Genomic DNA, 144,179 nt, shown 5'->3' with positions numbered 1-144,179 from the left:
GACAGAATGTAAGACAACATGCGTTCGACACTCTGAGATGGCTTGCCCAAACTTCCCGTTTCTACAGACTGGTTTTATTCTTATTACTCGGCTGATTCATTTTTTGGCTCTTACACCACATCGGACTGTTTCCCTATTGCACGTATGTACTAATCGATTTTCTTGAACCGCATGTGCAGGCAACTGTTTAATTGTTGCTTTTCTGAAGCTTCCTTACCATCTTACCTCCTTCCCTTCCCCACAGCACCTGTATATATGTATATATGTTTGTACATATTTATTACTCTATTTATTTTACTTGTACATATCTATTCTATTTATTTTATTTTGTTAGTATGTTTGGTTTGGTTCTCTGTCTCCCCCTTTTAGACTGTGAGCCCGCTGTTGGGTAGGGACCGTCTCTATATGTTGCAAACTTGTACTTCTCAAGCGCTTAGTACAGTGCTCTACACACAGTAAGCGCTCAATAAATGCGATTGATTGATGAAAAGCTTGGAACACACCGGAGGTGAGATCAGTACTTAATGCTCCCTTTGACATTCCCATTTTGTGATCATAAGGTGAAATGCTGTATTTAGTTTTAGGACGGTCGTGATTTTAGTTCTCTGTTATTTAGCTTTGTGCTCAGGGAAGAGATTCCAAGAGTCTCAAACTTTGGCCCTAATGGCAGTGAGTTAGAATTCCTTTTCAGCAGAAACCAAGTGATATTTACAATAGCAGCCTGATTGAGGTCAATTTTTGCTTGGCTAAGAACCTCCGCTTAGCTTTATGTCTGTAGAATGAATTTGATTTCACGAATTAAATTTCAGTGAAAGGATTTGTATAGACTATCTTTCAGGAGAAACTCCTTCCTTTTTTTTAGATGATTAGGTGATTACTCAAAAGTTTCCTTCAGAATTGCCTTGATTAATGATAGTGAGGTCCTGAGCTCTGAAATAATATTAATTTTCAATGCGATTCTTGAAAATAGCATCTGAATGTCTGAAATAGGTCCCAAGGTCATCCAAGTGTTGATGTAAAATAGGTAAAGCAGAAAGATTTGGTCACTGCTACCTCAGTTTTAAATGGCTTGCAGTAGGCATTTTATTACTGTACAATTGAGGTAGCTATGTGAGTTACATATATTTTGTTAATAATAATAATGGTATTTATTAAGCACTTACTATGTGACAAGCACTGCTGTAAGCACTGGGGTTGATACAAGGTAATCAGGTTGTCCCACGTGGGGCTCGCATCTTAATCCCCATTTTACAGATGAGGTAACTGAGGCACAGAGAAGTTAAGTGACTTGCCCAAGGTCACACAGCAGACAGTGGTGGAGCGGGGATTAGAACCCACATCTGTGCTCTTTCCACTAAGCCACGCTGCTTCTCGCTGCTAATGAGAAGTGCTACTCTATAATAGCTTCTCAAATTCCATTTCAGTTGCAATATTCAGATCCATTTATTGGACTTTAATTCTGTTGGATCTTTTTGATTAGCTGACACCCAAATGCCCACACAAGTGGAATGTGGAGAGAGAATGGAAATAAGGTTTTATTTTCCAATAGTACCTAAAAATAATTAACAAAGCGGAGACACTGCCACCCCATTCACCTGGGCTCCCATTAGGAAACATTTTTCATGGATAATTCTGGTATATTCAAGTAGCTCCATTAATACACATTTTGTTCTACATCGTGAAAATTAACTGGAATGTTAATACTTTGTCTTTTGTTATTTTGTTTTAGACTAGACGTCGAGTGCTAAACCATTCCTCGAATGAAATGTTCAGCGATGAAGTTTAGATGGAATACTGTCATCCTTCATGGCTCTACTTTACAAGTCAATCTGAAAGAAAGTAAAAATAAATGAGAATGGCCATAAATACAATACAATAAGTATTTTTTTTATTGGTGGCAAAAGTAAGGATCCTAAATTTAGATTTTTCTTTCATTAATAATCTTTAAAATGGAAATAAGTAATCAACTATCAGAGGGCTGCTGAAATAAGGTTGACCACTCCAAAGTTGGAAATAGTTATTTTAAAACAGAAGATTTTTTTAAAAAGCTTTTTCCATTGCATGGAGCTGGTGGCGAAAGGGGGAAAAACTGCAAACAAGAAAAGTGTCTTTTCATCTTGAAGAAAAACAAAACGCCTATATTGAGCAAAATACATTCGTTTAACCAATGAAAAAAAAAATAAAAGGAATTTGGATATGAAATGAACTTAGAGCCCCGTCTTTCATATTAAACAGAACACTTCTCTGAGAACTAGAATCCTGCAAGTATGGAAGCAGCACTTCCCGAAATACAAGTAGAAAGCAAGGATCATTCACAAATTCAGAGCTCAAATGAGCTTAAGACAGAAGCAAATCCTCCGAATGAGGAGCAGGTTGAAAAGTCATCATTTCTTTGTTTTAAAAGAAGGAAGAAAGTAGCTAAAGCATTGAAGTTCCCCAAAGACGATTCTGAAGCAGACTTTGCAGCTCTGAAATATCAAAGTCAGTGCAGCAACATGGATCACACAAAAGCGGACGTTTCTGATCAGTCTCCGTTACCACAAGGAGCTTGGGCTGCTATCAAACATCTGGTTCCCCACAGGAAAAGGTCAAGTTCTTCTTCAAAGAAGCAAAGGTGCTCTGAGGCTACCGAGCAGCTGGGGAAAAAGAGTGACGATACTCACGTCACTAAGAAGAAAACTCGTTCAACGTATAAATTTCCCTGCATAAAGTTTTCAAGAGACAAGAAAAAACGGGCCGTGTCTGAAATGACTGAAGAATCAGAGTGCGTTGTAAAAGTAAAAGAAGTGGCAGGCAGTTCAGATATGAAAACTCCAACTCACCAAGATGATTTGACAGTGAAAGGGAAACTAACCGCAGAATTCAGCGGAAGCGTCCCTCAGGGAGGTGGTGATTTCGTGAGCCCAAATGTTAGCGAGATCATCATTTCTGCTCAGGAGAACGTGGTTTCAGAGGAACCCAAAATAGACACTGGTCAAAAAAATCAAGTTGTTCAGGCAGAAACGACAACAGTCGAAAACGATTCTGGAGACCTGGAGAAAAACCACGCTGTGCAACTTCAGCAAGAAAGTGTAATTGATACTCTAGAAGAAGCAGACCAACTGCCTTACACCACAGATCCCACTAGCTCTGTAGTTTCTGAGAAATCCCCCTTAAATTCACCTGAAGTCCCAACAAAACCTATTATGGAAGAGACTAAAAGTGCCCTAGAAAAGGGCCCAAAATGGGAAGACGGTGACAGGGATTTAACTCCCTCAGAAAAGAATGAGTCCAAAGTGAGCTCCGGTGAATCTGACTTTACAGAGACTGTGGTAAGTGTGAAGCCGCTAAAACTGGAAGAATACAAAAAGATGGAGCCAATAGCTATAATTATAACAGACACTGAAATCTGTGAATATGATGTGACCAAATCCAGAAATGTCCCCAAACAGCTCTTGATTTCAGAGCAGTATGAAAAACTCTTAATAGAAACTGCTTCCTCACTTGTCAAAAAAGCCATTCAGTTGTCTGTAGAACAGCTGGTTAACGAAATGGCCTCGGACAATAATAAAATAAGTAACTTTCTACAGTGACTTGAATTCCCAGCAGATGAGATCAAGTACTAGTCTACGTTTACATGACACTTTTTAAAAGGATTCTTAAGATTGGATTTCATCCGGTGAAACTCTTGGGCGTAATTTACAAATGAAGTTCATACAGCTTCCTTCTGGAACTGAAGTCACTTCTGGAAAGAAAAGCAATCCCCCAATACAAAACACCTTACTCGGCAAGGATAGAGAAATCTTAGCTAAAGAACTGGTATAAATCGGTTCATGTATTTAAATATTGGGTTTTCAGGGGTCTATATTTATAAATGCTCTATAATGGCCAACAGGGTTTTTATTTTACGAGGTTATTCTGCCCGAAGTAACTCGATATTTTAGCCCCAGGGCTCTTTGAAAAATGAAACTGTTTTATTATCACAGTGAACGAGGTAGGTTATTTCTGTGGCTACAAGGGGTTTTGTTTGTTTTTTGCATTGGTGTGACCTCAGAAACACACCAAATAGAGCAGTATTCCTTTTCAGTAAGAGACACGCACCACGAGAGTGTTGTCATGTCATTCACGAGCGACAGGCTGTTTTTTTAAAGTTGTGTGTAAATATCTTGAGACCGGCCAGGTCATCAATTGGAAAACATTAGGATTATCCCTATAAGTATATCATAGGTACTCTTTTTACTGAAACATTTCTACTGGTTACAAGGGCAGAGGGCATTTTAAATTAATATGATTGTGTGGGTTGAGACATACGTGCATAGAAACACTTCGGTTTTTACTGAGATCAAACGTTTTTGGGATTCAGCTAATTTTAGCCAGTCTCATGTAAAAAGAAAAACGAGTTTCAATTTTGGAATGGAAGTGTTCAAGGCAAATCGTGTTGTATATATATATATATATATATATATATATATATGTGAAGTTGTATATCCACACACTTTCTAATCCAAGAAGATGCTACTGACGATTTAATTTCCCTCTACCACACTAGACGCACACAAGTTAACTGTGTTTTCGTTTGCAGTGACTGGGACTCTTTACTTCAGCCTCTGTCTTATTATTCCCTTGAAATTTCTGCTCATTTCAGGATTGCAGTGAACCACGTTTCACTTGTCTGTCAGTTTTCTCCTAAAAACTACATTCTCTTACACTATCCTTAAGTCATTTCCTTTGTCTCCCTTGTTTTCTGTCACCCAATTTCATTTCACTGAACACCAACTGTTTGTCTTACACTATCCTTAAGTCAGTTCCTTTGTCTCCCTTGTTTTCTGTTGCCCAATTTCATTTCACTGAACACCAACTGTTTGGATAACCACCGTCATCAGTCCACCTCTTATGTGGTATGTTGAGGTGAGCAAAGCTTCAGTGCTAGGAGGCCGACGTCACTCCGGGAATTCATTCTGATCATGTTTTGCCACTTGATTCTGTGTAGGGCCTATAAAGTGACACTGATCATCACCAATGGTATTTATTGAGCGGTTTACTATGTGCAGAGCGCCATACCAAGTGCTTGGCAGAGTACAGTACGACAGAGTTGGCGGACACGTCCCCTGCTCACAGCGAGCTTACAGTCTGGAATTCCTCGAGGAATCGGATGTGGCACCTCAGCAGGAAGAGGAGGATCTCACCGTCTTAGAGAAGGTCGAACGGTGCTACAACTCTGTATAATTTCAATGTGATCTGAAGCCTGTATTGCCCCCACACTTTGAGACTCTCGGGAAAGATGTGCGGCTCTTGATTTAGCATTTTCATTCCTTGTCAATCACCAGAGTGTTGTCCATTGTGCTGCATAGGTAACGGAATTCTGGGATAGTGTTGAGCTCTTCTGTTGCCGGTGAAGATTACTGGTTTGGGTGGGCTTTCCCTAGCAGAGCCTGATAATTATTTGTTTTCTTCAGACTTAATCAGTCCTTAGCACCTGGTTGGTTGGAAAAAGTGGTTTGTCGTGTCATCTTGCGGGTGCCACTAAGAGGTAGGGCTTCCTGGTTGGCCAACTCTTGAATGACTATCTCCAGAACTTTGGGTGACGCTCATACCTTCTTAGTCGGGAGACTTTCCCTTGCCGCTATTTCCAGAAGGAACCTCACTCCCGCCAACTCCTCCTGACTCACTGGGAAAGGGGGTGGAGTTGGCCTGCTTCTTATACCCTGCTTCTAAAGCTTCCCCGCCATCCCACCCGCCTCTCTCCTTTTGAAGCCCATATCATCAGACTTTACCACCCACTTCAATTACTAGCTGCTGTCACCCCCAGTTTTCTGAGAGATTTTGGCATCTTTCTCACTTTCCTTCTCTCCTCTTGCATCCCCACCCTTATGGCTGAATGGTGATACCGTAATCCATCATAAACGTTTCATCCGAAGTTTAAAATAACTGCATGCTTTTTTGGAAATGAAAAATCTTTTAAAAAAAAATTGGATTCAGTCTCAGGGTGGATACTCACTCTGAAGTGGTAAGTGGAAAGACTCCCAGGCCTGGGCGTCAGGGAAGTCCTGCCTCTGCAATTCACCTGTTGTGCCGCCTTGGAGAGGTCATGTAGCTTCTCAGTACGTTAGTAAGTCTGTGAAATGGGGATTCAATACCTGATCTCCCAGTGTAAGCACTGGGAGCCCCGTGTGGGACAGGGACTATGTCTGGGCTGATTATCTTGTACTGCCCCATCATGGGGTACGGTGCTTGGCACATGGTAAGTGCTAAATGGATCCCATAATAATTATATGACCAGAAGGGATGAAAGAGTTCCTCTCATTACTTTAAATCAGACCTGAACTATGATGTTCTTAACAACTACTCACCGCACAGGACAGTAGCATTGATGCTTCTCCGTTTTGCTTTGCTTTCTATTCTCATAGCAGAACTCTGGGTCTCTCAGCCCTTCAAATCTTCTCCCTTCTTGACAAGAGGGATTCATCAGTTCTTAGATTATGAGATTTCTATTTTTTTATGCAATCCCCACACTCTATTTTGTCCTTATACAGTCCTCTGGACTGGAAGCTCATTGTGGGCAGGGAACGTGTCTACCCACGCTGTTGTCTTGTGGTCTCCCAAGGGCTTTTAGTACAGTGCTCTGCTACCATGTTAATCCAAGCATTTATCTTATCCCACCTTGATTACTGCATCAGCCTCCTTGCCGACCTCCCTGCCTCCTGTCTCGCCTCACTCCAGTTTCATACTTCACTCTGCTGCCTGGATCATTTTGCTACAGAAATGTTCAGTCCATGTTTCCCCACTCCTCAAAAACGTCCAGTGGTTGCCCATCCGCTCCATGTCAAACAGAAACTTCTTACCATTGGGTTTAAAGCCCTCAATCACCTTGGCCCCTCCTACCTTACCTCCCTGATTTCCTACTTCAACCCAGCTGCACATTTTGTTCCTCTAACATGAATCACTGCACCTTGATTTCATCTCCGTCACAGCCAACCCTTCCCCCATGTCCTGCTTCTGGCCTGGAGCACCTTTCCTCTTCATATCCGACAGACAATCACCCTCCCCCCCTTCAAAGCCTTATGAAAAGCAAATTTCTAAGAGGCCTTCCCCAACTAAGCCCTTGTTTCACTAAGCGCTTGTTTTCTCTTCTCTCACTCTTTCTTGTGTAGCCCTTGTACTTAGATTTGCACCCTTTATTCATCTTCCCCAGTCAAGCCCCACAGCACTTTTGTATAGATCTGTAGTTTATTTATATTAATGTCTGTATCCACCTCTAGATTGTAAGCTTATTGTGGGCAGGGAACACGTCTACAAACTCTGTTATAGTGTACTCTCCCAAGCGCTTTGTACAATGCTGTGCACACCATAAATGCTCAAAAAATGTAATAGATTGAGTGATCACACTGTGGACCACCGCTGATGGAAATCCAGGCACAAGATTGACCTCAGCCATCTCACATTCATTCTCACCTGCTGTAACTGTGCCCTCTCTACTCAACAACACTACTTCTTTTACTTCTCCCGTGTTCACTGCACTGGCCACACTAATTTTTCCAAATTTTAAATTCCCAGTGTTTCCACCACCCTCATCTCACCCCTGATGACCGGACCCACAACCTAGTTGACACTGTCAAAATCATCAAGCGTGAATTCTGTGTCTCCAGTTCTTAATCTACACTTCCTCTGGGGCTCATGTGCTCCCACAGTTTCAACTACAACCACTATGTGGGGAAGCAGTGTGGCTCAGTGGAAAGAGCCCGGGCTTGGGAGTCAGAGGTCATGGGTTCTAATCCTAGCTCTACCACTTGTTAGCTGTGTGACTTTGGGCAAGTCACTTCACTTCTCTGGGCCCCAGTTCCCTCGTCTGGAAAATGAGGATGAATACTTTGTGCCCCACGTGGGACAATATAGTACGTAGTAAGCACTTAACAAATACCATCATTATTATTATGATTGTTATGACTCCCAAATCTACCTCACTAGCCCTGACTTCTCGTCTATCTGCAATTTTGCATTTTCTCCTGCCTCAAGGACAATTCTACATGCACCTCCTTGCAGGTCCAAACCCCTGTCATCTCCCAACTTGAGTACTGCATCAGCCTCCTTGCAGATTTCACTGTTTCCAGTCACCGATTTCTCCAGTCTGTACTTCACTCTTTTGCCCCAGCCATTTTTTTAAAATATTGTTCACACGTTTTGCAGTCTATACTTCACTCTTTTGCCCCAGCCATTTTTTAAAAATATTGTTCACACGTTTTCCCCAGTCCTCAAAAAACTCAACAGTTTCCCATTCCACATCAAGCAAAAACTTATGACTGTTAGCTGGCAGGCCCTCACTCACCTACATCCCCAATACTTATCAGCATTCCTCTCCCACTAGACCCCAGTTTGCACCCTCTCCTCCTACTCACTCCGCCTTGTTCTCGTCTCTTTTGCCAATAACCTTGATCAGCCCTCCACTTTGCCTGAAACTCTCTCCCCGTTCACAGATGGCAAAGCCCCAGCTTGAAACCCCTTATGAAATCACATCTCCTCCAGGAGGCCTTGCCTGATGAATCTTTCATTTCCCACCCTATTCCCCTTCTACTGTCACTTCAACAGTTCAAGTTCACGTACGAACTTTGGTACTCGCACTTACAATAATGATGGTATTTGTTAAGCGCTTACTACGTGCCAAGCATTGTTCACTCTCCCCGCCCTCCCAAACACACACACTGCACTTATGGATATATCTTTATTCTCTATTGCTTCCTCCTACCTGTGATTTATTTTCGTGGCTGTCTTCTTCCTACCTGTAAATTTATTATAGTGTCTGTCTTTTGGGGTATAATGTAAAATACTTGAGGGCAGGGATTATATCTACTTAACTCTATTGTACTCATTCAATCAACCCTATTTATTGGGGCACTTATATTGTGCAGAGCTTGGGAAAGTAATAATAATCATAATTATGGTACTCATTAAGCATGTGACAACCATTCATTCATTCAATCGTATTTATTGAGCGCTTACTGTGTGCAGAGCACTGTACTAAGCGCTTGGGAAGTACAAATTGGCAACATATAGGGACAGTCCCTACCCAACAGCGGGCTCACAGTCTAGAAGGCACCAGAGAAGATACAAATTAATCACCTGGGACACAGTCACTGTCCCAAAAGGGGCTCGCAGCTGAAGTAGGAGTAGGATTCGATCCCCATTTTACAGATAAGGTGACTGAGGCACAGAGAAGTTAAGTGATTTGCCCAAGGTCACCCAGCAGATACGTGGCCAAGCTGGGACTGGAATCCAGGCCCTCTGACCTCTGGCCCGTGCTCTGCAGAGAGGATGCCCTCAGTAAATACTATCGATTTGAAGTTACCCAGAGCAGTAGAATCATATTTTAATGCCTGCATCCGTGTCTTTTGTTGCATAAAATAAACTGAACTAAATTATGTTTTGGCTCTTCCTCCATTGGCAACAGGGAATTGAACTAGACATGGCATCCCATTTCTGAAGCCGCTAGCCATGCCGTCAAAAAGCAGTCCGCGAGGCTAAGTGTAATTCTCAGAGCAGCCAAATTTACTAAATATCACTGTCACTATTATTATTATTACATCCAATGGGGTCAGATGCTTTTGTAAGGTCTATAGGGATACTATATCGAGTTCTTGATGCTGCTCTGCATTTTCTCTGTCTGTCATGCTGCAAAAATCACGTCCGCTGTCGCCGTGCTGAGGTCTGAAGGCACCTTGTGATCCTGGGTGTGTTTGGTCAGCGAGATTAATGGATTCTTAACAGCAACGGAGAGTAAAGTTGCTTCAATTATTGCTGTGATCTGATCTTCCACATTTCTTCTTTAAGATGGTGATGATGGTGTCTCCTTTGAGATCCTCAGCGTTGCGGACGTTGAGGAAGAACTCGTGTAAACGTTTTAAGGCAGGTAGCCACACCATGTCGTTTAGAGCTCAACTGGAATGTCTGGGGCCTGGGCGTTTGCAGGTTTTCAGGGCTCTGACGGGCACAGAGCCCTTTTCAATAGCTGGGACAAGTAACATGTACATAGTTTTTCTTTTCTCTGCAGACCTTCATCTTTGTCCTCAAAGGACGATTAAAGTGCCGTTCGCCAAGTCTTTCACATTCCCTCCTTATCTGTGATGAGGCTGGAGACAGCTTCACGCTTTAAAGGTGCTGTGAGAGCATGTACAGGATTCTATAGCTTCTTTAGTGATGTGTAGAAATTATTGGATTATAGGCAAAAAATGCCTCAGGCCTCCCGCAACGTGGTGGCCCAGCTCTTATCGTGCATGCTCCGTAATTTGGTTTGCACGTTGCGAGGTAGGCGTCCGTGAAGCCTCCCTTTGGTCTGAGTCATTGGGTGCTAGTGTTCTGTCTGTGGTACTTGTTTGGTTGAAAATAGCCTTTTTTTTTTTCAACTTGGAGTCTTCAGTTAACCATAATTCGGTTAAAGAAGGGGGCTGTTCTAACACAATGAGGTGTGAAATTATGAATTGTGATTTAGTACAGTCACTGGGCCAGGGTTCTGGGCAAATAACATCTGGGTGTCTCCAGCCGCTCCCTCTATAAAATAGACACCTACACTTCCCTACCTTTATAGTAAGTTTTAGTTGTCCAAGTCCTTTAGTTTGCAAATGCAAAGTGAAAATACTATGGACGGTGTTGTGGTGATGAATACTTTTTTACTAGATTTGTTAATACATATGGTTGCATCTTGGAAAAAGTTGTGTCATTATAAGAAAGTGTTTTACATTGTGAAGCTGCAGTACTTATGGGTTATATGCATATATATGAACTTGTGTGACCCGTTTATTTTATCAACATTTTTTTTGTACCTGTCTTTAAAGAATAGTCATACTAAGACAGACCAGTGACAGAAAGATACGATTTGGGAATTATGTATTGACATTGTTTGTTTAAATACAAAATTGACAAATCTTTAAACTGGCTTTGGTGTGATCACTCTTTTAAGCGTGTAAAGGATGTCGGTGTTTTTCGTTCAGCTAAATGCAAAATCTGCAGATACTCCAGAACACAAAACTATACAAAGAAATAAAAAAAAGAACCAAAAGTCAGCTTCTTTTTTTAGGCCACTTGGTAAGTAATCCTGATTGCATATTGCTAATGCCCTGTTTGCCGTGCTAATGAATATGGGTACATTTTTATAGTTACCACTCAATCTGTCAGTGGTTATGGAGGCAAGTATTCTTCACATGGGTCGGTTAAAGCAGTGTAGCCTAGTGGATAGAGCACGGGCCTGGGAATCAGAAGGTCGTGGGTTCTAATCCCCCCTCCGCCACTTGTCTGCTGTGTGACCTTGGGCAAGTCACTTCACTTCTCTGAGCTTCAGTTACCTCATCCGTAAAATGGGGGTTGAAACTGTGAGCCCCACCCGGGACAGGGACTGTGTCCAACCCAATTTGCTTGTATTCATCCCAGCGCTTAGTACAGTGCCTGGCATAATCATATTATTATTATTATAGTCTTATGGATTTCAAAATCTCAGTTTTATGTAACACATTGACATATCTTTCTTAAACGTTGCAGTACGTGTACTATTTTTATTCTCATGACGTGCTTTACAGAAAACAAAGGAACAAAAAGAAAGTATGTTCCCTTTTACCACCTCCTCAGTAAAAAGAATAAAAATACTGCATAATAACTGTTGAATAGAACAAGAACTGGTGTTCAGTAACCGTGTCATTAGTTAAAGCAGATTTTCTTTCAAGGCGATCTATTCTAGAACGTGTTCTTAAATTCTGGTGGTTCTATAACAGCAGGGCAGGTTTAATTCTGGATCGACGTGGTCAAGGCCAGATTAACGCAGGGGCGTCACTTAATTATGGGATTTATTAAGCGTTTACTGTGTGCCAAATATTATTGGAAGTGCTGGGGGAGATACAAGGTAATCAGGTTGTCCCATGTGGGGCTCACAGCTTAATCCCCATTTTAAAGATGAGGTAACTGAGTCCCAGAGAAGTGAAGTCACTTGCCTGAGGTCACACAGCTGACAAGTGGGGATTAGAACCCACATCCTCTGACTCCTAAACCCGTGCTCTTTCCACCAGGCCACGCTGCTTCACTTCAGCCTCGGTCCTTGGGTCCCTCCACCTTGACTTTACCAACACATCTGCAATTTGGGGGCATACTTTCATGCTTTCATACTTTCATACTTACATTTTGAGATACTTTCTCAAAATGGCCACAGCAAACCAGCCCAGCCTGGTATGCCTGAATGTTAACAGGTATACTGTTCTTTGAATTGCAGGGAATGGACAGCGTGAGCTTGGATTTCCAGGGTTATGGGCTGCTTCTTTAAATATCCTCCCCTGAGTGGGGATGTGCTAATCATCAATCAATCAGTGGTATTTATTGAGTTCCTACTGTGCGCAGAGCATTGTGCTTGGGGGTGTACAACACGTTCCCTTGCCCACGAGGAGCTGACAGTCTAGAGTGGGGGAGCCAGACACTAATATAAATTACAGATATGTACATACGTACTGTGGGGCTGAGAGTGGGATGACTATCAAGTCATTCAATAATAATAATAATGGCATTTGTTAAGTGCTTACTGAGTGCAAAGCACCATTCTAAGCACTGAGGTGATCAGGTTGTCCCATGTGGGGCTCACAGTCTTAATCCCCATTTTACAGATGAGGTTACTGAGGCACAGAGAAGTTAAGTGACTTGCCCAAAGTCACACAGCTGACAATTGGCAGAGCCGGGATTTGAACCCCTGACCTCTGACTCCGAAGCCCAGGCTCTTTCCACTGAGCCACGCTGCTTCTGAACAGTGCTTTGCACATAGTAAGCGCTTAATAAATGCTATAAAAAATCATATTGAGCACTTACTGTGTGCAGAGCAATGTACTAACTGCTTGGGAGAGTACAGGACCACAATAAGCAGCCTCATTCCCTGCCCTCAGTGAGCTTACAGTCTAGAGGGGGAGACAGACATTAATATAAATAAATGAGTTACAGATATGTACGTAAATGCTGTGGGGCTGGGAGGGGAGATGAGTAAAGGGAGCAAGTCAGAGTGACGCAGGAGGGAGTGGGAGAAGAGGAAAGGGGGGCTTAGTCAGGGAAGGCTTCTTGGAGGAGAGGTGCCTTCAGTAAGGCTTTGAAGAGGGGGGAGAGTAATTGTCTGTGGGATTTGAGGAGGGAGAGCATTCCAGGTAAGAGGCAGGACGTGGGTGACGAGTCGGCAGCGAGATAGAGGAGATCGTCCTACAGTGAGAAGATCAGCATTAAAGGAGCAAAATGTGTGGGCAGGATTGTAGTAGGAGAGTAGCTAGGTGAAGTAGGAGGGACAAGGTGATTGCCTGCTTTGAAGCCAATGATGAGGAGTTTTTGATGCAGAGATGGATGGGCAACCAGTGGAGTTGTTTAGGGAGTGGGGAAACATGGCCTGAACGTTTTTGTAGACTAGGGCGTAGTGGGGAGAGACAGGAGGCTGGGAGGCCAGCAAGGAGGCTGATACAGTAATCAAGGCAGGATAGGATAAGTGACTGTATTAACGGGGTAGCAGTGTGGATGGAGAAGAAAGGGCGGATTTTAGCGATGTTGTGAGGGTGAAACCGGCAGCATTTAGTGGCTGACAATATGTGGGTGGAATGAGAGAGAGGAGTCAAGGAGAACGCCAAGGTTAGGGGCTTGTGAGAGAGGAAGGATGGTGGCACCGTCTGCAGTTTTGGAAAGTCGGGGGGAGGACAGGGTTTGGGTGGGAAGATAAGTTCTGTTTTGGACATGTTAAGCTTGAGGTGACGGGAGGACATCCAGCTGGAAATGTCTTGACGGCAGGAGGAAATGTGAGACTGTAGAGAGGGAGAGAGATCAGGGCTGGAGATGTAGATATGGCAATCATCCGCATAGAGGTGGGAGTTAAAGCTATGGGGGTAAATGAGTTCTCCAAGGGAGTGGGTGTAGATTGGAGAATAGAAGGGGGCTCAGAACTGAATCTTGAGGGACACCCCCAGTTAGGGGGTGGGAGGCAGAGGAGGAGCCCGCAAAGAGACTGAAAATTAGCAGCCAGAGAGATGAGAAGAGAACCAGAGATGCAGTGTGGCCTGTAGAGAAGTAGCATTTCCTAGTAGATAGAGCACAGTCCTGGGAGTCAGATGGACCTATGTTCTAATCTCGGCTCTGCCACTTGTCTGCTGTGTGACCTCGGGTAAGTCACTTCACTTCTCTGGGCCTCACTTACCTCATCTGTAAAATGGGGGTTAAGACTGTGAGCCCACTGTGGGACAAGGACTGCGCCCAACCTGATTACCTTGTATCTAACCCATGCTCAGAACAGTGCTTGGCACAGAGTAAGCACTTAACAAATACCATAAAAAAGGGCAAGCGTTTCAAGGTCACAGATCCAAGGGCATAGGTGACGCAGAAGGGAGAGTAGGGGAAAAGACGGCTTAATCTGGGTAGGCCTCTTGGAGGAGATGTGATTTAATCAGGCTTTGTATGTCGTGAGTTCTAATCCCGGCCCTGCCACTTGTCTGCTGTGTGACCTTGGACGAGTCACTTCACTTCTCTGGGCCTCAGTTCCCACATCTGTAAAATGAGGATTGAGACTGTGAGCCCCACATGGGGCAGGGACTGTGTCCAATAATAATAATGATGGCATTTATTAAGCGCTTACTATGTGCAAAGCACTGTTCTAAGCTCTGGGAAGGTTACAAGGTGATCAGGTTGTCCCATGGAGGGCTCACAGGCTTAATCCCCATTTTACAGATGAGGGAACTGAGGCCCAGAGAAGTGAAGTGACTTGCCCAAAGTCACACAGCTGACAAGTGGCGGAGCCGGGATTTGAACCCCTGACCTCTGACTCCAAAGCCTGAGCTCTTTCCACTGAGCCACGCTCCAACCCAATCTGTTTGTATCCACCCCAGCGCTTAGTACAGTTCCTGGCACATAGTTAAGTGCTTAACAAATGCCGTTATTATTATTGTAAGTGAGAAGACTAGCAGTTTGTCATAAATGGAAAGGGAGGGAAAGGGTCAGAGGCTAGCTAGACAAGATGGGGGCTCAGTGAGCAAGCTGCTGCTAAAGGAGTGAAGTGTGTGGGCTGGGCTGTAGAAGAAAATAAGCTCGGTGAGGTAGGAGGGGGCTAGCTGATTGCTTTAAAGCTGAAGATAAGGAGTTTCTGTTTGACGCAGAGGTGGGCAGGCAACCACTGGAGGTTCTTGAGGAGTGGGGAGACGTGGACTGATCGTGTTTTTAGAAAAATGATCCTGCCAGCACAGTAAAGTAGGGAATGGAGTGGGGAGAAACAGGAGGCAGGGAAGTTAACAAGGAGGCTGATGCAGTTGTTTAAGTGGGATAGGGTAAGTGCTTAGATCAGTGTAGCAGCAGTTTGTATGGAGAGGCCAGATTTTAGTGATGTTGTGAGGCAGAAATGAGGATTTGGTGACACTGAATTTGTGGGTTGAGCGGGTCAAGGAGAGAATTGGAGGAGAGGAACTGGAGACAGTGGGTGTAGACAACCCACTCAAGGAGTTTGGAGAGGAAAGGTAGGAGGGAGATGGGGCGATACGTGGAAACTCCCGCTGCCTCTACTGCCTCTTCTCCAATTCTCTCCTTGACCCCCTCCGATCTGGCTTCCATCCCCTTTGTTCTATGGAAACGGCCCTAAGGGCAGGAATGACCTCCTTCTTTCCAGCTTAATCTTTCTAGACCTCTCAGCTGCCTTCGACACTGTGGACCACCCTCTTCTCCCAAAAACATCAGCTAACCTTGGCTTCACTGACACTGTCCTCTCCTGGTTCTATCTTTCTGACCATTCCTTCTCGGTTTGCTTTTCAGGTTCCTCCTCTGTCTCCCACCCTCTTACAAGGTGAGTCCCTCAAGGCTCAGTATTGGGTCCCTTTCTATTCTCAATCAATCAATCAATCAATCATATTTATTGAGCACTTACTGTGTGCAGAGCACTGTACTAAGCACTTGGGAAGTACAAGTTGGCAACATATAGAGACGGTCCCTACCCAACAGTGGACTCACAGTCTAGAAGGGGGAGACAGAGAACAAAACCAAACATATTAACAAAATAAAATAGAATAGATATGTACAAGTAAAATAAATAAATAAATAAATAGAGTAATAAATATGTACAATCATATATACATATATACAGGTGCTGTGGGGAAGGGAAGGAGGCAAGATGGTGGGGATGGAGAGGGGGAGGAGGGGGAGAAGAAGGAGGGGGTTTAGTCTGGGAAGGCCTCCTGGAGGAGGTGAGCTCTCAGTAGGGCCCTGAAGGGAGGAAGAGAGCTAGCTTGGCGGATGTTGGGAGGGAGGGCATTCCAGGCCCGGGGGATGACGTGGGCCGGGGGTCGACGGCGGGACAGGTGAGAACGAGGCCTAACGGTGAGGAGATTAGCGGCAGAGGAGCGGAGGGTGCGGGCTGGGCTGGAGAAGGACAGAAGGGAGGAGAGGTAGGAGGGGGCGAGGGGATGGACAGCCTTGAAGCCCAGGGTGAGGAGTTTCTGCCTGATGCACAGATTGATTGGTAGCCACTGGAGATTTTTGAGGAGGGGAGTAACATGCCCAGAGCGTTTCTGGACAAAGACAATCTGGGCAGCAGCGTGAAGTATGGATTGAAGTGGGGAGAGACATGAGGATGGGAGATCAGAGAGGAGGCTGATACAGTAGTCCAGACGGGATAGAATGAGAGCTTGAACGAGCAGGGTAGCGGTTTGGATGGAGAGGAAAGGGCGGATCTTGGCAATGTTGAGGAGCTGAGACTGGCAGGTTTTGGTGACGGCTTGGATGTGAGGGGTGAACGAGAGAGCGGAGTCAAGGATGACACCAAGGTTGCGGGCCTGTGAGACAGGAAGGATGGTAGTGCCGTCAACAGTGATGGGAAAGTCAGGGAGAGGGCAGGGTTTGGGAGGGAAGACAAGGAGTTCAGTCTTGGACATGTTGAGTTTTAGGTGGCGGGCAGACATCCAGATGGAGATGTCCTGAAGGCAGGAGGAGATGCGAGCCTGGAGGGAGGGGGAGAAAGAGCAGGGGCAGAGATGTAGATCTGGGTGTCATCAGCGTAGAGATGATAGGTGAAGCTGTGGGAGCGAATGAGGTCACCAAGGGAGTGAGTGTAGATCGAGAACAGAAGGGGACCAAGAACTGAACCTTGGGGAACCCCCACAGTAAGGGGATGGGAGGGGGAGGAGGAGCCTGCAAAAGAGACTGAGAAAGAACGACCGGAGAGATGAGGAGAACCAAGAGAGGACGGAGTCTGTGAAGCCAAGGTTGGATAGCGTGTTGAGGAGAAGGGGGTGGTCCACAGTGTCGAAGGCAGCTGAGAGGTCGAGGTGGATTAGGATAGAGTATGAGCCGTTGGATTTGGCAAGCAGGAGGTTACTGGTGACCTTTGAGAGGGCAGTTTCCGTGGAATGTAGGGGACGGAAGCCAGACTGGAGGGGGTAGAGGAGAGAGTTGGTGTTGAGGAATTCGAGGCAGCACATGTAGACGACTCATTCAAGGAGTTTGGAAAGGAATGGTAGGAGGGATATGGGGCGATAACTAGAAGGTGAGGTGGGGTCAAGAGAGGGGTTTTTTTTTTAGGATGGGAGAGACATGGGCATGTTTGAAGGCAGAGGGGAAGGAACCAGTGGAGAGTGAGCGGTTGAAGATGGAAGTTAAGGAGGGGAGAAGGGATGGAGCGAGAGATTTCATGAGATGAGAGGGAATGGGGTCAGAAGCACAGGTGGCCGGAGTAGCACTTGAGAGGAGGGAGGAGAGCTCCTCTGAGGATACTGCTGAGGATTCTCCATCTCTCACACTCTCCCTTGACATTAACTAACATCTTTATAAGAATGATTCCCATATATATCTCTCCATCCCTGACATAATAATATAATAATAATAATAATAATAGCATTTATTGAGTGCTTACTATGTGCAAAGCACTGTTCTAAGCGCTGGGGAGGTTACAAGGTGATCAGGTTGTCCCACAGGGGGGCTCACATCTTAATCCCCATTTTACAGATGAGGTAACTGCGGCACAGAGAAGTTAAGTGACTTGCCCACCTTTCCTCCTGCTTTCTCACATTGTCTCACATTTCCTCCTGCTTTCAAGAAATCTTTCCTTGGATTTAACCCAACTTGTTCTTCCCAAGCGCTTAGTACAGTGCTCTGCACACAGTTTGCGCTCAATAAATATGAATGAATAAATGAACCTTGTCCCCTCAAACTTAACATGTTCAAAACAGTACTCCTTAACCTTACAACACAAACCTTTTCCTAACCCTGTGTTTTCCACCATTGTCCTATCACCACTATCCTCCCAACCTCACAAGCCCATAACCTTGGCCTTATCCTCGACCCATCTGTCGTTCTCCTCACATATTCAATCTGCCACCAAATCCTGTCATTTTTACCTTCACAACGTGGCTAAAATCTCTGAGAAGCAGCAAGGCCTAGTGGATAGGGCATAGGGGATAGGGAGTCAGAAGGAACTGGGTTCTAATACCGGCTCTGCCACTCGTCTGCTGTGTGACTTCGGGCAGGCCACTTCACTTCTCTGTGCTTCCGTTCCCTCCTCTGCAAAATGGGGATAAAGATTATGAGCCCCGTGTGAGATGTGGACTGTGGCCAACTCGATTAGCTCGTACGTACCCCAGCAGTTAATACAGTGTCTGGCACATAGTAAATGCTCAACAAATTCAATTAAAAAAAAATCCACCTTTTCCTCTTCACCCAAACTGCTACATCACTTATCCTATCCCGCCTTAACTACTTTTTGCTGACCTCCCTGCCTCCTGTCTCTCCCCACTTTGCTCTGCTGCCCTTTCAGTCCATTTCCCCACTTCCCAAGAACCTCCAGTGGCTGTCCATCTACCTCCCCATCAAACAGAAACTCCTTAACTCTAGAGCCCTTAATCACCTGACCCTATCTGACCTCACTGATTTCCTGCTGCAACTTGTGACTTTAATAAGGAGATGTGATTTTAATAAGTAGGAAGAGTGGTGGTCTTCACATCAGAGACGCAGGGTAGCTTAGTGGAAAGAGCACGGGCCTAAGAGTCAGAGGACATGGGTACTAATCCTGGCTCCGCCACTTGTCTGCGGTGTGACCTGGGGCAAGTCGCTACACTTCTCTGGGCCTCAGTTACCTCATCTGTAAAATGGGGATTAAAAGTGTGAGCCCCACTTGGGACAACCTGATTACCCTGTATCTATCCCAGTGCTTAGAACAGTGCTTGGCATGTAGTAAGCACTTAACAAATACCATGATAATAATAATAATAATAATAATAATCTCCTCCAAGAGGCCTTCCTTGATTAAACCCTCTTTTCCACTACTTCCTCTCTGTTCCTCTCCCCCTCCTCATTCCGCCCGCCTTACCTCCTTCCCCTCCCCACAGCACCTGTATATATCTATATATGTTTGTACGTATTTATTACTCCATTTATTTATTTTACTTGTACATAGTTATTCTATTTATTTTGTTAGTATGTTTTGTTTTGTTGTCTGTCTCCCCCTTCTAGACTGTGAGCCCGCTGTTGGGTAGGGACCGTCTCTATATGTTGCCAACTTGTACTTCCCAAGCGCTTAGTCCAGTGCGCTGCACACAGTAAGCGCTCAACAAATACGATTGATTGATTGTACTTCCCAACCGCTTAGTACAGTGCTCTGCACACAGTAAGCGCTCAATAAATACGATTGAATGAATGAATTTATGTGCATAGCTGTACTTATTTATATTAATGTTTTCCTCCCCCTTTAGACTGCAAGCTCTGTGTGTCTACCACTCTGTTGTATTCTTCCAAACTTAGTACAGCGCTCTGGACGCAGGAAGCGCTCACTAAACACCCTTGATTGATACTGTCTTATTGAGCTCCATTCTTTACAGTACAGAATGGGGAGTGGAGGTGAATAGTGTGAGCGTCCTTTCCAGTTGGAGGGGGAAAAAATGAATAGAGGGCGTCCAGGCTATGCGTGCAAGACAGTGGCATTAAATGGCAAGAAAAGTGGCATTAAATGGCAAGAAAACTGGCATTAAATGGCAAGAAAATTGGCATTAAATGGCAAGAAAATTGGCATTACGTGATGGGCTACTGCCACCTTCTGGCCAGTTGAGGAACTGCAGAGTTATCAGTAATCTTTTCACTTTTATTATTGGCAAGATGTGGTATCAATCAATCAATCAATCACATTTATTGAGCGCTTACTATGTGCAGAGCACTGTACTAAGCGCTTGGGAAGTACAAATTGGCAACATATAGAGACAGTCCCTACCCAACATTGGGCTCACAGTCTAAAAGGGGGAGACAGAGAAAAAAAAAAAACAAAACCAAACATCCTAACAAAATAAAATAAATAGAATAGATATGTACAAGTAAAATAAATAAATAGAGTAATAAATATGTACAAACATATATACATATATACAGGCGCTGTGGGGAAGGGAAGGAGGTAAGATGGGGGGATGGAGAGGGGGACGAGGGGGAGAGGAAGGAAGGGGCTCAGTCTGGGAAGGCCTCCTGGAGGAGGTGAGGAAGAAACCGGACAAGAATAATGGGTGCGTTATTATTATTATTATTATTATTATTAAGTAACAAATACGATGCAGCCCTTAGTAGCACTACTGGGATCAATCATCTGTTGCATGTAAGTTCAACCACATTGGCCTCTTCACCTCTGAAAGTACAATTCTTGATAAGAAGACAGATTTTATGGGCCACTCCGCCTCTCAGTGTTTCTAGCTACACACTAGACACCCTTGGAGAGTCTGATGATTGAGTGTATGGGGGAAACAGCGTCAGTCTCGACCTCCGGCTTTTCTCCAAGAGGACAAGAGGAGTCCGATTCCAGGAGTACATCCATCAGCGCCTGAGATGGAGCTCAGATGTTGCTGGGCGTGGGGGCGAGGACCAATATCATCATCATCATCAATCGTACTTATTGAGCACTTACTGGGTGCAGAGCACTGTACTAAGCACTTGGGAAGTACAAATTGGCAACATATAGAGACAGTCCCTACCCAACAGGGGGCTCACAGTCTAAAAGGGGGAGACAGAACAAAACCAAATATACTAACAAAATAAAATAAATAGAATAGATATGTACAAGTAAAATAAATAGATAGAGTAATAAATATGTACAAACATATATACATATATAGGGACACCAACCCCATTTGAGTAATCCATGCCCCACTCTGTGCCACTCATAATAACAGTAATAATTATGGTATAGGAAAAGTCTAGGGAAAATGTGACAGAGGCAGACCAGCTGCTAGATGGATAGAGACCACAACAAACGATAACGGAAGAACCGTTAAAAAGGTTGCAGATTATGGCAGAGGACAGGATGTTCTGGAGAAAGGATATCCATGAATCATCATCATCATCATCAATCGTATTTATTGAGCGCTTACTATGTACAGAGCACTGTACTAAGCGCTTGGGAAGTACAAATTGGCAACATATAGAGACAGTCCCTACCCAACATTGGGCTCACAGTCTAAAATGAATCGGAAACAACTCGACGGCACTTAATGATAATAATTTGTTAAGTGCTTACTATGTGCCAGGCACTTTACTAAGTGCTGGGGTGGATGTAAGCAAACTGTATTGGACATAGTCCCTGTCCCGCATAGAGCTCCCAGTCTCAATCCGTATTTTACAGATGAGGTAACCGAGGCACAGATTGATTCCCAAGCGTTCCCGCTCTCCATCCCCCCCCATCTTACCTCCTTTCCTTCCCCACAGCACCTGTATATATGTATATATGTTTGCACATATTTACTACTCTATTTATTTATCTTGTACATATCTATTCTATTTATTTTATTTTGTTAGTATGTTTGGTTTTGTTCTCTGTCTCCCCCTTCTAGACTGTGAGCCCACTGTTGGGTAGGGACTGTCTCTATATGTTGCCGACTTGTACTTCCCAAGCGCTTAGTACGGTGCTCTGCACATAGTAAGTGCTCAATAAATACGATTGATTGATTGATTAAGCGACTTGCCCGAGGTCACACAGCAGACAAGTGGCGGAGCCGGGATTAGAACCCATGACCTTCTGACACCCAGGTCCCTGGTCTATTCACTATGCCATACCACTTCTCAATTATTGACCCCAAGCAGGAACTTCCATTCTATGAAAAAGTCTTTCGGCATTCAACCTTTCCAATGACCATCGTCGTTCTTATACTAAAATGCTGGTCAGAGTCCAGTGACCCCTTGCCAAGCAGCAAAGTAAGTGCATTTTTATTTTGCATCAAGCGGCCTTTTAAAAAATACAAACAAGTGAGGCTATTAAAAAGATAACAGATGCAAATTAAGGATGGTATTTGTTAAGCGCTTACTATGTGCCAAGCACTGTTCTAAGCACTGGAGCAGATACAGGGTCACCGGGTTGGCCCGCGTGGGGCTCACAGTCTTCATCCCCATTTTACAGATGAGACAACTGAGGCTGGAGAAGCGAAGTCACTTGCCCAAGGTCCCCCAGCAGGCAAGTGAGGGAGCCGGGATTAGAACCCATGACCTCTGACTCCCAACACTGTGCCACTTAGCCATGCTTAATGCAAAAACACCCTCACTTCAAAATGGTGCTCTCATTTAGAATATCTGTGGTTTTTATGTAGTAACTCAATACGGCAGTCACGTCTTAAAGTATTTTTTAGACTGTGACCGAAAAATACAACTATAAAAAAGTTGGTTCTGAGAGCACTTTCGTACTATCTCCCCTCCCTGCTATCCATTCATTCATTCAGTCGGATTTAGGGACTGTCTCTATATGTTGCCAACTTGTACTTCCCAAGCGCTTAGTACAGTGCTCTGCACATGGTAAGCGCTCAATAAATACGATTGAATTGAGTGCTTACTGCTTGCAGAGCACTGTATTAAGCACAGTGTTGGGAAGTACAAGTCGGCAACAGATAGAGACGGTCCCTACCCAACAGCAGGCTCACAGTCTAGAAGGGGGAGACAGACAACAAAACAAAACATGTAGACAGGTGTCGAAACCGTCAGAATAAACAGAATTATAGCTTCATCCAATTCATCCAACGGAACTTTCCAAAGAGGGACAGTGAAATGAAACTCAAACGGGAAAACATTTGCTCTACTTTTGAGTTGTGAGGCTGCGGGGAAGGGGGCAGGGAGAGGAAAGGAAGGGGGATGTTGTACGGACAACTGGGCTGTCCTCTTTTTGAAAGGGTCGCGTGACAGCTTTCTGCATTAAGCGCTTAGTACAGTGCTCCGCACATAGTAAGCGCTCAATAAATACGATTGATTGATTGATTGATCCAGTAAAGTATCTTGAAAACCCACCTACCATTCTTGCTCAGGGTTTCGGTTAATGCATCCTAAGGAATGGGTAGGACTGTTTCATGTGTTTATGTGTACATATTTATTCTATTTATTTTGTTTCATTAATATGTTTTGTTTTGTTGTCTGTCTCCCCCTTCTAGACTGTGAGCCCGCTGTTGGGTAGGGACCGTCTCTATGTGTTGCCAACTTGTACTTCCCAAGCGCCTACTACAGTGCTCTGCACACAGTAAGCACTCAATAAATACGATTGAATGAATGAATGTATTATGCAACCTCACAGTGATAACACTTACCCAGACCCTATGTAGATAAATTTGAGCATGACCCTTTCATGCTGAGCATTTTCCTAGAGTTACATCATCATCATCATCATCATCAATCGTATTTATTGAGCACTTACTATGTGCAGGGCACTGTACTAAGCGCTTGGGAAGTACAAATTGGCAACATATAGAGACAGTCCCTACCCAACAGTGGGCTCACAGTCTAAAAGGGGGAGACAGAGAACAAAACCAAACATACTAACAAAATAAAATAAATTTAAAGAAAAGGAACGAGACCCACAATTGCTCCTGATAAAGTGACTTTAAAATATTTAGAATTACATATGTGTGTGTGTATATATATATATATATACATATATATATATATAGGCATTACATATATTATTTTTTACTTGATAACAGAGCAAAAATGCTAAATGAGCACTAATATCAATGAGATGAAATTCAGAGGCCAAATCTGTGCAGTCAACTCTATTATATTTTATGATTGATTATAAACCTGATTAAATAGGTTAGATATAGCTCTTAATTTCCCGATCTGAATTTTCACAATTCAGATATTTGATTGAAACAGCCATTCTCATATTACTCTGCTGATTGTCAGATTAATTTATTTCTCTTGATAGAATACATGAAATCCATTACTTGCAGTCTAACCATGGAGAATACAGAGTTTCCAAAGGAAGTGATCTACATACAAATCCAGTATACGGAATCTCAATATTTTTTCATGCAACAATAGGGTGAGTTGTTGATATAGCTGTTATGCTACTTTGTGTCCTTAGAATTTTGCATTTTTTTAACCATTTCTCTTGTTTTTTGAGCAAATAGTAGTCACAGTTTTTATGAAAATTATTCCAGTTGATTGATTCTGACAGAAAGATTGCGGTTGATTCATAAAGGTTGTTGTGACAAGAAACGCCCAATCTAGAGCAACAGTGTACCTCAGATACATCCTGGATGAGAGAGAATGACGATTCTTCTAAATCCTCAACTTTTTCACACTTCATAATACCTAGTCTTGTAGAGGGAAAGAAGACCTCACCGTAATTCAAATAATCAATCAATGGTATTTATTCAGAGCACTGAACTAAACATTTGGGAGTACAATATAACGGAATCAGCGGATATGTTCCCTGCCCACAAAGAGTTTACAGTCTAGAGGTGCCACGGGCGCCAAAAGGCCAACTTTAAGAAAACAGCACTACATCGGAGAATGACTGCCGACTGCCTTTAGTCTCATCTTAAGTTCTTTAATGTCACTGGATGTAATAAAATACTATACAGTTACATTTACAGTTGGAAACATACGAAAAGCAATAGCTCTACTATGTGCCTTACCAATTACCTTTATGACGTTACTGTTTTCACTCAGCCATCTTTCCATTCTCGTTCTCCTCCTAACTAAAAATAAATTGGGGGCTGGATTCACCATTAAATTGTAGGTCCTTTTGAGGGGAAAGTATTTCATTATTATTATGGTATTTGCTAAGTTCTTACTATGTGCCGAGCACTGTTCTAAGCCCTGGGGGGGATACAAGGTTATCAGGTTGTCCCACGAGGGGCTCACAGTCTTAATCCCCATTTTACAGATGAGGTAACTGAGGCACAGAGAAGTTAAGTGACTTGCCCAAAGTCACACAGCTGACAGTAGTCTGCCCAAGGCGGCGGGAATTCAACATATACTATTGATTGGTTTAGGTAACTTGTCCATAAAGGACTTAAAGGACTGGAAAAAATGATGCCCATCCAGAGGCCTCCTTAATCAATTATTCATATTTATGGAGCGCTTACAGTGTGCGCAGCACTGTACTAAGCATTTGGAGAGTACAATATATCAGAGTTGGTATATGCTTACACATACTCCCTGCCCACAACTAGCTTCCAGTCCAGAGACGGTAGACTGTATAACACCATGAGTTGTTTTGCTCTCTAATGCAATAGATGACATCTTCCCTATAAACCCCTCAGCTAGATTCTAAATTCTGAGCAGAGAGAGACCTTGGTCTTTCCTTCTTTTAGATAATCCTTCTGGTCCTAATTCATAAAACAATAGATGCGCATTACTCTTGTTGATGGTAGTGGATTGGCCTCCAACCCCTATGCCACCATCCTGGATGATGAATTATCTGCTATATACACAACACTGTACTATAGTGCCCGGGAGAGTAAAACACAATCAAAAGTCACGGTCCCTGTCCCAAAGGATCTTACAACTTAAAGTAACATGCCTCCTTTCCCTCTTCTCCCCAACCTTTTGGATTGGTAAGGCAATCAACCTGTTTTTCCAAAATCACATTTTCCAGTTACTAGGAATTTCCTTCAGGACTATTTACATCTTGTTTGCAACGCTTCTATTAAAAAGACCAAATACATTTCATTTCTTCTTCTTTTTCCCATTATCTGTATTTCCTTAGCAATAATTTTTTCTTTCTCTCTCTCTCTCTCTCCCTCTCCCTGTAACCTCTATATTTTCCTGGAACTGAAATCAGCAAGGTTTGTCACCTCCCTGATAACTCTTCTTGGAGGCCTTTATCAATCAATGGTATTTACTATGTGCAGAGTACTGTACTGAGCACTTGGGAGAGTACAATACAACAGAATTAGCAGGCATGTTCTCTGCCCATACCGAGCTTTATAGCTGAGAATGTTTGTTGAACTCCTATAATTTTATAATTTAGTATACACCATGGGATTATGGCTATGATTCAGGTGCTTTGATTAAAACCGTGCAATTAAGGCTAATTAATGTTGGTGATAGCCTGGAAAATTTCATGGTTGCTTCAGACATCCTCAAATCACCCACAGGAGTAGCAATTATTGAGGACCCACTTGGTACGGTGCACTGTCTTAGGTGCTTGGGAGATACAGGAGAAAGAAATGATGGGTTCTCTGCCCCCAAGGAGCTTACACTCAAAAGGGGAAAACACACAAAAAATTTACAACTAGAAGGGTCAAAATAAACGAGTATGGTTATACATGGGCATCAACAAAGGTGTAAATAAATTCACAGGAATTTAGAATTTAAATTTAGAATTTAGATTTAACACCAGAGCGTAAAAACTCTGAATCCAAAATCTTCCATTTCAATCACCTGACCAGCTTTCTTGGGCCTGAGCCCAAGCGCTTGTATCGAAGCAGTGTGGCCCAGTGGAAAGAGCACGGTCCTGGGAGTCGGAGGGCATGGGTTCTAATCCTGCCTCCACCACACGTCTGCTGTGTGACCTCGGGAAGTCACTTAACTTCTCTGTGCCTCAGTTATCTCGTCTGTAAAATGGACATTAGGACCGTAACCCATCCGTGAGACGGGGACTGTGTCCAACTTGATTAGCATGTGTCTACCCCGGCGTTTAGAACACTGCTTGGCACATAGTAAGCGCTTGACAAATACCGCAATTATTATTATCTATTTAATGGTGCGACCAAATGGAAGAGGCAGAGAAACAGGTGAGCCAAATATCTCTCCTCTCTTGGATTGAAAAACTTGGCCCAGCTTGCTAGTTGGCAAAGGTTACAGAAATAGACACCGTACAGCTCCTTCAATCCAACTGAGCCATGCACATTTATACAATCTGGTTCTGCCAACACACCTGTGGTTTTCTGGATGTTTTTCTAAAAAGAAGAAAAATAAGAGGAGCTCTCCCCATTGTTGCAACACAATTCTAGAATCAACATTACACCTAAAGCATTTAACATCCTATTTTTAACATTCACATTTATAGGACAGCACGCATGTACGTCCAAATACGCACATAAAAGGCACCCACTCGCTCTCACTGGTGAATTGGTCATGAGAAATTCCAGAATAAAAGGTCCAATGGAGCATAAAACAGGCAGCTAAACAGAGAAAGTGCAGGCTTCCTTCAAATCACTAATCAAATAAAAACAGTGAGCTACAGGCTTTGAACACTAATTTCCCCCACAGCCTGTAAGGTAGATATTCCTTGAACACTTGTAGGGATGGGGAAAATAGACTGCCTTAGGAGACTGTAATCATCTCCAAATTATAAATCAAGACTTCTTGCTTAGACTATCATACCTATTCCCCCCAAAGAATGATAATGATGATAATTGTATATGTTTAGGGCTTACCATGTGCCAAGCACTGTACTAAGCACTGGGGTAGATACAAAATAATCTGGTTGAACACAGTCCCTGTCCCATAATGGGCTCCCAGTTTAAGTGGGAGGGAGAGTGGATATCAAAGCCCCATTTTACAGATGGGGAAATCTTTATGTAAAAATGATAACCTGCCTCTCGTGACAAATGTTGGTTGGTTGGTTTAGGGAAGATGAGATCATTTTAGATGGAGATGTAGAGGAAACCCTCGCTAGGATCTTCTTGTTTTATGAGCATACCCTAAAACTGATACCATGTTTTATCTCTTACAGCACAACAGAAAAGTGGCCTGCTACGGCCGAAATCTGAAAAGACACTGAGGCTGTTTTTAAAAGAAATCCAAGAAACAAAATCTGTTTAATGAATTCTGAATTGCTCTTCCACGTATTTAGCAGTTTCAATTTTTAAGGAACTCTATAGTTATGATCGGATTGACGCAGGTACAACTCTATGGGAAAGTCAGCATTATTGCTTTAAAGTTGAAGTAGCCAAAAGCAAAATAACTGAAGTAATTCTTTCAGAGTAGACTAACATGGACTAGTGGAAAGAGCCTGGGTCTGGGGTGTCAAAGGACCTCATCAATGGTATCAATGGTATTTATTGAACCCTTACTTCGTGCTGCACACTGAACTAAACGCTTGGGAGAGTACTATGGAAGACCTGGATTCTAACCCTGGCTCTGCCAGATGTCTAATGAGTGACCATGGGCATGTCACTCTATGCCTTAGTTTCCTCATCTGTAAAATGGAAATTAAATACCATATTCTCCATTCGTATTCAGTCTGTGAGCCTCTTACGGGTCAGGGACCGTGTTCGACCTGACTATCTTGTATCTATCCCAGTGATTAAAATAATGGTTGGCACTTAATAAGTGCTTAACCGCAATTCTTCTTTTTTTATTATTATTATTACAGATTAAATTGAAACCTTGACTGGGATTCCTAATCCCAGCATTCCCATTGCTCATTTAACCTCAGGGATCAGTTTTCTCACCTGTGCAAAGGCAATTCATAATTCTTGCTTCCTAAAACAGAAAACTACTACGTATGAATGAACAAAACGGCATTGGTTGTTTGGAACTCTTGAAAAAAGGAGCTCAAGGCAAAATGCTATTTTTAGCGCTAATTATCTTTTATAAATGATCTTCAAAAATGTCTAATACTATCTAGTTTCTATCTTAAATTCTTGTACCTGGCTTTGCTGGATTCCTTGAAATTTTGGGAAGCCTTAGGCTCATGGAAGAGCGAGGAAGGGACGATTAAGGGTCTCCCTCTATTCTGCACTGTGAAGGGGGAAATCAAGAGAACATTCAAGCAACGACAACCTTCAGAGAAATGTTTTGAGAATAGACTATCTGGTCTGGGTAGACACATGCAAACCACACGCAGGTGTGGTTTATAAGGCTTTGGGTTCACGTGGTGTTTTACTGATTATTGAATCCAGCTTTTGCTCCCAGTCTCAAGACTAAATAATTTTATTTTCGGTGCACAGGAGACTTCTAAGTCCTTGGTAGAAATTTCCCATCCATTTTTTCTAAGGATCTTCTCCCCCAGGCACTGTAAAATTTTCCCTCCAATTTTACGGACTGGGATTTGAGCTCCACACATGTCAAAACTGACTCTATGCAGGCCAGAAAAGGTTTTTCAGAAACCTAGTCGGAGCACTTAAATGTAAACCTTACCTCTGATCTTGACTTGGCTCTTGATTTACCAGAAATCTCCTAGCATGGGTACAGTGTAGGTACCCCAGAAGTGCTCAGTAAGTATCTGCTAATGTTACGTGACGATTATAGATTAAAAAAGTAAACCTTAATAAAGTTGGCTTAAAAAAACCCAACAAACAGGTTTCAATGTTGATGTCCTTTTTTACGATTTATTCTGAGGCAAGGCTGAAGTCGGGAGGACACTTTATATTTGATTCTATTTCAATCGTCATAAAAGTTTTAATAAGGTTTTTCATTTTTAAAAACAATTTAAAATTAATGCGTGAAGTCATGCTAAATTTCTGTTACATGGCACTTTTATTGTGACTACACTGTGTATGAAACAATTACACTTTTTCCACAATGAATGCATTATGGGCTATTCTTGGTAAAATAATGGTCTACAGAAGGTTTGTCATTTTCTGAGCTCCAGTAAAGAGATTCTATTATACCTTTCTATCCACTTCAATTTCAGCTTGGCAAATTCTACTGATCCTACCCTACACCCGTTCTGGGCAGTTCCCAACCTTCTATCCACCAACTCAACCTTTCAGGATTTTTGCCGAGTTCAAAAAAACTGTTTGATTTCACAAATAGAAAGTAGAGAAGCAGCGTGGCTCAGTGGAAAGAGCCCGGGCTTGGGAGTCAGAGGTCATGGGTTCAAATCCCGGCCCCGCCAATTGTCGGCTGTGTGACTTTGGGCAGGTCACTTCGCTTCTCCGGGCCTCATCTGCAAAATGGGGATGAAGACTGTGAGCCTCAAGTGGGACAATCTGATCACCTTGTACCCTCCCCAGCGCTTAGAACAGTGCATTGCACACAGTAAGCGCTTAACAAATGCCATCATTATTATTATTATTATTATCTTGCAGCTCGTATGTTGTTACAGCATGAAGAAAGTGTGTTTTTTACAGCTGAATCTCACGGACGAAGCTTGTCGGTAGACTAGCGACTAAAATTCCAGCAGGTGGGAGGAAGAGTTCGCTCCACTCCATGAGTGAAAAAATGAATGAGGTATAAAAAGGCTGGCTAGGCTGACGTTTTTCTGAACGAAAGATGGAACGGCAGTTCTGAGGGGAGAGTAGCTACTCTACAAGGATAGTGTCCACGTTTTCTTGCGTGAGATCCGACTCCAAAGCACAGGGCGAATCTAAGTGGTCCTGAGGCAGGCCGAAACTTTTGTGCGGCCCGTCGGCCCAGCTGTCACGGTAAGGCTGAGACCTCTGGGCCAGTGCGTTGCCGAACCTTGGGCAGCGGCTATACTTGTACGGTTGCCCTTTGTGAGCATACATGTGCTCCAGCAGCTGGCTCTTCCGCAGGAACGCGTGACCGCAGACGCCGCAGCTGATTTTCCTTTTCCGCGAGAAAGAAAAGTTGCAGTTCAACTCCACGGGCTCGGTGTCTTTGGAGATCAGGGACAACTGACCGATCTGCAGAGGCTCGAGGCTGTTGTCGCAGCCGCCGGGCTGGGCCGGCCCTCGCTCGTTCTCTTTCAGGATGAAGGTGCCGAGCCTCCGGCCTTCCAGGGCCTCCCCGGAGTCGGCGCCCGGACGGTGGGCGTCCCCGAGGTCGTTGCTTTCCAGGATGGAGGCCGGGACGCCGAACGGGAGGGACCCGGACACGTGAGTGTGCAGATGTTCTCGTAAGCGGTTGCGAGAGTCAAAGTGTTCCCCGCAGTACTGGCACAGGGGCCTCCTGGCGCTGCTCTCCGCGGAAGCGGGCCCCGTCATCTCGGAGGAGGACGACGGGTGATTCGGGGAGACCACGGACTCGGCGTCACACCTCTCCTGCTTTACCGACACCGAGGTTATCGGGAGCTCTTCGGGCGGCGGGGCCGCGGGACGGGGGATCGGCTGGCCCGGGGTGCCGTCGTCCAGCCCAATGGCGAGAGACAGCTGCAACTGGTGGTGATCGCCCGGGGCTGCGGTTCTGGGAGCGCTCTTGCCGGAGGGGTTCTCTTTCGCCTCCAGGCCTTCCTTCACTGTTGCTTTCTGGGCGGTGGAGATCTGAATCCCATACAGGTTTGACGACTGTACGGTCTCCGGCGAAAGCGCCTGGTTCACTTCAGTCGCCAGGTGAGAAAGGTAGTCCGCGTGGAGGAATTTAATCCCTTCCTCCAAGCGGCCGTGGTCCACGCTCTGCTTCGGCCCTCTCCCCGTGTACATGATGTGCAGCAGGTAGCTGAATATGTCGGGCTGGATGTCTGTGGGTTGAATTTTTATGCATTCACTGAGGAAAACACAAGCGAGAGACCCACGCAAAATGAAACGCATCTTTCCAAAAAAAAAAAAAAAAACCCAAAAACATTCCCTTCTCTTCTCGTTGCCCGTCTGAAAATAGGTGATTTTGGTTTTGGCTTTAGCCTGTTTCTTTCCCACAATCCCAGAATGAGGAGACGCTTTAAAATGGTGAAATGGGGAAAACTATCAAGTGTTCAGGAACACATTTCACTTGCTGGCTCTATGGCCCAGCAGCTATTTTTCACATAATGAATCTGTGGAAATAATTTTCTCTATGACAGTGCATCCTCAGGTCTTTTTTTTTTTTTAATGTTTCTTTAAGCACTTACTTTGTGCCAGGCACTGTATTAAAGTACTGGGGTAGATACAATCTAATTAGGTCGGGCACAGTCCCTGCCCCGTGGTCTTAATTCCCATTTTTATAGCTGAGGTAACTGAGGCACAGAGAAGTTAAGTGACTTGCCCAGGGTCACACAGCAGACACGTGTCAAGAGCTGGGATTAGAACTTAGCCCCGTGCTCTATCCACTAGGCCACACTGCTGCTCTTCTGATGGTTTGAGAGGTCTTCCCCATTGGCAGTGCTTCTTCATGCCTGCCTGGTTGCTTGAAAATAAAAAAACCCCAGGGTCCCATGGGCTGGAGCTGTGGGCTAAAAAAGTCCAACATACTATTTGCCACTCAGGAGGACATGCTGATATCCGGGTTGCAGAGGGGATCAAATCCCGTCTGCATGGTGCAAATGGTAATTTACCCCGGGCAATAAGGGCTAAGACTACACTTTTCGGAAGACCGTTTTGATGAAAAAAATAAGTCTATCCCTCACACCCACAACTCAGCATGTCAGGAAGTGTTCTTCGCTATGAGGCAGCTTGCGTAGAAATGTGCCTCTGCCTTCCCAATTGGTCTTGAAACAGTGGCCTGGAACTAATTTGGGAGCCCTTCTGAGCTGGGCTAGAACTATTCCTATATCCCAGTTGGTTCCGTAATTCCGGCTCTGTCGCTTGTCTGCTGGGTGACCTTGGGCAAGTCACTTGGCTTCCCTATGCCTCACTTTCCTCATGTGCAGAATGGGGATTTGATAACCGTTCCCCCTCCTACTTAGACTGTGAGCCCCATGTGGGACCTGATTATTTTGTACCTACCCCAGTGATCGGTACAGTGCTTGACACATAGTAAGCACTTAACAAATACCACTATTAGTATTATTATTGTGAAAACACTATGTTGAGCAAAAGACCGCTAAATGAAGTACAGTGTCTCGGAGGAGACCGTGTAAAGTGCATTAATACATCCCTGAGATCCAAAAGTGGACAAAAACAATTTCAATACCACTTTTAAAGACATGATATAATTACACGATCCAAGAAATAGCAATGTCAATATGTACCAAGATTCTAAAAATGATTTTGTGCGGGTACATATGCAAATACAGTTTAGGCATGCCCCAGGATACGTATATAAGTTTCTCGAAAATGAGAGGGTATTGCGAACCGTGATATTACACAAGGACATGAGTGTAATTTGTTCGTTTTCTGGACCAGAGTCAACTCCGACGTGCCTTTAGATCACTCCTGGACATCCCCCATCTCTCGTCCCATCTTCTGCCACTATTCATAAACTTTCTGGTTCCCGGTATATCCCAAATCCGGCCCCCTCCCTTGGAACGTATCTCCCCCCCCTCCCCACCCACTTTTTCTTTTTAAAGCAGGGACTCCTTTGGTCCCCATTTAAGCCATGTATCCCTACTGCCACTTCTAGCAAGAAAGGGGACGTGAAAATATTGAGAGGATTCCAGTCGAAACCCCAACCGCCAGATACTCCTGATTCGCACGCTTGCCGAGCCGCAGTTCGGTTTGACCCTGGCACATTCCCTCTTGCCATTTGGTTCTAAGATCCCCCTTGGAAGCAGCTGTCTCCTTCTGTGAGCCGTCTGGCCGGTTTCCTAGATGGGCATTAGCCCAGGGGGCATTTCCAGCTGGGATGAGGCCTTAATTGCCCCACCCCACAGCTGTAGTCCATGAGCAGGGAGCTGAACAGGTTTCTCTCCCTTTGGCCAAAGGCGACACGGACTCACGGTGGGACAGAAGAGCATTCTGAGCCTTCCATGCCTAACCCAGTGGGTGCTGCCTCCCTCTCAAGCTCCTGCTGAAATGGAGGACCTGGCTTTGTGAGTTACTGATCTGAAAGTGACAAAGATCTTGATTCTAATCCTGGCTCTGCCCCTTAATAATAATAATAATGATGGCATTTATTAAGCCCTAACTACGTGCAAAGCACAGGTTACAAGGTGATCGGGTTGTCTCACGAGGCCCAGAGAAGTTAAGCGACCGGCCCCAAGTCACACAGCTGACAGTTGGCGGAGCCAGGATTTGAACCCATGACCTCTGACTCCAAAGCCTGGGCTTTTTCCACTGAGCCACGCTGCTGGTCTGCTGTGTGACCCTGGGTAAGTCACCTCACTTCTCTGGGCCTAGGTTACCTCGTCTGTAAAATGGGGATGAAGACTGTGAATCCCTTGCGAGACATGGGCTGTGTCCAACCTGATCATTTTGCATCTACCCCAGAGCTTAGCACAGTGCCTAGCACATAATAAGCATCATCATCATCAATTGTATTTATTGAGCGCTTACTGTGTGCAGAGCACTGCACTAAGCGCTTGGGAAGTCCAAGTTGGCAACATATAGAGACAGTCCCTACCCAACAGTGGGCTCACAGTCTAAAAGGGGGAGACAGAGAACAAAACCAAACATACTAACAAAATAAAATAAATAGAATAGATAGGTACAAGGAAACTAAATAGAGTAATAAATCATCATCATCATCATCAATCGTATTTATTGAGCGCTTACTGTGTGCAGAGCACTGCACTAAGCGCTTGGGAAGTTCAAGTTGGCAACATATAGAGACGGTTCCTACCCAACAGTGGGCTCACAGTCTAAAAGGGGGAGACAGAGAACAAAACCAAACATACTAACAAAATAAAATAAATAGAATAGATAGGTACAAGTAAAATATAAATAGAGTAATAAATATGCACAAACATATATACATACTAACAAAATAAAATACATAGAATAGATAGGTACAAGTAAAATAAACAAATAACTAGAGTAATAAATACGCACAAACATATATACATCTATACAGGTGCTGTGGGGAAGGGAAGGAGGGTAGACGGGGGTATTATTATTATCACAAAGGGCCCCGCGGCCCAACAAATACCACACATGCACAAAAAAAAGACAAGGAGGATACAGGGAAAGGGGAGGAAGGGGTGGGGAGGGAACTGTCTTCCCTGCTGAGGTTTCCATAATGCTGGGCGGCTGTGTTAATAATCACTGCCCAGCAGATCTCTGGATTTTATGCATTGCGGTTCTTCAAAACTGGGGGATAAACCTGCACTTAAAAGTGTTCTTTTACATCATGTTCTGCAAAAAGGCACCCTATGTTAACAAAGGGAAGCAGTGTGGCCTTGTGAATAGAGCACGGCCCGGGGTTCTAAATCCCAGCTTCTCCACTTGTGTACTGTGTGACTTTGTGAAGTCACTTAACTTCTCTGTGCTTCAGTTATCTGTAAAATGCAGATTAAGGCTGTGAGCCCCATGTGGGACGGGGACTGTGCCCAACCTGATGATCTTCACATAGTAAGCGCTTAATAAATGCCATCATTATTATTATTATTATCTTGCTTCTACCCATGGCAATTACAATGACTTGCACATAGTAATTGCTTAATAAATACCATTAAAAAAACCTGCCATTATCTACTAAGAATAGATGTCATTATTATGAAGCTAAAATTAATGAAAAAGAGCAGTGTTGCCCACTGGAAAGAGCACGGGCCTGGGATTCAAAGGATCTGGATTCTAATCCCAGCTCCCACGTACCTGCTGTGTGACCTTGGGCAAGTCACTTATCTTCCCTGTGCCTCAGTTACCTCGTATGTAAAATGGGGATTAAGACTGTGAGTCCTATATGGGTCAGGGACTGTGTCCAACCTCAGCGGTTAGTTCAGCGTTTGGCACATAGGAAGCGGTTTACAAACGCCTAAAAAAATGGGCTTTAGGTTTATCTAAGTACTTCAGAGAGACAGGAAGGGAAGTGTTCAAACCAAGGTACACTTTATCTCTAATGGTGATGTAAAGGAATCCCGACAATGAAATTCCTCTGGGAAAGAGCACTAAAGGAGGACTCAATCCTTGGTATTTACTGAGCGCTTTATTAAGTGTTTGGGAGAGTACAATACAACCTAATGGGAAAACACATTCCCGGCCCACAAGGAGCTTGGCGTGGCGGAAAGAGCGGGGACACGGACATCAGAGGACCTGAGTCCTAATCCCAGCTCTCACTTGCCTGCTGGGTGATTTTAGGCAAATCGCGTAACATCTTGGTGCCTCAGTTTCCTCATCCGAAAAATAGGAATTACGTATCTGTTCTCCTTCCCAGTTGGACGTGAGGGACTGTGTCCGACCTTATTATCTTGTATCTCCCCCAGTGCTTGGCACATAGCACTTTATAAACATTACAATTATTATTACGGGTAAGAACTTTGTAACAGGGTATCCATTAAAACTGTGAAAAGACTTAGGATTTTCAACACCTGCTGCTACCCAAGTTCCGAGGAACAAATCAGAAACCTCGTGGTGTAGTGTCATCCAGAGGAAAGAACACTGCTCTACAGAATGAAAATTGTGGTATAATAATAATAACAGTGATAGCATTTATTAAGCGCTTACTATGTGTAAAGCACTGTTCTAAGCACTGGGGAGGTTACAAAGTGATCAGGTTGTCCCACGGGGGCTCACAATCTTAATCCCCAGTTTACAGGTGAGGTAACAGGCCCAGAGAAGTTAAGTGGCTTGCCCAAGGTCACACAGCTGACAATTGGCGAAGCGGGGATTTGAACCCATGACCTCTGATTCCAAAGCGTGTGCTTTCTAGTCCTGGGTAATGTCCTCTGATGTCATCTTGACCGAGTCCCTTAAGTGCTCTGAATTTCATTATTTCCACTTTACTAATGGGGATATGAATAGCTCCAATCTCATTAGGGTGTCAGCAGAACACAAGAGTTGGTGACCTGAAGTATTTTAAGCTAGGAGAGTCTTAAAAATTCCTCTGGTTTAGGAAAGACGGGTCCATACCTTGTCTGGTGAATAAATATCATCTTGAAGTAGTTGGAAAAAGCGGCCAGCACTGCTCTGTGGGCCTTGAAATAAACATCTCCAATGGCGACAGTGCAATCACAAAGAAAACCAAATTCGCGCTGCATATTCAGCTGCTGGAGAAGAACAAGACTGTGGCTAGAGGTGTCCATTGTGGTGCTACAAGACAAAAAGAACTCGATAAAGCTTAACTTCAAGTTTAAAGCCATACCAGTTTATCTTCCTGCTACATTCAGAGGAGCAAATGATTTTGCAAGGGGTTTCCCCCCACCAAAATAAAGTTTTAACCCTGTTCAATAACTTCTAAATTCCTCCAATGGGAATCTAATATACTCTTCATGCTGTCAAATTAATCTGATGTGACCAAATGGATCTGAACTGTTCAAACCTTGAGAGATTTCTCTATCAAACCGAGAAGCAGTGTGGCTCGGTGGAAAGAGCATGGGCTTGGGTGTCAGAGGTCATGGGTTCGAATCCCAGCTCCACGTGTCTGCTGGGTGACCTTGGGCAAGTCACTTAACTTCTCTAGCCTCAGCTCCCTCATCTGTAAAATGGGAATTAAGACTGTGAGCCCCATGTGGAGCAACCTTGATTACCTTGCATCCCCCCAGTGCTTAGAACTGTGTACTTCCCAAGAGCTTAGTACAGTGCTCTGCACACAGTAAGTGCTCAATAAATACGATTAATGAATGAATGCTTTGCACATAGTAAGCGCTTAACAAATGCCGTTATTATTATTATTATTATTTTCACTCCCCCTTTATTTCCCCAGAGCTTTGGTTTTATTTAAAATAATCATTTAGCCAACACAATAAATAATGGTCACATACTAAGTTACAAATAACAAATGAAAACATCTTAATCAATCAATCAATTGTATTTATTGAGCGCTTACTGTGTGCAGAGCACTGTACTAAGCGCTTGGGAAGTACAAGTTGGCAACATATAGAGACAGTCCCTACCCAACAGTGGGCTCACAGTCGAAAAGGGGGAGACAGAGAACAAAACTAAGCGCTTGGGAAGTACAAGTTGGCGACATATAGAGACAGTCCCTACCCGACAGTGGGCTCACAGTCGAAAAGGGGGAGACAGAGAACAAAACCAAACATACTAACAAAATAAAATAAAGAGAATAGATGTGTACAAGTAAAATAAATAAATAAATAGTCCAGTTTGCCCAAGAGGTTTTAATCTGTCACCCCACAGACACTTGTACCGAGTCCACAGGATTTTCATCCCATGGACCTCTCAATCAAGCAGTGGTATTTATTGAGCGCTTACTATGTGCAGAGTACTCTCTCTCTGGGCGTGACCCGGGTTCTGACACCCCGTGGTATGAGGGCCCAGGTCATCATCAATCGTATTTATTGAGCGCTTACTAGGTGCAGAGCACTGTACTAAGCGCTTGGGAAGTACAAATTGGCAACATATAGAGACAGTCCCTACCCAACAGTGGGCTCACAGTCTAAAAAGACACCCTGTGCTAACTGCTGGCCTACTGCAGGATCCTGGAATCCACCACCGGCAATGTTCGGGGCTGGATTAAGGCAGGGGGTTTCAGAGACTGCAGCCCAGGGCCTCACCTTATGGCCTTCGCTGCTGTGGGGCAAGACAGGAGCACCTTAGTGGGTGACCTGTACATAGGTATATATGTTTGTACATATTTGTTACTCTATTTATTTATTTATTTTACTTTTGTACATTATTTACTTATTTTACTTGCACCTATTTATTCTATTTATTTTATTTTGTTAGTATGTTTGGTTTTGTTCTCTGTCTCCCCCTTCTAGACTGTGAGCCCACTGTTGGGTAGGGACCGTCTCTATATGTTGCCAACTTGTACTTCCCAAGCGCTTAGTCCAGTGCTCTGCACACAGTGAGCGCTCAATAAATACGATTGATGATGATGACTGCTAAACGAAACATCCCCACCCACCCTGCTTTCGGCATCCCAGGAGGCCAGGGAGGGAACAGAACCTCAAGACCTGCGGGAAGAGGAGGAGACAGATGGCCCACGGCCTCGGGTTCTCTCGCACCCATTTCATTCGATCGTATTTATTGAATGCTTATTGTTTGCACTTGGGAGAGAGTACAATACAGCGAGAAACGGTCACGTTCCCTGCCCACAACGGGCTTACAGTCTAGAGTGGGGAAGACAAGCATCATACAAATAAATAAAAGTACAGATTCCTACACAGTATCTTCAGCCTAAAGCTGAGGAGGTGGATCAATTGATCGTATTTACTGAGCACTTAGTTCCTTCAATCGTATTTAAGGAGTGCTTACTGTGTACAGAGCACTGTACTAAGCGCTTGGGAAGTACAAGTCGGCAACATATAGAGACGGTCCCTACCCAACAACGGGCTCACAGTCTAGAAGGGGGAGACAGACAACAAAACAAAACATGTAGACAGGTGTCAAAATCGTCAGAACAAATAGAATTAAAGCATATTCATTCATTCATTAATCGTATTTATTGAGCACTTACTGTGTGCAGAGCACTGTACTAAGCACTTGGGAAGTACAAGTCGGCAACATATAGAGACAGTCCCTACCCAGCAACAGGCTCACAGTCTAGAAGGGGGAGACAGACAACAAAACAAAACACGTAGACAGGTGTCAAAATCGTCAGAACAAATAGAATTAAAGCTATATGCACGTCATTAACAAAATAAATAGAATAGTAAATATGTACAAGTAAAATAGAGTAATAAATCTGTACAAGTACATATACAAGTGCTGTGGGGAGGGGAAGGAGGTAGGGTGGAGGAGATGGGGACGGGGAGAGGAAAAAGGGGGCTCAGTCTGGGGCTCAGTCTGCTTAGTGTGTACAGAGCACTGTACTAAGCGCTTGGGAGACTACAATATTACAGAATAGGTAGGTACATTCCCTGGCCATAATGAGCTGACAATCTAAAGGGGGAGGTAGACGTTGATGTAAGTAAATATTGGCTAGGTACAAAAGTGCTGTGGGGTTGAGGGCGGGGTGAATAAAGGGAACATACGCAAGGGTGACACAGAAGGGAGTGGGAGAAGAGGGCGTCGAGCCTTCTAGTCTTCCTTTTTGTCGCTCTTGTGGGGGGATTTGACTCCGGTTCATGGGTCATACTGCATCCATGTCAAAAACAGCTTTTTAAAAATCCTATTTGTTCATTCAATCGTATTTATTGAGCTCTTACTGTGTGCAGAGCACTGTACTAAGTGCTTGGGAAGTACAAGTCGGCAACATATAGAGACGGTCCCTACCCAACAACGGGCTCACAGTCTAGAAGGGGGAGACAGACAACAAAACAAGTGCTTACTATGTGCCAGGCACTGTTCTAAGTGCTGGGGGGTGGATACAAGCTAATCAGGTTGGCCCGAGTCCCTGTCTCATATGGGGCTCACAGTCTCCACCCCCAATTTACAGATATGAAAGGGGTTGGAGCAGGAAGTTAAGCATCCAAATGACTGGCGAGGGCAATGTTGCCTGAGAGCCGATAAGGATGGAGAAATAATTTTGCAGGGCACAGTTAAAGCACACAAGGATGGCCTTGAAATGGACAAGGTCGGCCTGATATCTGGATTTCCGGCAGCAGCGGTCTGTGGCTCGTGCACGAGAGCAAAGACAGAGGACTCTGGAGGTGATCCAGGGCCATGGGATGAGATCGATGAAGGGACAGGGGAGCGAGGGAGTTGAGTTCGGTAGAGAGGGTGGCGTTGAGAGCGTCAATTTGGTCACCAAGGGAAGGGAGCTTGGGTATGAAGGCCCAATGGGGCACGGCGTGAGTTGAGAAAATTGGATGGGGTCAACAGATCGGAGGCCTCTGTGGGCAGAACAGCACGGATTTGCAGGGGGAGGTGTGGGAGAAGAGAAGGAAGGTCAGGAGGTTGTGGTCAGAGAGAGGGATTTCAGAGTTGGTGAGGGGAGAGATTGTGCAGTGGCTAGAGACGATGAGATAGAGTGTGTGTCCAAGATGGTCGGTGAGGTGGGATGGAGCAGGAGGTCAGTTGAGTTGAGGAGTGATAAAAAGCGGGCGGCGGAACATCAGTGTGGCATTGAAATCCCCAAGGATCAGTGGAGGGACGGCGAAAGAGAGAAGGAATGTGAGAAAGGGATCAAAAAGATCCAAAAAGTTGGTGGTGGGGCTTGGTGGCTGGTAGATGACTTACTAGAATGTGGAATGGGGGATAGAGGTGGATAATACGGGCTTCAAAGGAAGGGAAGGAAATGATTGAGGGAGGTGAAATGGTGTGACACCAGCACTGGGGTGTGAGAAGGAAACCCACACCTCCCCCTTTCCCAGGGAGTCTGGAGGAATGGATGAAGATGAGACCCCCTTCTAGAGAAAGTGGCAGGGGAGACTGTGTCACCAGGGGAGACTGTGTCACCTGGGGAGAGCTGAGTTTCAGTGATGGCGAGGAGGAGCAGTGTCTGGGTGAGGGACAGGTCACGATGGAGCCGGGGGTTCCACGGGGTAGGGGTGGGGTGGGGTTGGATGGGAGCGAGCTGATGGGGGCCAGGGGAGGGGATAAGAGGTGGCGCTGGGACAGGATGACAGAGAAGCAGCGCGGCTTAGTTGAAAGAGCCTGGGTTTAGGAGTCAGAGGATGTGGGTTCTAATCCCGGCCCCGCCACTCGTCTGCTGGGTGACCTAGGGCAAGCCACTTCACTTCTCTGTGCCTCAGCTATCTCATCTGTAAAATGGGGATTAAGACTGTGAACCCCATGTGGGACAACCTGATGACCTTCTATCTAGCCCAGCGATTAGAACAGTGCTTGGCATATACTAAGTGCTTAACAAATACCATCATTATTTTTATTATTATGAGGCGGTGGAGAGGAGTGGGGATGAACTCACTGATCTACTCCATCCCTGCCCGCACACCTCTAAGGCCAGCTTACTCACTCTGCTTCCATCTCATCTATCTTTCCACTGCCCCATTTCTCACATCCTCCCCCTAGCCTGGGACTCCTTCCTCCCCCATATGTGCCAGACAACCATTCTCTCCAACTTCAAATTAATATTAAGGTCACATCCCCTCCAAGGTCCCCATTTTCCAGATGAGGTAACTGAGGTGCAGAGAAGTTCACCCCTCAAATCCAATCTGTCACCAAAACCTGCCGGTCTCACCTCCGCAACATCGCCAAGATCCGCCCTTTCCTCTCCATCCAAACCGCTACCCTGCTGGTTCAATCTCTCATCCTATCACGACTGGATTACTGCATCAGCCTCCTCTCTGATCTCCTATCCTCCTGTCTCTCCCCACTTCAGTCTACACTTCACGCTGCTGCCCGGATCATCTTTGTGCAGAAACGCTCTGGGCATGTTACTCCCCTCCTCAAAAACCTCCAGTGGCTACCAGTCAACCTATGCATCAGGCAAAAACTCCTCACTCTCGGCTTCAAGGCTGTCCATCACCTCACCCCCTCCTACCTCACCTTCCTTCTTTCCTTCTCCAGCCCAGCCCGCACCCTCTGCTCCTCTGCTGCTAACCTCCTCACTGGGCCTCGTTCTAGCCTGTCCCACCATCGACCCCCGGCCCCCATCCTCCCCCTGGCCTGGAATGCCCTCCCTCTGCCCATCAGCCAAGCTAGCTCTCTTTCTCCCTTCAAATCCCTACTGAGAGCTCACCTCCTCCAGGAGGCCTTCCCAGACTGAGCCCCCTCCTTCCTCTGCCTCTCCCTATCCCCCCGCCCTACCTCCTTCCCCTCCCCACAGCACCTGTATATATGTTTGTACAGATGTATTATTTTATTTTACTTGTACATATTTACTATTCTATTTCTTTTAATGATGTGCCTCCAGCTTTACTTCTATTTATTCTGACAACTTGACACCTGTCCACATGTTTTGTTTTGTTGTCTGTCTCCCCCTCTAGACTGTGAGCCCGCCGTTGGGTAGGGACCGTCTCTATATGTTGCCAACTTGGACTTCCCAAGCACTTAGTCCCGTGCTGTGCACACAGTAAGCGCTCAATAAATACGAGTGAATGAATGAGTGAATTTTCCAGATGAGGTGACTGAGGCACAGAGAAGTGACTTGCCTGAGGTCTTACGGCAGGCAAGTGGCAGAGAGAGGATTAGAACCCAGGTCCTGTGACTCCTAGGCCTGGTTTCCTTCCATCCTTCTTCCCTGCCCTGCATGAGCCTTTCTCTCCCCGTGTTTCAGTTTGTCCTAGTGCCCCCACCCAACGGATCGTGTCCCCATCCTCTTATTCACGTCCTTCCCTGCCTCCCTCTAAGTCCCCTCCTTCTTCCTCCTCTCGTTCTATCCTCTCTCAACTCCTAAAATCCACTGCTCTTCCTTTCCTACCCTCCTTCGCTGCCATCTCTAACCTCTCACTCTCCCGTCAGCTCTTTTCCCTCGGCCTTCAGACGTGATCAAGTCTGCCCCATTTTAAAAAATGCCCTCTCTCCCAACCCCACAGCCCCCTCCAGGCATCGCCCCTTCTCCCCGTTCCCACTCCTCTCCGAACTCCTAGAGCGGGTTGTGTACATCTTCTGCCTTAATTTCCTCTCCACCCTCTGCAGTGTGGCCTCTGACCCCCTCAGTCCATTGAGGCTGCTTTCTCTAAGGTCTGCACGCAGCTCTCAAGAAATACAGTGCCCTCTGATAGATGGATTGATTGGTTGTGAATCCCCTTGTGAATCCCACCAGCTGAAGCTTCCCTCTCGACCGAGGGTTTTGGGGGCAGGAGAAAGAGGGGAGGCCGTGATTCTCAGAGCCTGCTTTGTTATGTGGCGGGGGGGTGGTCCTATGGGGTTGGAAGGGATCTGGCAAAAACTGATTATGCATAAGTGACAAAAAATGTACTATAAAAAAACTGATTTAGGGTTGTTTGAGTAGAGTTCAATTTAAGTTATGTGAACAAAGGTTTTTTTTTCTTAAAAATATTGAGAATAAGCTGCATTCGAAGACGATGCTCGTAACTAATTCTGTTGTTTCCCCCTTCTAGACTGTGAGCCCGCTGTTGGGTAGGGACTGTCTCTATGTGTTGCCGACTTGTACTTCCCAAGCGCTTAGTACAGTGTTCTGCACACAGTAAGCGCTCAATAAATACGATTGATTGTAGTCCTCTCCCAAGAGCTTAGTATAGTGTTCTGCACACAGTAAGCGCTTCAATAAATACGATTGATGATGATGATGCTTTGCACATAGTAAGTGCTTAAAAAATACATGTTTTGTTTTGTTGCCTATCTCCTGCTTCTAGACTGTGAGCCTGTTGTTGGGTAGGGACCGTCTCTATATGTTGCCGACTTGTACTTCCCAAGCACTTAGTACAGTGCTCTGCACACAGTAAGTGCTCAATAAATACGATTGAATGAATGAATGAATAGTAAGCACTCAATAAATTTGATTGATTGATTGATGGTGACAATCTGTCCTGACGGGTGAGTGTGGCTGAAAGAACTACGCCCAATTCCATTACACAGTTCATTCTTTGTCCCGGCATCATCATCATCATCAATCGTATTTATTGAGCGCTTACTATGTGCAGAGCACTGTACTAAGCGCTTGGGAAGTACAAATTGGCAACATATGGAGACAGTCCCTACCCAACAGTGGGCTCACAGTCTAAAAGGGGGAGACAGAGAACAAAACCAAACATACTAACAAAATAAAATAAATAGAATAGATATGTACAAATAAAATAAATAAATAGAGTAAAAAATATGTACAAACATATATACAGGTGCTGTGGGGAAGGGAAGGAGGTAAGATGGGGGCACCCACCACTGGTTTTAAAATTGCCACTCGGTATAATAATGATGGCATTTGTTAAGCCCTTACTATGTGCAAAGCACTGTTCTAAGCGCTGGGGGGTGGGTACAAGGTGATCAGGTTATCCCACGGGGAGGCTCACAGTCTTCATCCCCATTTTACAGATGCGGGAACTGAGACACAGAGAAGTGAAGTGACTTGCCCAAAGTCACCCAGCTGACGAGTGGCGGAGCCAGGATTAGAAACCAGGATCTCTGACTCCCAAGCCCGGGGTCTTTCCACTGAGCCACGCTGCTTTTCTATTTCTATTACACTCGGTAACCCAGTCTTACTGATACGTCTGCCCAGAGACAGATTACAGATCTGTTTCAAGATGTCCAGAAAAAACGGTTCAGTTGGAAGAGACCTGAAGGGCGTTCTGACCCTTTCTGATTTGTTGCATCCTCAAGCACGACAGTATAAACTAGAATGGGTACGCCTAGAGTTGCCCCACACCCCTGTCTCACTCTGACAGCAAGAGGGAAAGCATATGAAAGCGCTCAATAAATACGATTGATGATGATGATGATATGAAATATCAAACGGATCTCGGAGATCTTCCGCCCGAATCAAAGTCAAAGGCATCTGAGGGCGTATAAATACTGAATAAAGTTTGCCTTTGTGTTGCTCCCTGATCATCTTAGGAAGCAACATAGCCTAGTGGAAAGAGCCCAGGCTGGGAGTCAGAGGTCCTGGGTTCTAATCCCAGCTCTGCCACTTCTCTGCTGCGTAACCTCGGGCAGGTCGCTTAACTTCCCTGTGCCTCGGTTACCTCATCTGTAAAATGGGGATTAAATCCTACCCCCTCCTACTTATACCCTTTGGGATAGGGACTATTTCTGACCTGTTTTACTCGAATCAGTGCTTAGAACAGTGTGAGTACATAGTAAGTACTTACCAAATGCCATAATTAATTTTATCGGCACTATTAAAAGATCATGTCTGCGATGTTACAATTCGGTCCAGGAATGCAATACAGTTCTGTGTGCCCGTTTCTAGACTGTGAGCCCGTTGTTGGGTAGGGATTGTCTCTATTTCTTGCCAAATTGTACTTTCCAACCGCTTACTACAGTGCTCTGTACACAGTAAGCGCTCAATAAATACTACTGAGTGAATGAATTAGGCCCTTGTCATAACAGAGAGCAGTAGTACCTCTATTGTTTCTCACCTTTCTCTTGAAAAGAAGATTTAAGTGGTATATTAACATAGCTCCCGGCTTTATATATCCAGGGAATACCCATGCCGGCATCTAACCACGCGCACCCTTGTTGCTTAGAGATTTCTGCATCAGTGTCAGCTGATCCGGTTGCTTTACCACGGTTCATTGCTTTGACTGTGGTAGTGATTCCCTCAAAAGTGGAAGCTAAAGGTAATCCTAGTTCTGGAAATTCATAGTGGAACAAGTGGAGGGAGAGAGAGATACAGAGAAGGAAAAAAAAACAAAGAAAGAGAAGAGCAACAGAGAAAGGAGGACTGTAATAGCAGTACTGTAGTTGTATCAGCCGTGGGCGAGTCACTTAACTTCTCTGTGCCTCAGTGACCTCATCAGTAAAATGGGGATTAAGACTAAGCCCCACGTAGGACAACCTGATTACCTTGGTTCTACCCCAGCACTTAGAACAGTATTTGGCACATAGTAAACGCTTATGAAATACTATTATTATTATTATTATTAGCAGCAGCAGCAGCAGCAGCAGCAGTAGAAACATTTATTAAGTATCCCCCTGGTGTGGGGCCCTGAACTACTAGTAGGTCATCTAGGAAGTACAGAGTAACAAAGTTACACATTCCCTATCCACTAGGAGCTCATATCTACCAATTCTGTATTCTCCCAACATCTAGTTCAGTGGAATGCACACAGTAAGCGCTCAACAAATACCATTAATGATGATGATACTGGGTGAAACAAACAAAAAGCTTACAACTAAGGTTGTTAAAATAAATACCTGACCAGATCTAGATACATGAATGCTACGGGGCACGTAAATAAACTAAGTGGAAGAGGTGGCTCAGGGTGATATGATGATATGATATAGGTCAGGGTGCTGAGAATTAATCACAGAAAGCTAGCAGGAGGAGAGGGGATTTTAGAAAGGATTTGAATGTGGGGAGTGTTGAGGTCTGTCTCCTGCAGGAAAGGATGGGGGAACGTTCATTCATTCATTAATCATATTTATTGAGCGCTTACTGTGTGCAGAGCACAGTACTAAGCACTTGGGAAGTACAAGTTGGCAACATATAGAGACGGTCCCTACCCAACAACAGGCTCACAGTCTAGAAGGGGGAGACAGGCAACAAAACAAAACATGTAGACAGGTGTCAAAATCGTCAGAACAAATAGAATTAAAGCTATATACGATGGCATTTATGCATTAAGCTATATGCATGTCATTAACAAAATAAATAGAATAGTAAATATGACAAGTAAAATAAATAGAGTAATAAATCTGTACAAGTACATATACAAGTGCTGTGGGGAGGGGAAGGAGGTAAGGCGGAGGGGATGGGGACGAGGAGAGGAAAATCAATCAATCATTCAATCGTATTTATTGAGCACTTACTGTGTGCAGAGGAAAAAAGGGGGCTCAGTCTGGGGCTCAGTCTGCTTAGTGTGTACAGAGCACTGTACTAAGCGCTTGGGAGACTACAATATTACAGAATAGGTAGGTACATTCCCTGGCCATAATGAGCTGACAATCTAAAGGGGGAGATAGACGTTGATGTAAGTAAATATTGGATAGGTATAAAAGTGCTGTGGGGTTGAGGGCAGGGTGAATAAAGGGAACATACGCAAGGGTGACACAGAAGGGAGTGGGAGAAGAGGGCGTCAAGCCTTCTATTCTTCCTTTTTGTCACTCTTGTGGGGGGATTTGACTCCGGTTCATGGGTTACACTGCATCCAAGTAAGAAACAGCTTTTTAAAAATCCTATTTGTGAGTAAAGGGGCGGAGGCGGGAGAAACAAGAGGGTAGCATGAGAGGAACAATCACAACACGTTTCGGAACCCAGGCTGTTGTAAGAGGGGACCAGACGGTGAAAAGTGGTGAAGCCAATAGGGAGGAGTTTCTGAGTGATGCAGAGACACAAGGAGCCAGTCGCTGGAAGGTTTTGAGGAGAGGAGACATGTGGCCTGAGGGATGCTTCTGGAAGATGCTGTATTACAAATTGGATCTATCAATCAATCGTATTTATTGAGCACTTACTGTGTGCAGAGCACTGTACTAAGCGCTTGGGAAGTACAAGATGGCAACATATAGAGGCAGTCCCTACCCAACAGTGGGCTCACAGTCTAAAAGGGGGAGATGGAGAACAAAACCAAACATACTAACAAAATAAAATGAATAGAATGTACAAGTAAACTAACTAAATAAATAAATAGAGTAATAAAGACCAGAGGTGACTACCAGGGTGGTAGCAGCTGGTGGACAGGATATGGGAGACCTGCAGAAAAACGAGCAGGATGTGGCACAAGATTGAAGGTCAGAGTGGAACAGTATCTTTGGGCAAGTCACTTAACTTCTCTGGGCCTCAGTTCCCTCATCTGTAAAATGGGGATTAAGACTGCGAGCCCCCCATGGGACAACCTGATCACCTTGTAACCTCCCCAGTGCTTAGAACAGTGCTTTGCACAAAGTAAGTGCTTAATAAACGCCATTATTAATATTATTATTAATTGAGAGTCAAGGAGAAGCAGTTTGGCCTAACAGATAGGGCACGGGTCTGGGAGTTGGAAAGACCAGGGGCTTTTAGGATGGAGTAAAGCCTTTTGGAGCTGGCTCTATAATGATCAATCAATCAATCGTATTTATTGAGCACTTACTGTGTGCAGAGCACAGTACTAAGCGCTTGGGAAGTACAAGTTGGCAACATGATGATGATGATGGTATTTGTTAAGAACTTACTAAGTGCCAAGGATTGTTCTAAGTGCTGGGGTAGATATAAGGGAATCAGATGGAAGTCACGGGCGACCTTGGAGAGGGGCAGCCTCAATGGAGTGAAGGGGTCAAAATCAATCAATCAATCAATCGTATTTATTGAGTGCTTACTGTGTGCAGAGCACCGTACTAAGCGCTTGGGAAGTCCAAGTTGGCAACATATAGAGACGGTCTCTACCCAACAGTGGGCTCACAGTCTAGAAGGGGGAGACAGACAACAAAACAAAACATATTAACAAAATAAAATAAATAGAATAGATATGTACAAGTAAAATAAATAGAGTAATAAATACGTACAAACATATATACAGGTGTACAAACATATATACATATAGCCAGATTGCAGAGGGTAGAGAGGAAATTAAGGCAGAAGATGTATAGGAGTTCGGAGAGGGATGGGAGCGGGGAGAAGGGGCGATGGCTGGAGGGGGCTGTGGGGTTGGGAGAGAGGGCATTTTAAAAAATGGGGCAGACTTGATCACGTCTGAAGGTCGAGGGAAAAGAGCTGACGGGAGAGTGAGCGGTTAGAGATGGCAGTGAAGGAGGGTAGGAAAGGAAGAGCAGTGGATTTTAGGAGTTGAGAGAGGATAGAACCAGAGGAGGAAGAAGGAGGGGACTTAGAGGGAGGCAGGGAAGGACACGAATAAGAGGATGGGGACATGATCCGTTGGTTGGGGGCACTAGGACAAACTGAAACACGGGGAGAGAAAGGCTCGTGCGGGACAGGGAAGAAGGATGGAAGGAAACCAGGCCTAGGAGTCACAGGACCTGGGTTCTAATCCTGTCTCTGCCACTTGCCCGCTGTATGACCTCAGGCAAGTCACATCGCTTCTCTGTGCCTCCGTCACCTCATCTGGAAAATTCATTCACTCATTCAATTGTATTTATTGGGCGCTTACTGTGTGCAGAGCACCGGACTAAGCATTTGGGAAGTCCAAGTTGGCAACATCTAGAGATGGTCCCTACCCAACGGCGGGCTCACGGTCTAGAAGGGGGAGACAGACAACAAAACCAAACATATTAACAAAATAAAATAAATGGAATAAATATGTACAAGTAAAATAAATAGAGTAATAAATACATACAAACATATATATACAGCTGCTGCAGGGAGGGGAAGGAGGGGATGGGAGGGGGCTCAGTCTGAAAATGCAGGTGAAGGCTGTGAGCCCCATGTGGGACAGGGACTATGTCCAACCTGATTAGCTTGTGTCTTCCCCAGTGCTTAGTACATAAAAAAACAAATCAAGTAGGCCACCCACCATCCTTGCTCTTCCCTCCACACCTCTAAAATGTAAAAACACCACGCTACTTCAATGGCACAGCCTGGACCATCCCAATCTGGGTCTTGACGGCAGGGTTTTTATGGCCCAGATCTTCAGCTTCCAAGGCAGACCACATTTCAGCTGCTTTAGCAGCACCAATGGTAGCTGCGGCTATCATGTATACGCTCCTTACCTTGATTTCCCTCTCAGACTGTGGGTTTCCCGTGGGACAGAGGCTGCGTCCAATCTCATTAGCTTCTATCTGCCCCGGAGTTTAGTAAAGGGCTTGGCACTTAGTAAACACTGAATAATCATTACTATTAATAACGATGGCATTTGTTAAGCACTCACTATGTGCCAAGCATTGTTCGAAGCGCTGGGGTAGATCCAAGGCCATCAGGTTGTCCCACGCGGGGCTCGCGGTCTTAATCCCCATTTTACGGATGAGGGGACTGAGGCACAGAGAAGTTAAGTGACTTGCCCAAAGTCACACAGCTGGCAGAATCAGGATTAGAAGACACAACCTCTGACTCCCAAGCCTGTGCTCTTTCCACTAAGCTACCGCATCTGAATATTTTTTTTTACATACTTTTTGGCTCTGACATAATTTTACGTAATATAAGATGGTTCAATATTTTAAAACTGGACACTTTTCTAAATCCATCTGCAATTGCATGACATATTATTCATTCAATCGTATTTGTTGAGCACTTACTGTGTGCAGAGCACTGTACTAAGCACTTAGTGGAAAGACCTCTGGGAATCAAGAGCTCTGGCTCCGCCACTTGCCTGCTGTGTGACCTCGGGCAAGTCGCCTGACTTCTCTGTACCTCAGTTTCCTCGTCTATCAAATGGAGATACCTGTTCTCCCTCCCGTTCGGGTCAGGGACCGTGTATGATCTGAATCTCTTGAATCTATCCACCTAGGAGATAGAATAGCATCATATTTGCTATTATTATTATGTTAACATCACTGATGTTCTGTAGTTTGTGATCCCACGTGGCTACTGTCAAAATATGGACCTCTCTGCTGTAGTATTTTTCCAGGCCTGTTTCTGACACAGGAGCACTTATTTTATTTTGTGAATATGTTTCGTTCTCTGTCTCCCCCTTCTAGACTGTGAGCCCGCTGTTGGGTAGGGACCGTCTATGTCGCCAACTTGGACTTCCCAAGCTCTTAGTACAGTGCTCTGCTCAATAAATAGGACTGAATGAATGCTGAGAAAACCCCTCGCACTTCTGCAATTCCCCTTGCAAGTGCTCATCCTGGCATATCGCGCAAGACAAGCTCGCCGCGGGCAGGGAACGTTTCCGTTCTTTTTTTACTCTCCCAAATGCTCTGCACGCTGTAAGCGCTCGATAAATACGACTGCCTGACTGACACGGCGGCCTACACAAATACACCTTGCCCGCAGTCACCCAGCAGGATAGTGGAGGGACTGGGGGGAGGACTCTGGTCGCCTTCCACTCTATCTTGCTGCCTCCTTAGGCGAGGGAGCGGCTTTATTTTACTTGTACATATCTATTCTATTTATTTTATTTTGTTAGTATGTTTGTTCTCCGTCTCCCCCTTTTAGACTGTGAGCCCACTGTTGGGTAGGGACCGTCTCTATATGTTGCCAACTTGTACTTCCCAAGCACTTAGTACAGTGCTCTGCACACGGTAAGCGCTCAATAAATACGATTGATTGATTGATTGATTGATTGGGACCCGGAGCGGGAAGATTCCAAGTTTTCCAAGACAGAGGCGCGGGGCCGGCGTAATCCAGGGCACACAGGGCAGCTCCCTTGGGCCGGCCAGCATCCCGACAGCATCACCTCATCCTCCCTGCCCCCCGTGACTACAAGGGGGCATCTATTTGGGTGTGAGGGGGAAAAGCGGGACAATTAGGCCCAGCTTCTCCAGAGGTGGGATGGGGGCATCTCAGGTGGGCCCATCTGATCCCCCTGCACGGTCCCCTGGGGGGGAACCACAGCTAAACAGACCACCTCCCTCCCCAGAGCCCCTGTCAGTTTGGCCCTGCACCTTCCCACTGTTTTGGGGAGCCCCTGGGAAGAGGCAGGTGATGATGATGATGATGGTGGCATTTATTAAGCGCTTACTATGTTCTAAGCGCTGGGGAGGTTACAAGGTGATCAGGTTGCCCCACGGGAGGCTCACAGTCTTTTGTTGTCTGTCTCCCCCTCCTAGACTGTGAGCCTGCTGTTGGGTAGTGACCGTAACTAGGCTGCCAACTTGTACTTCCCAAGCGCTTAGTACGGTGCTCTGCACACAGTAAGCGCTCAATAAATACGATTGAACGAGTGAATGAAGGATACATGTATATATGTTTGTGCATATTTATTACACTATTTATTTTACCCGTACATATCTATTCTAGTTATTTTATTTTGTTAATATGTTTTGTTTTGTTCTCTGTCTCCCCCTTCTAGACTGTGAGCCCACTGTTGGGTAGGGACCGTCTCTCAATGTTGCCAACTTGTACTTCCCAAGCGCTTAGTACAGTGCTCTGCACACAGTAAGCGCTCAATAAATACGACAATGAATGAATGAATGAATACGATTGATTGCTTGATTGATTAATCCCCATTTGACAGGTGAGGCAACTGAGGCCCAGATAAGTTAAGTGACTTGCCCACTGTTGGGTAGGGACTGGCTCTATATGTTGCCAACTTGTACTTCCCAAGCGCTTAGTCCAGTGCTCTGCACACAGTAGGCGCTCAATAAATACGATTGATTGATTGATTGCCCAAAGCCACACAGCTGACAATTGGCAGAGCCGGGATCTGAACTCATGACCTCTGACTCCAAAGCCCGGGCTCTTTCCACTGAGCCACGCTGCTTCTCTGCCAGCCGGAGTACTAGGGAAGGGTCGGAGAATCCCGCTGTTTATTTGGCCTCCCCCAGCCTGCGTTCCTCCGTAGTCTTGGTTCACAACGCCTCACAAGCCTACCCTCTTCGGAGACTGTGAGCCCACTGTTGGGTAGGGACTGTCTCTCTATGTTGCCAATTTGCACTTCCCAAGCGCTTAGTACAGTGCTCTGCACATAGTAAGCGCTCAATAAATACGACTGATGATGACTGATGACCCTTGGGGCTGGGGGTGGAAAGAGCTGGAGGAACGCCCCCCTTTTCCCCCCTACCCACAAGGGCCAGGGGAGCAGCAGTGTAATAATAATAATAATGATGGTATCTGTTAAGCGCTTACTATGTGCAAAGCCCTGTTCTAAGCGCTGGGGAGGTTACAAGGTGATCAGGTGGTCCCACGGGGGGCTCACGGTTTTAATCCCCATTTTACACATTTTACTGACGCACTTACAGGCATCCAGGTGTTTTTACGGGCTTTACGGCCCCGATATCTTCCAGTTGGATCAATCAATCATATTTATTGAGCGCTTACTATGTGCAGAGCGCTTGGGAAGTACAAATTGGCAACATATAGACACAGTCCCTACCCAACAGCGGGCTCACAGTCTAAGAGGGGGAGACAGAGAACAAAGCCAAACATACTAACAAAATAAAATAAATAGAATAGATATTCTATAGATATAATAAATAGAATAGATATTCGCTGTGGACGCGAGCCGTAAGGTGCCGATTCACTTCCTGCACTGCTGCAGGATTTTCAAGGCCTTAGTTCTTTTCGCTGATCGCGGGGATGTCATGAGGAGCGGTGTGGCCCAGTGGATAGGGAACGGGAGTCAGAAGGATCTGAGTTCGAAACTCGGCTCCACTACTTGGCTGCTGCGGGACCCTGGACCAGTCACTTCACTGTTTTGTGCATCAGTTACCTCGTTTGGAAACAGGGGATTAAGACTCTGAGACTCACGTGGGTCATGGATTGTGTCCAACCAGATTATCTTGTATCTACCCCAGTGTTTATTACAGTGCCGGGGGCACATAGTAAGTGCTTAATAAATGCCACGAGAAATAAAAGTCACCCTGTAACATCCCCTGAATTCATCTGGTAGAATGGCAAAGCACGGCCTTTAAAACGCTCAATCAGCTCACCCCATCGTACCTCAATCAATCAATCAATCGTATTTATTGAGCGCTTACTGTGTGCAGAGCACTGTACTAAGCGCTTGGGAAGGACAAGTTGGCAACAGATGGAACCTCATTTCACTAATCTCATTTCACTAATTGGAGAAGCAGCGTGGCTCAGTGGGAAGAGCCCGGGCTTTGGAGTCAGAGGTCATGGGTTCAAATCCCGGCCCCACCACTTGTCAGCTGGGTGACTTTGGGCAAGTCACTTCACTTCTCTGGACCTCAGTTCCCTCATCTGTAAAATGGGATGAAGACTGTGAGCCCCCCGTGGGACAACCTGATCACCTTGTAACCTCCGTAGCGCTGAGAACAGTGCTTTGCACATAGTAAGTGCTTAATGCTATCATTTTTGAGAAGCAGCGTGGCTCAGTGGAAAGAGCCCGGGCTTTGGAGTCAGAGGTCACGGGTTCAAATCCCGGCCCCACCACTTGTAAGCTGGGTGACTCTGGGCAAGTCACTTCACTTCTCCGGACCTCAGTTCCCTCATCTGTAAAATGGGGATGAAGCCTGTGAGCCCCCCCGTGGGACAACCTGATCACCTTGTAACCTCCGTAGCGCTGAGAACAGTGCTTTGCACATAGTAAGCGCTTAATGTTATCATTATTGAGAAGCAGCGTGGCTCAGTGGAAAGAGCACGGGCTTTGGAGTCAGAGGTCATGGGTTCGGATCCCAGCTCCACCAATTGTCAGCTGTGTGACTTTGGGCAAGTCACTTCACGTCTCTGGGCCTCAGTTACCTCATCTGTAAAATGGGGATTAAGACTGTGAGCCCCATGTGGGACAACCTGATCACCTTGGAACCTCCCCAGCGCTTAGAACAGTGCTTTGCACATAGTAAGCGCTTAATAAATGCCATTATTATTATTATTAATCTTCTACTCCAGCCCAGTCCATACACTCCTCTCCTCTAGCTCCAGTTTACTCATTGGGCCCCAATCTCGTCTATCTCACCGCTGCTCCCTTTCCCGCATCCTCCCCCAAGCCTGGAATTCCCTCCGCCTCCGTATATGCCAGACCACGGCTCTCTTTATTAATGTCACACCATCTCCATGAGGCCTTCCCTGATTAAGTCCTCTTTTCCCTGCTCTTCCTCCTGCATTGACTAAGCACTTGGATCTGTGACCTTCGGACATTTGATATTCATCCCGCCCCCAAACCCACTGGAGTTATGTATGTAGCTTTAAATTATATACTATGAATGACTTATTCATATTAATGAATAACTGGGAATATTAACAATAATAATGATAATCGAATAATAACGAGAGGCAGCATGGCTTAGTGGAAAGAGCCCGGGCTTGGGAGTCAGAGGATGTGGGTTCTAATCCTGTGTGACTTTGGGCAAGTCACTTAACTTCTCTGTGCCTCAGTTCCCTCATCTGTAAAATGAGGATTAAAACTGTGAGCCCCCCGTGGGACAACCTGATCACCTTGTAACCTCCCCAGCGCTTAGAACAGTGCTTTGCACATAGTAAGTGCTTAACAAATACCCTTATTATTATTATTATTATGTGCAGAGCTTTGTGCACATGGCTACGCCACTTGTCTGCTGTGTGACCTTGGGCAAGTCACTTCATTTCCCCGGGCCTCAGTTACCTCATCTGTAAAATGGGGATTAGGACTGTGAGCCCCACGTGGGACAACCTGATCACCTTGGATCTACCCCGGTGTTTAGAACAGTGCTTGGCACACAGTAAGCGCTTAACAAATACCATAATTATCGTATTAATGTCTGTTTCCCCCTCGACACTGCAAGCTCATTATGGGCAGGGAACGTGTCTGCTAATTCTGTTGTACTGGACTCTCCCAAGCTCTGCACATAATAATAATAATAATAATAATGGTATGTGTTAAGCGCTTACTATGTGCAAAACACTGTTCTAAGAGCTTGGGAGGTTACAAGGTGATCAGGTTGTCCCACGGGGGGGCTCACAGTTTTAATCCCCAGATGAGGGAACTGGGGCACAGAGAAGTGAAGTGACTTGTCCAAAGTCACACAGCTGGCAATTGGTGGAGCTGGGATTTGAACCCATGACCTCTGACTCCAAAGCCCGGGCTCTTTCCACTGAGCCACGGTGCTTCACATAGTAAGCACTCAATAAATACGACCGATTGATTGATTGAATAATACCCATTTCCTACACCCTCTAGTAACCGTAGCTGGACTACTTGTTCCAATGGGGCCGCTGGGTTGTTACAAAGCTCCTTACGGAGGTCCTCACTTTCCAGATTGTGGCCAGGCCATTTTGATGGACTGAGCGCCACTTTTCAACACCCTGACCCTCTCTTGAGAGCAGGTGTGACGTTCATGAGGCCGCGACTAGTCCAGCTCTCGAAACTCGACTGGGCTTCAGCGATCCGCGGCCCCCCGGCCACAGAGACAGTGATTCGGAGAGACGTTGCGGTTCACACCTAGGTGCCCCGGCTCTCCTCTCATTAAGGACGCGGAAGATAGTGTTGGTGATCACAGGATAATGTGTGACACAATCACCAGGCAAGGATGTCATAGTAATGAATCTAACAGTATGAGCAACATGAGGCTAAAAAAGAAAAGTACATTCCTTTAAAGTGATTTGTCTCTAAACTCCCTTGGGGCAGGGAACGGGTCATTTCTTTATTTTGTCTCTGCCAAATGCACAGGTTGGTGCACTGCTCCGATAAATGAGATATTTTATGGGAAGAAGCAGGGCCTAATGGAAAGAGCACGGGCCTGGGAGTGCGAGGACCTGGGTTCTAATCCCTGCCACTTGTCTGCTGTGTGACCTTGGGCAAGTTGTTTCATTTCTCTGTGCGTCAGGTCCCTCATCTGCAAACTGGGGATTCAATACCTCTCCTCCCTCCTCCTTAGACTGTGAACCCCACGTGGGATCTGGCCATCTACCCCAGGGCTTAGTGCAGTGCTTGGCACATTCATTCATTCATTCAACCGTATTTATTGAGCGCTTACTGTGTGCGCGGTACTGTACTAAGCACTTGGGAAGTACATCTCAGCAACAGACAGAGACAATCCCTGCCGGCAACGGGCTCACAGTCTAGAAGGGGGAGACAGACATGGAAACAAGTAAGTGTTTAACGAATACCACAATTATTCTTGTTATTTTCATTTTTATTAAAATAAATACATAGCTTTAGTTCTTTCGGATCTGAGTTTCTCAACTTATGGGTGTTCATTTACTTTTTACTCTATTTCTTTAACTACGGAAACACCAGTGCTTTGCACATAGTAAGCCCTTAACAAATACCAACATTATTATTATTATCACTGAAGGGGGAAAAGCTTTCCATAGCTGATTTGGAATACACTCCTGAAGGGAAGCCATTTTGCAATTCAAGACTACAGTCGGAGTTAAAAACCGAAACGATCCGGTTGGCAGAAAATTTTGGCTGCTGCTTTAAAAGTGTCTTGGTAACACCTCTACAATGAGGAATCCTTTTCAAAAAGGATATCTGAAGTCTTCCCTGGTTCGAAATCTCCAGCACAAAAACTTGAAGAAAAGTTAAAAGCATTGATCAACTAGTCAGAAAAAAAAAAAAGCCGGGATTCAAAAACTTAAATTCCAAGTTAACGTTATGTACCGTTGGAAAAAAATAAAAATAAGACTAATATGCACTCTCCCAAGAGCTTAGTACAGTGCTCTGCACTTGGAAAGCACTCAATAAGATTGTGTGACATAAAGCTAAAATTATTCAGTTCTTTTCTATTATCATCATCATCATCAATCGTATTTATTGAGCGCTTACTATGAGCAGAGCACTGTACTAAGCGCTTGGGAAGTACAAATTGGCAACATATAGAGACAGTCCCTACCCAACAGTGGGCTCACAGTCTAAAAAGACACCCTGTGCTAACTGCTGGTCTACTGCAGGATCCTGGAACCCACCACCTGCAATGTTTGGGGCTGGAGAGGAATGAGAAACGTGGGTAAAGTTTCGTTTTAGAAAATCGATCCGGGCAGTAGAGTGGCGCCGGGACTGGAGAGGGCAGAGGCTGGAGGCAGGGAGGTCTCCAAGGAGGCTGAGGCAGTAGTCCTCCACCCTTCTCAAGCATATGTTCTTTGTCTTCCCCTTCTAGACTGTGAGCCCACTGTTGGGTAGGGACCGTCTCTATATGTTGCCAACTTGTACTTCCCAAGCGCTTAGTACAGTGTTCTGCACACAGTAAGTGCTCAATAAATACAATTGATTGATTGATTGATTACCTTTGACTCCTCTTTTTCAACTCCCTATATTCGGTCTGTCACCTGTCTGCCTCCGCAACGATCCCAGAATCCGCCCGTCTCTCCATCTGAGCTACTACCAAGGTGGGCGGACCGGGATTTGATTACTGCATCGATCTCCTTGCAGATCTCTGCCCCCCCCCCGCCCCCGCCTCTCCCCGCTCCGATCCGTACTTCGCTTTGCTGCCGGGATCACTTTCCTTACCTCCTCCAGGAGGCCTTCCCAGACTGAGCCCCTTCCTTCCTCTCCCCCTCGTCCCCCTCTCCATCCCCCCCATCTTACCTCCTTCCCTTCCCCACAACACCTGTATATATGGCTATATGTTTATACATATGTATTACTCTATTTTATTTGTACATATCTATTCTATTTATTTTATTTTGTTAGTATGTTTGGTTTCGTTCTCTGTCTCCCCCTTTTAGACTGTGAGCCCATTGTTGGGTAAGGACTGTCTGTATATGTTGCCAACTTGTACTTCCCAAGCGCTTAGTACAGTGCTCTGCACACAGTAAGTGCTCAATAAATACGATTGATTGATTGATTGATTTCCTAAAGCCCCATTCTGCACCGGTTTCCTCTAGACCGGGAGCTCCCTGTGGGCAGGGATGGCGCCTATCAATCGATGGCCGATCAATCACTGGTATCTGAATGCTTGCCGTGTGCGCAGGACTGTACTGGGTGCTTGGGAAAGTCGGTAGTCATGTTTCCTGCCCGTGACAGGCTTACAGTCTAGAGGGAGAGACAGGTACTTACTTAAATACATTACAGATATGGACTGAGTACTGGGGGCCAAGGGAAGAATGATTACCAGGGGCCCAAAGGGGACAGACCAAGAAGCTAATAATAATAATCATCATCATCATCATCATCAATCGTATTTATTGAGCGCTTACTATGTGCAGAGCACTGTACTAAGCGCTTGGGAAGTACAAACTGGCAACATATAGAGACAGTCCCTACCCAACAGTGGGCTCACAGTCTAAAAGGGGGAGACAGAGAACAAAACCAAACATACTAACAAAATAAAGTAAATAGGATAGATATGTACAAGTAAAATAAATAAATAAATAGAGTAATAAATATGTACAACCATATATACATATATACATAAAATATACATATATACATAAAATAATAATAATTATGCCATTTAATAATAATAATAATGGTGGTATTTGTTAAGCGCTTACTATGTGCAAAGCACCGTTCTAAGCGCTGGGGGGGATACAAGGGGATCAGGTTGTCCCTCTTGGGGCTCACAGTCTTAATCCCCATTTTCCTTAAGTGCTTACTCTGTGCCAAGCCCTGTATTAAGCGCTGGGGTGGAGACGAGCAAATCGGGTTGGACACAGTCCCTGTCCCACTTGGGGCTTGTACTTCCCAAGTGCTTAGTCCAGTGCTCTGCACACAGTAAGCGCTCAATAAATACGACTGAATGAATGAATGAATATGTATATATGTTTGTATGTATTTATTACTCTATTTTATTTGTACATATCTATTCTATTTATTTTATTTTGTTAATATGTTTGGTTTTGTTCTCTGTCTCCCCCTTCTAGACTGTGAGCCCGCTGTTGGGTAGGGACCGTCTCTATGTGTTGCCAACTTGTACTTCCCAAGTGCTTGGTACAGTGCTCTGCACACAGTAAGCGCTCAATAAATACGATTGAATGAATGAATATGTATATATGTTTGTATGTGTTTATTATTCTATTTTATTTGTACATATTTATTTTATTTATTTTATTTTGTTAATGTTTTGTTCTCGGTCTCCCCCTTCTAGATTGTAAGCCCATGTTGGGTAGGGACCGTCTCTGTATGCTGCCAACTTGTACTTCCCAAGCACTTAGTCCAGTGCTCTGCACACAGTAAGCGCTCAATAAATACAATTGAATGAATGAATGAATGAATGGGGCTCCCAGTCTGGATCCCCATTTGACAGACAAGGTGACTGAGGCACAGAGAAGTGAAGTGACTTGCCCACGGTCACACGGCTGCTTCTCAGGACCTGACAGCTGGTAAGCACGTGACAAAACGCAAATAGGATGTATCTATTTCCCCTCAGCTAGTCAATCAATCAATCAATCAATCAATCAATCAATCGTATTTATTGAGCACTTACTGTGTGCAGAGCACTGTACTAAGCGCTTGGGAAGTACAAGCTGGCAACATATAGAGACAGTCCCTACCCAACAGTGGGCTCACAGTCTAGAAGGGGGAGACAGAGAACAAAACCAAACATACTAACAAAATAAAATAAATAGAATAGATGGGTACGAGTAAAATCAATCAATCAATCAATCAATCATATTTATTGAGCGCTTACTATGTGCACAGCACTGTACTAAGCGCTTGGGAAGTACAAATCGGCAACATATAGAGACAGTCCCTACCCAACATTGGGCTCACAGTCTAAAAGACTGTGATAAATAATAAATATTAAATATTAAATTAATATTATATTATAATAATATAATATTAATATTAATATTAATATTAAATATTATTTATTTAAATGAATAAATAGAGTAATAAATATGTACAAACATATATACATATATACAGGAGCGTGGCTCAGTGGAAAGAGCCGGGGCTTGAGAGTCAGAGGACATGGGTTCTAATCCCGGCTCCACCACTTGTCATCTGTGTGACCTTGGGCAAGTCATTTCAGTTCTCTGGGCCTCAGTTCCCTCATCTATAAAATGGGGATTAAGACTGTGAGCCCCAGGTGGGACAACCTCGTTACCTTGTACCCCCGCGCTTAGAACAGTGCTTCGTACATAGTAAGCGCTTAACAAATGTCATTATTTATTATTATTGCCTGTGGCGTGACCTTGGGCAGGTCACTTCTCTGGGCCTCAGTGCCCTCCTCTGTAAAACGGGCGTTGAGCCTGGGAGCCCCACAGGGGACAGGGGCTGTGGCCAACCCTATAAGCTTAGTATCCACCCCTGCGCTCAGTACGGTGCCTGGCGCGTAGTAAGCGCTTAACAAAATCCCTTCAGTCAATCAATCGTATTTACTGAACGCTTACTGTGTGCAGAGCACTGTACTAAGCGCTTGGGAAGTACAAGTTGGCAACATATAGAGACAGTCCCTACCCAACAGTGGGATCACAGTCTTCAGCATCATTATTACTGTACTGAGCGCTGGGGTGGATGCAGACTGTGCTTAACAAACAGCTGTGCTATAATTCTGTTTGTTCTGACAATTTTGACACCTGTCTACGTGTTTTGTTTTGTTGTCCGTCTCCCCCTTCTAGACTGTGAGCCCGCTGTCGGGTAGGGACCGTCTCTAGATGTCGCCGACTTGTGCTTCCCAAGCGCTTAGTACAGTGCTCCGCGCACAGTAAGCGCTCAATAAATACGATTAAATGAATGAATGACTATAGCTTCAATTTTGTTTGTTCTGACGATTTTGACACCTGTCTACGTGTTTTGATTTGTTGTCCGTCTCCCCCTTCTAGACTGTGAGCCCGCTGTCGGGTAGGGACCGTCTCTAGATGTCGCCGACTTGTGCTTCCCAAGCGCTTAGTCCAGTGCTCCGCACACAGTAAGCGCTCAATAAATACGATTAAATGAATGAATGACTATAGCTTCAATTTTGTTTGTTCTGACGATTTTGACACCTGTCTACGTGTTTTGATTTGTTGTCCGTCTCCCCCTTCTAGACTGTGAGCCCGCTGTCGGGTAGGGACCGTCTCTACATGTCCCCGACTTGTGCTTCCCAAGCGCTTAGTCCAGTGCTCCGCACACAGTAAGCGCTCAATAAATACGATTAAATGAATGAATGACTATAGCTTCAATTTTGTTTGTTCTGACGATTTTGACACCTGTCTACGTGTTTTGATTTGTTGTCCGTCTCCCCCTTCTAGACTGTGAGCCCGCTGTCGGGTAGGGACCGTCTCTAGATGTCGCCGACTTGTGCTTCCCAAGCGCTTAGTCCAGTGCTCCGCACACAGTAAGCGCTCAATAAATACGATTAAATGAATGAATGACTATAGCTTCAATTTTGTTTGTTCTGACGATTTTGACACCTGTCTACGTGTTTTGATTTGTTGTCCGTCTCCCCCTTCTAGACTGTGAGCCCGCTGTCGGGTAGGGACCGTCTCTAGATGTCGCCGACTTGTGCTTCCCAAGCGCTTAGTCCAGTGCTCCGCACACAGTAAGCGCTCAATAAATACGATTAAATGAATGAATGACTATAGCTTCAATTTTGTTTGTTCTGACGATTTTGACACCTGTCTACGTGTTTTGATTTGTTGTCCGTCTCCCCCTTCTAGACTGTGAGCCCGCTGTCGGGTAGGGACCGTCTCTACATGTCCCCGACTTGTGCTTCCCAAGCGCTTAGTCCAGTGCTCCGCACACAGTAAGCGCTCAATAAATACGATTAAATGAATGAATGACTATAGCTTCAATTTTGTTTGTTCTGACGATTTTGACACCTGTCTACGTGTTTTGATTTGTTGTCCGTCTCCCCCTTCTAGACTGTGAGCCCGCTGTCGGGTAGGGACCGTCTCTAGATGTCGCCGACTTGTGCTTCCCAAGCGCTTAGTCCAGTGCTCCGCACACAGTAAGCGCTCAATAAATACGATTAAATGAATGAATGACTATAGCTTCAATTTTGTTTGTTCTGACGATTTTGACACCTGTCTACGTGTTTTGATTTGTTGTCCGTCTCCCCCTTCTAGACTGTGAGCCCGCTGTTGGGTAGGGACCGTCTCTATATGTCGCCGACTTGTCCTTCCCAAGCGCTTAGTCCAGTGCTCTGCACACAGTAAGCGCTCAATAAATACGATTAAATGAATGAATAACTATAGCTTTAACTCTGTTTGTTCTGACGATTTTGACACCTGTCTACGTGTTTTGTTTTGTTGTCCGTCTCCCCCTTCTAGACTGTGAGCCCGCTGTCGGGTAGGGACCGTCTCTAGATGTCGCCGACTTGTGCTTCCCAAGCGCTTAGTACAGTGCTCTGCACACAGTAAGCGCTCAATAAATACGATTAAATGAATGAATGACTATAGCTTCAATTTTGTTTGTTCTGACGATTTTGACACCTGTCTACATGTTTTGATTTGTTGTCCATCTCCCCCTTCTAGACTGTGAGCCCGCTGTTGGGTAGGGACCGTCTCTAGATGTCGCCGACTTGTGCTTCCCAAGCGCTTAGTACAGTGCTCTGCGCACAGTAAGCGCTCAATAAATACGATTAAATGAATGAATGACTATAGCTTCAATTTTGTTTGTTCTGACGATTTTGACACCTGTCTACGTGTTTTGTTTTGTTGTCCGTCTCCCCCTTCTAGACTGTGAGCCCGCTGTCGGGTAGGGACCGTCTCTAGATGTCGCCGACTTGTGCTTCCCAAGCGCTTAGTACAGTGCTCTGCACACAGTAAGCGCTCAATAAATACGATTAAATGAATGAATAAATATAGCTTTAATTCTATTTGTTCTGAGGATTTTGACACCTGTCTACGTGTTTTGATTTGTTGTCCGTCTCTCCCTTCTAGACCGTGAGCCCGCTGTCGGGTAAGGACCGTCTCTAGATGTCACCGACTTGTGCTTCCCAAGCGCTTAGTCCAGTGCTCTGCACACAGTAAGCGCTCAATAAATACGATTAAATGAATGAATAAATATAGCTTTAATTCTATTTGTTCTGAGGATTTTGACACCTGTCTACGTGTTTTGTTTTGTTGTCCGTCTCCCCCTTCTAGACTGTGAGCCTGCTGTTGGGTAGGGACCGTCTCTAGATGTCGCCGACTTGTGCTTCCCAAGTGCTTAGTCCAGTGCTCTGCACACAGTAAGCGCTCAATAAATACGATTAAATGAATGAATAAATATAGCTTTAATTCTATTTGTTCTGAGGATTTTGACACCTGTCTAAATGTTTTGTTTTCCGTCTCCCCCTTCTACACTGTGAGCCCGTTGTTGGGGAGGGACCGTCTCTATATGTCGCCGACTTGTACCTCCCAAGCGCAGCGTGGCTCAGTGGAAGGAGCCCGGGCTTTGGAGTCAGAGATCATGGGTTCGAATCCCCGCTTTGCCAATTGTCAGCTGTGTGACCTTGGGCAAGTCACTTCACTTCTCTGAGCCTCAGTTCCCTCACCTGTAAAAATGGGGATTATCATCATCCTCCTCATCAATCGTATTTACTGAGCGCTTACTGTGTGCGGAGCACTGGACTAAGCGCTTGGGAAGTACAAATTGGCAGCATATAGAGACGGTCCCTACCCAACAGTGGGCTCACAGTCTGAAAGGGGGAGACAAAACCAAACATACTAACAAAATAAAATTAATAGGATAGGTATGTACAAGTAAAATAAATAAATAAATAGAGTAATAAATATGTACAAACATATATACATATATACAGGTGCTGTGGGGAAGGGAAGGAGGTGAGCCCACGTGGGACAACTTGATCACACTGTATCCCCCCCAGCGCTTAGAACAGTGCTTGGCACATAGTAAGCGCTTAACAAATGCCGTCATTATTATTATTAGTAGTACAGTGCTCTGCACACAGTAGGTGCTCAATAAATATGATTGAATGAAATGCCATCGTTATTAGTATTACCCCAGCGCTTAGAATGGGGCTTGGCACATAGTAGGCGCTTAACGCCTACTTAACCTTATTTCTAGACTGTGAGCCCACTGTTGTGTAGGGACTGTCTCTGTATGTTGCCAACTTGTACTTCCCAAGCGCTTAGTACAGTGCTCTGCACACAGTAAGCGCTTAATAAATACGATTGATTGATTGATTAACAAATGCCATCAGTATTATTATTACCTCAGCGCTTGGCACATAGTAAGCGCTTAACAAATGCCATCATCATTATTATTATTACCTCAGCGCTTGGCACGTAGTGAGCGCCTAACAAATAATACCAACCTTATTAAATCCATTCATTCATTCAGTCGTATTTATTGAGCGCTTACGGTGTGCAGAGCACTGGACTAAGCGCTTGGGAAGTACAAGCTGGGCTTGGGAAATAGGATAACTCTTGGAATCCCGCGGGCTGGGCTGGGTTTTCCCGGGAAATAGTACCAACGTTATTAAATTCATTCATTCATTCATTCAGTCGTATTTATTGAGCGCTTACTGTGCGCAGAGCACTGGACTAAGCGCTTGGGAAGTACAAGTTGGGCTTGGGAAATCGGATAACCCTGGGCTGGGTTTTCCCGGGAAATAATTCCAACCTTATTAAATTCATTCATTCATTCAGCCGAATTTATTGAGCGCTTACTGTGCGCAGAGCACTGGACTAAGCGCTTGAGAAGTACAAAGTTGAGCTTGGGAAATAGGATAAATCTTGGAATCCCACGGGCCGGGCTAGGTTTTCCCGGGAAATAATACCAACATTATTAAATTCATTCATTCAGTCAGTCAGTCAGTCATATTTATTGAGCGCTTACTGTGCGCACAGCACTGGACTAAGCGCTTGGGAAGTACAAAGTTGGGCTTGGGAAATAGGATAAATCGCAGAATCCCGCGGGCTGGCCTTTCCCAGGAAAAATACCAACGTTATTAAATCTGTTCATTCATTCAGTCGTATTTATTGAGCACTTATTGTGTGCAGAGCACTGGACTAGGCGCTTGGGAAGTGCAAGTTGGGCTTGGGAAATCGGATAACCCTTGGAATCCCGCGGGCTGGGCTGAGTTTTCCTGGGAAATAATACCAACATTATTAAATTCATTCATTCATTCAATACAATAAATACTTTGGAATGAATGAATGAATTCAATCGTATTTATTGAGCGCTCACTGTGTGCAGGGAACTGAACTAAGCGCTTGAGAAGTACAAAGTTGGGCTTGGGAAATAGGATAAATCTCGGAATCCCGCAGGCTGGGCTGGGTTTTCCTGGGAAATAATACCAACATTATTAAACTCATTCATTCATTCGTATTTACTGAGCGCTTACTCTGCGCAGAACACTGTACTAAACGCTTGGGAAGTACAAGTTGGGCTTAGGGAAATGGGATAACCCTGGGTTTTTCTGGGAAATAACACCAACATCATTAAACTCATTCATTCACTCATTCAATAAATTCATTCAATTCAATAAATACGATTGAATTCATTCATTCATTCATTCAGTCGTATTTATTGAGCGCTCACTGTGTGCAGGGCACTGGACTAAACGCTTGGGAAGTCCAAGTTGGGCTTGGGAAATGGGAGAACCCTCGGAATCCCGCGGGCTGGGCTGGGTTTTCCCTGGAGATAATACCAACATTATTAAACTCATTCATTCATTCAATAAATTCATTCAATTCAATAAATACGATTGAATGAATGAATTTATTCATTCATTCAATCGTATTTATTGAGTGCTCACTGTGTGCAGGGCACTGGACTAAGTGTTTGGGAAATGGGATAACCCCTGGAATCCCGCGGGCTGCGTTTTCCCCGGGAAATAATACCAATGTTATTAAACTCATTCATTCATTCAATTCACTCAATTCAATAAATACGATTGAATTCATTCATTCAATCATATTTATTTAGCGCTCACTGTGTGCAGGGCACTGGACTAAGCGCTTGGGAAGTCCAAATTGGGCTTGGGAAATGGGATAACCCTAGGAATCCCGCGGGCTGGGCTGGGCTTGGCTTTCCCGGGAAATAATGCCAACATTATTAAACTCATTCATTCAATAAATTCATTCAATTCAATAAATACGATTGAATTCATTCATTCATTCGTTCGTTCAATTGTATTTATTGAGCGCTCACTGTGTGCAGGGCACTGGACTAAGCGCTTGGGAAGTCCAAATTGGGCTTGGGAAATCGGATAAACCTTGGAATTCTGCGGCCTGGGCTGGGTTTTCCCGGGAAATCATACCAACATTATTAAACTCATTCATTCAATTCAATAAGTACGATTGAATTCATTTATTCATTCATTCGATCGTATGTATTGAGCGTTCACTGTGTGCAGGGCACTGGACTAAGCGCTTGGGAAGTACAAATTGGGCTTGGGAAATCGGATAAACCTTGGAATTCTGCGGGCTGGGCTGGGTTTTCCCGGGAAATCATACCAACATTATTAAACTCATTCATTCAATAAATTCATTCAATTCAATAAATACGATTGAATTCATTCATTCATTCATTCGATCGTATGTATTGAGCGCTCACTGTGTGTAGGGCACTGGACTAAGCGCTTGGGAAGTACAAATTGGGCTTGGGAAATCAGATAAACCTTGGAATTCTGCGGGCTGGGCTGGGTTTTCCCGGGAAATCATACCAACGTTATTAAACTCATTCATTCATTCAATTCAATAAATATGATTGAATGAATGAATCATTCAATCGTATTTATTGAGCGCTCACTGTGTGCAGGGCACTGGACTAGGCGCTTGGGAAGTCCAAGTTGGGCTTGGGAAATGGGAGAACCCTCGGAATTCCGCGGGCTGGGCTGGGTTTTCCCGGGAAATAATACCAACGTTATGAAACTCATTCATTTATTCATTCATTCATTCAATAAATTCATTCAATTCAATAAATACGAATGAATGAATGAATCATTCAATCGTATTTATTGAGCACTCAGTGCGTGCAGGGCACTGGACTAAACGCTTGGGAAATGGGAGAACCCTCGGAATCCCGCGGGCTGCGTTTTCCCGGGAAATAATACCAACATTATTAAACTCATTCATTCAATAAATACGAATGAATTCATTTATTCATTCATTCAATCGTATGTATTGAGCGCTCACTGTGTGCAGGGCACTGGACTAAACGATTGGGAAGTCCAAGTTGGGTTTGGGAAATTGGGAGAACCCTCAGAATCCCGTGGGCTGGGCTGGGTTTTCCCGGGAAATAATACCAACGTTATTAAACTCATTCATTCAATAAATTTATTCAATTTAATAAATACGAATGAATGAATGAATCATTCAATCGTATTTATTGAGCGCTCACTGTGTGCAGGGCACCGGACTAAGCGCTTGGGAAGCACAAACTGGGCTTGGGAAATAGGATAAACCTTGGAATTCTGCGGGCTGGGCTGGGTTTTCCCGGGAAATAATGTCAACATTATTAAACTCATTCATTCATTCCATAAATTCATTCAATTCAATAAATACGATTGACTTCATTCATTCATTCATTCGATCGTATGTATTGAGCGCTCACTGTGCGCAGGGCACTGTACTAAGCACTTGGGAAGGACAAAATGGGCTTGGGAAATCGGATAAACCTTGGAATTCTGCGGGCTGGGCTGGGTTTTCCCGGAAAATAATACCATTATTAAACTCATTCATTCATTCAATTCAATAAATACGATTGAATGAATGAATGAATCATTCAATCGTATTTACTGAGCGCTCACTGTGTGCAGGGCACTGGACTAAACGCTTGGGAAATCCAAGTTGGGCTTGGGAAATGGGAGAACCCTCGGAATCCCGCGGGCTGGGCTGGGTTTTCCCGGGAAATCATGCCAACATTATTAAACTCATTCATTCATTCAATTCAATAAATACGACTGAATGAATGAATGAATCATTCAATCGTATTTATTGAGCGCTCACTGTGTGCAGGGCACTGGACTAAGCTCTTGGGAAGTCCAAATTGGGCTTGGGAAATTGGATTAATCTTGGGATTCTGCGGGCTGGGCTGGGTTTTCCCAGGAAATCATGCCAACATTATTAAACTCATTCATTCAATAAATTCATTCAATTCAATAAATACGGTTGAATTCATTCATTCATTCAATCGTATGTATTGAGCACTCAGTGTGTGCAGGGCACCGGACTAAACGCTTGGGAAGGACAAAATGGGCTTGGGAAATTGGATAAGCCTTGGAATTCTGCGGGCTGGGCTGGGTTTTCCTGGGAAATCATGCCAACATTATTAATCAATCAATCAATCGTATTTATTGAGCGCTTACTGTGTGCAGAGCACTGGACTAAGCGCTTGGGAAGTACAAGTTAATTAATTAATAATAATTATTAAACTCATTCATTCAATAAATTTAATTCAATAAATACGATTGAATTCATTCATTCATTCATTCATTCGATCGTATGTATTGAGCGCTCACTGTGTGCAGGGCACCGGACTAAGCGCTTGGGAAGTACAAGTTGGGCTTGGGAAGTGGGATAAACCTCGGAATCCCGCGGGCTGGGCTGGGTTTTCCCGGGAAATAATGTCAACATTATTAAACTCATTCATTCATTCAATAAATTCATTCAATTCAATAAATACGATTGAATTCATTCATTCATTCAATCGTATATATTGAGCGCTCACTGTGTGCAGGGCACTGGGCTAAGCGCTTGGGAAGTCCAAATTGGGCTTGGGAAATAGGATAAACCTTGGAATTCCGCGGGCTGGGCTGGGTTTTCCCGGGAAATCATGACATTATTAAACTCATTCTTTCAATAAATACGATTGAATTCATTCATTCATTCAATCGTATGTATTGAGCGCTCACTGTGTGCAGGGCACTGGACTAAGCGCTTGGGAAGTACAAGTTGGGCTTGGGAAATAGGATAAACGTTGGAATTCCGCGGGCTGGGCTGGGTTTTCCCGGGAAATCATGCCAACCTTATTAAACTCATTCATTCAATTCAATAAATACGACTGAATTCATTCATTCATTCATTCAATCGTATGTATTGAGCGCTCACTGTGTGCAGGGCACCGGACTAAGCGCTTGGGAAGGACAAATTGGGCTTGGGAAATAGGATAAACCTTGGAATTCCGCGGGCTGGGCTGGGTTTTCCCGGGGAAATCATGCCAACATTATTAATCAATCAATCAATCAATCATATTTATTGAGCGCTTACTGTGTGCAGAGCACTGTCCTAAGCGCTTGGGAAGTACAAGTTAATTAATCAATAATTATTATTAAACTCATTCACTCAATAAATTTATTTAATTCAATAAATACGATTGAATTCATTCATTCATCCATTCATCCGTTCAATCATTCAATCGTATTTATTGAATTCATTCATTCATTCATCCATTCATTCAAAGGTATTTATTGAGCGCTCACTGTGTGCAGGGCACTGGACTAAGCGCTTGGGAAGTACAAGTTAATTAATCAATAATTATTATTAAACTCATTCATTCAATGCATTTAATTCAATAAATACGATTGAATTCATTCATCCATCCATCCATTCATTCGTATTTATTTAATTCATTCATTCATCCATCCATTCATTCAATCGTATTTATTGAGCGCTCACTGTGTGCAGGGCACTGGACTAAGCCCTTGGGACGTACAAGTTAATTAATCAGTAATTATTATTAAACTCATTCATCCCAAGCGCTTAGTAGAGTGCTCTGCACATAGTAAGCGCTCAATAAATACGATTGATGATGATTGATGATTCACTGAATTTATTTAATTCAATAAATACGATTGAATTCATTCATTCATCCACCCATCCATTCATTCATTCAACCGTATTTATTGAATTCATTCATTCATTCAATCGTATGCATTGAGCGCTCACTGTGTGCAGGGTACTGGACTAAGCGCTCGGGAAGTACAAGTTGGGCTTGGGAAATAGGATAAACCTTGGAATTCTGCGGGCTGGGCTGGGTTTTCCAGGAAAATCATGCCAACCTTATTAAACTCATTCATTCAATTCAATAAATACGACTGAATTCATTCATTCAATCGTATTTATTGAGCGCTCACTGTGTGCAGGGCACTGGACTAAGCGCTTGGGAAGGGCAAATTGGGCTTGAGAAATGGGATAAACCTTGGAATTCCGCGGACTGGGCTGGGTTTTCCTGGGGAAATCATGCCAACATTATTAATCAATCAATCAATCAATCGTATTCATTGAGCGCTTACTGTGTGCAGAGCACTGTCCTAAGCGCTTGGGAAGTACAAGTTAATTAATCAATAATTATTATAAAACTCATTCATTCAATAAATTTATTCAATTCAATAAATACGATTGAATTCATTCATTCATCCATTCAATCATTCAATCGTATTTATTGAATTCATTCATTCATTCATCCATTCATTCAAAGGTATTTATTGAGCACTCACTGTGTGCAGGGCACTGGACTAAGCCCTTGGGAAGTACAAGTTAATTAATCAATAATTATTATTAAACTCACTCATTCAATGCATTTAATTCAATAAATACGATTGAATTCATTCATTCATCCACCCATTCAATCGTATTTATTGAATTCATTCATTCATTCATTCATTCAATCGTATTTATTGAGCGCTCACTGTGTGCAGGGCACTGGCCTAAGCCCTTGGGAAGTACAAGTTAATTAATCAGTAATTATTATTAAACTCATTCATCCCAAGCGCTTAGTCCAGTGCTCTGCACATCGTAAGCGCTCAATAAATACGATTGATGATTCACTGAATTTCTTTAATTCAATAAATACGATTGAATTCATTCATTCATCCACCCATCCATTCAATCGTATTTATTGAATTCATTCATTCATTCAATCGTATTTATTGAGCGCTCACTGTGGGCAGGGCACCGGACTAAGCGCTTGGGAAGTCCAAATTGGGCTTGGGAAACGGGAGAACCCTCGGAATCCCGGGGGCTGGGCCGGGTTTTCCCGGGAATCCGTCTCCCCTCACGGGGTGGGGGAGGTCACGGGGTCAGAGGTCGGGGGTCAGAGGTCGGGGGTCGGGGGCCGCGCCCCCTTGAGGCCCGCCCGGCCGGGCCGGAGGCGCGATCGCTTACCCAGCTGCCTCCGCGGCGCCGCCCCGATCTCGCGAGGCTTGGGCCCGCGCCGCCCACGTGACCCCGCCCGCGCGCGTGCGCGCCCCCGCCCCGCCCGGCGGGGCGGGCGCGCGTGCGCGTGCGCGCGCGGCCGCGCGCAGACACGAAGTCGCCGCGTAAGCGGCGCGGAGCGGAAGTCCTTTGTTGCAGCTTTCGCACCCGGGACCTGCGCGCGCCGCCCGGTGAGCATTTACCGCTCTCTTCATTTATTTCTTTTATTTGTGCATCTTTATTTGTGCAGCTTGTCCTTCCCGAGCGCTTAGTCCAGTGCTCTGCACACAGCGCTCAATAAGTACGATTGATTGATTGTTTTATTTTGTTAATATGTTTTGTTTTGTCGTCCGCCTCCCCCTTCTAGGCTGCGAGCCCGCTGTTGGGTCTCTAGATGTTGCCAACTTGACCTTCCCAAGCGCTTAGTCCAGTGCTCTGCACATAGTAGGCGCTCAATAAGTATGATTGATTGCCAACTTGACCTTCCCAAGCGCTTAGTCCAGTGCTCTGCACATAGTAGGCGCTCAATAAATATGATTGATTGCCACCTTGACCTTGCCAAGCGCTTAGTCCAGTGCTCTGCACATAGTAGGCGCTCAATAAATATGATTGATTGCCAATTTGACCTTGCCAAGCGCTTAGTACAGTGCTCTGCACATAGTAAGCGCTCAATAAATATGATTGATTGCCAACTTGACCTTGCCAAGCGCTTAGTCCAGTGCTCTGCACATAGTAGGCGCTCAATAAGTATGATTGATTGCCAACTTGACCTTGCCAAGCGCTTAGTCCAGTGCTCTGCACATAGTAAGCGCTCAATAAATATGATTGATTGCCAACTTGACCTTGCCAAGCGCTTAGTCCAGTGCTCTGCACATAGTAGGCGCTCAATAAGTATGATTGATTGCCAACTTGACCTTGCCAAGCGCTTAGTCCAGTGCTCTGCACATAGTTAGCGCTCAATAAATATGATTGATTGCCAACTTGACCTTGCCAAGCGCTTAGTCCAGTGCTCTGCACATAGTAAGCGCTCAATAAATATGATTGATTGCCAACTTGACCTTCCCAAGCGCTTAGTACAGTGCTCTTCGCACAGTAAGCGCTCAGTAAATACGATGGATTGGTTATTTTATTTTGTTAGTATGTTTGGTTTTGTTGTCCGCCTCCCCCTTCTAGGCTGCGAGCCCGCCGTTGGGTCTCTAGATGTTGCCAACTTGACCTTCCCAAGCGCTTAGTCCAGTGCTCTGCACATAGTAGGCGCTCAATAAGTATGATTGATTGCCAGCTTGACCTTGCCAAGCGCTTAGTCCAGTGCTCTGCACATAGTAGGCGCTCAATAAATATGATTGATTGCCAACTTGACCTTGCCAAGCGCTTAGTCCAGTGCTCTGCACACAGTAAGCGCTCAATAAATAGGATTGATTGATTGCCAACTTGACCTTGCCAAGCGCTTAGTCCAGTGCTCTGCACACAGTAAGCGCTCAGTAAATACGATTGATTGGTTATTTTATTTTGTTAATATGTTTTGTTTTGTTCTCTGTCTCCCCCTTCTAGACTGTGAGCCCGCTGTTGGGTAGGGACCGTCTCTATGTGTTGCCAGCTTGGACTTCCCAAGCGCTTAGTACGCAGTAAGCGCACAAGCAATACGATTGAATGAATGAATGAATGACTGTGAGCCCACTGTTGGGTAGGGGCCGTCTCTAGATGTTGCCAACTTGGACTTCCCAAGCGCTTAGTCCAGTGCTCTGCACACAGTAAGCGCTCAATAAATACGATTGAATGAATGACTTTGAGCCCACTGTTGAGCCCACTGTTGGGTAGGGACCGTCTCTAGATCTAGATGTTGCCAGCTTGGACTTCCCAAGCGCTTAGTACAGTGCCCTGCACACAGTAAGCACTCAGTAACTACGATTGAATGAATGACTGTGAGCCCACTATTGGGTAGGGACCGTCTCTAGATGTTGCCAATTTGTCCTTCCCAAGCGCTTAGTACAGTGCTCTGCACACAGTAAGCGCTCAATAAGTACGATTAAATGAATGAATCCCCCCCGCCTTACCTCCTTCCCCTCCCCACAGCACCTGTATATATGTATATACGTTTGTAGGTATTTATTACTGTATTTATCTTGTTTGTACATATTTGTTCTATTATTTTATTTTGTTAATATGTTTTGTTGTCTGTCTCCCCCTTCTAGACTGTGAGCCCGCTGTTGGGTAGGGACCGTCTCTAGATGTTGCCAACTTGGACTTCCCAAGCGCTTAGTACAGTGCTCTGCACACAGTAAGCGCTCAATAAATACGATTGAATGAGTGAATGACTGTGAGCCCGCTGTTGGGTAGGGACCGTCTCTAGATGTTGCCAACTTGGACTTCCCAAGCGCTTAGTACAGTGCTCTGCACACAGTAAGTGCTCAATAAATACGAATGAATGAATGAATGAATGACTGTGAGCCCACTGTTGGGTAGGGACCGTCTCTAGATGTTGCCAACTTGACCTTCCCAAGCGCTTAGTACAGTGCCCTGCACACAGTAAGCGCTCAGTAAATACGAATGAATGAATGAATGAATGACTGTGAGCCCACTGTTGGGTAGGGACCGTCTCTAGATGTTGCCAACCTGACCTTCCCAAGCGCTTAGTACAGTGCCCTGCGCACAGTAAGCGCTCAGTAAATACGATTGAATGAGTGAATGACTGTGAGCCCGCTGTTGGGTAGGGACCGTCTCTAGATGTTGCCAGCTTGGACTTCCCAAGCGCTTAGTACAGTGCTCTGCACACAGTAAGCACTCAATAAATACGATTGAATGAATGAATGACTGTGAGCCTGCTGTTGGGTAGGGTCCATCTCTAGATGTTGCCAACTTGACCTTCCCAAGCGCTTAGTACAGTGCTCTGCACACAGTAAGCGCTCAATAAATACGATTGAATGAATGAATGACTCCCAATTCCTGCCCACAGAAAGCTTCCTTTTTTTCCCCCCTTCGGAAAGCCCCTCCCCAACCGTCCCCCCAAGAGGCAGCGTGGCTCATTGGGAAGAGCCCGGGCTGGGGAGTTATTGGTCGTGGGTTCGAATCCCGACTCTGCCCCTCATCAGCTGTGTGTCCTTGAGTGAGTCACTTAGCTGCTCTGGGCCTTAGTACGGTGCTAGCACTTAGTACAGTGCTCTGCTTCTAATTCCGGCTCAGCCCCTTTTCAGATGTGTGTCCTTGGGCGAGTCGCTTCGCTGCTTTGGGCCTTAATAGAGTGCAAGCGCTCAGTACAGTGCCCTGCACACAGTGAGCGCTCAATAAATAGGGAAGCAGCGTGACTCAGTGGAAAGAGCCCGGGCTGGGGAGTTAGAGATCATGGGTTCTAATTCCGGCTCTGCCCCTTTTCAGATGTGTGTCCTTGGGCGAATCACTTAGCTGCTTTGGGCCTTAGTATAGTGCAAGCGCTCAGTACAGTGCTCTGCACACAGTGAGCGCTCAATAAATAGGGAAGAAGCGGGGCTCGGTGGAAAGAGCCCGGGCTGGAGAGTCAGAGGTCGTGGGTTCTAATCCCGGCTCTGCCCCTTTTCAGATGTGTGTCCTTGGGCGAATCACTTAGCTGCTTTGGGCCTTAGTGTAGTGCAAGCGCTCAGTACAGTGCTCTGCACACAGTGAGCGCTCAATAAATAGGGAAGAAGCGTGGCTCAGTGGGAAGAACCTGGGCTGAAGAGTCAGAAGTCATGGGTTCTAATTCTGGCTCTGCCCCTTTTCAGATGTGTGTCCTTGGGCGAATCACTTAGCTGCTTTGGGCCTTAGTATAGTGCAAGCGCTCAGTACAGTGCTCTGCACACAGTGAGCGCTCAATAAATAGGGAAGAAGCAGGGCTCAGTGGGAAGAGCCCGGGCTGGGGAGTCAGAGGTCATGGGTTCGAATCCCGGCTCTGCCCCCTATCAGCTGTGTGTCCTTGAGTGAGTCACTTAGCTGCTCTGGGCCTTAGTACAGTGCTCTGTACACAGTGAGCGCTCAATAAATAGAGAAGCAGCGTGGTTCAGTGGAAAGAGCCCAGGCTGGGGAGTCAGAGGTCGTGGGTTCAAATCCCACCTCTGCCCCTTAGCAAGTGTGTGCCCTTGGGCGAGTCACTTAGCTGCTCTGGGCCATAGTACAGTGCAAGCACTCAGTACAGTGCTCTGCACACAGTGCTCAATAAATAGAGAATAATAATAATAATAATGGCATTTATTAAGCGCTTACTATGTGCAGAGCACCGTTCTAAGCGCTGGAGGGGTTACAAGGTGATCAGGTTGTCCCATGGGGGGCTCACGGTCTTCATCCCCATTTTCCAGATGAGGGAACTGAGGCCCAGAGAAGTGAAGTGACTTGCCCAAAGTCACACAGCTGACAGTTGGCGGAGCCGGGATTGAACCCCTGACCTCTGACTCCAAAGAGAAGCAGCGTGGCTCAGTGGAAAGAGCCCGGGCTGGGGAGTCAGAGGTCATGGGTTCTAATCCTGACTCTGCCCCTTTTCAGATGTGTGTCCTTGGGCAAGTCACTTAGCTGCTCTGGGCCTTAGTACGGTGCTCTGCACACAGTAAGCGCTCAATAAATACGATTGAATGAATGAATAATAATGATGGCTTTTATTAAGCGCTTACTATGTGCTAAACACTGTTCTAAGCACTGGGGAGGTTACACGGTGATCAGGTTGTCCCACGGGGGAGGCTCACAGTCTTAATCCCCATTTTACAGATGAGGTAACTGAGGCACAGAGAAGTGAAGTGACTTGCCCAGAGTCACCCAGCTGACAAGTGGCGGAGCCGGGATTTGAATCCATGACCTCTGACTCCAAAGCCCGGGCTCTTTCCACTGAGCCACGCTGCTTCAGTTGAATGGGCCTCATGGCCTCATCTGTAAAATGGGGATGAAGACTGGGAGCCCCATGTGGGACAACCTGATCACCTTGTATTCCAGCGCTTAGAATGGTACTTTGAACATAGTAAGCGCTTAACAAATGCCATTATTATTATTATTATTATCCCCCCCCCCCCCCCCCCATCAATCAGTCCTATCTATTGAGCGTTTCCCGGGTGCGGAGCGCTGGACTGAGCGCTGGGAAAGCTCGCCCTGCCCACATCTCTCCCGTGGCAAAACTGGAAGGAGAAAACTGATCTTTTTCGAAGGTGGGCGGAGGGAGGGAAACATTAGATGGGATCACTTCCCCTCGTTACCTCCCCAGCGCTTAGAACAGTGCTTTGCACATAGTAAGCGCTTTATAAAGGCCATCATTATTATTATTATTATTTAGCAGTGCGGGGCGGGTTGGCTTGTGAGCCCGTTGTTGGGTGGGGACCGTCTCTATATGTTGACGGTTTGTACTTCCCAAGCGCTTAGTACAGTGCTCTGCACACAGCAAGCGCTGAACCTCCTCCAGGAGGCCTTCCCAGACTGAGCCCCCTTTTTCATCTCCATCCCCTCCGCCTTACCTCCTCCCCCTCCCCACAGCACCTGTATTTATATTTGTACAGACTTATTACTCTATTTTACTTGTGCATATTTTTTTAATGGCATTTATTAAGCGCTTACTATGTGCACTGTTCTAAGCGCTGAATTTACTATTAGAATAGTAGAATAGAATAGAATTTACTATTCTATTAATTTTGTTAATGATGTGCACAGAGCTCTAATTCTATTCATTCTGACGATTTTGACACCCGCCTACATGCTTTGTTTTGTTGTCGGGTAGGGAGCGTCTCTATATGTTGCTGACTTGTACGGCCCAGGCGCTTAGTACAGTGCTCCGCACACAGTAAGCGCTCCATAAATACGATTGAATCTGCCTTCGGCGCCGAAAGAAAATATTCCTCGGGTCTGAAGATGAATGCTTGTGGGTGGAAAGCTTTAACTGAAGCGCTTTGGCCTTCCGTAGGTCTCAGCCCTGGGTGCCGAGGGATTTGCGCTTAGGACAGTGCTCTGCACACAGTAGGCGCTCAGTAAATACCACCTTTAGCTGGTGGCGAGCATATTTTTTGGTGGTCTTCCCCCAAAGACAGTGGCCGCAGAGAGAAGGTCCAGGAGGCGCCCAGCACGCCTACATTTTTCAGCCAAGGGGTTGCAAAGCTGGATTCCTTGTAGGCCCCTTGTTCCCGTATCGTGTCGGAGCGGCGTTTTGTCGAGTCCCACATTAAGGAAAAATTGGTTGACTGGGCGTGGGGTGAGGAGGGGGAATGACGCTTTCAGTTTTTTGGTTTTTTTTGCCATCGCGTTTTCAGCAGCGCAAACCACAAACAAATATTTCAGTTCTTCCTGGTTGGCCTAAAAGCCCGGGGGACCCCCAGTTTACCGACGCTGCCGATAGTTTAAGCCGCAAGTCAGCGGTAGTTTAGGCTCTGTAGGACTTGGGGTAATTCCGAGTCCTGGACTTCATCCACAGTACTTGAATATGTTTTATTTTTATATTTTTATTTTAATAATAATAATAATGGCATTTATTAAGCGCTTACTATGTGCCAGGCACTGTTCTAAGCGCTGGATTTTAAGGGATCTAAGTGCTCACTAGGTGCCAAGCACTGGGGCAGATACTAGACCACCAGGTTGGACGAACAGTCCCTGTCCGGTGGGCTCACCGTCTAACTAGGAGGGAGAATAGCAATGAATCGTTGTCTAGATGGGGAAACTGAGGCACAGAGAAGTTAAGTGACTCGCCCAAGGTCACACAGAAGGCAAGTGGCACAGATGGGGTTAGAACTTAGGTCCTCCGACTCCCAGCTTTTTTTTTTTTTTTAACAGTCTGTTAAGCCTGTTATTTATTTATTTTTATATTTTATTACTCTATTTTATTTGTACATATTTATTCTACTTATTTTATTTTGTTAATATGTTTTGTTTTGTTCTCTGCCTCCCCCTTCTAGACTGTGAGCCCACCGTTGGGTAGGGACCGTCTCTAGATGTTGCCGACTTGTACTTCCCAAACGCTTAGTCCAGTGCTCTGCGCACAGTAAGTGCTCAATAAATACGATTGAATGAATGAATGGAGTGGATGAGTGGATGAAATCCACTCTATTTGATTTGTACCTATTTATTCTATGTATTTTATTTTGTTAATATGTTTTGTTTTGTTGTCTGTCTCCCCCTTCTAGACTGTGAGCCCACGGTTGGGTAGGGACCGTCTCTAGATGTTGCCAACTTGTACTTCCCAAGTGCTTAGTCCAGTGTTCTGCGCACAGTAAGCGCTCAATAAATGCGATTGAATGAATGAATGGATGGAGCGGGAATTCTCCCCTCGGATTCTGGGACGTCATTGGGGATGGCTTCTTGATTCAGAGGTTCTGGGCTTCTAGTTGCCCCTGCCAGCCCTTCCTAAGGGCCTAGGATAGTGGGAGATGCCCTTGGAAAGGGAATCTGTGTTTTAAATGGGATTCTGCCCTTGTGGGGAACTCGAGACCAGAAATCAAATCAAGCCTGGTGGAAAGAGCGTGGACTGGGGAATCTAATCCCGGCTCCGCTGCTTGTCTGCTGTGTGACCTTGGGTAGGTCGTTTAACTTCTCTGTGCCTCACTTATCCATAAAATGGGGGTTCAGACAGGCCACGGACCGTGTCCAACCGGATTTGTTTGGGTCTTCCCCAGCGCTGAGAGCAGTCCCTGACACACAGTTAGGGCTTAACAGACTGTTAAAAAAAAAAAAGCTGGGAGTCGTAGGACCTAAGTTCTAACCCCATCTGTGCCACTTGCCTTCTGTGCAAGTTACTTAACTTCTCTGTGCCTCAGTTTCCCCATCTAGACAATGATTCATTCCTATTCTCCCTCCTAGTTAGATGGTGAGCCCACCGGACAGGGACTGTTTGTCCAACCTGTCCATCCCCCCCATCTTACCTCCTTCCCTTCCCCACAGCACCTGTATATATGTATATATGTTTGTACATATTTATTACTCATTTATTTATTTTACTTGTACATATCTATTCTATTTATTTTATTTTGTTAGTATGTTTGGTTTTGTTCTTTGTCTCCCCCTTTTAGACTGTGAGCCCACTGTTGGGTAGGGGCCGTCTCTATATGTTACCAACTTGTACTTCCCAAGCACTTAGTACAGTGCTCTGCACACAGTAAGTGCTCAATAAATACGATTGATTGATTGATTGATTGCCCCAGTGCTTGGCACCTAGTGAGCACTTAGATCCCTTAAAAAAAAAAGATCCAAAAACCCAACATGGTTTAAGAGAGGTAACCCAGGCATCTGTTCCCTCCCACATTCAGTGGAGGAGTTTTAAATGTGTAGCTGCAGCTAAGGGTGTTGCCCAAATGGCTTCTAACCAACACGCTACACCCTATCGCGTTGGCTTCTTGAGATCATTTCTTTCCTCTGGCACAAGCAGAAGCCACAAGCCCAGCCACACAAAACGTCGGTGGCTGTCTGACTTGATTTCACTTTCATGAAGATTGCCAAATTTGTGTATTTCCACCCCCTCCCACTGCGTTCGGGGGAGGAGATGGTTCAATGTGCCTTTCTAGCGGCGTCTACCAGGTGTCCCCTGCCCCTGTTTAGTCCAGTGCCCCTCCGTAGGGAAGTCAGCTTCAGTTTTTCAGTTGTGCATCGCCAGGTCCTGGGCTGGCAAGGCGAACTAAAGGCTGTGAGCACGCGTGGGTCTGATGGCGGGTCCAGCCATCACAGCCCCGGAAGAATCACTAAACTTGTACAATGCCTTCTCAGCCGTTCATTTTTCCTGGGCTTTCCTGCATGAGAATTTGCAAAAAACGCCATACACTTCGTATCCTCTGTTGTTTAACATTTAAATAATGCGTTTTTTTTCGCTGTTTGGTTTTTAAACTAGAGAATTAATGCGCTCAAAGTTCCGACTTGGAAGCGGTGCTTTTCCCTGGCAGAGTCAACCTGGTTTTGTACTTCCCAAGCGCTTAGTCCAGTGCTCTGCACACAGTAAGCGCTCAATAAATACGATTGACTGAATGAATTTACATGATTCAGTTCTTCGATCACTAGCGATCTTGTTTTTAACCAGTTTAAATCCATCAGTCAATGGTTTTTATTGAGCGCTTACTATGCGGAGCACTCTTGTAAGCACTTGGGAGACTATAGTACACTTGGGAGACTTCATCTGTAAAATGGGGATGAAGACTGTGAGCCCCCCATGGGACAACCTGATCACCTTGTAACCTCCCCCGCGCTTAGAACAGTGCTTTGCACATAGTAAGCGCTTAAAGAATGCCTTCGTTATTATTACTATTATTATTATTGCAGTACAAGAGAATTAGCAGACACGTTCCATAATAATAATAATAATAATAATGGCATTTGCAGAGCACTGTTCTAAGTGCTGAACTCCTTGAGGGCAAGGATCATGATTACCTACACCCCCGTCCTCTCCCAACTGCCTAGTATAGTGATCTGCGTGCAGTAAGTGCTCAATAAATACCATCGATTGATTGACTGACCAGTCGACGTGGCTGACAGTTGAAAGTTGAAGAAAGGGGATGCTGTAGTTTGCATTGGGTACACCAGAATACACTGGTTGATGAAGAAGTAAAGGTGGCCGGTTTCAGTAAAAGATAGCCAAATCTATTTCTTCCTTGGCGAGTTGGGGCAAAAAGGCCAGTGAGAGTCTTATGACCAGGGCTAGAAAAATAGACTAAAATGTTGTTGCCGACCAAATATCATTAGCCATCTATATGGAAAACAAGTGTTGCTTTGTTAGCGGTTGGCTGTGTTTTCTTCACCCCTGAGTGTCTGTCCTGAAGGGAGTGATTAAGTGTGGCTGCTGGATGGTATTGTATTGGCAGGTATTTTTATGTTGTCTTGGGGACTCGTAGGGAAATTGAAGGGAAGTGGGTGGAGGATGGGCCAGGATCCCACAATGTGGGCAAGCCACAGAACAACTGCACTGCCATACCGAGTCCCCACCCTCCCCCCAGCCTCCATTTCCCAGCTCCCAGAGCAGAGAGTGGAAAAGGAAGAAGAAAGCCATGGAAAGAGGCGATTTAAGACGATACTGAACTCTGGAGATGTGTCTGTGTGACCCAGCATGGTGGCAACAAGCCGCTTTCCTCTTCCCTCCGTGGACCTAGATGAGTTGTACAGTGCTCTCTGCACTTAGTAAGTGCTCAAAAAATTACAAAAATTACTATAGGAAGAGAGGCCGTTTTATTCGGAGAGACTGGGGCCAGTGAGCACTCAACTACCACATCTATAAAATGGGGATCAAGACTGTGAGCCCTCTGTGGGACAGGGACTGTGTCCAACCTGATTATCTTTAATTGTACCCCAGCACTTAATGCAGTGTCTAGCACCTCGCTTCTAGTCCGTTTTGTTGGGTAATTTGATGCTAGGTTGGTTCAAGTGTTAGGATATAGACTATAGGGGGGCCAAGATGCTTCGGCGGTCTCAGGGATCGACAGGTCTTGCCCTTAAAGAACCCGGAGGCAAAAAGTTACCCCTGCTGCCTTTCTTTCTGCAGCCACAGAAGTTGCTCTGTTTTAGACTGTGAGCCCACTGTTGGGTAGGGACTGTCTCTATATGTTGCCAACTTGTACTTCCCAAGCGCTTAGTACAGTGCTCTGCACACAGTAAGCGCTCAATAAATACAATTGATGATGATGGATGGATGCTCGGGACGGGAGTGACGACTCAGTTGTATCTCTGGTCCTAAAAGTCAGATTAAGAGGCTGCTCTCTCATCCGTCGTAATTTTTTGGCACTTAGTAAATAACGTTAATAATGCCGTGTACTTAAATGAAAACGTCACTGGGGCAGAGAGGCAGTGTCGCTTGGTGATGAGAACAGGGGTCTGGGTATGAAGAGAATCGGCCCCGTTACCAGTTTAGCTTCCGGTACTTTCCATCAACTTGTTTCTCTTTTTCGGGTTCGAGAAGACACAAAGATATGCCCTTCTGGGCTGAACATGGGCGAAGAGCTTCCCCCTCAACCCACATCCTGTCCACCCCTGAAGAAACGCTTGGCTGCCACTGCAGCTGTGCTCTGTTACACAGAGCCGCTGAGCCAGAACCGTGTAGAGTGGTTAAAAACTGGCTCCAGGATGTCGCGAGGCCGTTGGGCGGAGCGGTAAGCAGAATCAATGCAGTTCTGCCCCTTCCCTGTCTCGATTCCTCGAGCTCCTCCAGCCATCCCCCCCATCTCCCTCCTCCCATTCCTTTCCCAACTCTTGGAACAGCTCTCAGAAAACCCCCCGCTCCCTTTGATTCCTTTCTACCGCTGCGTTCAGGCTTTAGACCCCTCCACTCCACTGAGACTGTGCTTTCTAAGGTCACCGGTGACTTCCTTACAGGCAGATCTCAAGGGCTAAACCTCTTTCTCATCCTCCTCGACCGCTCTGCTGCCTTTAGTACCGTGGACCGATCCATCCTCCCGGAATCACTGTCGGGACCACGGTTGTAGTCACGCTGTACAAACCTGCTTCTCCTTCCTCTCTGCTCCTCGGTTTCACTTACTCAATCCACACATCTCCGATCCTTTTACTGTGTGGTGCTACTGTTCTCACTCTGTGCTCTCGGAGACTCATGCTCACGTGGTTTCAGCTACTTCCTCTGTGCAGATGGCTCCCAAATCTACCCCCACTGGACTGCCCGGCCCACATCCTCCCCCTGGCCTGGAACACCCTGCCTCCTCAAATCTGCCAAAAAATCACATTTCCCCCCTTCAAAGCCCTACTGACGGCGCACCTCCTCTAAGAGGCCTTCCCAGACTAAGCACCCCCTTTCCTCAGCTCCCCCTCCCCATCGCCCCAACTCGCTCCCTTTGCTCCCCTCCCTACCTCACAGCACTTGTGTATAAATCTACAAAGCACTTAGTGCAGTGCTGTGCGCACAGTAGGCGCTCAATAAATACGATAGAATTCTGTTTATTTATATTAATGCCTGTTTTGATGTGATCTATAATTCTGTTTGTTTATATCGATGCCTGTTTACATGTTTTGATGTCTGTCTCCCCCCTTCTAGACCGTGAGCCCGTTGTGGGCAGGGATTGCCTCTGTCTGTTTCCGAATTGTACTTGCCAAGCGCTTAGTACAGTGCTCTTGCACACAGTAAGCGCTCAATAAATACAGTTGAGTGAGTCTCCCACACAACTCTTGGAGGGCAGGGATAAGGTCTACTTACGCCGCTGTATTGTACTCTACCGAGCGCTTAGAACAGGACTCTCCGCACAGTAAGCACTCAAAAAATGCCTGCCCCTGTCATCCAATAATAATAATAATGGCATTTATTAAGCGCTTACTATGTGCAAAGCACTGTTCTAAGCACTGGTCACCCCTACCCCTCTTAATAATAGTAATAATAATAATAATGATGGCATTTGTTAAGCGCTCACTGTGTGCCAAGCACTGTTCTAAGCACTAGGGTAGTTACAAGGTAATCAGGTTGTCCCACATGGGGCTCACAGCCTTAATCCCCATTTTATAAGTGAGGTAACTGAGGTAGAGAGAAGTTAAATGACTTGCCCATGGTCACACAGCAGACAAGTGGCAGAGCCAGGATTAGAACTCACATCCTCTGACTCCCAAGCCTGTGTTGTTTCCACTGAGCCACGCTGCTTCTCCCTCTTGCCTCAAAGACATCTTCACTTGACACCTCAGACTCAACTTACCTAAAGCAACCATCCGTCACTCCTAACTTTTTACATCCGTCAATTCCTCACCCTGGGCTTCAAGGCTGTCCATCCCCTCGCCCCCTCCTACCTCACCTCCCTTCTCTCCTTCTCCAGCCCAGCCCGCACCCTCCGCTCCTCTGCTGCTAATCTCCTCACCGTACCTCGTTCTCGCCTGTCCCGCCATCGACCCCCGGCCCACGTCCTCCCCCGGGCCTGGAATGCCCTCCCTCTGCCCATCCGCCAAGCTAGCTCTCTTCCTCCCTTCAAGGCCCTACTGAGAGCTCACCTCCTCCAGGAGGCCTTCCCAGGCTAAGCCCCTTCCTTCCTCTCCCCCTCGTCCCCCTCTCCATCCCCCCCATCTTACCTCCTTCCCTTCCCCACAGCACATGTATATATGTTTGTACATATTTATTACTCTATTTATGTATTTTATTTGTACATATCTATTCTATTTATTTTATTTTGTGAGTATGTTTGGTTTTGTTCTCTGTCTCCCCCTTTTAGACTGTGAGCCCACTGTTGGGTAGGGACTGTCTCTATATGTTGCCAACTTGTACTTCCCAAGCGCTTAGTACAGTGCTCTGCACACAGTAAGCGCTCAATAAATACAATTGATGATGATCCGTCGCTATCACCACTGTTCTCCCTGTCCTTGAAGCCCTCAACCTCATCATCCTTGCCGTCCTTTACCTCTCATTTTCAATCTACTGCCAGATCCGGGTGCTGCTTCTTACACAGTATCTCCAAGATTTTCCCCTTCCTCTCCACCCAGACAGCTAATACTCAGGTACGTGATGCTGTTAGACTGCCATATCAGCCTCCTTGCTAGACTCCCCGCCTAAACCTCTCGTCTCTCCTGTCTTTACCACCTGCCACTGCACAAAGCATCTTGAAGTGTCGCTCAGCACACAGCTCCACTCCTCAAAACCCTCCACTGGCTTCCCATGTCCCTTCACATCAAATAAAAACTCAGAGTCGGCTTCAAAGCCAACTCACTCCACCCTCCATATCTGCCCTCTTCACCCAGTTTTCCTATAGTGGGATTGCGTTCTTGTGAAACCTCACGGGAAAACTGTGTTTCAGTAACCTCTGACTCAGAGGGAATTAATGGAGTAGGGGGGTAGATAGCACAGTGATTGATATTCCTGTTGTGATATGTCCGTTTCCTATATAGTTATGCCAACCACTAGCAGAATGATTTATACCTCTGCCACTCACTGTTCACCGTATTCAATATTTTGGCTTCCAAAATGTCAGATAAAATGCAGTAAGGCAGAGGCCGCCGAGAAGCGTTTCAGCATCACACTTTGACCAACTCCGCGAGCAGGCTCGTAACAGTTTGCTCCTATACTGAATCTGCTTGTGCTAACTTGTAAAGTTGCCATTAGCCCAAACACATTTATGGAGTGGGAAGAACTTCCAGCATATATCCAGATTGTGCAAAGAAAACATGTGGTATCCCAAAGCTGACTGTATACAGTAGTTGGCCTACTCGGGAAACTAGTAGGAGTAAAGGTATTTATTGAGCACCCACTGAGTGGGTAATAAGCACTTGGGAAAGCAGCACGGCCTAGTGGAAAGAGGTCCTGGGAGGCGGAGGACCTGCTTTTTAATCCCATCTCTGCTACTTGCCTGCTGTGTGACCTTGGACAAGTCACTTCAGTTCTCTGTGTCTCACTTCCGTCACCTGCAAAATGGGGGTTCAAGACCTGGTCTCCCTCCTACTTTTAGATCGTGAGTCCCATGTGGGATGTCTTGCATCCACTCCAGTGCTTAATTCGGTGTTTGGCACAAAGTAAGTACTCTTAGCCAATACCACAGTTGTTATTATTATTATCAAGGGCAACGGAAACACAAGTCACGTTCCCTGCCCACAGGGAGCTTACACTCTGAGGGAGACAGATGAATAACATTTACTAGACTGTGAGCCCGTTGTTGGGTAGGGACCGTCTCTATATGTTGCCAACTTATACTTCCCAAATGCTTAGTACAGTGCTCTGCACACAGTAAGCACTCAGTAAATACGATTGAATAAATGTATATATGTTTGTACATATTTATTACTCTTTATTTATTTATTTTACTTGTACATATCTATTCTATTTATTTTATTTTGTTAGTATGTTTGGTTTTGTTCTCTGTCTCCCCCTTTTAGACTGTGAGCCCACTGTTGGGTAGGGACTGTGTATGTTGCCAATTTGTACTTCCCAAGCGCTTAGTACAGTGCCCTGCACATAGTAAGCGCTCAATAAATACGATTGATGATGAATAAATAGTGTAATCAGAATAAATACTTGAATACTCAGGGATGCTGATGTTGTGGTTGTATATCGTAAGAGCTGACCAAAAGGAGGGATTTCTCCTTGACTCTGCCAGCGAAGGTCAGCCTGATAGCCTGGAAAATCTCCCCACCTACCCCGTAATACAACAGGTCAACCTGAAGCCAAACCCCAACTCCCAACGGACCCAGGGATGGCTAGTCCCCACCTGCGTCCAGCCCCTGGGGAGCAGCTACCCATGGACCTGCTCCCCTCTGCCCTCGGATGTCCCCGGACTGCCCACCATGCTGGCCTCAGGGAACATCCAGAGTGGCCAGTAGTAGTCAGGACAAACTGGATTGGGGGTTCATTCCACAAGGCCCTCGGTGTCCGGGGGGCCCTGTGGGAGAGGGCATCTGGCGAGCTCAGCCCCCAGGACCTCCACTGGCAGCGGTGCCCCAGAAAGCTACGGGCTCAGCCACGGTGACGAGAGTTCACCTTGTTCCTCCTGCCTTTCCTCGCTGGGCTCCTACTACAACCCAGCCTGCACACTTTGCTCCTTTAATGCCAATCTACTCACCGTACCTCATTCTCGTTTATCTCACCCCCGACCTCTCACCCACTCCGGGCCTGAGGCAGGGAACACCGTCCCTCTTCATATCCAACAGACAATCGCGCTCCCCTCCTTCAGAACCATATTAAAAGCACATCAATCAATCAATCAATCATATTTATTGAGCACTTACTGTGTGCGGAGCACTGTACTAAGCGCTTGGGAAGTACAAGTTGGCAACATATACAGTCCCTACCCAACAGTGGGCTCACAGTCTAGAAGAGTGGGCTCACAGTCTAGAAGAGGCCTTCCCCGAATGCGGCCTCATTCCCTCTTCTCCAACTCCCTCCTGCGTCACCCTCTCGCTTGGATTTTCACTTTTTATTCATCCTTCCCTCCGCTCTAAAGCACCTCTGTACATAGCTGTAATTTATATTAATGTCTCTCTTCCCCTCCAGGCTAAGCTCACTGTGGACAGGGAATGTGTCTGCCAACTCTGTTGTATTCTGAAGCCATGTTTTCCCCACTTCTCAAGAAACTCCAGTGGTAGCCCATCCACCTCCGCAACAAACAAAAATTCCTCACCATTAGCTTTAAAGCACTCTATCACCTTGCACCCTCACTACTTTTCTACTTCAGCCTAGCCTGCACACTTTGCTCCGCTAATGCTAACCTTTTCGCTGCACCTTGATTTTGTCTGTTTCGCCGATGACATTGCTCCCATATCCAGCCTCTGACTTGGAACACCCTCCCTCCTCATATCTGACAGACAGTGAGACTTCCCCCCGCCGTCAAAAGCTTTATAGAAGGTATGTCTCTTCCTGGAGGCCTTCCCTGATTAAGCCCTCCTTTCATCTTCTTCCACCCCTTCTGCATAGCCCTGACTTTCTCCATTTACTCATCCCCCGCCCCCAGCCTCACAACACTTATGTACATATCTGTAATTTATTGATATTACTGTCTGTCTCCCCCTCTAGACTAAGCTTGTTGTGGGCTGGAAATGTGTCTGTTGTGGTGTTGTACTTTCCCAAGCGCTTAGTACAGTGCTCCGAACGTAGCACTCAGTACATACGATTGACAGACTGCTTAGTTCAGTGCTTTGCATATAATATGAACTCAGTTTGATTCATCCATCCAGTTGGGAGCTCCTGGGGTGGCCACTCGCTAAGTCCCCCTCGTAGGCTATTTTCGTTCAGTACTTCGGTCTTATCACACCTTGTTCCTTCATTCTCGATTAGTCAGTGTACCTCGGTTTCCCCTTTGCCCCTCCTCCTTGAAAAAGACCCCCGACTCTCTCCGGAGGGAGCCAAACTTTGGCTTCTCCCTGTGGAGAGGGAGCTCTTGCTTAGCCGTTGAGACCCCCTTTTCCAGGTGATTGTCTATTCTGTTTCAGGTCTTAGTGCTTCAGGCTTGTGCCAGTTTGTACCTGACCCTTGATCAATAAGCAACTTTCCCTGAATCCTCCGGTTTGCTTAGTTCCTTCTCTTGCAGGTGTAAAAAAATACATGCTGGAGGTGGCTGTTGAGTTAAGACAACTTGGGGGTGTTGGGATTTCATTGTGAAGGGTTTCTTGCAGGAAATGGGATTTTGGAGGGCCTTTGAAGGTGGAAAGGGCTGAGCTTTGGAGGCAAGGCGGGACGGGAGAATTCTAGACCGGGGACGCGTCATGAGGAAGGGTCGGAAGTGAGCAAGACGAGACCGGCATACAGATAAGGCCAAATGGGGAGAGCTGGGGGAAACCCTTGAAACCAGTGGTAAGAAGTTTTGTTTGATGTAGAGGGAGCTGGGCAGCTCTTACAGGTTCTTGAGGAATAGAGGGTCGTGGTGTACTAAGCGCTTAGTACAGTGCTCTGCACACAGTAAGCGCTCAATAAATACGATTGATGATGAAGATGCACAGAGTTTGAACTGCAGCGGGGAGAGACTGGAGGCAGAAGTGTTTGAAACTGGGGTGGTTTGGGTGGAGAAGAAAGGGCATAGCAAGGAAATGCCTTTTGGGGAAGAATCAGCTGGCTTTTCCAGCTGATTGGCTGCGAGAGTTGAATTGCAATAGAGAAGCAGAGTGGCTCAGTGGAAAGAGCATGGGCTTTGGAGTCCGAGGTCATGGGTTCAAATCCCGGCTCCGCCAATTGCCAGCTGTGTGACTTTGGGCAAGTCACTTCACTTCTCTGGGCCTCAGTTCCTGCATCTGGAAATGGGGATAAAGACTGTGAGCCCCCCGAGGGACAACGTGATCACCTTGTAACCTCCCCAGCGCTTAAAACAGTGCTTTGCACACAGTAAGCGCTTAATAAATGCTATCGTTATTATTATTAATGAGTCAGGTGACATCAAGATTATGGGACTGGGGGGACAGGGAGGAAATTCATTTTGGACATGTAGACTTTGAAGTGCTCAGGGGCTATCCAGGTGGAGATGTTGAGGAAGCAAGAGGAGATGGGGGATGGTAGATTTGGAAGATGTCTGCTTTGAGTTGGTAGGTGTAGTCAAAGGAGTGGGAAAACTCCCGAGAGAGCGAGTAAGTGAACATCTCAGTTCACTGTCTTTGTTCCTTCCAGACTAACGTTTCTGTCCGTACCTTGCGCTTTTCCATTCCCTCATTCATGTTTTCCCAGCCTGGAGCTCTCTCCTTCCCCAATTTTCCGAGGTCTCCGTTTTTTGTGACCTTTCGAAGTCCCTTTTTAAAATCCCATCTCCCCCAACACCCCAAGTCGCATCAACTGGTCACCATCCTCAGCCCCACTTTCCTCCTGCCTTCTTCCCTCCCTGTCTGCCGTCTTCAGCCATTCACTCGCCAGTGACGTCTTTCCCAATCCATCAGTCGTATTTATTGAGCGCTTACCGTGTGCCGAGCATTCTACTAAGCACTTGGGAGAGTAGAATATAACAGAGTTGGTAGATATGTTCTATGTCCACAAGGAGCCTACACTCAAGAGGAAGAAATAGTCATTAATATAAATAAATAAATTATGGATGTGTACGTAAGTGCTGTGGGGCTGAGGGAGGGGTGAATAAAGAGAGCAAATCCAAGTGCCAGGGTGATGCAGAAGGGAGTGGGAGAAGAAATGCTTTTAAAATTGCTCGTATCCCCATCCTAAAAAAAACCCTTTCTTGACCCCATGGCTCCCTTGCAGTTTTCACCCTATCTTCTTCCACCTATTCCTCTCCAAACTCTTCGTGTGTTTTCTACACCTGCTGCCTCCACTTTCCTCCAATTCTCTCCACCCCATGTCACCCATGCATGTGGATCTGTACCCTTCAAGCGCTTGTTATTCATTCCAGCCTCAGTCCCATAGCCCTTACGTACATGTTCATAATTTATTTTAATGTCTGTCTCCCTGTAAGGTCTTCGCGGGCAGGGAACTTGCTTACCAGCTCCCAAGCGCTTAGTACAGTGCTCTGCACACAGTCAGTACTCAGTAAATACCGTGAATTGATTGATGAATGTATATTCGGTGACATTTAGATTATAAATTCAGATTTCTGCATTTGTAAATATTTTTCCCTCAGAGTATAAGCTTCTTGTGGGCAGGGAATGTGACTGAGGCTTCTAGAAGAGGTTAGTACAGTGTACTTCTCCCTGGGGGCACTTGGAAAATACCATTATAATACATTTTTAGCAGGAGGGTGGGAGCAAGTGTTTTTAAGAGATGAGATGGAATGGATAGATGGAGAGTTATATTACAGGCGGGAGATTTTGTGAGAGTCCAGCTGAGGAGGCAAGCTCCTCAGCAATCAAATGTTTGAAAGTGCACAGACGGTGAAGCAGTGTGGCCTACTGGATATTATTATTGAAATGATAATAATAAATAAAATTGTGGAAGGGGTGGTAGAGCAGTGGGGAAGGACAGACTACAGGAATTTTGTGTCTGATGGTTTATTTTTACTGAGACTGTAGCTGGTGAGGTCATTAAGGATTAGGGAGGGAAGTTGTAGGGCCTTTGGGGGTTTCAGGAAGGCGTTTGGAACGGGAACTGTGGGCCAGGGAATTGAGGGAGGAATAGGAGAATTTCTAACCAGATGAAAGCGATATCATAGCAGGACAGAGTGACCGTGAAGTGGCAGAAGTCAGTTCAGTGCTTGGATTTTTTTTCTCCAGCAGGCTCAGCTGTGGCCTCTGGGGTTGATCTAAGGCTGGGGGTTAGTGAGGTGAGAAAGATGGAGGGATTGTGGGGTGAGGGAGTTGAGTGTGTGGTTGAGATGGCAGAAGTGAGGACATGGACTCTAAAGAGAGTGAAGGGATGAAGGAATTGGCAGAGAGAGGATAGGTTGTGATAACCTGAGAAAGGCTGAGTGTGTCCAGAGGTCATGGTGGAGAGAGGACAGAATTCGAAGGTAGAAATAGAAAGTGTTTATTGAGCACCCTTCTTAGAATGGTGTACATCACTAGGTGCTTAGGAAGTATGGAAGATAGTGTTCCCGGCACATATCGGGACATCACGGCTTCAACTATCATCTGTACGCTGATGACACCCAAATCTACATCTCTGCCCCTGCTCTCTCCCCCTCCCTCCAGGCTCGCATCTCCTCTGGCCTTCAGGACATCTCCATCTGGATGTCTGCCGGCCACCTAAAACTCAACATGTCCAAAACTGAACTCCTTGTCTTCCCTCCCAAACCCTGCCCTCTCCCTGACTTTCCCATCTCTGTTGACGGCACTACCATCCTTCCCGTCTCACAGGCCCGCAACCTTGGTGTCATCCTCGACTCTGCTCTCTCGTTCACCCCTCACATCCAAGCTGTCACCAAAACCTGCCGGTCTCAGCTCCGCAACGTTGTCAAGATCCGCCCTTTCCTCTCCATCCATACCGCTACCCTGCTTGTTCAAGCTCTCATCCTGTCCCGTCTGGACTACTGTATCAGCCTCCTCTCCGATCTCCCATCCTCGTGTCTCCCCCACTTCAGTCCATACTTCACGCCGCTGCCTGGATTGTCTTTGTCCAGAAACGCTCTGGGCGTGTTACTCCTCTCCTCAAAAATCTCCAGTGGCTACCAATCAATCTGCGTATCAGGCAGAAACTCCTCACCCTGGGCTTCAAGGCTGTCCATCCCCTCGCCCCCTCCTACCTCACTTCCCTTCTCTCCTTCTCCAGCCCAGCCCACACCCTCCGCTCCTCTGCTGCTAATCTCCTCACCATGCCTCGTTCTCGCCTGTTCTGCCATCGACCCCCGGCCCACGTCATCCCCCGGGCCCGGAATGCCCTCCCTCCCAACATCCGCCAAGCTAGCTCTCTTCCTCCCTTCAGGACCCTACTGAGAGCTCACCTCCTCCAGGAGGCCTTCCCAGACTGAGCCCCTTCCTTCCTCTCCCCCTCGTCCCCCTCTACATCCCCTCCATCTTGCCTCCTTCCCTTCCCCGCAGCACCTGTATATATGTATATATGATTGTACATATTTATTACTCTATTTATTTTGCTTGTACATACCTATTCTATTTATTTTATTTTGTTAATATGTTTGGTTTTGTTCTCTGTCTCCCCCTTCTAGACTGTGAGCCCACTGTTGGGTAGGGACTGTCTCTATATGTTGCCAACTTGTACTTCCCAAGCGCTTAGTACAGTGCTCTGCACACAGGAAGCACTCAATAAATACGATTGATGATCGATTGATTGATATCAGGGACAATGAGGTGGGGCTTTTTTCTTTTCTTTTTCTTTATGGTATTTGTTAAACTCTTACTATGTGCCAGGCATTGTACTAAGCTCTGGGATAGATAGAGGCTAATCAGTTTGGACACCACCCCTGTTCCACATAGGGCTCACAGTCTTAATCCCCATTTTACAGCTGAGGTAACTGAGGCACAGAGAAGTGAAGTGACTTGCCCGAGATCACACAGCAGACAAGTGGTGGAGCCAGGATGTCCTTCTGACACCCAGGCCCATGTTCTATCCAGTAGGCTGCACTGCTTCACTGTCTGTGCACTTCCAAACATTTGATTGAAATAATAATAATATATAAAATTGTGGTATTTGTTAAGTGTTTACTGTGTGCCAGGCACTGTACTAAGCACTGGGGGGTGGATACAAGCAAATAGGGTTGGACACAGTCCCTGTCCCATGTGGGGCTCACAGTCTCAATCTCCAGGCCCAGAGAAGTAAAGTGACTTGCCCAAGGTCATATAGAACCCATGACCTTCTGACTCTGAGGCCCGTTGCTCTATCGTTCATTCAGTTCATTCAGTCACCACGCTGCTTCTCTAGGCAGCAAAATTTTATTGTTTGTAGGGCACTGGGAATGGGATGAGAATGGGAGCTTGTAGAGAAGGAGAGATGGGAAAGCGGAATGGGCGAAGAAGTCAGGGTGAAGGAACTAGTGAGGGTGAAGGAAAGGCAAGCCTCGGAAATCCAAGATGAGCCCTTGATGACCAGTGGGGAAGATAAGCTGTGATAGATAATGTCTGGAACAGCAGAGCTAGAGAAGCAATAGGAGGAATCAATCAATCGTATTTATTGAGCGCTTACTGTGTTCAGAGCACTGTACTAAGCGCTTGGGAAGTACAAGTTGACAACATATAGAGACAGTCCCTACCCAACAGTGGGCTCACAGTCTAGAAGGGGGAGACAGAGAACAAAACCAAACATACTAACAAAATAAAATAAATAGAATAGATATGTACAAGTAAAATAAATAAATAGTGTAATAAATATGTACAAACATATATACATATATACAGGTGCTGTGGGGAAGGGAAGGAGGTAAGATGGGGGGGATGGAGAGGGAGACGACGGGGAGAGGAAGGAAGGGGCTCAGTGTGGGAAGGCCTCCTGGAGGAGGTGAGCTCTCAGTAGGGCTTTGAAGGGAGGAAGAGAGCGAGCTTGGCGGATGGGCAGAGGGAGGGCATTCCAGGCCCGGGGGATGACGTGGGCCGGGGGTCGACGGCGGGACAGGCGAGAGCGAGGTACAGTGAGGAGATTAGCGGCGGAGGAGCGGAGGGTGCGGGCTGGGCTGGAGAAGGAGAGAGGGGAGGTGAGGTAGGAGGGGGCGAGGGGATGGACAGCCTTGAAGCCCAGGGTGAGGAAGTAGAGAATGGGCTCAAGCAGAGCAGAGACCCACTGCAGGACAAACGTCAGAGGTGTCCCTTCTTCATATTGTTCGCCTCTGTATTTTGCTCATAATAATAGTAATTATTATATATAATAATATAGTAATTATATATGCAGAGAAGCAGCATGGCTCATTGGAAAGAGCACGAGCTTTGGAGTCAGAGGTCTTGGGTTCAAATCCCGGCTCCGCCAATTGTCAGCTGTGTGACTTTGGGCAAGTCGCTTCACTTCTCTATGCCTCAGTTACCTCATCTGTAAAATGGGGATTAGGACTGTGAGCCCCCCGTGGGACAACCTGATCACCTTGTATTCATTCATTCAGTCGTATTTATTGAGCGCTTACTGTGTGCAGAGCACTGTACTAAGCGCTTGGGAAGTACAAGTTAGCAACATATAGAGATGGTCCCTACCCAACAGCGGGCTCACAGTCTAGAAGGGGGAGACAGACAACAAAACAAAACATATTAACAAAATAAAATAAATAGAATAAATATGTACAAGTAAAATAAATAGAGTAATAAATATGTACAAACATATACAGCCTCCCCAGCGCTTAGAACAGTGCTTTGCACATAGTAAGTACTTAATAAATGCCATTATTATTATTATTATTATTATTATTATGGTACTTGTTAGGTGCTTACTTTGTGCCAAGCATTGTTCTAAGCACCGGGATAGATACAAGCTAATCAGGTTGGACACGGTCCCTGCCCCACCTGGGGCTCACTCTCTTAATCCCCATTTTACAGATGAGATAACTGAGGCCCAGAGAAGTTAAGCAAATTGCCCAAGGTAACACAGCAGGCTTGTGGCAGAGCTAGGATTAGAACCCAGGTCCTTCTGACTTGACCCCCCGAGCAGACTGAGCCCCCTCCTTCCTCTCCCCCTCGTCCCCCTCTCCATCGCCCCGTCTTACCTCCTTCCCTTCCCCACAGCACCTGTATATATGTATATATGTTTGTACATATTTATTACTCTATTTATTTTACTTGTACATATCTATTCTATTATTTTATTTTGTTAGTATGTTTGGTTTTGTTCTCTGTCTCCCCCTTCTAGACTGTGAGCCCACTGTTGGGTAGGGACTGTCTCTATATGTTGCCAACTTGTACTTCCCAAGTGCTTAGTACAGTGCTGTGCACACAGTAAGCGCTCAATAAATACGATTGATTCCAGGCCCGAGCTGTATATACTAAGCCAAGCTGCTTTGCTCCCACTGTCTTGTAATTTATTTGTCCCAGCTAGGTGTTGGTCCTCCCCAGCTTACACTGGAAGTGATCCTGTCAGAACAGTTGATCTCTTATTCATTCCAACACTTACTACAGTGTTTGGTACCTAGTAAACACTCAATGAAGAGCATATCTAACTAGCTAGTAAAGAAAGGAGACTGTCAAGCATGAAGAGAGTCATTTAGAGGTTGGCAGGTAAAGAGCTAGACAGACACCAAGTCAAGAAGTCTACTAAAGATTCCCTGGAAACCAACTGAATGTTGCAAAATTGGTTGTGCTGTCATATTCATTCATTCAGTCGTATTTATTGAGCGCTTACTGTGTGCAGAGCACTGTACTAAGCGCTTGGGAAGTACAAGTCATCAACAGAAAGAGACGGTCCCTACCCAACAACGGGCTCACAGTCTAGAAGAGGAGACAGACGACAAAACGAAACATGTGGACGGGTGTCAAGTCGTCAGAACAAATAGAATGAAAGCTAGATGCACATCGTTAACAAAATAAATAGAATAATAAATATGTACAAGTAAAATAGAGTAATAAATCTGTACAAACATATACAGGTGCTACGGGGAGGGGAAGGAGGTAAGGTGGGGGTGTGGGGAGGAGGAGAGGAACAAGGAGGCTCAGTCTGGGAAGGCTTCTTGGAGGAGGTGAGCTGTCAGACACAGTCCCTGCCCATAAGGAGCTCACGGGGTAGGAAAGGAGACGGACGTTAAAATAAAACAGCAGATATGGGCGTCCATGTCGTGTGGCTGAGGATGGGGGGAATAAAGGGTACGCATTAAGTGTGAGGGAGAGGCAAATGGGAGAGGGAGGAGGGGAAAGGAGAGCTTAATTGGGGAAGTCTCTCGGAGGAGATGTGACTTAAATGATGCTTTTAAGGTGGGGAGAGGGGTAGTGCTTGGGAGATTAAAGAGGAAATCAGGTGGCCAGAATAAGGATACACAGAACTAGCCAGATCAATGAGGTAATTCACCCCTAATAGATTGTAAGCTGCTTGAGGGCCTAGAGCATGTCTGCCACCTCTGTTTTATTGTACTCTCCCAAGGGCTCAGTACAGTGTTAAGTGCTCAATAAATATCATTGAGCACACTGTAAGCACTCAATAAATACCATTGAATGATTGATAGAAAAGCTTCAGGGGGTTGAACAGTTATGGTAGAATGGCACAACTTTGTGATTATGGTGTTTACTTTGAATTTTCTTGATGGAGAAGAAAGTTTAGGATCAAAGCAACTTCTGAATCCAGTCAGTTTTCTCACAATGCGTGTTTTCACAATGCCTTTTAGGATAACCTACTGGTGGGGAGGTAGGGAGCGTTGTTGTGACAGGAGCCTGTCAGGATAGAACGAGATGCGATGTCAGAAGAAATGTTTGTGTCCCTACAGGAAATGCCATTCAAGGTTTTCCTTTTACAATATGTTTTCTTTAATGTGGGGTTCTTCAATAATACAGCACCCAGTGATATGAGAGAATTGCCTGAAGTCGCATATGAACTCCAAAGACAAGGAAACACGCTTGATACCTGTCCTTTTAAAGGAATCCACTTTGTCAACATCTTGAACCCCAAAGCAAATATTTTTTTCTGTTATTCTATTTCTTCCTCTTTCCACCCAGGCCATTGACTGATGTAGGAATAAGGGTGAGGTCTCTCCGAACCACTTTATATCCTTTGACAGAAAGCACTCTTATACTGGTATTATTTCCTATTATGAAGTACCTGTTAAGTATATACCTGCATTAAAGTGGGGAAACATTTCTTGAACAACATTTGAGAGATGATTGTTTTTGGTTTTGAAGGATTTATCTATACAGTTGCATGGGATTCTTTGGCACTCAAAAAAACCTCTGTGCTTTAATTTAAGAAGGTTCTGTCCCACGCAGTCCCACTTGTCAGAATTTCTTTCCAAGCCTCTCTTTACCAAAAAAAAAAAAACCCTTCTGTAGACACCTCCATCATCCTATGCCCATTTTTGTCCTAACATGTTGAACAGTTTTTTAGGCTGTGAGCTTCTACTCTAGACTCTAAGCTCATTGTGGACAGGGGATTTGTCTACTAATTCTGTTTTATTGTACTCTCCCAAGCGCCTAATATAGTCCTCTGCAAACAGTAAGCATTCAGTAAATCTCAGTTCTGCAACTTGTCAGCTGTGTGACCTTGGGCAAGTCATTTCTCTGGGCCTCAGTTACCTCATCTGTAAAATGAGGACTGTGAGCCCTACGTGGGACAGAGACTATGTTCAACCTGATTGCCTTGCATCTACCCCAGCACTTAGTACAGTGCCTGACACATATTAAGTACTTAGCAAATACCGCAGTAAATACGAATGATTGATAAGCGTTCAAATACCGTGCATTCACTTTCTCAACCCATTGCAGTCTGATTTTGGTCTCTTTCACACCACTGAGACTATTCCCATTTACCCCTCAGGACCTCTCAGAGAAGCTCAGTAAGTTGTACCGTGTTCTTATCGTGGACCTCATGGCTACTTCCGACATTGTTCACCGATCCCTCTCTTGTCCTGGAAATCCTCTTCGACTTTGGTTTCATTAACCTGGTTCTCCTCACCTCTCTGACTACTCATTTTCTCCTAACTCCTTTTCTGCCTCTCGTCCCCTTCTTTGAGCCCCCATCTCTTTTCATCGTACACTCAATTTCCTGGGAAACTCATCAACTTACGCGGCTTCACCTCTAAGCTGATGACTCCCCAAACTACTTCAATAGCCGTGACCTCTCACCTGCTCTACCTTCTCGCTTACAGGATATTGCCACGTGGACGTCTCAGTCACAACCTTCCCATTCCCTTCTAACCCTCCTCTTAACATTCCCATCACAGTCAACGAATGTACCCATCAGCCCTGTCCCAGAAACTCACAACCTTGGTATCATCTTATAGTCCGTGGCTAATTCCAGCTAGTCGTTTCTTCACAATTAGGTCCCAGGCCGGTTTTCTCCTCCCTTTTGGCCATTACCCTGTTGCGGGGCAAGTTGGAAACAGCTCACACTCGGGGCCAGTGAGCCTGAGTCATCCCCTTCCTGATGTCCTCAGGGAAGCCATCAACCAACAGTAGCAACACTTAGGGTGGGCAAGTTACACGGGCATCATTGTGGGTGGGCTTCACACCTGAGCAGGAAAAGGGGTCTGGCTTAATGTCAGCCAGCCTTAGCCCAGTGGACCAACTCAGCAGCAGCCTTCTGTCTCGCCCTGCCCAGGCAGCTTGGGGACGAAGTGGGGGACAGACCGCTGGATCCTCCAGCCTCTAGACACCTTACAATGCTGCCCAAACATCATCTCTCTGGAGAAGGACTAACGATTAGTGCCCCAGATCTTCTCCGCGCCAGCTGGGTTAAGGTTCCCCGGCCATTTGGGAATTGCCCAGCTGCACGGGTCCCGTCGAGCAGCACAAGCGTTGCTTCGTCTTGCACCCCTTAGCTGTGGCCTAGCCCCGCAACCGTTGGTCCTCACACGGGGCACTGATGTTTGTACGACCTTCCAGAGCCCCCGTGGCACGGTGGATCCCGAGTCCTAGCTCCTGCTGGACCCCTGGGCCACCTGGATCGGGACCAGGCAGCTGGACGGTCCCTCCCCGTGGAAATTTGGCGCCAGCGGGAGAGAAGCTACTGCTCTTTCACCAGCCTGCGCCCATACAAAACTCAGAGCATTGCCCTTGGTTCCTTCTCAGCCGGGACCCAAAACCAGCCACCGAGGAAGAGAAGCACAGGTGAGTACCTTTTCCTTTCCCTTCCTCCCCCTCCCTCTCTCCCCTCTTCTTCGCCGCTCTTTTGTGCTCTGCCTTCAGTTCTCTGTCCCCGAGTTCGCTCCCACACCAGAATAAAAACCGGGGATCCCTGGGTGCTTCGGATGCCACAGCAGTGCCTGTTGGCTCTAGCCTTGCCAATACTCTCTGCCCAGCCAGTCTACCAAGGAGCACTGCTCTTCTCTCTGTCAGCCATCATGTCAGCTCCAGGCTATGATGACTCTCTTTTTTTTAATCAATCAGTCATATTTATTGAGAGCTTACTATGTGCAGAGCACTGTACTAAGCTCTTGCCACCCTCCTCCGCTCCAGCTCCTTCTCCAGCCTCTCTTGCCTTCCCATCAACCTCTTCCAGTCTCTGAGACCCATAGGATATCTGCTCAATTGCCTCAGAAGGAGGCAACTCTGTGTGTGTGTGTCTCAAAAATGTCCTCAATATATCAATGATCAATATATAATCCAGTTTATTTGAATTGTGGCTCGTTTGCACCCTACTCACCGTGATTGAGTTCGGCGGCCATAGTGAAGCGTCTGAGCTGAGCGGTTTCTGGCCCTCGTGGCCAAGATTGTGGCATTGAATAGAGTTTGCACAGGGAAGTAGCGTGGCCTAATGGAAGGAGCATGTGCCTGGGGGTCAGAGGACCTGGGTTCTAATCCTGACTCTGCCACTAGCTGGCCCTGAGACCTTGGGCAAATCACTTAAATCCTCTGTGCCTCAGTTTCCTCAGCTGTAAAATGGAGATTCAATGCCTGTTCTCCCTCCCTCTTAGATTGGGAGTCCCATCTGGGACAAGGACTGTGTTTGACCTGATTATTTTGTGTCTACCCCAGTGCTCAGCACAGTGCTTGGCATATAGTAAGCACTTAACAGATACCATTGTCATCAGTGAGCAGGGATTGTGTTGTCCAGCATGGCTCGATGCAGTGAGTGTTGAGGTAAAAGTTGGAGTTTCGGGGTTCAGCCTGGCCACTGCATCCATTGCTTGGCAAGCACGTCCAAAGGAAAAAGCTAACTTTTGCCATAGATGTGTTTTTCGGATTTTTGTGTCACCCGCTCAGACTTTTGAGCCAAAGGTTTACTCTTCCTTGTTAGAACCCTTTTCAAGTAGTAGTAGTTCTGGTGGTAGTAGTAGTAGCAGCGTGGCTCAAGAGAAGCAGCGTGGCTCAGGGGAAAGAGCCCGGGCTTTGGAGTCAGAGGTCATGGGTTCAAATCCCGGCTCCGCCAGTTGTCAGCTGTGTGACTTTGGGCAAGTCACTTCACTTCTCTGGGCCTCACTTACCTCATCTGTAAAATGGGAATTACGACTGTGAGCCCCCCATGGGGCAACCGGATCACCTTGTAACCTCCCCAGCACTTAGAACAGTGCTTTGCACATAGTCAGCGCTTAATAAATGCCATCATTATTAGTAGTAGTAGTAGTAGTAGTAACATTTTATTGGACTCCCTACCTGTTGCAGTGCACTGTGCTAGGCACTTGGGAAATATAACAAAATGACGAGTTCCCTGACCACAAAGAGCTTACATTCTAGTAGGGAAAACAAATATGGAATCTTTGCAACTGGGTAAGTCAAAAATGAATTGAATGGGCATTTTATATACATATAAAATGAATACTGAGGAGGGTATAAAAATGGGTTTGTAAGTGCCGGCGTTGGCTGAAGGGATACTAAGGCTCTTTTCCACTGCAGCGAGAAGCGGCGTGGCTCAGTGGAAAGAGCATGGGCTTAGGAGTCGGAGGTCATGGGTTCAAATCCCGGCTCCGCCGCTTGTCAGCCGTGTGACTTTGGGCAAGTCGCTTCACTTCTCTGTGCCTCAGTTACCTCATCTGTAAAATGGGGATTAAGGTTATGAGCCCCACATGGGACAACCTGATCACCTTGTATCCTCCCCAGCGCTTAGAACGGTGCTTTGCACATAGTAAGCGTTTAACAAATACCAAAATTATTATTATTATTAAAATGCACACTGTATGCATCTGTGGCCCACTGCAGCTAAGGAATTCTTCGCCTGCCCCCAATATGCTCTGTGCGTGCCTGGCCAGAAGCAGCATGGCTCAGTGGAAAGAGCATGGGCTTTGCCCACTGTTGGGTAGGTACCGTCTCTATAGGTTGCCAACTTGTACTTCCCAAGCGCTCAGTACAGTGCTCTGCACACAGTAAGTGCTCAATAAATACGACTGAATGAATGAATGAAAGTCATGGGTTCAAATCCCAGCTCCACCAACTGTCAGCTGTGTGACTTTGGGCAAGTCACTTCACTTCCCTGTGCCTCCCGTTACCTCATCTGGAAAATGGGGATGAAGACTGTGAGCCCCCCACGGGACAACCTGATCACCCTGTAACCTCCCCAGCGCTTAGAGCAGTGCTTTGCACATAGTAAGCGCTTAACAAATATTATTATTATAAAAGCTGCTGCTGTGCCCCTTTTTCAGGCCCTCTTCACCTCCACCCAAGCGAAGCATCTGGTAATTGCAACCTCGCCTCTCTACAAGGCTTGGGCCCCTCTCCTTCTTCCGCCACAGCAGCTGAGGAAACCCTTGGCCTACTCCGGGCACGCTTTGGGCCCCGGCCTTGATGCCTCCATGGAGTTTTGAGGTGTTTTTGCCTGATGTAAAGAGACAGCAAACCAGCATCGGCTCCCTCCCGTACCATCGAGGAAACTCCATCCCATCCTGTTCTTCGCCACACCGGCGGGAATGAGGACAACACCTGCAGTATGAGGCCTCCTTTAAAACCTCGGGAAGCCATTGTGCTGGCTTTGGAAACACCCTAGACAGATAAGGAGCCTGAAATTCTGCTTCAACAGTCACAGCTCCCTATTGACTTCTGTTTTTATTTTGTGTATTGAGCTTGTGACTTTGTCTCTTAAGGCAGTTTTAATGTTTTATTTGTCTGCCTTGAGTACTCTTTCACTGTTATTGTGAACCCCTTGAGTGACAGGGTCTGTGTATAGTTCCCTACATAGACTCTTTCCCAATTCCTAACACGGTGCTCTGCACACAAGAAATGCATAATCAATTCAGTTACTACCACTACTACTCAAATTCTGGGAAGTTAATTAGGGAAAACTTGTTGGAGAAGGTGGGATTTAAGGAGGGATTTGAATGTGGGGGAGAGCTCTGGTCTGTGTAATGAATAATAATAATAATGATGGCATTTATTCCATCGTATTTGTTGAGTGCTTACTGTGTGCAGAGCATCTACTGCTTCGCATAGCTTGGCATGTTGCACTTTTAACAAATACCATTATGATTATTATTATCGTTATTAAGACAAACACATAAGACTTCTATATCCCTATTCTTTTATTTACGTTTGTACATATTTATTACTCTATTTCACTTGTACATATCTATTCTATTTATTTTATTTTGTTAGTTTGGTTTTGTTCTCTGTCTCCCCCTTTTAGACTGTGAGCCCACTGTTGGGTAGGGACTGTCTCTGTATGTTGCCAACTTGTACTTCCCAAGCGCTTAGTACAGTGCTCTGCACACAGTAAGCGCTCAATAAATACGATTGATTGATTGATCTATCTAACAGTAGTATTTATTGAAGGCCTACTTTATGCATTTGTACTAAGCACTCGATAGAGTTCTCTCAAGGAGCGCACTAGAAGTAATAATAATAATAAATAATAATGATGGCATTTATTAAGCGCCAACTGTGCAAAGCACTGTTCTAAGCGCTGGGGAGGTTACAAGGTGATCGGTTGTCCCACGGGGGGCTCACAGTCTTAATCCCCATTTTACAGATGAGGTAACCGAGGTGTAGAGAAGTGAAGTGACTTGCCCAAAGTCACACAGCTGACAATTGACGGAACCGGGATTTGAACCCATGACCTCTGACTCCAGAGCCCGTGCTCTTTTCCACTGAGCCACGCTGCTTCTCTAATGAAGCGGGGAGGGAGTTCGAAAATGGAGGATAGCGTGAGCAAGAGGGTGGAGACAGGGGATTCAAGACTGAGGTACCTCTAAAAGGACGGCTTAGGAGGAACGAAGACCCCAAGTTGGGGAATAATGGGAAAAGAGAGCCGATATGGTGGACAGCCTTGAAGCTGATTGTGAGAGGGTTTTGTCTGATGTAGATTCAGGAGGATGGTGGAGGGTTTTGACGAGGGGGGAGATGTATTTTACTTGTACATATTTACTATTCTATTTATTTTGTTAATGATGTGCATCTAACTTTATTTCTATTTATTGTGAAGACTTGACACCTGTCCACATGTTTTGTTTTGTTGTCTGTCTCCCCCTTCTAGACTGTGAGCCCGTTGTTGGGTAGGGACCGTTTCTATATGTTGCCAACTTGTCCTTCCCAAGCGCTTAATACAGTGCTCTGCACACAGTAAGTGCTCAATAAATACGATTGAGTGAATGTAGGTGGAGCAGTGCTTCAGGAAGCAGATCTGTGCCGCAACAGCAGCGTATAGTATAGGTTGGAGGGGGAATAAACTGGAGGGCTGGAGCCCAGGGAGGAGGTTAATACAGTAGTGTAACCATAGCAAGATAAGCGCTTGTACCAGACTGATACCAGTTTGGGTGGATAGGAAGGGGCGGATCCAGAAGATGTTGGGCAGGAAAAACCGGCAGGATTTGACAGTGGAGTTGACTGTGGGAAATGAATGATAATGAAGAGTAGAGGGTGGCACCAACTTTTTTTCCAATGGTTATTAAGTGCCAGGCGCTGTACTAAGCGCTGGGGTAGATACAAGTTAGGTTGGACACAGTCCATGTCCCACTTGGAACTGACTGTCTTAATCCCCATTTTACAGGTGAGGTAACTGAGGCCCAGAGAAGTTAAGTGACTTACCCAAGCTCACACAGCAGACACGTGACGGAGCCAGGGTTAGAACCTAGCTCCTCTGCCTCTCAGAGTTGTGGCCAGCTGAGTCGGGGAGGATGGGAATACTGTTTGCCCGAAGTGGGGAAGTCAGGGAGAGAGTGGGTACAGGGGGAAAGATGAAAAGTTAGTGGTTTTCAGTTCAAAGGGAGAGGGAGGTGTCTTGGAAGTTTTCATTTTTGGGTCAGTTTTTCGTAACCTGGGCTGAGTTAGTAACTAAAATTGTAGCCTTTTAAGGTGTTTATGTTGGATTTTTATTCATGGCTTTAATCTAGTTCCTTTGAAATGGACACATGCGCCAATTCAGAAAAAAACGAAGCTTAGGTGCTGTTACTTGTTTGTTTTTAACCAGAATTTGTAGTCCAAATGGTTTGATCACTTGATCCGTGGGGTCATCGGTAAGCAAGAGCAGAACTCCCATTCCGGTTCAGCCTTTGACGTAGACCCAGGTCCTTCTTGAAAGTTTCAGGAGCTAGACGACCATCAGTCTGGAGAATCTGAGGGCCTACTGAGGGCCGAATTAATCCCCGAGTGGGTTTGGGGCTAATAGAGACCTTCCCCCTGCTTCACTTATTTGCTGCTGGTGTGGAGCCGCTCCCCCTCCCGCCCTTCCCTTACCCCTCCATGCCATTATCCCAGTCCATTCCTCCCTCATCCCTCATTGTTGTTCCCAAGGGTCACATTAGCCCACTAGCTTCCCTTATGTTAACACTTTGCTAATCCTTCTGGTGCTTTCTCCGGCTGCAGCCGATGTGGTTCTGGGTCTGTGAAACTTCAACTCTCTCGCAACCCAGGGGTTAGGGGAAGGGAAAGAGAGGACAGAAAGGAGAGCCCCAATTCTCCCTTTGGAAGTCTGAGGGTTTTCTCCCCTTCCCCATTGGCGAAACAAAGCGAGCCAGGGTCTTCCGAGCTGGAATAGCCCAGGCCTGTTGTCTCCTGAAGAATTAGGGCCAGGGGCTCCCGTACCAGGTACCCAGCAACGCGCCTGATCTGCAGGGAATGGGGACATTAATATAAATAATTCCCTGAGTGGAAGATGGGTTCAACCCAGCCACGCCTCAGGATGGATTTGGGCCATGGGCATAAGGTTATAGCAGCAGCAGCAGCAGCAGCAATCAATCAATCAGTCGTATTTATTGAGCGCTTACTGTGTGCAGAGCACTGGACTAAGTGCTTGGGAAGTACAAGTCGGCAACACATAGAGACAGTCCCTACCCAACAGCGGGCTCACAGTCTAGAAGGGGGAGACAGACAACAAAACCAAACAAACAAAATAAAATAAATAGAATAGATATGTATAAGTAAAATAAATAAACAAGCAAGCAGCAGTACCGCCAGGGACCTCATTGAGTGTAGTGTTCTAGGGACATTCAGCCCAGGGCTCCAGGTTTACCAAGCGCTTAGTACAGTGCTCTGCATTCATTCATTCATTCATTCACTCGTATTTATTGAGCGCTTGCTGTGTGCAGAGCCCTGTACTAAGCACTTGGGAAGTCCAAGTTGGCAACATAGAGAGACGGTCCCTACCCAACAGCGGGCTCACAGTCTAGAAGGGGGAGACAGACAACCGAACAAAACATATTAACAAAATAAAATAAATAGAATAAATATGTACAAATAAAATAGAGTAATTAATACATGCAAACATATATACATATATAAAGGTATATATGTATTCCTTCATTCAATCGTATTGAATTGTGCGCAGAGCGGTCAGTCAATTGTATTTCTTCATTCAATGCAATCGTATTGAGCGCTTACTGTACACAGAGCAGTCAGTCAATTGTATTTCTTCATTCAATGCAATCGTATTATTGAGCGCTTACTGTGCGCAGCGGTCAGTCAATTGTATTTCTTTATTCAATTCAATCGTATTTATTGAGCGCTTACTGTGTGCAGAACGGTCAGTCAGTTGTATTTCTTCATTCAATTCAATCGTATTTATTGAGCGCTTACTGTGCGCAGAGCAGCCAGTCAATTGTATTTCTTCATTCAATGCAATCGTATTGAGCGCTTACTGTGTGCAGAGCGGTCATTCGTTCATTCAATCGTATTTATTGAGCGCTTGCTGTGTGCAGAGCACTGTAGTAAGCGCTTGGGAAGTACAAATTGGCAACATAGAGAGACGGTCCCTACCCAACAGCGGGCTCACAGTCTAGAAGGGGGAGACAGACAACAGAACAAAACATATTAACAAAATAAAATAAATAGAATAAATATGTACAAATAAAATAAATAGAGTAATAAATCCGTACAAACATATATACATATATACGGGTATATATGTATTTCTTCATTCAGTCGTATTTATTGAGCGCTTACTTTGCGCAGCGGTCAGTCAATTGTATTTCTTTGTTCAATTCGATTGTATTTATTGAGCGCTTACTGTGCGCAGAGCAGTCAGTCAATTGTATTTCTTCATTCAATGCAATCGTATTTACTGAGCGCTTACTGTGTGCAGAGCGGTCATTCATTCATTCAATCATATTTATTAAGCGCTTACTGTGTGCAGAGCACTGTACTAAGTGCTTGGGAAGTACAAGTTGGCAACATAGAGAGACGGTCCCTACCCAGGAGCGGGCTCACAGTCTAGAAGGGGGAGACAGACAACAGAACAATACATATTAACAAAATAAAATAAATAGAATATATATGTACAAATAAAATAAATAAATAAATAGAGTAATAAATACGTACAAACGTATATACAGGTATATATGTATTTCTTCATTCAGTCGTATTTATTGAGCATTTACTGTGTGCAGCGGTCAGCCAATTGTATTTCTTTGTTCAATTCAGTCGTATTTATTGAGCACTTACTGTGCGCAGAGCGGTCAGTCAATTGTATTTCTTCATTCAATGCAATCGTATTTATTGAGCGCTTACTGTGTGCAGAGCGGTCATTCATTCATTCAATCATTTATTGAGCGCTTACTGTGTGCAGAGCACTGTACTAAGCACTTGGGAAGTACAAATTGGCAACATAGAGAGACGGTCCCTACCCAGCAGCGGGCTCACAGTCTAGAAGGGGGAGACAGACAACAGAACAAAACATATTAACAAAATAAAATAAATAGAATAAATATGTACAAAAATTAAATAAATAAATAAATAGAGTAATAAATACATACAAACATATATACATATATACAGGTATATATGTATTTCTTCATTCAATCGTATTTATTGAGCGCTTACTGTGCGCAGCGGTCAGTCAATTGTATTTCTTTGTTCAATTCAATTGTATTTATTGAGCGCTTACTGTGCGCAGAGCGGTCAGTCAATTGTATTTCTTCATTCAATGCAATCGTATTTATTGAGCGCTTACTGTGTGCAGAGCACTGTACTAAGCGCTTGGGAAGTACAAACTGGCAACATAGAGAGACGGTCCCTACCCAACAGCGGGCTCACAGTCTAGAAGGGGGAGACAGACCAGAACAAAACATATTAACAAAATAAAATAAATAGAATAAATATGTACAAATAAAATAAATAAGTGCTCAATAAATATGATTGATTGAATGAATGAATGAATGAATAAGCCCCGTGAGACCCTGCATCAGTCTGGCCCTACGCCTACTGTGCACAGAACACTGTACTAAACTCTTAGGAGAGTGCACTAGAAGCCAAAGAACCTGGTCTCTGACCTTGAGGAGCTTACATTCTAACAGGAGAGACATTCATTCATTCGATCATATTTATTGAGCGCTTACTTTGTGCAGAGCACTGTACTAAGCGCTTGGAAAGTACCGTTCAGCAACAAAGACAATCCCTACCCAACAATGGGCTCACAGTCTAGAAGTGGAAATGATTTGCAAACAGTGCCGGCAAGAGGTTTCCTGGAATAATAATGATGGTATTCGTTAAGCGCTTACTATGTGCCAAGCACTGTTCTAAGCGCTGGGGAGGTTACAAGGTGATCAGGTTGTCCCACGTGGGGCTCACAGGCTTCATCCCCATGGGGAAGGCCCCTTCCCATGGCCTCTAGCAAGTCATCCTCGGATCTGGTCAGCCGGGCTCCCAGCCCCAAAGCACTTACGTACATCTCCGTAATGAATTTATTTATATTAATGTCTGCTCCCCCTCTAGATTGTAAAAAGCTCACTGTGGGCAGGGAATGTGTCTGTTTTATTTTCGTACTCACCCAAGTACTTAGTACAGTGCTCTGCACATAGTAAGCGCTCAATAAATATGATTGATGATGATGATGTAAGGGTTCAGCAAGTACAATTGATTGATTGATTTATAAGTGCTTGTGGGGTGGGGTGTGTGTGTGTGAATAAAGGGAGCAAAGCAGAGCAATGTAGGAGGGAGTGGGAGAAGAGGAAATGAGGGCTTAGTCAGGGAAGGCCTCTTGGAGGAGATGGGCCTTCAATAAGGCTTTGAGGGTGGGGAAGGGGAATTGTCAGATATGTAGAGGCAGGGTGTGGGGGAGCGGTCAGTGGCCAGACGGCCGAGATTGAGGTACAGTAAGTAGATTGGCATTGGAGGAGTGAAGTGTGCGGGCCCTACTGCAGTAGTACTGTTAGTATGTTTGGTTTTGTTCTCTGTCTCCCCCTTTTAGACTGTGAGCCCACTGTTGGGTAGGGACTGTCTCTATATGTTGCCAATTTGTACTTCCCAAGCGCTTAGTACGGTGCTCTGCACACAGTAAGCGCTCAATAAATACGATTGATGATGATGATAGGAGAGTGGTGAGGTAGGAGGGGGCAAAGTGATTGAGTGCTTTAAAGCCGATGGTAAGGAACTCCTGGTGATGCAGGATGTAGAGAAGCAGTGTGGCTCAGTGAAAAGAGCACGGGCTTTGGAGTCAGGGGTTCAAATCCCAGCTCCGCCGATTGGCCCAACTTCTCTGGGCCTTAGTTACCTCATCTGTAAAATGGGGATTAAGACTGTGAGCCCCCCCGTGGGGCAACCTGATCACCTTGTAACCTTCCCAGCGCTTAGAACAGTGCTTTGCACGTAGTAAGCGCTTAATAAATGCCATTATCATTATGCGGAGGGATGAAATTCCAGGGTGGTGTAAGAAGAGGAGCAGGACGAGGGCAGCGGGGGAGATGAGAGCAGGGAGCAATTAGGAGGTGAGCGTGGGATGAGTTGAGTGGAAGCTGGAGAGTGGCAGGTCGAGAGCGCTTAAAATATTGTCGTATTTATTGAGCGCTTAATGTGTGCAGAGCAGTGTACTAAGCGCTTGTGAAGTACAAATTGGCAACATATAGAGACGGTCCCTACCCAACAACGGGCTCACAGTCTAGAAGACTGATATTGTTTCCATTAATGTATAAAATGGAAAGAGCTGGTAGGGGGCTTTGAAGTAGAGGTAACGTGTACCAAACTTGTATTTGGTGTGCACTCTGCTAGGCGTGTGGGAAGTACAGTAAAAGTGACACATTTGCTGCTCACAGGGAACTTCCAAACCAACAGGAGCAGCAAACTGAAATACAGTATCAAAATAAACTGTCAGACATAGATACATGAGTGTTAAGGAGGGTGTAAATAAATTCATGAGGGCTGGAGGTAGCTATGGGGTTCTGAAATGAGTTTTTGTTTTAATTTGGAAGGAGATTGGCAACCATTGGGGGGTTTTAAGGAAAGGGAGGGGATATTCATTCATTCAATCGTATTTATTGAGCGCTTACTGTGTGCAGAGCACTGAGCAGTGTTTCAGGATGATGATCCAGGCAACAGTTTGGTGTGTGGACTGAAGCAGAGAAAATCTGGAGGCAGAGTGACCAATTAATGGGCCGATACTGAAGGGTAACTAGAATTTGAACGGCAAGTTCTTGACCCTCCCTTGACCCCAGGCCCCCTCCAATCAATCAATCAATCGTATTTATTGAGCGCTTACTGTGTGCAGAGCACTGTACTAAGCGCTTGGGAAGTACAAGTTGGCAACATATAGAGACAGTCCCTACCCAACAGTGGGCTCACAGTCTAGAAGGGGGAGACAGAGAACAAAACCAAACATATTAACAAAATAAAATAAATAGAATAGCTATGTACAAGTAAAATAAATAAATAAATAGAGTAATAAATATGTAAAAACATATATACATATATACAGGTGCTGTGGGGAAGGGAAGGAGGTAAGACGGGGGGATGGAGGGGGGACGAGGGGGAGAGGAAGGAGGGGGCTCAGTCTGGGAAGGCCTCCTGGAGGAGGTGAGCTCTCAGCAGGGCCTTGAAGGGAGGAAGAGAGTTAGCTTGGCGGATGGGCAGAGGGAGGGCATTCCGGGCCAGGGGGATGACGTGGGCCGGGGGTCGACGGCGGTACAGGCGAGAACGAGGTACGGTGAGGAGATTAGTGGCAGAGGAGCTGAGGGTGCGGGCTGGGCTGGGAGAAGGAGAGAAGGGAGGTGAGGTAGGAGGGGGCGAGGTGATGGACAGCCTTGAAGCCGAGGGTGAGGAGTTTCTGCATGACCCCATCTCCCTTCTACTGTTCCTCTCTAAACTCCTTGAGTGAGTTGCCTACATCCACAGTCTGTAGCTCCTCTCCTCCAGTTCTTTCCTTGACCCCCTCCAATCTAGCCTCTGTCCCCTTCACTCCACAGAAACAACCCTCTCAAAGGTCACGGATAAGCTCCTTGCCAAATCCAAAGGCTTCTACTCCATCCTAATCCTCTTCAACCTCTCAGCTAACTTGGGCACTGTACCTGAAAACATTATCCAGTCTTGATTTCACTGACACTCTCCTCTCCTGGTTCTCTTCTTCTCTCTTTGGCTGCTCATTCTCAGTCTCTCTCGCAGGGTCCGCCTCTACCTCCCATCCCCCAACTGTGGGAGTTCCTCAGCGTTCACTTCTGGGTCCCCTTCTGTCCTCCATCTACACCCACTCCCTTGGAGAGCTCAGTCACTCCCGTGGCTTCAACTACCAACTATATGCAGTTGATACCCAAATCTACATCTCCACCCCTGATCTCTCTCCCTCTCTGCAGTCTCACATTTCCTCCTCCCTTCAGGACATCTCTACTTGGATGTCCCACCAACACCTCAAACTTAACATATCCAAAACAGAACTCCTTATCTTCCCACTCAAACCCTCTCCTCCCTTGACTTTCCCATCGCCGTTTCTGTCTCTCAAGCCCCTAACACAGGCATTATCCTCAATTCATCTCTCTCATTCAACCCACATACTCAATCTGACCCTAAGTCCTGTCGGTTCAACGTTCACAATGTCACTAAAATCTGCCCTTTCCCCTCCATCCAAATTGCTACCACGTTCATCGCACTTATTCCATCTTGCCTTGGTTGCTGTATCAGCCTCCTTGCTGACCTTCCTGCCTTCTTTCTCTCCTTATTCCAGTCCATACTTCACTCTGCTGCCCGGATCATTTTTCTACAAAAACGTTCTGTCCACGTTTCCCCACTCATCAAGAACTTCCAGGGGTTGCCCATCCACCTATCCATCAAACAGAAACTCCTTATCGTCAGCTTTCAAATACTAAATCACCTTGCCCCCTCCTACCTTACCTTGCTGCTTTCCTGCTACTACCCAGCCCACACACTTTACTCCTTTAAGTGTTTAGCAAATACACAATTATTATTAACAACAATTATTAACAACAACAATCAATACTAATAGTAATGATAATGATTAACAATAACAATGATCTAAAATGATAATAGTAATAAAAATACGATTGGTTGATTGATTGGCCATATGGGAGGACGGGAAGGGGCAGATCTGCAAATTGAGGAAATACCATCAGGCTTCAGTGAGCACTAATTTACAGTGAAGAATCGAGGAGGAAACCAAGTTTGAAAGCTTCAGTTGCAGCGCGGAAGCTGTCATTGTTGACAGAGATGGGGAGATTGGGAGGAAGGGAGGGTTTCCTAGGGTAGAAGTTCAGTTTTGGACAGGTTGAGTTATGGATGCCTGTCTCCCCCTTCTAGACTGTGAGCCCGTTGTTGGGTAGGGATTGTCTCTATCTGCTGCCGAGTTGTACTTTCCAAGCACGTAGTACAGTGCTGTGCACACAGTAAGCGCTCAATAAGTATGATTGAATGAATGAATGAATGAGATGCCATCAGACCATCCAAGGGAAGATGTACTTGAAGCAAGAGGAGATGTGAGATTGGATAGCAGGAGATAGGTCAGGGCTAGGGAGACATTTGGGAGGCTTCTGTATAGAAGTGGCAGCTGGAATCATGTGAGGAGATGAGAAGAATAAGAGATCCTAACCAGAGCCTTGTGGGACACCCCTAGCCAATCAATTGGTGATATTGAGCACTGTCTATGTGCAGAGCATTCATTCATTCATTCAAACGTATTTATTGAGCACTTACTGTGTGCAGAGCAGTGTACTAAGCGCTTGGGAAGTACAAGTTGGCAACATATAGAGATGGTCCCTACCCAACAACGGGCTCACAGTCTAGAAGGGGGACACAGACAACAAAACAAAACATGTGGACAGGTGTCAAGTCTTCACAATAAATAGAAATAAAGCTAGATGCACATCATTAACAAAATAAATAGAATAGTAAATATGTACAAGTAAAATACATCTTCCCCCTCATCAAAACCCTCCACCATCTTCCTGAATCTACATCAGACAAAACCCTCTCACAATCAGCTTCAAGGCTCTCCACCATATCTCTCTGCTCTCTTTGCCCATTATTCCCCAACTTGGGGTCTTCGTTCCTCCTAAGCCGTCCTTTTAGAGGTACCTCAATCTTGAATCCCCTGTCTCCACCCTCTTGCTCACGCTATCCTCCATTTTCGAACTCCCTCCCCGCTTCATTAGAGAAGCAGCGTGGCTCAGTGGAAAAGAGCACGGGCTCTGGAGTCAGAGGTCATGGGTTCAAATCCCGGCTCCGTCAATTGTCAGCTGTGTGACTTTGGGCAAGTCACTTCACTTCTCTACGCCTCAGTTACCTCATCTGTAAAATGGGGATTAAGACTGTGAGCCCCCCGTGGGACAACCGATCACCTTGTAACCACCCCAGAGCTTAGAACAGTGCTTTGCACGCAGTCAGCGCTTAATAAATGCCATCATTAGTATTTATTATTATTATTACTTCTGGTGCACTCCTTGAGAGTACTCTATCGAGTGCTTAGTGCAAATGCATAAAGTAGGCCTTCAATAAATACTACTGTTAGATCATACAATTACGAAGATCTGCTTCAAAAAATACCTTGTTCCATGTAAATAAAAGGATAGGGATATAGAAGTCTTATGCGTTTGTCTTAATAACGATAATAATAATCATAATGGTATTTGTTAAAAGTGCAACATGCCAAGCTATGCGAAGCAGTAGATGCTCTGCACAGAGTAAGTGCTCAACAAATACGATTGAATAAATGCCATCATTATTATTATTATTCATTACACAGACCAGAGCTCTCCCCCACATTCAAATCCCTCCTTAAATCCCACCTTCTCCAACAAGTTTTCCCTAATTAATTTCCCAGAACTTGAGTAGTAGTGGTAGTAAATGAATTTATGCATTTATTGCGTGCAGAGCACCGTGTTAGGAATTGGGAAAGAGTATACGTAGGGAACTGTACACAGACCCTGTCACTCAAGGGGTTCACAGTCTATGAATAACAGTGAAAGAGTACTCAGAGCAGATAAATAAAACGTTAAAACTGCCTAAGAGACAAAGTCACAAGCTCAATACACAAAAACAACAGTCAATAGGGAGCTGTGACTGTTGAAGCAGAATTTCAGGCTCCAGAGCACTACGCTAAGTGCACGGGAGAGTACCCTACAAGAGAATTAGCAGATACCTTCCCTGCCCGGAACAGGTTTACAGGCTAGAAATGAAAATTCTAGGGATGAGAAGTGGGAGGAAGGTCCCACTGCAGAGGCCCCACTTGTCTGACTAGAAGAGTCTCAAGATGAAGGGGAAAGGAGGGGCCCAGGCTTAAATACCCAGCTCACTCAGTAAACTGCTCAGCCTATATCTTCCTGCATTTTAAGGTGGCAATAATTCAGGCTCCAGTCTAATCCTAATCCTCATTGATTGCTCAGTTGCCCTCCACACTGTTAACCACCACTCCCTTCTCTTGGAACACCTTATACAACCTTGGTTTCACTGACATGGGACTCCCGTTTCTCTTTCTTTGTGACCATTCTTCAATTTCATTGGCTGACTCCACTTCGGCGTTTTTGTTCTGGGTCCCCTATGCTTCTCGCCATCCTCTCACATTCTTGGAGAGCTCCTCTGGCACCCACTGTGTGATGGACTCCCAAGCTTACCTCACTAGCCTTGTCCTCTCATCTGCTCTGCAGTCTCACATTTCCTCTTGCCTGCAGGACATCTCTACATGGATGTCTCACTGGCACCTCAAACTCCGCTCTTCCCCTTCCTTCCCAAACCTACTCCTCCAAATTTTGCCGTCAGTCAACGCCACCCCTGCAAGCCCCAAAACCCCCCATCACTGAATCCCTAAGCCTTGGTAGTCTCCTCAACTCCTAGTTATCTTTCAGTTGTAATATCCATTCTGTCTCTGAATCCTGCCCGTTATTCCCTTCTCCATTCTTTCGGTTACCATCCTGATATGGGCTCTTCTCATCCCCTTACCAGCCTCCAGCCTCTCTGTGCCTCTCAGGGCTCTGCTTCATCTCTGTAAAGTGTAATTCAGCATACCTCCAATGGCTACTCCATTTTCCTTCACATCACGCAGGTTGTTCCTGTTCATCCGGGAAGGAAAGGAAAGTGAAAAGTTGTCACTTAGCTTCTCTGTGCCTCAGTTTTCTCATGGGAAAAAGGGAATGTGATTGCTGTTCATTTGCTCTCCACCGTCTCTCTCCATCTTATCAACTCTCTTCACCCACTACCTCCCAGCCTACATTCTTCACTCCCACCAAGCTAACCTAACTATGCCTCCCTCTCACCTTTCCCTATTTTCCCTCCTTGCTCACTCCTAGCTCACTGTGGACAGGGAATGAGTCTGTTATATTGCATTCTCCCAAACGCTTAGTACAGTGCTCTGCACACAGTAAACACTCGGTAAATACAACTGACTGATTAATAACTGTGGTATTTTGGTGCTTGCTTACTATGGGCCAAGCACCACAGTAAACTCCAGAGTAGAAACAATAATCAGATCAGAAGCAGATCCTGTCCTGTATGGGCTTACAGTCAAAGTTGGGGAGATCAAGCACCCCCTTTTTCAGTTGAGGAAACTGAGGCACAGAGAAAGGAGGCAACTTTACACTTCCCTTTCCCTCCTGCCTGGAACTCTTTCCTACTTGACACTCCAGAAGGCATTCCCCAAATTTAGTTTCCTTCCCAGGCGTAGCTAACCTGAGCACTTAGGTTTATCCACCTTCCTTTGACCCTCAAGTATATTGTGATTTATGTCCACTGTGATTATTTTGTATTTGCCCTAGGATGTGGCACAGGACTTGGCACGTAGTAAGCACTGAATGAGTACCGTCATTATTATTTATTTTTTGGCATCAGTGTGGCTTTGTGGAAAGAGCAGTCAATCAATCAATCAATTGTAGTTATTGAGCGCTTACTGTGTGCAGAGCACTGTACTAAGCTCTTGGAAAGTACAAGTTGGCAACATATAGAGACAGTCCCTACCCAACAGTGGGCTCACAGTCTAGAAGGGGGAGACAGAGAACAAAACCAAACATATTAACAAAATAAAATAAATAGAATAGATATGTACAAGTAAAATAAATAAATAAATAAATAAAGAGAGTAATAAATATGTACAAACATATATACATATATACAGGTGCTGTGGGGAAGGGAAGGAGGTAAGACGGGGGGATGGAGGGGGGAGAGGAAGGAGGGGGCTCAGTCTGGGAAGGCCTCCTGGAGGAGGTGAGCTCTCAGTAGGGCCTTGAAGGGAGGAAGAGAGCTAGCTTGGCAGATGTGCGGAGGGAGGGCATTGCAGGCCCCGGGGGATGACGTGGGCCGGGGGTCGATGGTGGGACAGGCAGGAACGAGGCCTAACGGTGAGGAGTTTAGCGGTAGAGGAGCAGAGGGTGTAGGCTGGGCTGTAGAAGGAGAGAAGGGAGGTGAGGTAGGAGGGGGCGAGGTGATGGACAGCCTTGAAGCCCAGGGTCAGGAGTTTCTGCCTGGTGCGCAGATTGATAGGTAGCCACTGGAGATTTTTGAGGAGGGGAGTAACATGCCCAGAGTGTTTCTGGACAAAGACAATCCGGGCAGCAGCATGAAGTATGGATTGAAGTGGGGAGAGACACGAGGATGGGAGATCAGAGAGAAGGCTGATGCAGTAGTCCAGACGGGATAGGATGAGAGCTTGAACGAGCAGGGTTGCGGTTTGGATGGAGAGGAAAGGGCGGATCTTGGCAATGTTGCGGAGCTGAGACCGGCAGGTTTTGGTGACGGCTTGGATGTGAGGGGTGAATGAGAGAGCGGAGTCGAGGATGACACCAAGGTTGCGGGCTTGTGAGACGGGAAGGATGGTAGTGCCGTCAACAGAGATGGGAAAGTCAGGGAGAGGGCAGGGTTTGGGAGGGAAGACAAGGAGTTCAGTCTTGAACATGTTGAGTTTTAGGTGGCGGGCAGACATCCAGGTAATAATAATAATAATAATAATAATGGCATTTTTTAAGCGCTTACTATGTGCAAAGCACTGTTCTAAGCGCTGGGGGGGGTGCAAGGTGATCAGGTTGTCCCACGTGGGGCTCACAGTCTTAATCCCCATTTTACAGATGAGGTAACTGAGGCGCAGAGAAGTTAAGTGACTTGCCCAAGGTCACACAGCAGACACGTGGAGGAGCTGGGATTCGAACCCACGACCTCTGACTCCAAAGCCCGGGCTCTTTCCACTGAGCCACGCTGCTTCATGGATGGAGATGGAGATGTCCTGAAGGCAGGAGGAGATGCGAGCCTGGAGGGAGGGGGAGAGAGCAGGGGCAGAGATGTAGATTTGGGTGTCATCAGCGTAGAGATGATAGCTGAAGCCGTGGGAGCCAGTGAGGTCACCAGTGGAGTGAGTGTAGATCGAGAACAGAAGGGGACCGAGAACTGAACCTTGGGGAACCCCCACAGTAAGGGGATGGGAGGGGGAGGAGGAGCCTGCAAAAGAGACTGAGAAAGAACGACCGGAGAGATAAGAGGAGAACCAGGAGGGGACGGAGTCTGTGAAGCCAAGGTCAGATAGCGTGTTGAGGAGAAGGGGGTGGTCCACAGTGTCGAAGGCAGCTGAGAGGTCGAGGGGGATTAGGATAGAGTAGGAGCCGTTGGATTTGGCAATCAGGAGGTCATTGTTGACCTTGGAGAGGGCAGTTTCCGTGGAATGTAGGGGATGGAAGCCAGACTGGAGGGGGTCAAGGAGAGAGTTGGTGTGGAGGAATTCGAGGCAGCACATGTAGACAACTCGTTCAAGGAGTTTGGAAAGGAATGGTAGGAGGGAGATGGGGCGATAACTAGGTGAGGTGGGGTCAAGAGAGGGTTTTTTTAGGATGGGAGAGACATGGGCATGTTTGAAGGCAGAGGGGAAGGAACCAGTGGAGAGTGAGCGGTTGAAGATGGAAGTTAAGGAGGGGAGAAGGGATGGAGCGAGAGATTTCATGAGATGAGAGGGAATGGGGTCAGAAGCACAGGTGGCCGGAGTAGCACTTTAGAGGAGGGAGGAGAGCTCCTCTGAGGATACTGCTGGGAAGGATGGGAGAGTAGCAGAGAGTGTTGAGAGCCCAGGGGTTGGAGAAGGGGGGGAGTGACTTTGGGGAGGTCGGACCTGATGGATTTAATTTTGTTAATGAAGTAGGAGGCCAGATTGTTGGGGGTGACGGAAGGAGGAGGGGGAGGAACCGGGGGCCTGAGAAGGGAGTTGAATGTACGGAAGAGCTGACGGGGATGATGGGCATGGGTGTCAATAAGGGAGGAGAAATAGTTTTGTCAAGAGCACATGATTGGGAATCAGGAGACCTGTGTTCTAATCCTGCCTGCAGTGTGACCTTGGGCAAGTCATCTAATTTATCTAGACCTCAGTTTCCTCACCTGTAAAATGGGGTTAAATACCTATTCTCCCTCCCCCTATAACCCCTACGTGGGACAGGGACTGTCTGATCTGATTGTATTTTATCCACCCAGTGCTGAGCACATACATAAATGCTAATAAATACCACAATTTATTTTTATACTATTTATTTTCCTGCCCCCACTGTTTTTGAGTAATTTCTGGCCATCTGTCTCCCACAGTAGGCAATAAGCTCCTCGAGGGTTGAAACCACGTCCTTTTCAAGGGTACGCTCACCACACACAATCCATGCAACCCAGCAGCTTTGGTGTTTTCACCCTTCTCCTGCATCCCAAACTCTTTCCCCTCCCTGGTCCGTTACACTCCAGTTTTTAATGTTTCTTTAACTGAAATCAGGGCAACAGTTGTTGCCTCGATGGAAAGGCAGGTACAATTTCCAGGGCATTTTCAAGACTCGAGCTGAGGTGACAGGGTGCGAGCATCCCAGGCCAACGCTGTGGAGAGGGAATGGGTGAGGAGGGAGCGGCGAGCCCTACTTGACCGAAAGCTGGAAGGGCCAAACCCACCTGACACCATCCTTCTCTTTCCCCTTCCTTCCCAACTTGGGAACTGACACGGTCCCCAGCTGTTGCATGGATTTGTGAACCCACAGAGGGAGGTAGCTTCCCGATTCAGCTCCTGCTGTGGCTCAGCAGAACTTTCTGCCGGGGGATAGGCCCCCTTGCTCCCTTTTAGTCCTATTTTCTGCAGAACAGGGAGCCGGGCCAGCCTCACGTGAGTTTCTAGCAGGGTGGAGAAGCAGCGTGGCTCAGTGGAAAGAGCCCGGGCTCTGGAGTCAGAGGTCATGGGTTCAAATCCCGGCTCCGCCAACTGTCAGCTGTGTGACTTTGGACAAGTCACTTCACTTGTCTGTGCCTCAGTTACCTCATCTGTAAAATCGGGATTAAAACTGTGAGCCCCCCATGGGACAACCTGATCATCTTGTAACCTCCCCAGCGCTTAGAGCAGTGCTTTACACATAGTAAGCGCTTAACAACTGCCATCATTATTATTATTATTAGCATCGGCTCGATGACTCTCTAACTTCAAACTAGGCACCGTTGCCTGGGCGGGTGGGTGCAGAGAGTTACGAGCAGAGTCGACTTCTGCTTTCCCTGCTGTTTGTGCCGGGGGGAAAGTAAGTTGGTATGTTAAAAATCGACGTGGAAGTGGGCGAAGGGTGGACATACACAAACTGGATGACTAAACATTTTTGTGGGCGAGGGAACTTTTTAAAACATATTTTCCGAGCCTAACTCATTATGGTGGTTAAGTGAAGGCTGTTGGCTGAGGAGAACTAGTCGACTTAGCCGCGTCCTTTTCACGTGTTTGCCTCTGATTGTTCGGCCACACTCATTTCTATCGAAATGGATTGTTTTTGACATGTAAATTGAAATTGGACTCGAAGCAAGAGTTGGATATCATTTTATAAGCTAGTGAGAGAATTTCAGATCTGTCTTATGGAACTTTTTGAATTATCCTTCATATGGCCTACTCAAGCTTCCGCATTTCAGTTCCTTTCCAAGCACAATGAACCTCACTCTCTTACAGGCCATATTGTGCCATTCCACTAGGCATATTGTCCATATTGTCCATATTGTGCCATTCTACTAGGTGCCAACCTCTAGCTGCTACCCTTAAGGCAGGAGAAAAGAGGAGACGAGCAACCCAATATCACTGTCTGTTCGCACTCTCTTCAGACCACTCCGTTTAGTTTTTATACTGTAGCCAGCCGAAACCTCTTCAGCTTCTTTCTATTTAGTTAAGGAGGTGCCTTTTTTTCCTTTCCCGTTGCTCCCCATCTTAATAGAACATTACAACAAATGCCTCTTCTGATCTTTTATCCTTTTCAACTCGTTCAGCAATATCTGTTTCATCACCACCGTCACGAGGACCTACTTGGTGTCCAGAAAGGCTCATCGTACAGGCAGCGTGGCCTCATGGATAGAGCCCAGGCCTGGGAATCAGAACGACCTGGGATCAATCAATCAATCGAGAGCCGGGATCTCATCCCGGTGTCTGCTGTGTGACCGTGGACAAGTCACTTCACTTCCTCTGTGCCTCAGTTACCTCATCTGTAAAATGGGGTTTGACTGTGACCCCGTGTGGGATAGGGACTGTGTCCAACCTGATAAGCTTCACCAGCACTTAGGACAGTGTCTGACATTCATTCATTCAATCGTATTTATTGAGCGCTCACTGTGTGCAGAGCACCGTACTAAGCGCTTGGGAAGTACGAGTCGGCAACATATAGAGACGGTCCCTACCCAGCAGCGGGCTCGCAGTCTAGAAGGGGGAGACAGACAACAAAACATGTAGACAGGTGTCAAAATAGTCAGAACAAATAGAATTAAAGCTAGCTGACACATAGCACTTAAAAAATTCCCTTGGGGTGGAAAAAAACCCCCGAAACGGGGGAGGGGCAAAAATGAACGAATTCTTATCTTAATTTTAATTTTATCTTTGTGGTTCAGAATAGTTAGTGGGGTTTATCTTTAATGTGGAAAAGATCTTTCTAACTTCTGGTAACTGACATCAATTAAATGCGTCCCATCATCATGAAAACTTTTGTTTCACGTGGCTTGTCTGTCCCCGTCTCTGACCCTGGTGTATTTTTGTTTTGCTTAGGGGTCCGTCCCTCAGGTGTGAGATGGCAAGGCCGAGCCATAGCAGCTATGTCCTTCAGCAACTGAACAACCAAAGGGAATGGGGTTTTCTCTGTGATTGCTGCATTTCCATCGACGACATCTACTTCCAAGCGCACAAAGCCGTCCTAGCTGCCTGCAGCTCTTATTTTCGAATGTTTTTCATGAACCACCAGCACTCCACTGCACAGTTAAACCTTAGTAACATGAAAATCAGTGCCGAATGTTTTGATCTCATTTTACAGTTTATGTATTTAGGAAAAATCATGACCGCCCCGTCCAGCTTTGAGCAGTTTAAAGTGGCAATGAACTACTTGCAGTTGTATAATGTTCCCGACTGTTTAGAAGACATACAAGACGCCGACTGTTCCAGTTCAAAATGTTCGTCTTCTGCCGCCAGCAATCATAACAACAAGATGATATTTGGGGTGCGGATGTATGAAGATACTGTGACTAGAAATGGCAGCGAAGCCAACAGGTGGTGTGCGGAGCCAAGTTCAACGGTAAATACCCCACAGAACAGAGAGCCTGATGAAGAGACTTTACCGTTGGGAACTTTTCCCGACCAGCTGTTCGATGTCTGCAAAAAGAGTTCTGTGTCCAAATTATCCAACTCAAAAGACCGTGTGTCCCGGCGCTTTGGAAGAAGCTTTACCTGCGACAGCTGTGGGTTTGGATTTAGTTGCGAGAAGCTGCTGGACGAGCACGTTCTAACGTGCACCAACAGACATTCGTATCAAAACGCCCGGTCATTTCACAGGGTACTGGATGCGAGAGATGGAAAAGACGGTAATCCCAAAACCGACTCGAGCGACAAGGATGCTTCCAAAGCATTCTCCGGCCAAGCAGACAAATATCGGGGCGATTCAAGCCAAGCCGCCGATGATTCCTCCTCAGCTGTCGGAAGCAGAAAGAACAGCACGGTTGAGTCGGAGAGGGCCGGCGAGGAGAGGAGCCGAGCCAGCGAGAGGAAGAGGATCATCGTCAAGATGGAGCCAGAGGACAACCCAGCAGATGAATTAAAGGACTTCAATATCATCAAAGTGACCGATAAAGACTGCAACGAATCCTCGGATAACGACGAATTAGAGGATGAACCCGAGGAGCCATTTTACAGGTACTATGTCGACGAAGAGGTCGGCGTTAAAAAAAACCCTCGGAAAAGCCTGAAACCTCGGATGTCCGTTAACGAAAACGAAAGAAGCGGTTTTGAGCACTCGAGGCATCTGAACAGCAAAGCCAGTCCCGTGCACGAGGATGCGGAAAACGCATCCTGTGAACTCTGCGGGTTAACCATTACAGAGGAAGACTTATCCTCGCACTATTTATCCAAACATATCGAAAACATCTGCGCTTGTGGCAAATGTGGTCAGATCCTGGTCAAGGGGAGGCAGCTGCAGGAGCACGCCCAAAGGTGCGGCGAGCCCCAAGACCTGACGGTGAACGGGCTGGGAAGCAGCGAGGAGAAAATGGATCTGGAAGAGAATCCCGACGAGCAGTCCGAAATCAGAGAGATGATGTTTGCCGAGATGTTTGATGACTTGAGGGACAGTCATTTCCAAATAAATAGCCTCCAAAAGAAGCAGTTGTATAAGCACTCTGCCTGTCCTTTCCGGTGTCCTAATTGCGGCCAGCGTTTTGAAACTGAAAATCTCGTGGTCGAACATATGTCCAGTTGCCTGGAGCAGGATATGTTCAAGAGCGCCATTATGGAGGAGAACGAGCGAGATCACCGGCGCAAACATTTCTGCAATCTCTGTGGGAAGGGGTTTTATCAGCGGTGTCACTTGAGGGAACATTACACTGTCCATACCAAGGAAAAACAATTTGTCTGTCAGACCTGTGGGAAGCAGTTTTTAAGAGAACGTCAGTTGCGACTGCACAATGATATGCACAAGGGCATGGCCAGGTATGTCTGTTCCATTTGTGATCAAGGAAACTTCAGAAAACATGACCATGTGCGGCATATGATCTCTCATTTATCTGCCGGTGAGACTATATGCCAGGTCTGCTTTCAGATATTCCCAAATAATGAACAGTTGGAGCAGCACATGGATGTTCACCTTTATACATGTGGAATATGTGGAGCAAAATTTAACTTGAGAAAAGATATGAGATCTCACTATAATGCCAAGCATTTGAAAAGAACATAAGTGATTTCACCCTGTAAGAGCATTGTTAACAGCAGGAAAGAAATACCAAAGCAAGGCAAATGATCTATTACAATTTGATTTCCCAAAAGGAGTTGTTGGGAAAACCAAACAAAAAACATTTCAAGGCCCTTTTAACTTCAGTTTCTTTGTTAGGATCATTAAGTATATATCTTTTAAAAGTTATCAATGTTTATTACCACTTTCACTGTTACTTAATAGAAGTTTTTCTGTTTTTAATTTTTGTCTTTAGATATGATTAATATTACTTTTAAATGTAGATTAAAGGCACAGTGTTACCTTTAATGACTTATTAAAATCATAGTTCCATGTTAATAAGATGACGACTTCACTATTTCTTTAAAGGTTTGATATAAAGCTTTAAACGGGCAGGGACAATCCTGATTATATTATCATTTTTTAAAAATCAGTTCATCCGCAGGGACCAACTGCTTCACTTGTGTTTTGTTTTGTCAGCCCAGCAGTAATTTTATCTGCATTCGGATTAGCTGTGTGCCACTGGAATTTAAATTTTGAGGGATTTAGTCCAAATGAGACTTAAAGTAAACTCTGTAAGGTGTCATAAGTGTGACATTGGGTAGAAAAAACAGTTAATAAGGGTAGGACTAAGACAATCCCAGTTTTTGAAACAGGTAGAGGTCTAAGCCGTCAGACAGTAGAATAAAAACCACGAGCTTAAAGTTTGAAACCCGATGGCTTTGTTCTGCACTTCATACGTCAGAGGGGTTGAATCATTGAGTTCCTCAAAAAATAGTGTAACGTATTTTTCTAACCATTCACTGTTGCTTTTCTTAGGATCTGCCCCTCCAAAACACCCTAATTTATCCATTACTATTATTTATAAAATGACTTTATTAATCCTGTAGCCACCGTTTCCACAGTGGAAAAGTTAATCTCGGTCTTTACAAAAAGTCACATTGTCTGGAAACTGACCTTGACATCTGAGAAAGATACCGTTTTAACAAAGCCTACTATGACTAATTCTAATTTTTTTCATCACAGAACAGTTAAGGGGAACATGTTCTTGATTTATGTAAAATCAAAATTTCTGTGGAGAAAATGCTCTATGGCTGATTTCTATCCTGTGCTATTTCTCTGAAAGAGAACTGTTTTGTTTTCGTCGGTAAAATGGCTACAGAGTGACATCATTCCTTTTGGAATTAGGATGAGGTTTTTTGCTCATTAGTTGAATCGGACCATATTGTCATAGTAGAGTAGGACGTAGTTTAAAATGTGATACGATGCATCGATCCAAAAATCTCCCAGTTAAACTGTTCTATATAATTTATCAGTTAAAAATCACAGACTTGTAATGTGGATAAAACTGTCATTAAAATATAGCAAACAATCAAATATGTTTGACTATGAGTGCAATCTTCTGTTACTTTTAGGCATAATAGTGGTATTTGAGCACCTGAGAAAGCCCGACAAGAAGTAAAAAAACACCCCCTGCCTACAAGGAATTTTAAACCATTCCCTTTCTAATTTAAATTTTAAGGCATAATACATTTCCTTTTGACTACAATTTACAAATAAGCAAAAGTAACCGGGAAAACTGCAGGAGAAGTTGATTGGCATTGAGGTAATTGAAAGAGGAGTATCAGAGTGTAGGATGAGTCGAGTGATTTGGAATGTTGTAGGGAGCTGCAAAACAAGGATGGGAATAGCGTGGAGTTAAGCACAGGCAGAATTAGAGAAACCTATTGGAAAGCAGAGGGAATCAATCATATTTACTGAGCGCTTACTCTGTGCAGAGCACTGTACTAAGTGCTTGGGAGAGAACAATAGCAGGGACACACTCCCTACCCACAGGGAGCATACAGTCTAGACAACTAGGGGAGACCCTTTGGTAGTTTGAGTACCTAGAAGTGGAGAGTGAATTCCAAGGGTGCCAGGGAGAGCACAGAGGAAGGTGATTGAGTATGTCCTTGAGGATTGCCGTTGGGAATTATAAACTCTCCTAGACCGCAACCTTGGTATAGGACGTGTCCTAGGTATCGAACAGGTTTTGGAGCTGTAGACCTGATATGAAACATGGACTATCACATAACTTTGGGGAGTCTGAAGAACAATCCTGTATGTATGGCAAATGTAGAGTTCACCTAGGACTGGATTTAAGAAGCCACGGTAGAGAGGGCACCAAGAGGGTCTTAGTATTTAATCAATCAATCATATTTGTTGAGCACTTACTGTGTGCAGAGCACTGTACTAAGCGCTTGGGAAGTACAAGTTGGCAACATATAGAGACGGTCCCTACCCAACAGTGGGCTCACAGTCTAGAAGATTTATAAAATTATAAATCAGAATTATAAAAATAAGAGCAGGATCGCAGTGTGACCACGGTCAAATCACTTAACCTCCTTGGGCCTCGGTTTCCTCAGCTGTAAAATGGAGATATTAATACTTGTCTTTCTCTACCTCCCAGGGATATCGTGAGGACAAAATACCGTAACTAAGATGACAGGGCTTTGGAAATTGAGGGCTGTAGAAACCTAAGGTTATTATGCTGCTTACAGTGGGGTATCTCAAGAAGATGGGTGTATGGAATTCAGGTTGCCGGGAAGGCCTTGATATTCGTCCTTCTTCAAACTGAGGTCAGGAGAGGAAACTTGTATGTTAACAGTCATCTCCAAACGTGCTCCAGTAACACTCTGACTGTAGTAAGCATATTAGTTAGGCAATTGGGAACTTGTCATGGTCCCCTGTGCTGCCCACCTCCCTGGATGCCATCCCTTCTCCAGTGCCTCGCTTCCACAGGCCTCCTTTTCATGACCTCCTGCCTGTCCTGTCCTGCCTGTCTGGGACCACTGTCAGGAGCCCAGTGTTCCCAGAGGGGTGAGCCTGTTTTGTGATGTCCATCTTACCGCCTCCTGACCCGTCTCCAGTCTTCGGGGGTTAAAAAGAGTAACTTGGCTGCTTCTGAGGCAGAGACTGGGGTACTTTACCTCTGGCGCACTGGGAGGGGACCCCACGAATCCAGAGATCTCACACGAAGGCTGAGTCAGGGCGAAAGGACAGGCAGAATGTCTTTAGATCATTTCCAGCTTTGCAGGCAGAGCCAAACCTTGCCTGCCTGTGGGGGTGGACAGCTGATGGGCTGTAGTTGAAGCCTCACTCCTGCCCGGGCGACAGTTGGCTCACCGCAAACCTAGCTTGAACCAGGTCGGTTTCATATTGGCCAAGCAGGTATAGCTCAGATGAATATGAAATTACAAAACTGACTCCATACTAAATGAAAATGAAGCTGCCAAGCCGTCTGGTGTCGGCCAATCCATCTGAAAAGCAATGTTATTTTATAGTTGATCAGAGAGCGTTTCCTTTCCCTCCCCCCACTCCTCCTTTTTAACATCATACAGTCATAAAGTGCCTGACTCAAGTCCAGGCACTAAGGAACAAAGGACCATACCAGAGAAAATCTTTCCCAAAAGTGGGAAAAGTTCGAATTGGAATACCTTATCTCCAGCACCAACTTCTTTTCTTTCATTATTTGAGAACTGTTGCTGTATTTATTTTAGAAAGACAACAAATTTCCTGGGGAAAAAAAAAAAGCAGAGCTCAGGAGGAGTTAAAGTGCATTTTTTCATAGAAGTAAGGATCATCTATCCTTTACAACGCTTACTGTAAAGCATTGTGAGCAAGGTTAAATTTTCAGGCGGGTAGGTGACAACCACATTTTTGCCGAGACTACCCAAATAAATTGCATCTGCCTTCAGCCGTGATTTGGATTGGAGGTTTGGCTTGCCTCTGCTTAATACTGCATGTGTTAACTAATATTAGTTTTCTAATAGTTCCCCCTTCAGGATCATCATTCTAGGGAGATTTTCAAGTCAGTGTCTTTGACAATCTTTCAGAATTAATCTTTTAATTTAAAAAAACAAGGACTTTTGAGAGTGAGAGTTGGATTTTAAAGTAAGCTCATCCTTAAGGGAGGGTCAAAGAATAGAAATTAGAGAACCAGAAGGACCTCTGGAGCACATTATAGCAGGATTGATTTCATGATGCTCTTCACTTTGTACCACAAGTTATAAGTAATATCTGCTGTTTACCTTTAATAATGGTAATAATGTGCTAGTACCATTACTCTTGAGAATGTTCCCTGCAACAATTTTATAAGAATATCCTATAATATCTCTTAAGAAGCTTAATGACTCTGATATTCACTTCTGCATGGGGCCAACAGCAACTCTAGTTTCAAAAAGTAATACTAAACATGAGTGACTTAATGGTTCAAGTTTGTCCTGATCTATTTTCAGCCAAACCAAAAGGAAATTGTGCAACGATGCAAAACGTAACTCTATATCATCTTGGAATTGGAATGAACTGCTAGGTTGCCCCAAACTGCATGGATTTTTGACCCTGTGATTTTGTTCTTAGTGTCTCTTCTTTTTATTCATTCATTCAATTGTATTTGAGCGCTTACTGTGTGCAGAGCACTGTACTAAGCACTTGGGAAGTACAAGTTGGCAACATATAGAGATGGTCCCTACCCAACAGTGGGCTCACAGTCTTAGTACTCTCCGACTTGAAAATGTGCCCAAACAATAGCATAGGAAAGTGAACTCTTTGCATTCATCATAAAGGAATTAACTTTATAGATGAATTATGTTCACAGAAGTGTTAGACTTTCTGCTTCTAATTCTTACGTTCACATTTTCCCTCTTCGTGCTCCTTTTTTTCCTCCTGAGCCACGCCTACAGGTGAGGGAATAAAAAGATCTCAAAACCCAGAATTCCACACCTAAACAAGTGGGGCTAAGTACAGATACGAGGTCCAAAGTCCAGGCCAGGAAACTAGCCAAAAATTCAGTAGTGACAGGCTGCCAATCAGGCAATCATGGTTTCCGAGGTGAGGAATAGTAATTCAGTCGATTCTGCCATAAATCATGTTTTCAGTATGCAGTTAGGGGACATCCTTCCCACAACACAAGCCTGTTTGAACCAGAAATGCTACATTATCAAATAAACTGTTTAGCCGTGAGGTGTTGGAACAGGTGAGTACCACAGCATGAGTTTTCCCTAATATGAGGTTTTGAAGAATACCGACCCGTGAATTCTAGGACTACTGAGTGTACGAGATTTCCGAACTGCTCATTCTGTCTGTAAAGGGCTCTCCCTGCAAGCATTGGATAAGCACCAACCTCAAAATTTGGCTCATCCGGAATGAGCACTTTGGCATCACCTAAGCCCCCAAGTACTCACAAGGCCCCCCGCATTTATGTCCATATTGTACAGACTATAATTATTTGCTCCTATCTGCTATTATTTTAGTGTCTCCCTGACTAAAGAGTAAGCTCCTTGAAGACAGATCCTGAAGCAGCGTGGCTCAGTGGAAAGAGCCCGGGCTTTGGAGTCAGAAGAGGTCATGGGTTCAAATCCCTGCTCTGCCACTTGTCAGCTGGGTGACTCTGGGCAAGTCACTTCACTTCTCTGGGCCTCAGTTCCCTCATCTGTAAAATGGGGATGGAGACTGGGACAACTTGATTACCTTGTAACCTCCCCAGCACTTAGAACAGTGCTTTGCACATAATAAGCGCTTAATACATGCCATCATTGTTATTTATTATTATTACTACTTCTAGTGCACTCCTTGAGAGTACTCTATCGAGTGCTCACTACAATGCATAAAGTAGGCCTTCAATAAATACTGCCATTAGATAGATCACACAATTAGGAAGATCTGCTTCAAAAAATACCTTGTTCCATGTAAATAAAAGGCTAGGGATATAAAAGTCTTATGCGTTTGTCTTAATAACGATAATAATCATAATGATATTTGTTAAAAGTGCAACATGCCAAGCTATGCGAAGCAGTGGATGCAGTATAATCAGATCAGACATTGTCCCCCAGTCTAGAAGAGGGAGGGGGAATAGATATTTAATCCCCATTTTACAGATGGGAAAACTGGCACGGAGAACTTAAGCGATTTGGTCGAAGTCGCCCAGCAGGCAGGTGGCAAAGCCGGGATTAGACCCAAGGTTCCCAGACTCTCAGGACTGTGCTTTTTCCAAAAGGCCATACTGCTTCTCATTTTGAAAATACATTTTTTCCCTCAGGGCTGATTCACCTACCTAACCAACCAAGAGTTTGCTTCCAAAAGCCCAGCACTCATCCCTGTTTTCAACTTAATTCTATCGCAAATATCTGTGGTCTTCTCATTGTCTAAAACCGTATGACTCCCTGAAGAAATGCACGATCTCAGGGAAGGAAAGTAGAACTGAGAAATATCCAGATTTTAAACTATGAAGGTTTGTCTTTTGAGGAAACCTTGCCTTTGTCTCCAATTTCTTTTTCAAGTTTATCAGTGGAATTGCACTGTACTCAGCACTGGGGAGGATACAGTAGAGAGTCCATGTGGGACAGGGACTTTATCCAACCCATCAGCTTCTATCTACCCCCAGCACTTAGTACAGTACCTGGCACATAGTAAGCACTTAATACCATTAAAAAAAATCCCTGCCCCCAAGGATCCTGCAATTTAGCAGCGGTGAGACAGTAAACACAACTTCAGTTTGGGGGTGGGGGGAGTGCGGCAGGGCTTAAAGATAGGTGCATAATCTGATTTTTGAGATTTAGTGTCTGATTTCTGAACCAATATATAGTCAGTCCTATAATTCCCACCAAGGAAAACTTATACTGTGGAGCCGTGTCTGATGTCCTTTGCATGTGGACAACCAGTTCTGACACCACATTGTATCCGGACAGACCTACAGGTTGTTGGAAGAATGGTCCCAAATTTTGCTCTTCCTATATTTATCCAAAATGTGTAGTATAAACACACGTTCTGGCAGAACTAGTCACATTGTCAACGCTGGTGTTCTTTGTATCACAATCTAATTATTGGTGAGAATAGGGAAAGGGATGGGCATTGAAGCTCCCATGGATAATGCCAAAAAATTTGTCTTAATAAATGGCACACTGTCATTGCTTTCTGTCTCTGTGATAAGTAGCACAATGTAAGATCGGCTTGGATTGCAACTAGAGAAAACAGATGAAATTTAGTTGCTATTGAAATCTTAAGTGACATAATTTGGGAGGGTGTAAGGTAAGAGAATGATTTGTGATGTGGGCATAAATACAGTTATGTGTTTTTAACCTGGGCTTGGGATTATCAATTATTTTGCTATTTTATCAAATGTATGCACATGGAAAAATACTGTTTTCCTTTGCTTCATTGATATATTAGCTGACTTTGGCACGTGGAAATTGTAATTTGAAATACTGTTGAATTTGTTCCCTTAACTCAGCAGCATGGGAAATCAGCTTTTAATATTGAATTTTCATCTTTTAGGTAGTCGAAATCCACCCCCGATCTCTAATAACAGGGAGTCATTATACTTAGTCTAACGCTGCCAGTTTTCTGTCACAAGAGACTATTTGGAGGTTTCCCAGAAGCTTGTAAACCACCGTCCTTAGCATTAAAAAGTAAAACTAGTCGAGGCCAAGGGCCCCAGAGACTAAATTTGTTGGGAAGCTTGTACAACTGCATCTACTGTCTTTGTACCAGACGAAATGGAAAGGATGTTTGGCCTAGGTTGGACTGTCGCAAAGTTAATTTGTATTTGACTAGAGATATGCAGAAGAGTTCCCCCTTTTCTAGGAGTATAAAGTGGTGGCATTTGGCTCCCAAGCTTTATCTCTCTCCCACCCTCAATGATGTCGGGGTATGTCACCAATCCCCAGGAGTCCTGCAAGTGACCAAATTTTCCCCAAGTGACTTGGCATTATGTCAGTAAGCCTGACCCCCTGGACGGCGGTAAATCCACCTTCTTCAACAGAGTAGGCCCTGAATCTCATCCATTACAAAGTGGAATAATCATTGCTCAGCACCGAGTCTGGTCTTACTCCTCCTTTCTCAAGGCATCACTTTTCCTCCAACCTCTGTTTTCCATAAAGTAGTAGTAGTAGTCCTCTACCTTGGTGTCAAATGTTAGGAGATGAATATTTCAATTTATGTTTAAAAGTTAGCTTTTGAAATGAGTTAACAAGTCTGAAAGACATAAGAATGAGGAAAGAGCTCCAACTTGCATTTTCCTCTTGTCTCTTATCCCCCTTAATCCTCGATGTCTGTCTCCCATTCCGGGTCAAGTGAAACAAGGAGAAAAAGCCTCATACGCCTGAATGAATAGCTTAGAGAAATTATTTTAACTCGGGGGGTGATAGGCAAGAAGGAGGTATGGGAGTGGACAAGTATTTGACACTTCATCAGGTCACTCTTGGCCCTCCTTTCACTAATTAGTGCTGGACTATAACCCGGCCCTTTTGGAGGCATTATTCAGCCGCAAGAAGGTTATGTTCATTGCTGAGATAAACTAAAGATGAATCCAGTTACACATCTTACCCCCATAACTTCTTTAGCCACCTGAGCAGCTCATTTCCCTATTGTTATTTGGGTTCCATTTTGGGATGTTAGTTACAAATAGCAATTTGAACCCAAGAGATTCCATTTGCATTTTGAGCAGTCACCTTTTAATATTATTTTTCTTGAGTTTTGTTTCTTTCTGTGTGGCAGTGGTGAAATAGGGACTTCTAAGCCTCTGGAGAACTGAAAGATCCAAGTCTGGAGGGGACATGCGAAGACGTGATCTGCAAAAGATTTCTTTATGCGCAGATACAAGAGTGCTAGACTTGAAGCGGCACCTTCTTCCATGACTTCTTGCCAGCCTTCATCAACACCAAGGTACCAGCTGCAGAGGATCAAGAAAGTTTTGTAAAGACTGCTCTGGAGCCTCCTTGCAATAATGAGATCATCGTGACTAAACTTTCTAAAGTTGGCATCTGTGGAGTATGAACAGGAGTAGATTAATGATGAAAACCATAAATTTGTGATTTGGGTTAAATGGCAATAAGACCGCATGCTGAGTATCCTTGTAATGGGCTGTTTTTTTGGTGTGAAAGACTTGATAGGGTTATTTAATTTTTTCAATGCAATAAAAATCAGCAAAAAAAACCCCTAATATTCATATAGTCTTTGCATTTTAAATATTAGCTTTTAAGATAAATACCAAAAAAAAAACCCTAGTTCTGGGTGACTAGAAGCTAGCAAAGAAATACTATGAAGAAGTTTTTAATAGGAAGAGGACATCCAGACAGAGAGCATCCACTTTCTGGGCCACTGATCTCCTTTGTAAGTCTCCACTTGCAAAATTATCCATTCGCTGCCTTTCAACATTGAATTCCTGTGATTTCTGGAAGTGAGGAAAGTAGTAGTATTGTCTTTAACAATAGTATATTTTCACAAGTGAGGCCAATTTAGAAATTATTCCCACAAGACTTAAATTATATTTTAATGACTCAAAGCAATGCAAACTAAGAGGAGTGGATTTATTTCTGTCAAGCATTTATTCTTGTGTTAAGGTTCGCCCGTTCAAAAGAGAGTAGATTAAAGTTTTCTGGAAGGAAAGGGTGCAGTATTTTTGGAAAGATTGAAGACTAGGTTTAAACAAAAGGTCAGAAAAATCCTTTGACTAGAATGTTAAGATATTAACAAGTATTATAGCAGTTATGCATTTTACTCTTTCCGAATAATGTTTTACTCTCTTTAATTCAGCAGATATGCTACTTTTAATTTGAGTGTTCTTTTATTGTAATGCACTTTTTGGTGGTTCAACTTATGTAGCACAAAATGACGTGTGATTTTTTTCCTGCCCAGTTTAATAGCATGTCCTCTTTTCTTAATGTCTGTTCCTTTTAATATTCACAAGCATCTGGGTAAGGAAACCTGTATGCAGCTATATAATAGCATTAATACAGGTTCCATAAAAAAACTAGATAAAGAAGCCTACTTAAATATTAATCTGTCTGAACCTAAGATTGAATTAGAACAATGGGGAAAATGTAGAGTGATCGGGGGTCAGTGTGCTAGGAACTGGACAGAAAAACCAGTAGAGAGCGGAGAGACCACTCAACTTATGTAAGAGGCACCAAAGAAGAAATTCTGAAGTACTAAAGGAGAAGTATCGAAAGAACTAATTAATCTCAAGAAAAGTGGAGAAATCTGTGGATGTGCAGACTTGAGAAGAAAGCTAAAAGGAAAGCATCGTAAACAGCTAACAGTGCCTAAATCAGTAAATATCACTTGGTCTTAATTTAGTTTCACTAAATACATTTGGATCACGTTGTAACTATACTGTATGTACAAAATTGTTTATAATCAACATTAACAATTATAACGATTATATGTAGCTATTAGTAGTCAGTCAAGTAATACCAACAAAGATACCCCTGCATCAGTTTGCCAGAAAATTATTATACTCTCAGGTTTCTTTTTCATCATTTGCCTAATAAAATTTCCTATGTCCTATTGTTCAGAAGTGGAATTGTCGAGTTATTTTAACATTATATTTTATCTCCTGATTCTCAGACTGCTTTGCAAAGAGATTTCTTAACCCTGTCATAACCTACACATTTTTACTACTCTGTAAAACATTCGCTCGTTTATCTCACATTTCCAGTAACATAACAATGCTATATTGCTCCCAAACCAAAATTAAACTTTGTCATTATTGGCCAAAAATAGGCATGCAAAGTGGTTATTTAATAAAACATTCCCACTCATAGACTGGACACTTTTCTTTAACGACAAGGGCTTGCCTCCCTTCTGCTCCGTTCCCCTCACCCGGACCTTCCATTGTTCATCCAGCTTTATGCCGTGGTAAACTTCCTTTCCCTGTCCTCTCAATACTTTTAATTTATTTTATTTTGTTAGTATGTTTGGTTTTGTTCTCTGTCTCCCCCTTTTAGACTGTGAGCCCACTGTTGGGTAGGGACTGTCTCTATATGTTGCCAATTTGTACTTCCCAAGCGCTTAGTACAGTGCTCTGCACATAGTAAGTGCTCAATAAAAACGATTGATGATGATGATGATGGCCTGGACATCTTTCTGCTGTTACTGGCTATGCAGTGCTACTCCATACAATCGAGGAGTTCAAAGCCCGCCTAGATTTTCATTCCCTATTGGGTTGCTGCTGTGGCTGCTAATTAACCTCACTAGGAAGTAGAAACAGAGACACTGCTTGAGCGAATTTTGTGTAAATGGAATGTGCAATTGTCTGTAGAGTCAAAATGTAAAAGAATGAGTGAACAGGTGTAAGAGTGAGTAGGTGGAAAAGGGTGATTTCTTTGCAGAATTCATTTTTGAGGGATGTATGTCAAATTCAGGATCAATTTGGTGTCAAAGCAGTATAATATTAGAAAATACTGGGTTTCAGTAAGCCACAATACGTTTAGTGCCATACTAAAGCTGAGAGTTTCAGTTTTTGTTACAGCCTAGACTCAGGCTGGAAGAATGATTGCCAGGGTATCATTATGCCCTCATATCCTTCCCCTAAAGCCTTTTCAAGGAGGCACTGTATTGTATTTGTTCATGGCGTTGTGGTTGGTGTTACTGAAAACTGATCAATTGACTTCTAATCCACCCATTACGTTGAGATCCAGACCAGAGATCTAATACTTTTAAGAGTATCCTGTTGAGGTTGCTGTACATTACGCCAGTGATTGGGGGAAGAGCTGACAACAGTTTCCTGAACCGCGAGATTTGTTTGGATTACCTTTCTGTGGTGTAATGCCTTAGTCCAGGTCATTTTTTCGTATTGGTATTTGCCTTCCGTAGGTGTAATACCTTACACGGTCATTTTTTTTTGGATTATCTTTCTGTAGGTGTAACATATGCTAGTTCACTTTTTTGCCCACGCACTCAGTTTTTATTATCATTAATAGTAGTGTTACGATTATTATTAGTATTTAAGTGCTTACTCTGTGTCACACACTGTTCTAAGGGCCGGGCTAGATAGAAGATAATCAGGTTAGACACAGTCCCTGTACCTCCCGGGACTCACAGTCTAAGGAGGAGGTATTGAATACCCATTTTATAACTGAGGTAACTGAGGCACAGAGAAGTGAAGTGACTTGCTCAAGGTCACACAGCAGACAAGTGGTGGAGTGGGGATGAGAATCCAGGTCCTCTGACTCACAAGCTCGGGCTCTTTCCACTAGGAAGTGTAGCTTCTCAAGCTTTATTTGATCTCCCGCAGTTTTCTCCTTCAGCAAGGCATTTAAACCTGCTGTTAGTATAGTATATATGTGTATATATATATACATATATATATATGTTTGTACATATTACTCTATTTTACTTGTACATATCTATTCTATTTATTTTATTTTGTTAGAATGTTTGGTTCTGTTCTCTGTCTCCCCCTTTTAGACTGTGAGCCCACTGTTGGGTAGGGACTGTCTCTATATGTTGCCAACTTGTACTTCCCAAGCGCTTAGTACAGTGCTCTGCACACAGTAAGCACTCAATAAATACGATTGATGATGGTGAAAAGAACACTGGGAATCAAGAGATGAGGATTCTGCCTGTTATAATAATAATAATAATGGTGGTGGTATTTGTTAAGCACTTACTATGTGCAAAGCACTCTTCTAAGCGCTGGGGGGGATACAAGGTGATCAGGTTGTCCCACTAGGGGCTCACAGTCTTAATCCCCATTTTACAGATGAGGTAACTGAGGCACAGAGAAGTTAAGTGGTTTGCCCAAGGTCACACAGCTGATAAATGACAGAGCTGGGATTCGAACCCATGACCTCTGACTCCCAAGCCCGGGCTCTTTCCACTGAGCCACGCTGCTTCCCCTGTAGCTAATGGTGCCTCCCTTCTAGACTGTGAGCCCGCTGTTGGGTAGGGACCGTCTCTATATGTTGCCAACTTGTACTTCCCAAGCGCTTAGTACAGTGCTCTGCACACAGTAAGCACTCAATAAATACGATTAAATGAAAAAATGAAAAATGGTGGTAAAGACCACACATGCAGTTTTTGGTGGTATTTGTTAAGTGCTTAGTATGTTCCAGGCACCGTACTAAGCTCCAGGGTAGAGAAGCAGCATGACGTAGTAGATAGAGCATGGGGCTGGGAGTCAGAAGGTTATGGGTTCTAATTCTGGCTCCACCACTTGTCTGCTGTGTGACCTTGGGCAAGTCACTTCCCTTCTCTGGGCCTCAGTTCCCTCATTTGTAAAATGGGGATTGAGACTGGGAGCCCCACATGGGACAGGGACCGTGTCCAACCTGATTTGCTTGTATCCACCCCAGCGCTTAGTACAGTGCCTGGCACATAGTAAGTAATAATAATAATGGTATTTATTAAGCGCTTACTATGTGCCAAGCACTGTTCTATGCACTGGGGAGGTTACAAGGTGATCAGGTTGTCCCACGGGAGGCTCACAGTCTTAATCCCCATTTTACAGATGAGGTAACTGAGGCACAGAGAAGTGAAGTGACTTGCCCAAAGTAAGTGCTTAACAAATACTATAACTATTATTATTATACGAGATAATCAGTTTGGACACAGTCCCTGTCGCAATATTAATTCTCATTTTACAGATGAGCTAACTGAGGCACAGAGAAGTGAAGCAACTTGCCCAAGGTCACACAGCAGGCAAGTGGCAGAGCTGGGATTAGAACCCAGGTCCTTCTGACTCCCACTAGGTCATACTGCTTCTCTCACTTCACAGTACCTCGGCCTGTCACCTGGTTTGTTGCACTCCACATGATAATAATAATAATAATAATAATAATATCTCAGCAGGAACTCAATTGGTAGGGCCAAGAGACTGCCAAATGCTGCTGTACGTCACAAGCGCTGTAGTCATTCATTCAATCGCATTTATTGAGCACTTACTATGTGCAGAGCACTGTACTAAGCGCTTGGGAAAGTACAACACAGTGATAAAAAGAGACAATCCCTACCCACAACGAGCTCACTGTCGGGTGGGGGATGAGAAACAGACATCAGTATAAATAAATAAAGTTTCTGCACAGGTTCTCAGGCCTGATGTCCCTGACATGGAGTCCCTATCGCCATTCCTTAATGCTAGGAAACTTGTCGTCTGAGAACTTATATGAGTACATATTTATTCTATTTATTTTATTTTGTTAATATGTTTTCTTCTCTGTCTCCCCCTTGTAGACTGTGAGCCCGCTGTCGGGTAGGGACCGTCTCTATATGTTGCCAACTTGGACTTCCCAAGCGTTTAGTACAGTGCTCTGCACACAGTAAGCGCTCAATAAATACGATTGAACGAATGAACGACCTTGGAGATTTCAGTGGGTCCTCCAGATTTATGAAAAAACCCTTGCATAAACCCAGCCACACATCCAGTCACCGGGGGACGATACTTCTCCCTCCCAAAAAGTGGTTGCTTACTTTTGGTTTTCCATTCAGGCAGTAGTCTATCCATGATTTTACGTCATCATCATCATCGATCGTATTTATTGAGCGCTTACTGTGTGCAGAGCACTGTACTAAGCGCTTGGGAAGTACAAGTTGGCAACATATAGAGACAGTCCCTACCCAACAGTGGGCTCACAGTCTAAAAGACATCCACCTGATCACATAGATCAGTTTTTAAGAAAGGCCTTCACACGCAGCTTGACCACTGACTAACCCTCTAGCCACATATTTACTGACCCCCTCCAAGAAATCCGGTTAATTGAGGCAAAATTTCCCCCAACGTGTTGTGCTTGTGTAGGGACCCAATAATCTGATTAAACTCCTAGAGATTCTCCCAGACTTGGGGGTGACTCACTGATCAGTCGCTTGTATTTATTGAGCGCTTGCCGTGTACAGAGCATCATCATCATCAATCGTATTTATTGAGCGCTTACTGTGTGCAGAGCACTGTACTAAGCGCTTGGGAAGTACAAGTTGGCAACATATAGAGACAGTCCCTACCCAACAGTGGGCTCACAGTCTAAAAGAGCACCGTACTAAGCGCTTGAGAGAGTACAATATAACAGGCATATTCCCTGCCCACAACCAGCTTACAGTCTAGAGGGTCTAGACTGGTCTGTAAATCCCATGGTTATTTCTGGAGCCCTAATAGATGGAATTGTGCTGTTAATCTGCTGGTCTTGTATCAGTGACTTTTTTCGAACGATGGGTTTAAATGCTCTTTCCAACAATTCCACAACTTTCCTAATGGGTTCCTTCATTGGCGCTCAATAAATACGATTGAATGAATGACTCCCCACAGCACATCTGCATCTATCTGTAATTTCTTGTTTTATGTATTTGTTTTAATGTCTGTCTCCCCCTCTAGACCGTGAGCTTGTTGTTGGGTAGGGACCGTCTCTATACGTGGCCAACTTGTACTTCCCAAGCGCTTAGTACAGTGCTCTGCACACAGTAAGTGCTCAATAAATACGATTGAATGAATGAATGAATGAGTGGAGAAGCAGCGTGGCTCAGTGGGAAGAGCCCGGGCTTTGGAGTCAGAGATCGTGGGTTCAAATCCTGGCTCCGCCACTTAGCTGTGTGACTTTGGGCAAGTCACTTAACTTCTCTGGGCCTCAGTTACCTCATCTGTAAAATGGGGATGAAGACCGTGAGCCCCCCGTGGGACAACCTGATCACCTTCTTAACCTCCCCAGCGCTTAGAGCGGTGCTTTGCACATAGGAAGTGCTTAATAAATGCTATTATTATTATTATTATATGTGCTACAATTCAACAGGGACAAGTTGAACACTTCATTTGGTGCCACCTGATCCATTCAGAACTGTCAGGAAATCAGGTTTGGGCCAGGGTATCTTTTTTGGCCCACAATCACCCCAGAATGTCACCTCAGGTCTACACTGTTAATGGGTCTGAGAACCCTGGTTAGGCACATAATCTTTGCACTTACTTGCTGGGGCTTAGGTAAAATTGAAAACCATTCCCCAAAGTAGATCAGAACATCTTCCTTTTATTATGGTACTTGTTAAGTGTTTACTATGTGCCAGGCACTGTTCTAAGTGCTGGGGTAGATACAAGATAATCAATCAATCATATTTATTGACCGCTTACTACGTGCAGAGCACTGTACTAAGCACTTGGGAAGTACAAGTTGGCAACGTATAGAGACAGTCCCTACCCAACAGTGGGCTCACAGTCTAAAAGGGGGAAACAGAGCACAAAACCAAACATACTAACAAAATAAAATAAATAGAATAGATATATACAAGTAAAATAAAATGCTCCGACTGCGCATGTGCTGCGCTCTCTAGGGCTGAAGATATAGCTTTGGGGACTGTATCATTCATTCAATCGTATTTATTGAGCATTTACAGTGTGTAGAGCAGTGTACTAAGCGCTTGGGAATAGGATAGTATATATATTACAGTATAGTACAATTTAGAGAAGGGTCATCATCATCAATCGTATTTATTGAGCGCTTACTGTGTGCAGAGCACTGTACTAAGCGCTTGGGCAGTACAAATTGGCAACATATAGAGACAGTCCCTACCCAACAGTGGGCTCACAGTCTAAAAGGGGGAAACAGAGAACAAAACCAAGCATACTAACAAAATAAAATAAATAGAATAGATATATACAAGTAAAATAAAATGCTTCGACTGCGCATGCGCTGCGCTCTCTAGGGCTGAAGATATAGCTTTGGGGACTGTATCATTCATTCAATCGTATTTATTGAGCATTTACAGTGTGTAGAGCAGTGTACTAAGCGCTTGGGAATAGGATAGTATATATATTACAGTATAGTACAATTTAGAGAAGGGTCATCATCATCAATCGTATTTATTGAGCGCTTACTGTGTGCAGAGCACTGTACTAAGCGCTTGGGAAGTACAAATTGGCAACATATAGAGACAGTCCCTACCCAACAGTGGGCTCACAGTCTAAAAGGGGGAGACAAAACCAAACATACTAACAAAATAAAATAAATAGAATAGATATCATCATCATCAATCGTATTTATTGAGCGCTTACTATGTGCAGAGCACTGTACTAAGCGCTTGGGAAGTACAAATTGTGTACAAGTAAAATAAATAAATAGGTCCCTGTCCCACATGGGGCTCACAGTTTTGAACTCCCATTTTGCAGATGAGGTAACTGAGGCATAGAGAAGTAGAGTGACTTGCTCAAAGTCACACAGCAGGCAGGTGGCGGGGCCGGAATTAGAACCCAGGTCCTCTGAATCCCAGGGCCATACTCTTATCACTAGGCTCGCCGCTTCTCCTCCCTCCCTTGAGAGAAGCTAAGGAATCACCTAACTGAGGTATTCAAGCTAAGATTGGATCTAGAGAAGCAGCATGACTCAGTGGAAAGAGCCCGGGCTTTGGAGTCAGAGGTTATGGGTTCAAATCCCACTCCGCCACTTGTCAGCTGTATGACTTTGGGCAAGTCACTTAACTTCTCTGGGTCTCGGTTCCCTCATCTGTAAAATGGGGATGAAGACTGTGAGCCCCACGTGGGACAACCTGATGACCTTGTATCTACCCCAGCACTTAGAACAGTGCTTGGCACAGAGTAAGCGCTTAACAAATACCAACATTATTATTATTATCTACTGGGGTACAAACTCGCCCTCTCCCCTGTGTCCAACCTGATTAACTTGTATTCACCCCAGGGCTTAGAACAGTGCTGGACACATAGTAAGCACTTAACAAATGTGATCATTATTATTATTATTTTGGGCTCTAGAACCAACCTGGAATCCCAGTGATGCCCCGTGACCTGATGGAATCAAGCAGTTAATACTATTTATTGAGCATTTACCCTGTACAGAGCAATGTACTAAGCTCTTGGGAGAAGTAAACATGGTCCCCGCCCTACAGGAGTTTATAACCAACTAGGGCAGACAGACATTACAATAAATTACATAAGCATTTTTGTAGGGCCACTGAACATGGCAAATATTCTGCACCTTGGGCTTGGAATCAACCAACCTGATAAAGCAGGTCATAAGACATCCCTTGAGTAATGTCATCTTTTTGGCCCTCATGCCTTTCACCTGATCTTAAACTGTAAAAAGAACTAATGAGAAGCAGCATGGCAAAAGTCGTGGGTTCTAATCCCGGCTCCACCACTTGTCTGCCGTGTGACCTTGGGTAAATCACTTGTCTTCTCTATGCCTCAGTTCCCTCATCTGTAAAATGGGGATTAAGACTGTGAGCCCCCATGGGACAACATGATTTCTTGTATCTACCCCAGTGCTTAGAATAGTGCTTGACACACAGTAAGCCCTTAACAAATACCATTATTATTATTATTATTATATTCATAAGCAGAATGACAGTGTACCTGAATTCATCTCCAAAAGGGGAACAGTCTATTATCAAAGAGCAATTCTCTCACTGCTACCCCTATCTACCCCAGTGCTTAGAATAGTGCTTGACACACAGTAAGCCCTTAACAAATACCATTATTATTATTATATTATATTATTATTATTATTCATAAGCAGAATGACAGTGTACCTGAATTCATCTCCAAAAGCAGAACAGTCTATTATCAAAGAGCAATTCTCTCATTTGTAGAATCTCATTCAGGGTTGTTTAAGACATGGGAAATGTTTTTTGTTTCAGTATGGTATTTATTCCGAAGTTTAAAGAAAGCTTTAATCCATGGATTTCAAAATGATTTATGAACATAAATATGTTCTCACAATACCCTTATAGGGCATTCATTATATTTTAATTAGAAGTTTAGGATTAGTAAGTGGCTGTAACAATTTGTATTTAAATAGCCTGTATTCTAAGGAACTCAAATTAACCGCAGAATGAAAGATTTACCTATAACTTACATAATGTCACTAGGGTATTTGAGCAGATGAATAAAATAAAGATTTAATTCCATTAACATTAAGCGTAATTTTTAGGCAAAAAGCAGAATGTTAACCAAAAAAATACATTTTCTAAACAAATTTAAAGGTTTACAGATTTGTCCAGAATAACATTTATAATGAAAAATATTTCCCTTTAGGAAGAGGATGGTAAGATTTGGGAAACCAGGTTAATACAGAATAGCTGAAAGCTTTTAATTTTTAAATTATCAACAATCTTTCAACAAGGTGATAGCTGTTAAATGTAATTGAAATGATGACTAGTCTTTACTGTTCCATTTTATCTTGAGCTGGAGAATTTGGGAATTATCAAAAATTGAGCTGTAGCTTCTGCAAGTTGCAAGCGCTTAGTACAGTGCCCTGCACACAGTAAGTGCTCAATAAATACGATTGAATGAATGAAAGTTACTGCGGAAACAGTATGGCCTTTCGGAAAGAGCCTAGGAGTCAGAGGCTCTGGGTTCTTATCCTGCCTCTTCCTGCTGTGGGTGGCCTTGGGCCAGTCATTTAACTGTCCTATGCCTCAGTTTCCTCATCTGTAAGATGAGGATTAAATCCTATTCCCTCCTACTTAAACTGTGAGCCCCATGAGGGGTAGGGACTGTGTCTGACCTGACTATCTTCTGCTTGGCACATAGCAGGGCCTTAACAAATACCATAATTATTTTGTCCATTCTGAGTTAGGTTTTCCAGAGTACTCTTTGCATTAGTAAGCATGACAATAAAAAAAACAGGAGAATAATTTCAAAAGTGCAAAAATAAAAAGCTCTAGAACTACAAAGGATCAAATGGGACTAAATAAAAAGACAAAATGCCACTCCCACTTTCCAGGCCAAATACCAGGATGCTACCTAAACTATGAAACCTCGATTTATTGGGTGTACAATACTGGGACAGCTGGAAAAAAAAACCAACTACAGCTTATAAAAATAAGAGTTTAATTGCTGTTGTGGTTTCAGAAAGCTAGGTTAGAGTCATAGGTCTGCAGAACTGGAAGGCTTGTGTGTAATGTCTAGTTATGAGGAAACTATAGACTATAAAAAGTGCAGTCTGTGAACTAAAGCTTTGTACTTCCTGACTTTTATATATTTTACCACCCTCCTTTTTATCCACTGTGGTTGTGAACTCAAGTAATGCATCACATTACTTAATTTTCTCAATGCCAATTGTATTTTTGTCTTTGAATCCACTCTTTGTCTATCATCATCTGAAAGACCAGAACCTGATTCAGACAATAAATAAATTTTACGTTCACATATGTTTTAAAGAAAGCCCAGGCAGATGGCTATTCATACCTTTTTTAATTGTATTTGTTAAGCGCTTACTATGTATCAAACACTGTTCAAAGCACTGGGACAGATACAAGTGAATTAGGTTGGACGCAGTCCCTCTCCCTATTCATAATTCAGCAACGAACTAGAAAGGCACTTTCAGAGATTTTTCAGTCATTTTCTTCCACCATTTCCTGATATGTCGGTTTCTTCTCCTTGGCATTTCAATTTTATTTTTATATTCCCTTGGGCATAAAAAGGGAGGAGAACTGGGAAATGTTTTTTGTGGTTTAAAGCAAGCCTACAAATAGTCTATAAGTAACCAACAATGACTGTTATAGTGATACCAAATAGGAAATGGTCTTTAAAGGCTGAAACTGGAAAAGCTCCAGGGAAAATATTATTAAAATGTCAGTAACTGTTAACATACCAGAAGAAAATTTCTCCTCCTGGTAATGAGGAGGTTTTGGAATCTCATACTTTACAGATGTCTTTACCCCTTTTACAAAAATATATATATATATATTTTGATCTTTGTCTTCCGGTTTCCTTTTCCCTGGCATCATGGGGTGTGGATTTGCTTGATTTATTTCAATTGCCTATTCTCAACTGCCCCGTTAGTACCAGTAAGTTTGCAGTCAACATTTCAGCTGCCTTTTCAATATCCCACCCGTTTTGTAACCACCACTGAGGAGATATTATCCACACACAGGGAAACAGCATGGCCTAGTGGGTCGACTACGGGCCTGGGAGTAAGAAGGACCTGAGTTCTAATCCCAGTTTTGCCACTTACCTGCTGTGTGACCTGGAGCAAGTCACTAAACTTCTCTGTGCTTTGGGTACCTCATCTGTAAAGTGGGATTTAAGACTGTGCGCCCCATTTGGGACAGGGACTGTGTCCAACCCAATTTCAATGTGCCCACCCCAGTGCTTAGTACAGTGGCTGGCACATAGTAAGCACTTAAATACCACAAAGGGACCCGATTTTCTAGAAAACAAAGTCAGAGGCGAGTCTTCCAGAGCGTGTGGTACTTGGTTCAACTTTGTGAGGAGGAGAAAAAGCAGAAAGGGAGATTGTTACAGAAATACTGTAAAGTGGCAACAAAAAATAGACACACCCACAACTAGAGACAACAGACACCACTCAGGCAAGGGAGATAGATACACAGCCTCATGTACACAAATGTGGACCCAAGTGTAATGGAGAGAAAGAGGTCAGGATCGTAAAGGTGGTATTAAGAAGAGGGATGGACTCTATTCCAAGCACTTTATTAAGTGCTGAGGTGGACATAGTGATATCAGAATCAGCAGCCAGCCACCATCAATCAATCAATCAATCAAGGGTATTTACTGACCCCTTACTATGTGCAGAGCACTGTACTAAGTGCTTGGGAGAGTACGATACAGCGGAATTGTTAAACACATCCCCTGCCTATAATGCGTTTACAGTCTAAAGAGACTGAGCCCCCTCCTTCCTCTCCCCCTCGTTCCCCTCTCCATCCCCCCATCTTACCTCCTTCCCTTCCCCACAGCACCTGTATATATGGATATATGTTTGTACATATTTATTACTCTATTTATTTTACTTGTACGTATCTATTCTATTTATT

At 45.0% G+C, this 144,179-nt stretch overlaps 3 protein-coding genes across 5 annotated transcripts in view; 2 read left to right on the top strand and 1 right to left on the bottom strand.

Moving 5' to 3' along the window:
• AKAP5 (A-kinase anchoring protein 5) overlaps positions 1-4,403 on the top strand; it is an 8,885-nt gene extending 4,482 nt beyond the window's left edge. Inside the window, exon 2 of the mRNA XM_038765592.1 lies at positions 1,730-4,403. Within this exon, the coding sequence (XP_038621520.1) occupies positions 2,268-3,572 (1,305 nt within the window). The 5' untranslated portion in view covers positions 1,730-2,267 and the 3' untranslated portion in view covers positions 3,573-4,403. The remainder of the gene's footprint in view (positions 1-1,729) is intronic.
• A 25,759-nt stretch (positions 4,404-30,162) lies between these two features.
• Positions 30,163-36,910, bottom strand: ZBTB25 (zinc finger and BTB domain containing 25). Of its 2 annotated transcripts, none has more exons than XM_038765590.1 (2): positions 36,723-36,910; positions 30,163-31,569 (listed from the first exon to the last, which is right to left on the bottom strand). In XM_038765590.1, the coding sequence occupies exons 1-2, from the start codon at positions 36,893-36,895 to the stop codon at positions 30,426-30,428; spliced, it is 1,317 nt and encodes a 438-aa protein (XP_038621518.1). In that variant the 5' UTR covers positions 36,896-36,910; the 3' UTR covers positions 30,163-30,425. The 2 variants fall into 2 exon arrangements, with proteins under 2 accessions (XP_038621518.1, XP_038621519.1); XM_038765591.1 differs by having other exon boundaries at positions 30,163-31,543; positions 36,723-36,774.
• A 34,867-nt stretch (positions 36,911-71,777) lies between these two features.
• On the top strand, positions 71,778-131,605 carry ZBTB1 (zinc finger and BTB domain containing 1). 2 transcript variants are annotated; one of them, XM_038765495.1, is made up of 3 exons: positions 71,778-71,852; positions 120,494-122,419; positions 131,190-131,605. In XM_038765495.1, exons 2-3 carry the CDS (start codon positions 120,516-120,518, stop codon positions 131,224-131,226), a joined length of 1,941 nt encoding a protein of 646 aa, XP_038621423.1. In that variant the 5' UTR covers positions 71,778-71,852; positions 120,494-120,515; the 3' UTR covers positions 131,227-131,605. The 2 variants fall into 2 exon arrangements, with proteins under 2 accessions (XP_038621423.1, XP_038621422.1); XM_038765494.1 differs by lacking the exon at positions 131,190-131,605 and having other exon boundaries at positions 120,494-124,034.
• Positions 131,606-144,179: the final 12,574 nt, after the last annotated feature.

The sequence above is a fragment of the Tachyglossus aculeatus genome, chromosome 23, assembly GCF_015852505.1.
Source record: "Tachyglossus aculeatus isolate mTacAcu1 chromosome 23, mTacAcu1.pri, whole genome shotgun sequence".
In the NCBI taxonomy this organism is placed as follows: Eukaryota; Metazoa; Chordata; class Mammalia; order Monotremata; family Tachyglossidae; genus Tachyglossus; species Tachyglossus aculeatus.
This window is presented reverse-complemented; position numbering and strand designations above follow the sequence as displayed.

What these genes read in the sequence shown, in the direction of transcription:
- ZBTB25 (XM_038765590.1), bottom strand. Translation starts at nt 36,895, where the DNA reads ATGGACACCTCTAGCCACAGTCTTGTTCTTCTCCAGCAGCTGAATATG. An exon ending in ATATTTATTCACCAGACAAG is followed by an intron (nt 31,570 to 36,722) that starts GTATGGACCCGT and finishes TGTTTTCCTCAG; the next exon opens with TGAATGCATAAAAATTCAAC.
- ZBTB1 (XM_038765494.1), top strand. Translation starts at nt 120,516, where the DNA reads ATGGCAAGGCCGAGCCATAGCAGCTATGTCCTTCAGCAACTGAACAAC.